At 44.6% G+C, this 144,179-nt stretch overlaps 2 protein-coding genes, 1 long non-coding RNA gene and 1 pseudogene across 6 annotated transcripts; 2 read left to right on the top strand and 2 right to left on the bottom strand.

The window, feature by feature from the left end:
• Window positions 1-35,051: 35,051 nt before the first annotated feature.
• Window positions 35,052-36,920, top strand: LOC147977370 (zinc transporter 9 pseudogene; annotated as a pseudogene).
• An 18,264-nt stretch (window positions 36,921-55,184) lies between these two features.
• On the bottom strand, window positions 55,185-58,176 carry LOC147977371 (PGR5-like protein 1A, chloroplastic). Of its 2 annotated transcripts, none has more exons than XM_087519309.1 (10): window positions 57,757-58,175; window positions 57,580-57,676; window positions 57,395-57,495; window positions 57,015-57,071; window positions 56,610-56,686; window positions 56,395-56,443; window positions 56,124-56,234; window positions 55,943-56,040; window positions 55,723-55,798; window positions 55,185-55,476 (listed from the first exon to the last, which is right to left on the bottom strand). In XM_087519309.1, the coding sequence occupies exons 1-9, from the start codon at window positions 58,081-58,083 to the stop codon at window positions 55,738-55,740; spliced, it is 978 nt and encodes a 325-aa protein (XP_087375435.1). In that variant the 5' UTR covers window positions 58,084-58,175; the 3' UTR covers window positions 55,185-55,476; window positions 55,723-55,737. The 2 variants fall into 2 exon arrangements, with proteins under 2 accessions (XP_087375435.1, XP_087375436.1); XM_087519310.1 differs by having other exon boundaries at window positions 55,239-55,493; window positions 57,757-58,176.
• A 1,747-nt stretch (window positions 58,177-59,923) lies between these two features.
• Window positions 59,924-93,429, top strand: LOC125526526 (uncharacterized). 3 transcript variants are annotated; one of them, XR_015601885.1, is made up of 7 exons: window positions 59,924-60,440; window positions 90,255-90,498; window positions 91,336-91,386; window positions 91,471-91,638; window positions 91,731-91,818; window positions 91,922-92,119; window positions 93,015-93,429. It is a non-coding gene; the product is annotated as an uncharacterized LOC125526526 (long non-coding RNA). The 3 variants fall into 3 exon arrangements; XR_015601886.1 differs by lacking the exon at window positions 91,336-91,386; XR_015601887.1 differs by having other exon boundaries at window positions 90,255-90,449; window positions 91,336-91,638.
• On the bottom strand, window positions 87,879-88,979 carry LOC147977372 (uncharacterized). The gene has a single exon (XM_087519311.1). The coding sequence runs from the start codon at window positions 88,977-88,979 to the stop codon at window positions 87,879-87,881; it is 1,101 nt and encodes a 366-aa protein (XP_087375437.1).
• Window positions 93,430-144,179: the final 50,750 nt, after the last annotated feature.

The following is a 144,179-nucleotide window of genomic DNA, read 5'->3' on the forward strand; positions in this document are numbered from 1 at the left end:
TTCCAACGCACACGCAAGATCATGGTGATGCATAGCAACGAGAGGGGAGAGTATGATCTACGTACCCTTGTAGATCGACAACGGAAGCATTTGGTTGATGTAGTCGTACGTCTCCACGGCCCGACCGATCAAGCACCGAAACTACGGCACCTCCGAGTTCTAGCACACGTCCAGCTCGATGACGATCCCCGAACTCCGATCCAGCAAAATGTCGGGGAAGAGTTCCGTCAGCACGACGGCGTGGTGACGATCTTGATGTACTACCGTCGCAGGGCTTCGCCTAAGCACCGCTACAATATTATCGAGGACTATGGTGGAAGGGGGCACCGCACACGGCTAAGAATATGATCACGTGGATCAACTTGTGTGTCTATGGGGTGCCCCTGCCTCCGTATATAAAGGTTCAAGAGGGGGAGGCCGGCCGGCCATCATAGGGCACGCCAGGAAGAGTCCTACTCCCTCCGGGAGTAGGACTCCCCCCCCCCTTTTCCTAGTTGGAATAGGATTCGTGAGGTAGGAAAAGAGAGAGAGATAAGGAGGGGGGCGCCGGCCCCCTCTCTCCTTGTCCTATTCGGACTAGGGGCGGAGGAGCGCGCGGCCCAGCCCTGGCCGCCTCTACTCTTCTTCCACTAAGGCCCACTAAGGCCCATATACCTCCCGGGGGGTTCCGGTAACCTCCCGGTACTCCGGTAAAATCCCGATTTCACCCGGAACACTTCCGATATCCAAATATAGGCTTCCAATATATCAATCTTTATGTATCGACCATTTCGAGACTCCTCGCCATGTCCGTGATCACATCCGGGACTCCGAACAAACTTCGGTACATCAAAATGCATAAACTCATAATATAACTGTCATCGTAACCTTAAGTGTGCGGACCCTACGGGTTCGAGAACAATGTAGACATGACCGAGACACGTCTCCGGTCAATAACCAATAGTGGAACCTGGATGTTCATATTGGCTCCTACATATTCTACGAAGATCTTTTATCGGTCAGACCGCATAACAACATACGTTGTTCCCTTTGTCATCGGTATGTTACTTGCCCGAGATTCGATCGTCGGTATCCTATACCTAGTTCAATCTCGTTACCGGCAAGTCTCTTTACTCGTTCCGTAATCCATCATCCCGCAACTAACTCATTAGTCGCAATGCTTGCAAGGCTTATGTGATGTGCATTACCAAGAGGGCCCAGAGATACCTCTCCGACAATCGGAGTGACAAATCCTAATCTCGAAATACGCCAACCCAACATGTACCTTTGGAGACACCTGTAGAGCTCCTTTATAATCACCCAGTTATGTTGTGACGTTTGGTAGCACACAAAGTGTTCCTCCGGTAAACGGGAGTTGCATAATCTCATAGTCATAGGAACATGTATAAGTCATGAAGAAAGCAATAGCAACATACTAAACGGTCGGGTGCTAAGCTAATGGAATGGGTCATGTCAATCAGATCATTCAACTAATGATGTGATCCTGTTAATCAAATGACAACTCTTTGTCCATGGTTGGGAAACATAACCATCTTTGATTAACAAGCTAGTCTAGTAGAGGCATACTAGTGACACTCTGTTTGTCTATGTATTCACACATGTATTATGTTTCCGGTTAATACAATTCTAGCATGAATAATAAACTTTTATCATGATATATAAGGAAATAAATAATAACTTTATTATTGCCTCTAGGGCATATTTCCTTGAAGATCAACATGAATAGCAAAGGATTCACAGAAAGAAGCTACTATCTCAAAGTCAAGTCCATTTTTAGTGCTAAATTCACGGAAATCATCGGTATCCATAAAAGATTTAACACAATCTTACTTAGGTGTTATACCTGACTCCTTACCTTCATCGAGATCCCAATCTTCAGAGTTGTGTTTAATTCTTTCCAATAAATCCCATTTGGATTCAATAGTCTTCATCATAAAAATCCAGTACAAGAACTATGGAGCATGGAGCGATTACTGAGAGAAAGGCGAGCATAAATTTTTTGAATAATCATTTCTTTTGAGAGATCATGATTGGGGCATGAATATAACATTGACTTAAGCCTCCCCCAAGCTTGAGCGATGCTTTCTCCTTCGCGAGGCCAAAAATTATATATATAATTATGATCACGATGACCAAGATGCATAGGATAAAACTTCTAATGAAATTCCAATTTCAATTGGTTGTAGTTCCATGATCCCACATTATGTCAATGCCTCTCCCTTCAAAGATAAAGGGAATATTTTTTCTTGATAACATCCTCGGGCATACCTGCAAGCTTAAATAATCGACAAACTTCATCCACATAGATTAGGTGCAAATCGGGATGCAATGTTCCATCACCTGTGAAAGGATTAGCTAGCAGTTTCTCTATCATACCCTAAGGAATTTCAAAGTAAACATTTTCAGTAGGTTGAGGAGCAACTCTTTGCTCTATTGGTCGGGGTGAAGATACCCCGAACAAGCCCCTCAAAGGATTTTGTTCCATAGTAACAAGTGACAGTAAATTTCAGCACACTATATAAATTCTTCCTTACCAAATTCCACCTACCAAAGGCGCTTCACTCCTCGGCAATGGCGCAAGAAAAGAGTCTTGATGACCCACAAGTGTAGGGGATCTATCATAGCCTTTTCGATAAGTAAGAGTGTCGAACCCAATGAGGAGCAGAAGGAAATGATAAGCGGTTTTCAGCAAGGTATTTTCTGCAAGCACTGAAATTATCGGTAACAGATAGTTTTGTGATAAGATAATTGGTAACGGGTAACAAGTAATAAAATTAAATAAGGTGCAGCAAGATGGCCCAATCCTTTTTGTAGCGAAGGACAAGCCTGGACAGAATATTATATAAAGGAAAGCGCTCCCAAGGACAAATGGGAATTATAGTCAAGCTAGTTTTCATCACGTTCATATGATTCGCGTTCGGTACTTTGATAATTTGATATGTGGGTGGACCAGTGCTTGGGTACTGCCCTTCCTTGGACAATCATCCCACTTATGATTAACCCCTATTGCAAGCATCCGCAACTACAACAGAAGTATTAAGGTAAAGCTAACCATAGCATGAAACATATGGATCCAAATCAGCCCCTTACGAAGCAACGCATAAACTAGGGTTTAAGCTTCTGTCACTCTAGCAACCCATCATCTACTTATTACTTCCCAATGCCTTCCTCTAGTCCCAAACAATGGTGAAGTGTATGTAGTCGACGTTCACATGACACCACTAGAGGAAAGACAACATACTCTCATCAAAATATCGAACGAATACCAAATTCACATGACTACTTATAGCAAGACTTCTCCCATGTCCCCAGGAACAAACATAACTACTCACAAATCATATTCATGTTCATACTCAAAGGGGTATTAATATGCATAATGGATCTGAACATATGATCTTCCACCAAATAAACCAACTAGCATCAACTACAAGGAGTAATCAACACTACTAGCAACCCACAGGTACCAATCTGAAGCTTTGGGATACAAGAGATGAACTAGGGTTTGAGATGAGATGGTGCTAGTGAAGATGTTGATGGAGATGGACCCCCTCCCAATGAGAGGATCATTGGTGATGACGATGGTGATAATTTCCCCCTCCCGGAGGGAAGTTTCCCTGGCAGAACAGCTCCACCGGAGCCCTAGATTGGTTCCGCCTCGTGGCGGTGGAGTTTCATCCCGAAAGATTGCTTATGATTTTTTCCTCGATGAAAGACTCCATATAGCCAAAGATGGTCATCAGAGGGCTGCCAGGGGGCCCACGAGGAAGGGGGCACGCCCAGGGGGTAGGGCGCGCCCCCACCCTCGTGGACGGTGGGTGGCCTCCCTTTAGTACTCCTTTCCCCCAGTATTTTTTATATATTCTGAAATGTGCTCCCGTGAAGTTTCAGGACTTTTGGAGTTGTGCAGAATAGGTCTCTAATATTTGCTCCTTTTCCAGCCCAGAATTCCAGCTGCCGGCATTCCCCCTCTTCATGTAAACCTTGTCAAATAAGAGAGAATAGGCATAAGTATTGTGACGTAATGTGTAATAACATCCCATAATGCAATAAATATCGATATAAAAGCATGATGCAAAATGGACGTGTCATGAAGCATGAGAGATCAATAATTTCTATAAAATAAAACCACCACCATGCTCTAAAACATATAAGTGAAGCACTAGAGCAAAATTATCTAGCTCAAAAGATATAAGTGAAGCACATAGAGTATTCTAATAAATTCCAATTCATGTATGTCTCTCCCAAAAGGTGTGTACAGCAAGGATGATTGTGGTAAACTAAAAAGCGAAGACTCAAATCATACAAGACGCTCCAAGCAAAATACATATCATGTGGTGCATAAAAATATAGCCTCAAGTAAAGTGACCGATGGATGAAGACGAAAGAGGGGATGACTTCCTGGGCATCCCCAAGCTTAGGCTTTTGGTTGTCCTTGGATTTTACCTTGGGGTGCCTTGGGCATCCCCAAGCTTAGGCTCTTGCCACTCCTTATTCCAAAATCCATCAAATCTTTACCCAAAAGTTGAAAACTTCACAACACAAAACTCAACAGAAAATCTCATGAGCTCCGTTAGTAAAAGAAAACAAACCACCACTTAAGGTACTTTAATGAACTCATTATTTATTTATATTGGTGTTAAACCTACTGTATTCTAACTTCTCTATGGTTCATACTCTCCGATACTAGCCATAGATTCATCAAAATAAGCGAACAACACATGGAAAACAGAATCTGTCAAAAACAGAACAATCTGTAGTGATCTGTAGGTTTCTAATACTTCTGTAACCCCAAAAATTCTGAAATAAAATGGTGGACGTGAGGCATTTTCCTATTAATCATCTGCAAAAAGAATCAACCTAATCGCTCTCTCCAGTAAAAAAAATGGCAGCAAATCTTGTGAGCGCTAAATTTTCTGTTTTTTACAGGAAGATCGCAAAAAATTCCCCCAAGTCTTCCCAAAGGTTCTACTTGGCACCAACACTAATTAAAAAGCATAAAACCACATCTAAACATAGGCTAGATGAATTATTTATTACTAAACAGAACCAAAAAGAAAGAAACAAAAATAAAATTGGGTTGCCTCCCAACAAGCGCTATCGTTTATCATCTTTGGTTTTAATTTTTTTAGCGGAGTCAAGCTTGAATCCGGGAGGTTCTTTACGTTTCCCTTCATATTAGGAAATTTTTAGATTTAAAGAATCCAACCGCTTATTGCAAAGGATAATTAAGATATTCATGCGGTGAAGGTTTCCGCCAACACTCTTAAGAGGTTCAAGAGACTTTTGTAAAATTTTCGTTACTTCGCAAATATTCTCAAAAACTTGTGTCTCTTCCTGGATATGATGTGTCCCCTTTTGTTGAGGTAGTGTTCCCACTATCCCCTCTATGATTTCATGAGCAAAAATCGGATCTGTTTCAATAAAATTTCCTTTAGCAACGCAATCCCAGAGTTGTCTATGTGACATATTTAGTCCAACATAAAAATTGTGAAGTAAAATTCTAAAATTCACCTCTAACGTGCAATTACGATAAGATTCCATCATCCTAAACCAAGCATCTTTTAAATTTTCTCCTTGTCTTTGTTTGTAGTATAGAACTTCCAACTCGGGACACAAAGGGGCAGATAAGGGACTAGCCATGACAATGAAGCAAACGATCTAACACAGAGACACAAGAAGCTAGCCAGAAAGAGGCGAACGGAAAAAGAGGGTGAATAAAACAGCAAGGGTGAAGTGGGGGAGAGGAAAACGAGAGGAAAATGGAAAATAATGTAATGCGAGGGATAAGAGTTTGTGATAGGTACTTGGTATGTCTTGACTTGTGCGTAGACCTCCCTAGCAACGGCGCCAGAAATCCTTCTTGCTATCTCTTGAGCACTGCGTTGGCTTTCCCTTGAAGAGGAAAGGGTGATGCAGCAAAGTAGCGTAAGTATTTCCCTCAGTTTTTGAGAACCAAGGTATCAATCCGGTAGGAAACTATATGCAAGTCCCTTGTACCTACACAAACAAATAAGAACCTCGCAACCAACGCGATAAAGGGGTTGTCAATCCCTTCACGGTCACTTACGAGAGTGAGATCTGATAGAGATAATAATAATAATAATAATATAAATATTTTTGGTATTTTTATGATATAGATTGAAAGTAAAGATTGCAAAATAAAATAGATTGGAAACTTATATGATAAAAAATAGACCAGGGGAGCATAGGTTTCACTAGTGGCTTCTCTCAAGATTGCATAAGTATTACGGTGGGTGAACAAATTACTGTTGAGCAATTGATAGAAAAATGCATAGTTATGAGAATATCTAGGCATGATCATGTATATAGGCATCATGTCCGTGACAAGTAGACCGAAATGATTCTGCATCTACTCCTATTACTCCACACATCGACCGCTATCTAGCATGCATCTAGAGTATTAAGTTCATAAGAACAGAGTAACACATTAGGCAAGATGACATGATGTAGAGGGATAAACTCCAGCAATATGATATAAACCCCATCTTTTTATCCTCGATGGCGACAATACAACACGTGTCTTGCTGCCCCTGCTGTCACTGGGAAAGGACACCGCAAGATTGAACCCAAAGCTAAGCACTTGTAACACCCCGGATGTGATTTACCCAATATGTACTCCAACTCTCGCCGTTTCCGGCATTAAGTTATTTTATTTTCTTGGGTTCGGGTTTTTGTCTCCGTGTGTTGTTATCGTTGTCATGCATCTCATATCATGTCATCATGTGCATTGCATTTGCATACGTGTTCATCTCATGCATTCGAGCATTTTCCCCGTTGTCCGTTTTGCATTCCGGCGCTTCGTTCTCCTCCGGTGGTCAATTCTACCTTTCTTTCATGTGTGGGGATTAAACATTTCCGGATTGGACCGAGACTTGCCAAGCGGCCTTGGTTTACTACCAGTAGACCGCCTGTCAAGTTTCGTACCATTTGGACTTCGTTTGATGCTCCAACGGTTAACCGAGGGACCGAAAAGGCCTCATGTGTGTTGCAGCCCAACACCCCTCCATTTTGGCCCAAAACCCACCAAAACCCTCTCCATCATCTAGAGCGTTCGATCACGATCGCGTGGCCGAAAACCGCACCTCATTTGGACTCTCCTAGCTCCCTCTATGCCTATAAATAGACCCACTCCCGAAATTTCGGATCTCTTCCCCGAAACCCTAGCTCTCTTCTTCCTCCGTGCGCCGGACAACGTCCGCCGGCGCCGGACGTGTCCGACTTCCACCACCGCCGCCACGTGGCACGCCCCCATTCGCCGCCGCCTCGCACCCACATCGCCGCCACCTCGGCCCGGGAGGCCCGGATCGGGCCCCCGAGGCCCATCGCCGCCCGCGCCGCCCCGGGTTCTTCTTCCCCGCGCCCGGGTCGCCGCACCTCCGCCGCGGCCGCCGCCTTTCCTTCCGCCGGCGCTCGCCTGGCCGCTCGCCGGCGCCCGCGCCCGCCGTGCCTGCCGAGGCTGGTGCCGACAACCGCCGCCGTTCGCCGCCTCGTCTCCCTCCTCCGCCTCCGCCGCACCCCTCCGGCCGGCGTGCCCCCATCTCCAAGTCCGGCGAGCTCCAAGTTCCACTCCGGCAGCCCACCTCCGAATCCGGCGAACCTCGTGAACCATGCCCCGGATCTGGATCTGAGATCCCGTCTCGGTTGACTCTTCTGCCGGAAACCCTAATTATTTGCTCATGTTCATCATGTCGTAACTCCGCATCCGTAGCTCCGTTTTGGGCACATAGCATATCAAAATGTTCGTCTCAGAGAGTACATCATTTCATATCATTGCATCATTTTCATTTGAGTTAATCTTGATGCCCGAAATGCTGTTAGAAGACTGCTATTTGAGATAATTGTCAGATCTGCTGCCCCAATTAGATATTTGTCATTTTTGCCATGATTATTGTGTGCATGATATGCCCATGAGCTCTACATGTGTTTTGTTATATGTTTTGCCATCTATCCAGAGGTGCAACCCATGTATTTTTGTGATGTGTGTGGTGACTAGCACAAGCTTGCAAAGTGAGGCATTTGTTAATGCTGATTTCAGGGACTTAGCATTTCCACTAAGTCCTTGGACTGTCTAATCTCATTATGCCATATGTTCATGTTGTTTCCGAGTGATCCGTGCCTCTTTTGAGGATGATCAGTAAGGATGTTTTGCTAATCTTGTAGTTCTCTATCCATCCATGTCTTTGTTTGCAATTTTGGAGCACCCTAGCTTGAGTCAATCGAGCTCTACTTTTGTCATTTCGTGAATCTGGGCTGATTGTCTACTTGTTAGCAATTTTGCCGAGGATATTGTAGTTGATCCGTGCATACTATGCTATTGTTCTTGCCATGTCTAGCTTGCATTTTGTGTATTCTTGATTGGTGTATGCTTAGCTTGTCATGACCTGCTCTGTAGTGAGTGCATCGAGCTCATAAACATGCCTACTTGATATCTGTTTTCAGCATGCTCCAGTTTTCACTAAGTCTGAGAACTGATTATATTTTTGCCATGTTCACATGCTTGCAAATGTATTTTCTGATCCCTTTTGGCTCAAGGTCACTAAGGTACTTTTGTTAAGCTCTTTGAGTAGCTCCATGCCATGCTTTACTTTGCCATGTTCAGGTCCTGTAGCATATAGTTTTCATGCTCCAAAGAGTGCTATCTGATCTGAAATTCCAGACAAGTGTTAATTTCACTAAGTCTGAAATCTGTTTGTCAAATGCATTTTTGCCATGCTTGTTTGAACCTGTTAATGGATGAATTGGCCGTAGCTAGTGCTAGACTTTTGTTAAACATCATGAGTGGATCCCTGCCATGTATTTTGATGCCATGTTTGGGTGCTGTAGCATGTTCGTCTTGTTGCATTTAGATGGCTACTTGTTGTAAATCGCAGAACGTGGTCATATTTGAATTGCTTGCCATTTCCAAACCATAACTCCGATTCCGGTGATCTTTATATCATTTTCAAGCAATTTCATCTCATCTTTCCAGTGGAACACTTGGATTTCCAAGTTGAGGACAGGTTCATGCATTCCTTGTCAAATCTTGCATATGCATCGCATATTGCATCCCGCATAGCATACCATCTTCGCACCATGTTGTTTGAGCTTTGCACGTGGTTGATTGTGTCCTTGTTGCTTGTTTGTCTTGTTTGGGTAGAGCCGGGAGACGAGTTCGCTAACGAGGAGCCCGTTGAGTTTGCTTTCGAGGATCCAGTCAACTCTGACAACTTTGCAGGCAAGATGATCATACCCTCGAAATCACTACTATCTTTGCTTTGCTAGATGCTCGCTCTTTTGCTATGCCTATGCTATGATGCCTACCACTTGCTTTCATGCCTCCCAAATTGCCATGTCAAACTTCTAACCCACCATGTCCTAGCAAGCCGTTGATTGGCTATGTTACCGCTTTGCTCAGCCCCTCTTATAGCGTTGCTAGTTGCAGGTGAAGATTGGAGACCGTTCCTTGTTGGAACATTATTTACTTGTTGGGATATCATTATATTGCCTTGTTATCTTAATGCATCTATGTACTTGGTAAAGGGTGGAAGGCTCGGCCTCTCGCCTAGTGTTTTGTTCCACTCTTGCCGCCTTAGTTTCCGTCATATCGGTGTTATGTTCCCGGATTTTTGCGTTCCTTACACGGTTGGGTTATAATGGGAACCCCTTGATAGTTCGCCTTGCTTAAAGCTTTTCCAGCAATGCCCAACCTTGGTTTTACCATTTGCCACCTAGCCTCTTTTTCCCTTGGGTTTCCGGAGCCCGAGGGTCATCTTATTTAAACCCCCCCCCCCCCGGGCCAGTGCTCCTCTGAGTGTTGGTCCGACCGAGTAGACTGTGGGGCCACCTCGGGGCAACTTGAGGGTTGGTTTTACTCATAGGATGTCTCATCTGAGTGTGCCCTGAGAACGAGATATGTGCAGCTCCTATCGGGATTTGTCGGCACATTCGGGCGGTGTTGCTGGTTTTGTTTTAACCTGTCGAAGTGTCTTGAAGAACCGGGATACCGAGTCTGATCGGAACATCTTGGGAGAAGGTCTATTCCTTCGTTGACCGTGAGAGCTTGTCATGGGCTAAGTTGGGACTCCCCTGCAGGGATTTGAACTTTCGAAAGCCGTGCCCGCGGCTATGGGCAGATGGGAATTTTTTAATGTCCGGTTGTAGATAACTTGAACCTTAATTTAATTAAAATGAATCAACTGTGTGAGTTGCCGTGATGCTCTCTTCTCGGCGGAGTCCGGGAAGTGAACACGGTGTTGGAGTAATGCTTGCGCAGGTTATTCTCTAGTTTCTCATTCGCGCTTTGCCCTCTCTTCTCGCTCTCTTTTGCGAACAGGATAGTCACCATATATGCTAGTCGCTTGCTGCAGCTCCACATAATTACCTTGCCTTACCTTTAAGCTTAAATAGTCTTGATCGCGAGGGTGCGAGATTGCTGAGTCCCTGTGGCTCACAGATTACTTCCAAACCAGATGCAGGGCCTGATGATTCCGCTCCAGGTGACGCGCTTGATCTCAAGTGGGAGTTCGACGAGGACTCTCAACGATACTACATGTCTTTCCCTCATGATCAGTAGTGGTGCCCAGTTGGGGTGATCGGGACCGTGTCGCATGTTGGGTTATCTTTTATTTTGGCGCCGTAGTCGGGCCATGAGTGTTTGATTGTTGTAATGCTATTTATGTTCTTGATTGACGTGGCGAGTGTAAGCCAACTATGTATCTCCCCTTTATTATTTATATTAGATAGGATGTTGTGAAGATTGCCTAACTTGCGACATTGCTTTCAATGCGGTTATGTCTCTAAGTCGTGCCTCGACACGTGGGAGCTATAGCCGCATCGAGGGCGTTACAGCACTTCCCCCATTGCAAGAAAGATCAATCTAGTAGGCCAAACCAAACTAATAATTCGAAGAGACTTGCAAAGATAACAAATCGTACATAAAAGATTTCAGAGAAGAATCAAATATTGTTCATAGATAAACTTGATCATAAACCCACAATTCATCGGATCTCGACAAACACACCGCAAAAAGAATTACATCTAATAGATCTCCAAGAAGATCGAGGAGAACTTTGTATTGAGATCCAAAGAGAGTGAAGAGGCCATCTAGCTAATAACTATGGACCCGAAGGTCTGTGGTAAACTACTCACACATCATCGGAGAGGCTATGGTGTTGATGTAGAAGCCCTCCGTGATCGATTCCCCCTCTGGCGAAGCTCCGGAAAAGGCCCCAAGATGGCATCTCTTGGGTACAAAAGGTTGCGGCGGTGGAAATAGGGTTTCATGGTGCTCCTAGATGTTTTCAGGGTATATGGATATATATAGGAGGAAGAAGTAAGTCGGTGGAGCTGCGAGGGGCCCACAAGGGTGGGGGGCGCGCCCAGGGGATGCAGGCGCGCCTCCCTGCCTCATGGCTGCCTCGCTTCTTTCTTGACGTCTACTCCAAGTCTCATGGATCACGTTTGTTCCAAAAATAACTCTCTCGAAGGTTTCATTCTGTTTGATATTCCTTTTCTGTGAAACACTGAAATAGGCAAAAAACAGCAATTTGCACTGGGCCTTGGGTTAGTAGGTTAGTCCCAAAAATAATATAAAAGTGTGTAATAAAGCCCATTAAACATCCAAAACAGATAATATAATAGCATGGAACAATCAAAAATTATAGATATGTTGGAGACGTATCAATACTTGGCGCATAAAAAGGATGGCAAAGTGAACAAAGGTATATTTCATATACATGTTATTGATGTGTATTTTACTAGTGTTCGTATTAACCCCTGGGTATGTGATACCGGTTCAGTTGCTAAGATTAGTAACTCGAAACAGGAGTTACAGAGACTAGTTAAAAGCAAGGTGACGATGTGTGTTGGAAATGATTCCAAGGATGATATGATCACCATCGCTCACTCCGGGATTAGTGTTGAACCTAAATAAATGTTATTTAGTGTTTGCATTGAGCATGAATATGATTAGATAATGTTTATTGCAATATGTTTATTCATTTAAGTTAGAGAATAATTGTTGTTCTGTTTACATGAATAAAACCTTCTATGGTCATACACCCAATGTGAATGGTTTACTGAATCTCGATCGTAGTGATACACATATCATAATATTGACGCCAAAAGATGCAATGTTGATAATGATAGTGCAACAAACATGTGGCACTGCCGTTTAGGTCATATTAGTGTAAAGCGGATGAAGAAACTCCATGCAGATGGACTTTTGGAATCACTTGATTTATAAATCATTTGATACTTGCGAACCATGCCTGATGGGTAAGATGACTAAATCTCCATTCTCCGGAACAATGGAGCGAGCTAATGACTTATTGGAAATAATACATACTGATGTATGTGGTCCAATGAGTGCTGAAGCACGCAGAGGGTATCGTTATTTTCTAACCTTCATAGATGATTTGAGTAGGTATGGGTATATCTATTTGATGAAACACAAGTCTGAAACATTTGAAAAGTTCAAAGAATTTCATAGTGAAGTGGAAAGTCATCGTAACTAGAAAATAAAATTTCTGCGATCTGATCGCGGAGGCGAATATTTGAGTTACGAGTTTCGCCTTCATTTAAAACAATGTAGAATTGTTTCACAACTCACGCCACTTGGAACACCACAGCGTAATGGTGTGTCCGAACATCGTAACCATACTTTATTAGATATAGTGCGATCTATGATGTCTCTTACCGATTTACCACTATCATTTTGGGGTTATGCATTAGAGACCACCGCATTCACGTTAAATAGGCCACCATCTAAATCTGTTGAGACGACACCGTATGAACTGTGGTTTGACAAGAAACCTAAGCTGTCCTTTCTTAAAAGTTTTGGGATGTGACGCTTATGTCAAAAAGTCTTCAGCCTGATAAGCTCGAACCCAAAGCGAAGAAGTGTTCTTCATAGGATACCCGAGAAAAACTATTGGGTATACCTTCTACCACAGATCTGAAGGCAAAAATCTTTGTTGCTAAGAATGGGTCGTTTCTAGAGGAGTTTCTCTCGAAAGAAGTGAGTGGGAGGAAAGTAGAACTTGATGAGGTAATTGTACCTTCTCTTGAGTTGGAAAGTAGTACATCATAGAAAGTTGTTCCCGTGATGCCAACACCAACTAGAGAGGAAGAAAATAATGATGATCATGAAACTTCAGATCAAGTTACTACTGAACCTTATAGGTCAACCAGAACACGTTCCGCACTAGAGTGGTACAGTAATCCTGTCCTGGAAGTCATGTTACTAGACCAAGGTGATCCTACAAACTATGAAGAAGCTATAATGAGCCCACATTCTGACAGATGGCTTGAGGCCATGAAATCTAAGATAGGATCCATCTATTAGAACAAAGTATGGACTTCGGTGGACTTGTCCGCTGATCGGCAAGCCGTTGAGAATAAATGGATCTTCAAGAAGAACACAGACGCTGATGGTAATGTCACCATCTATAAAGCTCGACTTGTCGCGAAAGGTTTCAACAAGTTCAAGGGGTTGACTATGATGAGACCTTCTCACCCATAGCGATGCGTATGTCACTCCGAATCATGTTAGCAATTGCCACATTTTATGATTATGAAATCTGGCAAATGGACGCCAAAACTTCATTCTTTAATGGATTTCTTAAAGAAGAGTTGTATATAATGCAACCAGAAGGTTTTGTCGATCCTATAGGTGCTAGCAAAGTGTGCAAGCTCCAGCGATCCATCTATGGACTGCTGCAAGCATCTCGGAGTTGGAATATACGCTTTGATGAGGTGATCAAACCATATAGTTTTATATAGACTTACGGTGAAGCCTGTATTTACAAGAAAGTGAGTGGGAGCTCTGTAGCGTTTCTGATCTTATATGTGGATGACATATTGTTGATTGGAAATGGTATATTATTTCTGGATAGCATAAAAGGATACTTGAATAAGAATGTTTCAATGAAAGACCTTGGTGAAGCTACTTATATATTGGGCATCAAGATCTATAGGGATCGATCAAGACACTTAATAGGACTTTCACAAAGCACATACCATGACAAATTTTTGAAGTAGTTCAAAGTGGATCAGTTAAAGAAACGGTTCTTGCATGTGTAACAAGGCGTGAAGTTGAGTAAGACTCAAAACCCGACCACGACAGAATATAGATACAGAATGAAAGTCATTCCCTATGCCTCAGTCATAGATTCTATAAAGTATGTCATGCTGTGTACCAGACCTGTTGTGTGCCTTGCCATGAGTTTGATAAGGGGGTACAATAGTGATCTAGGAGTAGATCACTGGACATGGTCAAAATTATCCTTAGGTACCTAAAGAGTACTAAGGAAATCTTTCTCGGTTATGGAGGTGATAAAGAGTTCGTCGTAAAGAGTCACGTCGATGCAAACTTTGCCACCGATTCGGAAGACTTTGAGTCTCAATCTGGATACGTATTGAAAGTGGGAACAATTAGCTAAAGTACCTCCATGTAGAGCATTGTAGACATAGAAATTTGCAAAATACATAAGGATCTGAATATGGCAGACCCGTTGACTAAACCTCTCTCATAAGCAAAACATGATCATACCTTAATACTCTTTAGGTATTAATCACATGGAGATGTGAACGAGATTATTTGACTCTAGTAAACTCTTTGGGTGTTGGTTGCATGGCGATGTGAACTATGGGTGTTAATCACATGGCGATGTGAACCAGATTATTGATTCTAGTGCAAGTGGGAGACTGATGGAAATATGCCCTAGAGGCAATAATAAAATGGTTATTATTATATTTTCTTATTCATGATAAAGGTTTATTATTCATGCTAGAATTGTATTGATCGGAAACTTAAATACGTGAATACATAAACAAATAACGTGTCCCTAGTTAGCCTCTACTAGACTACTCGTTGATCAAAGATAGTTAAGGTTTCCAAACCATAGACATGTGTTGTCATTTTATAACGGGATCACATCATTAGGAGAATGATGTGATGGACAAGACTCGTTCATTAGCTTAGCATATTGATCGTTCAGTCTATTGTTATTGCTTTATTATTGACAAATACATATTCCTTCGACTATGAGATTATGCAACTCCCGGATACCGAAGGAATACCTTGTGTGCTATCAAACGTCACAACGTAACTGGGTGATCATAAAGATGTTCTACAGGTATCTCCGAAGGTGTTTGTTGAGCTGGCATAGATCGAGATTATGATTTGTCACTCCGAGTATCGGAGAGGTATCTCTGGGCCCTCTCGGTAATACACATCATAAGAAGCCTTGCAAGTAAAGTGACTAAGTAGTTAGTTGCAAGATGATGTATTATGGAATGAGTAAAGAGACTTGCCAGTAACGAGATTGAACTAGGTATGAAGATACCGACGATCGAATCTCGGGAAAGTAACATACCGATGGACAAAGGGAATTATGTATGATGTCATAAGGTTCGACCGATAAAGATCTTCGTAGAATATGTAGGAGCCAATATGGGCATCTAGGTTCCGCTATTGGTTATTGACTGGAGAGGTGTCTCGGTCATGTCTACATAGTTCTCGAACCCATAGGGTCCGCACGCTTAACGTTCGTTGACGATGTGGTGTTATATGACTTATATGATTTGGTGACCGAATGTTGTTCGGAGTCCCGGATGAGATCACGGATATGACGAGGAGCTCCAGAATGGTCTAGAGGTAAAGAATGATATATAGGACGATGGTATTCGGACACCGAAAGTGTTTCGGAGTGTACCGGGTAGTCATCGGAATACCGACGGGGGTACCGAACACCCCGGGAGGGTAATGGGCCTATTGGACCATTAGAGGGGAGCACACCAGCCCACAAGGGGCTGGTGCACCCCCCTATGGCAGCCGACCAAGTGGGAGAAAGGAAAGGGGGGTTGGGCCTCCCCCTTCCTTCCCTCTCCCCCCTTTCCTTTCCCCCTCCGGCAAATATGGTAGGGGGGGGGACTTGGGAAAGGACCCCAAGTAGGATTCGACCTACTTGGGGGGCCCTCCTGGCTGCTCCCTCCCCCCCCCCCACCTATATATATGTGGTGGGGGCGCCTAGCACAACCACAACAATTGCTTAGCCGTGTGCGGCGCCCCCCCTCCACTGTTTACACCCTCGGTCATATTCTCGTAGTGCTTAGGTGAAGCCCTGCCGAGATAACTTCATCATCACCGTCACCACGCCGTCGTGCTGCCGGAACTCATCCACTACCTCGCCATCTTGCCGGATCAAGAAGGCGGAGGGCGTCACCGAGCTGAACTGTGCGGAACGCGGAGGTGCCATATGTTCGGTACTCGATCGGTTGGAGCGCGAAGAAGTTCGACTACATCAACCGCGTTACTAAACTCTTCCGCTTACGGTCTACGAGGATGCGTAGACACACTCTCCCCTCTCGTTGCTATGTATCTCCATGGATAGATCTTGCGTGTGCGTAGAAATTTTTTTGTTTTCCAATGAACGTTTCCCAACATCTCGGACAAAGCAAGGTCTGTTTTAGAGGACCTTGTTTGAGATGCCCTAAAATCATCATCACACTATAACCCTCGGAATATGAGGCAGCTTATGCATAATCTTGTTGTGTTTGACAGGCATCCTCTAGTCACTTGAAGCTCTTTAAATGTTTATCTTTACTAGTACAACACTTGGTCTAGTGAGTGAAGCGGGGTTGGTGCTTTGAAGCTGGAACTAGTTATCGGAGTAGTATGTTCATTTTTTTTTTTGGTTAGCTGTTTCAGCATATTGGATTTGTTTTAGAAAAGAAGAATAGGGTATTTAACAAGTTACCGTTGTATGTGGTATGTCTACCTTATTTTGGATGGAGTTCGTACGATCTTGAATTTGAGCAAGGAGAGAGCAAGCAAGTGTCAATTGGCATGTAGCTTGGTGATAGCAGTGGAGGAAGAGGACAGGGCGCTTGAGGCAGGCAGGCATTGATGGTGGCCACGTGAGCAACGGCGACACCCCAATGGATGGCCAGATAGTATATATAGAGAGATAAAGATATGGTAGGAGATTCGATCGGCAGTCAGCGATCGTCGACGTGCATACTAAGCAATATTAAGCAGGCAGGCAGGTCGCCATGGGAGCGCTGGATGGCAAAGCTAGGATGCGAACAAAGAGCTCTCGCTAGAGACGAAGCAGGGTGCACATCAGCTACCCCAGCCAGCCGATCCATTGCTTTTCCGACGATGGCAACCTCTCCGTTAATGCATGCATGTGCACAACACAAGAGAGCTGGCCGGCATCCTCAAAAAAAAGAAAAAGGAAAATGATGTGCTCGCATCCTCATGGACGGGACGGGAGGAAAGACAGCCGGCACTGTTATCGCCGATGATTTCAACTGGCCGGCCCGGATGGGCGTACTTCCATGCAGCTGCCATGACGTCTATCTCGTCTACGGCGTAACTTAGGGGAACATGGGCTAGCTCCTTGTTAATTAATTATAAGCATAGGGATGATCAGTCTCTAGTACTGCAGACACGGACTTGATTAATTTCCAGCTAAACGAAAACGATGTCCACAATATTGTGTAGCTCGATGGTACATAGGTCACCATCTATAAACAGCAACATATATCCATCGCATGTATGGGCAGCTACTGTTGGATCAATCGTTCCCTTAGCTGCTACCAATTAATCTGACCCACACCGCAGGTACGCACGCTCGTGTCTCTCTGGCCGTCTCCGCCATATCATGGCTGTTAGCTACATGTACTTGCATCCTTCAATCCTCATAACACGGACCAAGGAGAGGATTTGCAGCACCAAGGTGTGGGGTATGCAGATTTACGGCCGTCCGATTACTCCGTCATTCAAAAACTGATTTGGTCTTTCCATGTGCTTTATCCCAAAAATGCCTTATATGAAGACCATGCGTGCAGCTTTCGACAGCTCCATCCATCCCATATCCCATGCCTTTTCTTTTGATTTTTCAATTTGAACATATTATATCTTTAAAACCAGAAGTACAATTATATTTCGTTTGTATATTTGTGTTTCTTGTTACGAGGGCTTTCAAGTACAATCCACTATTAATATGTTTTGATGAGTTTTTAAAACTTCATTAAGCTTCATCTGCTGAAACTTGGTAAAATTGAACGATAAATTCGCAAGTTTCAGAAAATAAAACTTAAAACTTGGTGTGCCTTCGTGCGGAATCCAACGACTTTACGGATCGCCAAGCAAATCAAGCGTCTGGGCAAGTTTCAACTATTAAAACTTGATAGAACGATGATAAATTTATAAACTTGATTGAAACTCTAAACCATAAACCCTAAGGTCTAATGCCTTGAGCCTTAGGCGCAGAACCCTAAAACCTTAAGCCCATATGAAACTTGGTAACTTTTCATGTTACTATTATGAGGTTTCTATATTTGAAACTTCGATTTTGTCTTTTTGGGATGTAAATCTGTTTTTTTTAGGAAAAATGTGTTTCCCACAGATTTCCATTAACAAAAACCAGATATTAGCCTTATAAATCAATCATCAATCAAACTAATATTCTAATAAAGCAAGGCTAATTTTGGACGGAGCCCAAAACCATCTAGGAAACTAGAGATATACAACTACATAATAGTCTCAAAACATAACTAGAGAACGACCCAATAAGGTTGAAACGTATTAATGGTAACCATATAAGAGAATTGTTTATCAACAGGAAGATGGTAAAGCCATTCAGCGCATCAGAAAGCAGCATCCACCAAAACTTCAATTTTTTTTCCTGCATATCGGTCACTGGCGATCCAAAGCACTTCAGGGCGCCATCCTGCCGATGAATCAAAAACTTCAGTTGTTACTCGCTCTACTACTTTACCCCCACATCAGTGCCCTTTGACTTTGTTGGGCTTTCTACAAAACCAACCACGAGTTGATAAGAGTATAGGTTTTATGAAGAATCACAAAAGGGCCAATCACCCTCCTGCGTTCAAAACAAATGAACTGTACTACCAAAAGTCTCCATGTAGACCATAGCAAAAGTGATATACCTACCCTAAGCTTCATCTTTGTGATGCTCGGGTTATCCTCCTCTTTAGTTCAAGCAAATGAACTGTACTATCAAAAGTCGTATGACTTCGGAAAATTTAGTTCATTTAGTTGAATAAAAAGCTTCAGAGAATATGTATCCTAATGAGTACCCAGTTGAACCCCTAGTACGTAGTCTATGTTTCATAATGGCAGCTTTTACTGACCAGGTGAAATAAAGCATACATATACAGATTTTTGAGAAAAAAGTTAGATAAATATACTTGTGCGTTAGTACGTACGTCCCATCTCGCGACAAACAGGAGATTTCCCGGGCCAGGCCGGGCAGGAAGGAATATATGGGCAGGCAGGCACATGAAGTGTGGCCCGGCAAATTAAAAGGGTTCGCTCTCCGTGTGTAGAAACTCGACAGGTGGTGCCTCGTAGCTAGTCCTAGCTTGGAAAAGATGTGAAGCTAGCCAGTACTACCATGGGACAGAAAATGTACCATAGTTGTGATGAAAACGAGACCATGCAATGCATGCACGGCATGGCGCACACCATACGTACAACCTGTGTATAAGAGCTGACTGGCTAGCTTGTGTCTGCTCCACGGCGTGCTTCCTCAAGACAAAAATAAGTAGTACATGTTGAGTGCCTGTGCGTCTACCTACATATAGCTCGCTAGCTTCTTTCTCAGGCTACATGCCAGCAGATGGACGTACAGACAGGGGCTAGCTAAGCTCAGTGGTGGTAGTTCAGTGGCAGGTAGTGGTTATGTTGGAGAAATGTTGAAGGACGGGCGCCTTTTCTAGTAGCTCCCTGATGAATCCATCCCTTTGTCAATAGTTAGCACGAGGCATCGACACGTCCATAATCCAATCATTTTGTCTCTCCTACTATCTTTCTTATCGGACGCACACACGTCCTATCATCCTGGTACGTCTTATTTTGTGTTTTAGTTTGTCCTTCATTAATTTGTCGGCTTGTAGTCCTTTCCTTCCGTCACATGGCACCATGCACAGAGCTAGCGAGGTGACCAACATGCATGCATGTCCTGTTGCCCCATTTGCATGAATCCACTAAGCTAGATATATTCGTGTGTGGCTTGCTATCGAGAACTTATCCATCTTGATTTGCTTCCCCGCAGTTTCCTTTTTTTGCCGGTGCACATGTTGGTAGTAGTTAGCACGAGGCATCGACACGTCCATAATCCAATCATTTTGTTTGTGCGACAAATTTGGGTCTGTACGTACGTCTCTCCTACTTTCTTTCTTATCGGACGCACACACGCGTCCAATCATCTTAGTGCGTCCTATTTTGTCGGCTTGTCGTCCTTGCCTTCCGTCAGCAGGCACCAAGCACAGAGCTAGCGAGGCGATCAACATACATGCATGTCCTGTTGCCCGATTTGCATGAACCCACTAGGCGCGTGGCTGGCTATGGACAAGTTATCCATCTTGATTTGCCTCCCCACAATTTCTTTTTTTGCCGGTGCAAGATCAGGAGACAAACAATAGCGTCCTCGGGAGAAAGTAAGATATGAAGTGCTCGCTTTATATGACAAAACAGACGTACCAAGCTAGCTAGTTCTGCTAGTGCTTTCCACGTAGGTGGATCGACCAACATGAAAGTTAATTACATCCAAGTCACCCGTCATGCATGCATATAATTATAGTTGCTTTATTTTCTTGTTCCATCCACACGTACCACACTACAATAGCCATGCATGGATGCCGAATAATGCACTACTTACTGTCAACTAAGTACAGGAGATCGGACAAATCGACCGGATAATTAGCTTGCTACGATAAATTGTTTTAGTCGCTCACACATGCATGCATATGATTGTTAATTGGCGTAGTTGACTACTGATGGATGAACGACAGAAGAGACACATGTCATGTGGATTGGAGTCAGGCTCCTATATATTTCCTCTCAGTAGTGCTCTATCGATTCTCAACGGCATGCATATATGCTAGTGACAGATAGAGTACGTGCGGCGGAACAAGCAAAACTTTTGTACGTGTTGTATGGCCAATAGACACGGGGCGAAGAGAGTAGTAGTCATCACACACACACACACACACACACACACACACACACACACACACACACAATGTCCATGGTTTTCTCTTGTGTTGCACGGTAGATATGGCTCACCATGAGATGATGCGTGCCTCTGTCGATTCATCCCCAACAAAATATATACACATGTGTCAACTATCAAGTTAAGCTAAGAGCCATCCGTATTTACTGTGAAGATGATCGGGCCACACAAGATAAAGATAGTATTCCCTCTGTAAAAAGAAATATAGGAGTGAGTGATCTAAACACTTTTATATTTCTTTACTGAGAGAGTACTAAATTGGTACGCATGCATGCTCCCCTTCATCCTTTTCATTCATGTTCTAATTAAAGGGCAAACACATGTGTGGCTGCCGGCCGCTGGTATCTCGACACGTGAAATCGGATCCTATTGTACATGCGAGATGCGACCGAGATGGTCACATATCATGGCTATATATTCAGCCCGCACTAACGTACCTAAGGATCTGACCATTGCAAATAGCTAGGACTATAAATAGTTGGACCGGACGACCAATGCGCGTGCGTGCACAGCATATCCGACCTGCTCCCTCTGTAAACTAAAATGATCTTATACTAGTTTACAGAGGGAGTACTATTTACCTAGATATGCTAGCTAGTCAGCAACATAGCATGTCTGCATTTTTAGGTGCGATTATTCTTTCCAAATACCAGAAAGGTTAAATTTCGCGACATGATAATTCAGGAGATTAAGTGAACCAAAAAATAGTTCTAGCGAGAAAGTGAGCCAAGCTAATAAATACAGCTTAGGGGTAAAATTCCAGAATTATACAAGTTTAAAAGTTATGTAGAAAGAATGATATGAACGCACCAGGACCGTAAAATTGTAGGTGCTGTTAATTATTCTTTTTTACTAACGATTAATGATTCTTATGAAATATCGGCAGCGTAAAATCTCAGGATATGATAATTTAGGGGACCAAGTGAGCCCAATAGTAATTGCAGCGAGAAAGTGAGCCAAGCTAATATATATAGATACAACTTAAGAGCTAAAATTCAAGAATTATTCAAGCTTTAAAGTTTTGGCAAAAAAAACAATGATATGCATGTACCGGGACGTGTAATGATATATGGCACTGTTAAGTGAGGTTTACATCATTTAGCAAAAAAAAAGTGAGGTTTACATCAACAAATCTCTAGATCCACAATCAAGTCACGTAGCTGCTAGCTAGCAGCAGCTGCTGCATGTTACTTTCTAGTCTGCCAATATATAACAGGCTTATCCTTAGCTCATTAATTAGGCAAGTAGCTAACTATATAAATATATGGGTAACTATAGGTAGGCCCAACAACACAATCCATTACCGAAGATTTTGACAAGCACACACGATTTACCTGAATCGGCCCATGCCTACTCTAACCTGATCAGATCAGGCTGTGTCACTTGTGTGGTCTGTGTACAAGCTAGCATGCATGCAACTAAAGTCAAAAGGTATATGTAGAGATACATCCAAATCAAAATCGACCAACGTATATTCTAGATCTTACATGCAATTTTAGCATGCTCTCTTTTACCCTTTTTTTCACATAGGAAGTAATAAGGTAAGAGTTAATCAAACCCATGCAATCAATGGCTCACATCTATTTGTACTCTTATCTCTCATGTGAAAAAGGGACGTAAGATGGAGCAAGTTAAAAACAGTTTTAGAGTTCGGGGTCGAGCTATAAATGTGTGTGTACGTTCAACCATCACCATTTCGCACGCAGTACATGCAAGGGCCAGCGAGAACATGTGAATCACCAGAGGAACTTTCAGACTTTTCTTACGGTGCTTGCACCAATCATGCATGCATGGATGCGTCAACCTATAATTAAACATTATCACGTGTACAAAGAGAGGTCTGATAATGATAGGTAGATGGCTCATATACAACTAGTGTATGTGCTCATCCATCTATGGTAATTTCTTTGCATCGTTGTTGGCCGGTTTTATTCTTATTTTTTTGGGATAATAGTAGCTTGATTCATCATTTTTGTAATTTCTTTGCATCTTGAGAGTACACAATCTTGTGGGTGGGCCATGAAGTGAGGACAAGGGCAATCTGGATCCCAGGCCATACCCCAACAGCGCGCCACAAGTGGCCCAGTAAAGATACAGCCCAATCTCCATAGAGAGGTTTGTTTTCCCCCATATAAGACGTTTGACTTTAGATTGCTAAGCAATACAATCAAAAGTATTTACTACAGCTTCAGTAAGAACTAATAAAAAATTGGTACTGATTTTGATGAATTATTATCCTCAGAAGTTATTTAGTCAAAGGGATTACAACTAAGGTGCATTATGTATGGTCAAGTGAGCTGATTTTAAAAACATATGAAAATATTTCCACAAGCATATATATATATATATATATATATATATATATATATATATATATATATATATATATATGTATGTATGTATGTATGTATTCTGCGTATGTGTAAAATTTCATTAAGAGGTAGTTTACCATGTAACCTACAGAAACATCAATAAATATGTTGATCTGTAATATGGGGTAGTTGATGTACACTTTCCTATTTTCAAATCCATGTATTCATCTTTTTTTAAGCATGTATAAGATGAATTACATAAATCATGAAAACATATAATGTTTTAAAATCTCAATGAAAGATTTACTACAAACTACAACTAGAAACATTGTAAATTTTGAAACAAAATAAAACGCAGGGGCGGTAAATCTGAAAATTTTAGAGCAAAGAAATAATTTATTTCTTTATTTAAAAATATCATTAAATATAAAATATGAATTTGTGTTTCTTACTAAAAATTTTATTATATTAGCACTTCAAATTAGTTTTTAAAAATAATCCTAGTTTAAAAAATCAAAAGAACTATTTGTAGTTTTTCAAGAATGGATTTCAGATATTTTACGTTCATTCTGCATTTTTTGTCTTTTACTCATTTTTCTTGAATTCTTAGATAAATTAATGTGTTAACTATGAATGTTTGGACTTATTTTCATTATTATAAAAACACATTATTATCGCTCAATTACTTTTTTACTAAACATTTTATGATGTTGAACCAATGAGGCAACAATGTACATTTGTACATGTAGATGAATTGTACAAATATATGTATAAATATTGCATCTATGAACATGTTCCGTACACAAGTATGAGCCCCCACCATATCATATTGAGAAAGGAGTCATAGTGTATATGGAAGATGCCTAGTAGAATACATCGTTTAGACGGGCCAGATGATTTTTGTTTTCCATAGGTTGGTACCGTCTACGACCCAACTGGGAGGTGGTATCTAGCATTTACGGTAAAGAAACAATAGCACTTATAAGAACTCGGTGGCCACGGCAAGGAAGGGAGGAGATACAAGTCATACACAAGACACACCCATCTCGAGAGAGGCGAGACTAGTTTGGATCTGATCTAGATTAGTTCTGCTCTCCATTGTTTATCCTTGAGATAATAAAAGATAAGAGAGTAGGATGTGCAACTCTTACTCACCATGGAGGTTCTAACCTAGGTATTCCATAGCTCTGATCACGCCGAAGTGAATTAACAGGGTCCTCATGTTGCCTACTGATCACAATTTAAATATGTATACGAGGTATAACCGTCTTTGCATAGTCGACAGTGTGCAATGTAAAGAGTAGGTGGGTGTGGTCAACCCTAACCAACTTCGATTTGATTAATTTGTTGTACACTACTTTGGGAAGAAATAGGGTCTCCCTACTCCTCCCCAAAGGACCAACTACCAAATTATCCCCCTGCCACCATCCGTCGCCTCATTATTATCGCTCAATTACTTTTTTACTAAACATTTTATGATGTTGAACCAATGAGGCAACGATGTACATTTGTACATGTAGATGAATTGTACAAATATATGGGGACAAAAATAAGGGGACATAGTTGGTGCTGCTCTGGTGAGATGGTTGGACATGTACGTTGTGAACTGTTAATTAGAGATGGTTTTCATGGAATGGTTGGATGACAATCCAAGGGCTCAAAACATGAAGCAAATGTCAAAACGAAAAAGGACATGCATGTTGTAGCTAGGATATTGATGCCATTATGGCATTTTGCTTGTTTCTACTTTTGGAAGATATGGATCGCTTTTGCAAGCAGAGATGGATGATGCCCAACAGCTCATGAGCAGTGACACTGCTGTGAGCCTCCAAAGGTGATCAAAATGGGGAGGTCCAGGTGTTGACCCAAAGTGTGCGTTCGAAGTGGGAACAAAATTATTCAGCGAACAAGACAGGGCCACATGATATCGTGGGGGAACCATATGCGGATTGCACGCAGATGAGGGCGATCTCGCCGTCATATTCGACGAAGCTGCTGTTGCGGGTGCGTGCGTGCGCCCGGCACCTTGTCTTGTAGCGACCCCTGTAACTGTGTCTTCACACACTGTTGATCGGTCGAGCCCATCTTCATCTCTGTTGTTGCATCTCCGATCTCTGCAGTGCCTAGCTGGCCACTTGGAGGAACATGACGTACGTCTCAACTAAGCATGCGTGCATTGCATATATGCCTCTCTAGCCTTAGTTGGTGACCCATGGTCTTAACTTTCAGAGTTTTCACGGCATCTCCAACAGCTACCAGTAAAATTCCTCCCGCATCGGTCCGCAGCAGACAGGAGGAATCAGTCCACGTACATGGATGTGGAAGGACGCCATTCAACCGCAGCCGCATACATTGCAAACTCCTTTTCAACAAACCGGATTAAATTCATGCAAACAAGGCTAGATTTCATATAAACACGTCTGGATTTCATATAAACATGACGGATTTGTTACATTTACATCAAAGCGGTGCTAGTCCGGCTCTAAAGGTATAATTAAATACCTAATCCAAATGGTCGCTGGCGCCCATTCCCCGTATCCGGCCATCAGCCCGGAGAACTGAAGCTTCCACTACCAGGAAAAGGCCTACTAATGGTGCATCAGTTTTGCCTACTAATGGTGCATCACCGGTGCGCCATTAGAATCACGCCACTAGTATTTATTACTGATGGCGCACCACTGGTGCGCCATTAGTATCTGGTATACTAATGGCGCACCACCTAGTGCACCATTAGTATATAACACCATGCGCCACTAGTATGCCTCCCAGGGCCATATTTAACCATGTGCTTTGGCACACTAATGGTGCATTGCGGATGGATGCGCCATTAGTATACTTGGCATACTAATGGCGCACTCTGTAGTGATGCGCCATTAGTATGAATATTAGGTTTTTTTTACTTTTCTGATTTTTGCACAGGTTACAAAATATATTATTTGACAGAATATAGACAGTAGCATACAGCAACAGCAGATTCATCGAATACAATAGAAGATTAGTTTCCGAATACAATTCATCATATTAGTCTCCGAATTCAAAAGACCGAACAAAGATAAAACATTACAAGTCTCGAGACCGCGAGTATCGAGTTTGTCGGAAGTAATACTAATCCTAACAAGTCCTACTAATCATCATCATACAACTTCTACTCGTTATTCATAACAAGTCATACGATCATCATCTTGATAGTCATCGAACCAACCCTACTTAATTGTTCTTAGCACATGATCATCAGTATTAGGCAGGACCTAAATACCCTATTTAAGCTAAAATAGCATAAAACAATATAGACCCTGACTCTCCATTATGGAGAATGGAGAACATCCTGTCTCCAATTCTTGCGCTTCACTTCCTTTTGCTTCCAAGAAGCTCCTTATGACTGTCCATACATTTTTTCCATCCTTTGATTTTTCATGTCTCCACTTCTTTTAAAAATCTTGTATGGACAGTTGAGATTCGTAGGATGACCTGGCTGTATGTTCAAAACATTAAGACTACCTTTCTGATACATCATATGAGGCACACAATTCTCTGGGATTATCTGTTGAAAAACATAGTAATAACTTCATAGTTAGCAATGATGTACTAGTTTTAAAAGTATGCAAAAGATGCACGGATGTCGTAATAGTAAAAATCTTACCAGGGTACCTCCATGGTAGTTACCGTAGTTGAACACATGCACTAGTGGCATGTATTTACCACAATGTTGAGGAGTTTGATTGTGGATATTGTAATTCTCAATGTCAGTACAAAATCCGATCAGATGATTTTTCTCTTTGTAAGTTGTTAATTCGGAGCCATCGGTGTAGTGGGTTTTGTCTACCATCTCCCGCACATTCTTTGAACAATAAAAATAAGCTGTCAACGGAAATAAGCTGTCAACTATTTTAAAATAAACAATATAAATTAGCTAATAACTATGTTTGAGAAACTCACATAGCGGTAGAACTGGAGGCGTATCAACAAGGACCCAAATGTCCATATTGTCTTGGTTGATGTCAGGATTACCAAGATCCATGGTGATAAGCATACCCTCATCAAAACCATACATCTTGCAAAATGCTTCCCAATTTTTGCAACCAAAATGGGTTACGCTCTCAGAATTATATAGATTTACTTCAAAGTCCACATCGTGATGAGTCCTTAGGTGAATTTTCTTTGTTTCAGAAATTTCATGGTCCTCAAAATCCATCCTCTCCAAGACATAGCATCTTGCATGGCATGGGATAAGCTAAACTCGAATTGTAAAAGATGAAAATTACACGTTGAAATAGTTGAAGTCATGCTTAATTATGAAAATAACACTTGTCGTCGTTGTGTACCGTTTCAACTTCGAAGGTCTCCTCGAGCTTAATGCTGAAGCGCCGATCATCGTCCAGGTGAGGCATGTCGCACAGACCTCGATCGTCGTGGCACCAGTCGCACTCCCTCGGGAGACTTTCGTCGTCCGATGATGATGACGACATATCCTACATTCATAATTCAAAATTACATCATTTAGGGTTTGTTGACACCGAGGCATCCTAAAAGCTAAGCTTTTATCATTTAGGGTTTGTCGACGCTGAGGCACCCTAAAAGCCTAAGCTTTCATCATTTAGGTTCTTATCGACACCGAGGCACCCTAAAAGCCAAGGTTTTATCATTTAGGGTTTGTTGACGTCGAGGCACCCTAAAAGCCTAAGCTTTCATCATTTAGGTTTTGTCGAGGCCGAGGGACCCTAAAAGCCTAAGCGTACATCATTTAGGTTCTCATCGACACCGAGGCACCCTATAGAAGCCAAGTTAAGTTTTCATCATTTAGGGTTTATCGATGCCGAGGCACCCTAGGTTGGGCCTAATCACTTGGCACTAATCACTTGGCTCTATTGCCACCTATGTTGGGTTTATCACCTAGGATTTATCGATGCTAACGAGAACTCTAAGTTGGGCCTAATCACTTGGCTCTATTGCCACCTATGGTTTAATGCAGCAAGAATGGTGGGGCAGTTGATCCTACTTAACTAAGTACTAAGATACCCCGGCCCATGCATTAGTCGCAAGTACCCCATATGTCCTATTTTTAGCAAAGTCATGCTAAAATTCACGAAAAATTTCAGCATGACCTTTGCTGAAAATAGGACATATGGAGTACCCGAATTTGCCGGAACGAAAGTTAATCGATATTCCGGCAAACTCAAGGGCCTCTCGGGGTACAGCAACAGCATCACAAGTTGACAAAATTCCCAAGTAGTACAGCAGCAGCATCACAAGTAGTACCAATGAACATATAGTCCGGCAAGTTGAAAAAGCTGAAGTTCTCAGCATGAAGAATCACACAACACAGCACCTACATTATGATGATACATTTGGAGATTGCACATACAGTTTTCACATAAGCATAATTGTTCTGGAGATTGCACATACAGTTTTTGACAGCACAGCACCTATGACAGCACATACAGTTTTCGTTACTGCTCCCAAATGAAATGACACTTTAACATGGCTGCAATTTTTAGTGTCTACTTATCTGCAATTTTTCAATGTCTACTTCGGAGAAATAGGTTTCAAACTCCAGCTTGCTTTGTATAAGGATACTAAAAAACTATCTAAGGAGTTCTTCAAGTTCAAGTTACAGCCTGCATGACATTTTCCTACACAATGCTTGTTGTAAATAATTACTTAAAGTAAACACTTTTTTTATCTTAGCTTACTTACAACAGAATGCCTATCTTTCTGGTTTTCCAATTCCTTTTGTTTCATTTTCAACATTGCTCTATTTGTAATTAATAGCACTGTTCAAGAAATCTGTATATGCAATCTACATAGATCCCCCTCCTGACTTTTAGACTGATTTTCCATCAAAATTGAAAATAGTTACACTAAGTTTCAAAATAAAAAATACACTTCTCAGTTTTACAAACTGAAAATTACTCTAAAACTGAAACTTTAACTGACTTTTAGACTGAATTTTTACTCCAACAGTTTTTATATTCAGATCACTTTAACTGAATTTTACATTGAGTTTTAGATTGAATTTTAAACTTTCTTGCAATATAAGCTTGCCGTACACTTTATATTTAGATCAGGAGCCAAGCTCTAAAATTGAATTTTTAACTGAATTTTTACACTTGTACCAGGACGGTTGGGTTGGGAGGTGGTGGGTTGCGGTCGGCCGCCGCTTGCTGCGTTGTTGAACTTTCCGGGCCGACTGCTGCAGCCCCTGGGCCGGGTTGTGAAGTCCTGGGCCGGGTGCGAATGTTGCAGTCCCCGAGCCGCTTGCCAAAGTCCCCGGGCCGGCTGATGAATCTCTTTAGTTGGATCTGACTGCTTCAGGAGCAGCCGGCACGAAGATGGACTCTGATTCTGGAGAAGGCTTGATTGATGGCTTGCGGAGGCACTAAAGGGAGACACAGGCTGGTATTGCTTGACGGGTGGAGCTGATCCATGCAGGGTATTAGCTGGATCGTTTTCGTTCTGAGGCACGTGAAGGAACTCGCACCCCTCAAAATATCCGCTGAGTTGCTGAACAAGGAAGCGGTAACTTGACATGTTTGCATCCTTGGCGTCCCAGTCACCAGACGACTGTTGGACCACCAAGTCAGAGTCGCCGTAGCACAGCATCCGGCGGATGCCGATCTCTTTGGTAAGCCGGAGGCCGTGTACTAGAGCCTCATACTCGGCCACGTTGTTGAAGGAGGCGAAGTGAATTTGCAATGTGTATCTGAGCTTGTCACCTTTGGGAGAGGTGAGGACAACGCCGGCTCCCAAGCCGGTGCGCACCTTCGAGCCATCAAAGTGCATTCGCCAATGGGTGGAGTTCGAAGCTGGCGGGAGGTACTGGGTCTCGGCCCAGTCGACGCGGAAGTCGGCCAATGCTTGCAACTTGATGGCGGTGTGTGGCTGGTAGAAGATGGCGTAGGGGGCCAACTCGATGGCCCATTTGGCCCCCCAGCCAGATGCATCTCTGTTGCCTATGATCTCGGCAAGTGGGGCAGTGCAGACAACCATGATGGGGTGCTCTTGAAAGTAAGGTTTCAACTTCTTGGCGGCGAAGTGCATGCTGTAACACATCTTCTGGTAGTGGGGGTAGTTCTGCTTTGAGGTTGACAGCACCTCGCTCAAATAATGCACATCTTCACAGGGTTGCACTCAATGCCGCGCTCTGAGACCAGGAAGCCAAGGAGTTGGCCAGCTGGTACCCCAAAGACGCACTTCTCTGGGTTAAGCTTGATTTGAAATAGGCGCAGGTTATCAAAAGTTTTCTTGAGATCTACCAGGAGGGTACCGCGCTTCTCCGTCTTCACCACAATATCGTCTACGTAGACGTGGGCATTTCTGCCGAGTTGCTTGAGGAGGCACTTCTGCATGCAACGCTGAAAAGTGGCATCGGCATTTCTCAAGCCGAATGTCATGGTCAGGTAGCAGAAGGCTCCGAATGGTGTGATGAAGGCGGTCTTCAGGCAATTTGTCAGGTTCAACTTGATCTGGTGGTAGCCTGAATAAGCATCCAAAAAACTCAACAGCTCGCATCCGGCTGTGGAGTCTATCACTTTGTCAATACGAGGCAAAGCAAACGGATCTTTTGGGCAGGCTTAGTTGAGGCTGGTATAGTCAATACACATGCGCTATTTGTTGTTCTTCTTCAGTACAAGGACCGGGTTGGCAAGCCACTCTAGAAAAACACTTCCATGATGAAGCCGGTTGCCAGAAGCTGGGCTATCTCCTCAACAACAATTCTTCTCTTCTCTTCCGACAGTCGGCGAAGGGGTTGTTTTACTGGTTTGGCATCTGCTCTGACATGTAGCTTGTGCTCGGCGAAATCCATTGGAACACCCAACATGTATTTGGGAGACCATGCGAAGATGTCCCAATTCTCACGGAGGAAATCGACGGCTCGCCTTCCTATTTGCTATCGAGGTTGGTACCTACGATAGCGTGCCTCTCCGGGTGCTCAGGGTCCAAGGGGATCTTCTTTGTTTCTTTGGCCAGCTGGAAGGAGCCTGGGGTCTCTGACTCTTTTGGTTCTGGTGATAGGTCCGGCTGCTTGCTGGCCATGGTCACCACCCGGTCTAGGAGCTTCTTCTCAGCAGCAATTACAAGGGACTCGGCCAGCCGGCTGCTGGCTGCAGCACATACAGGCGGCCGACTTCTCATAGTCTCCGGCAATTGTGATAATGCCCTTGGTTCCCAGCATCTTCATCTTAAGGTAGGCATAGTGTGGCACCGCCATGAACTTGGCTAGAGCCGGTTGGCCTAGAAGTACGTGATAAGGGCTCTCAAGGTCCACCACCTCAAACCAAATCGCCTCACGGCAGAAGTGATCTTTGTCTCCAAAGAGGACATCTATCTTGACCTTGCCAATTGGTGAGCAGGACAGGCCAAGCACAACGCCATGAAAAACAGTCCGACTGGGCTAAAGCTGCCTCTCTTTGATGCATAACTTCTCCATGGTATCGCGGTAAAGGATGTTGATGCTGCTGCCGCCATCTATCAGAATCCGGGAGAAGCAAGAAGCTCGTCTCTCCGTTGCAAGTGTGGCATCCAACACCAAAGCATAGGAACCCGGAGAGGGCATCACCTCCGGGTGGTCAGCACGGCTCCAGCTGATGGGCTTCTCGGACCAGTGCATGAATTCTGGGGCACTTGAAGCAACGGCATTCACCTCTCGGCGCTGCTGACGCCGGTTGTGCCGCTCGCCAGCCACATTGGTGAAGACGACATAGGCTTTGTGTTCTTCGGGGTAGTCATCTTGAACTGCGCCAACTGCTGGACGGGCCGCTGCCTGCTGGGGAGGAGGCAGCGGCGGGCCAGCAGGCGGAGGGGGCAGCAGTCCTTCGCCCTTGGAGATTCAGGTGAGCCAGTGGCACTTCCGGGTGGTGTGATTGGACGGCTTCGCGCTGCTGTGGAATTTGCAGGAAGTATCGAGGGTCTGCTCGTAGGAGAAGGCGGGCTGCCGAGCAGGCTTGCCGCCCTTCTGGCGCTTGGGGCCGGGTTGTCCTTCAGGCTGCTGGTCTTCGACTGTTGCCACCTGCCGGCTAGTGGGAACCGGCTGCGGGGCCTTGCACTTATTGTCGTTCAGCTGCTGCCGCCGACTGTTGTCAGCAACAGGCATCCTAGGAGCCGGGGGGAGCACCTTTCCGGAAGCGTCCACCCGGAGCTCCGACTTCATGGAGGAGTCGGAAGTGGCGTATTTGTCTGCTATGATCAGCAGTTCGTCGAGTGTAGCAGGCTCGTCGCAGAGGAGTTGGTGCTTGAGCAAGGTACCCTCTCGGCACCCGGCAGTGAAGTACTCTATGGCTTGCACCTCGTGCACCCCTTCGCAGGAGTTGCGCAGTTCAGCCCACCGCGTCAGGTTGTCGTGGGTGGACTCATCCGGGCCTTGAATGCACAGCGAGAGCTGGCGGGGCTTGGGCGGCCGCTTGTAGGTGCTGGTGAAGTTGCGGATGAACACTTCGGTGAAATCCACCCAGCTGTTGATGTTGTAGGGCTTGAGGTTATTCAGCCATGTCCGAGCCGTGCCCTGGAGCATGAGCGGAACGTACTTCACGGCAACGCGCTTGTTGCCGTTTCCTATGCTGACGGCCGTGGAGTAATCCACCAGCCAATCCTCCGGCTTCACGGAGCCGTTGTATTTGGGCGTATCTCTCGGGAGTGAGAACCCTTTGGGGAAGGGCTCGTCGCGAATGCGGGGGCCGAAACAAGGCGGGCCCATCGTGTCTTATTCTTCTAGCGCCAGGGACCGAGCGAGATGGTCGATTCGATGGTGGGCGTCATTCTCTCTAACTCCTTCTCGGCAGCCTAGCCGGTCACCGAGAGTCGGGTGTTCAACAGGCGGCGGGGAAGCGCGCCTCTTCCTTCGAGGAGGCGAAGGAGGCGGATAGTCGTCCCGTTGTTCCACTGCTCGTGGGCGGCCATCTTGGTCGCGCTCGATGGTGACGTGTGTCCGGCTGCGGCTGGCAGCTGGCTCCTTGTCTCGTCTGTCGCGAACGCCGCCTGTCGACGTCCGGGAGGTCGCGCCATACTCTTGGCGAAGGGGCGGGTTCTCAACCCGTTGGACGGGCTCTTCTGCACGGCAGCCGGCTTCTTGCTGCGCGGCAGTCGTGTCGATAAGCTGCTGAACGCGCTCCATCATGTAGCGGTGCTCATCGCCCTGCAGGTGGTCCAGCTCATCTGCTGCCGCCTGGGCAGCACGTATGTTCTCCATGGGCATGGCGTAGAAAGGGCGGTCTACCCCAAACATGCTGGCGACGGCACCACCTTGCTGTTGGACCTTGCCCACGCGGTTGGGCGCGCCAACAGTCAGCGTGCCGCCAACAGCGCGGTCGATCTCGCGCTGGAAGGCCTCGGAGAGGCGTCTCATGGTAGCCAACTTCTTGGCATTCTCAACGAGCGAGACGCGGCAGGCCTCCAGCGTCTCGGCGTTAGCGTCTGCCGCAATGGGCGTAGACAGGTCCCGCATTGCTGCCTGCAATGGGTCCTGGGCGGCTCCACCAGAGGTGCCGTCGTGGCTGATGACAAGCACCTCCGTGACGGTGCTGCCGCTGCTCTCCGCGCGTGGGAGCGGATCGTCGATGACCATCACATTGGCGGGGAAGGAGTCGAAGGAAGCCGTGTCAGTGTCGACAAGCATCGGGTCGGTGAAGCCAACCGACTCTAGGTCATTGGCGGGCTCGTTGGTGATGTGGAGCTTGCCAAGGAGGTCGATGAAGCAGCTCTCGGAGCTGGCTGCTCCCGTGTCGGGTGCGGGCTCGTTGGAGAGGCGGATCTCGCCAACAAGATCGGCGAGGCTGGCCGCCGCGCAAGCGACTTCTGCGCCATGCAGCGCATCGGCGCAAACACCATCAGGCGTGTCGGGATGGCTGTGCTCGCTAGGGAGGAACAAGGTTCCTTTCCAGAACAGATCTCCGGATAACGGTGCACCAGGCACCATGATGGGCGCCAAATGTCGAGGGTGTCGTGGGACATATGCCAACGGGTGGCTTTTCATGGAGGGGGCTAATAATACGTCGCCGGTGCCTGAAAACAGGATAAGACGCAAACATGCCCGCGAGCGCATCTTACCCAGGTTCGGGGCTCTCCTAGGAGATAATACCCCTACTCATACTCTGCGGGGTCTCCGCATGATCACTCAAGCAACAATGATGGCTACAAGCTTGCTCCTTAAGCTATTTCTCTAGAGGGGGAAGAAGAACAAGGCTAGGCCTAGATTCCTCTCTCTATGTGTGTGTGGGTGGACTAAGGTCTGAACCCTTTGCATGGGTGCCCTGGGGGTTTAATTAGGCCTACCCCCCAGGGGTACAATGGTAATCTGACCGGGTGTATGACCCGGCTGCCAGTGTCTATGGTCGCCGGCTTCTCCACCGTCCACTGGGGCCCGCCACCTGGTGGGTCCCGCCGGCTGTCTCGTACTTCACCGACAGGCCGCGCCCGCCGCTTGCGGGTCCTGGCGGCTGCTTAGCACTGTGGCAATGCCATTGATGATGTGTGCTTTGTCGGGGAATGCGTGGCTACAGTTCCGCCACCTAGTGGGTGTTCACCGTAGCCACTTCTCGTCTCTTCTGATTAATGGCGCACAGACTTTGAGGGAGGGGGGGCGCCTGCTAGGAGTCGGCCTCCCCCCGTGCCTATTGGTCGGAGCTCGCCGCCCTCTGGCTTCTCACGAACAGGTAGGGCTCGCCGCCTGCGGGCCGTACCGACAGCCTGTAGTGGGAGCATGGCCTTCTCTGCCATGAGTGATGTCATGGGCTGCGTGGCAACAGTGTCGGGCCGGGCGAGGGATGTCCGCCCGGTGCGCTGCACTGTGGCCACGCTCTGCCCGGGATTCAGGGGTGGTAGGCCGCACTGTAGCCACGCCCCGTCTCGTCGTAATTATGTGGGTGCTAACTTTGAGGGAGTGATGGGCCGCCTGCTAGGAGTCGGCCACTCTGGAGGCCGCCTGCTAGGAGTCAGCCCGTCTTATGGCTTTCTTCTGAGGACCGCCGCCCTCTGGCAGCCAGCCGCTTGGACCAGCCGGCCCAGAGAAGGCGGCTATTCATCTTCGAGGCTTGAGGGGCGCAGCCGGCCCCGCTGTTTTGAGTCGCCATGGAGAGCAAATGAAGCTACCCGTGGTCATTTACTCCGACAAGATTCCAATGACGTGAGCAGTACAGTAGTTTCCTCTTTGGTGCTAAAGAGGCAAGCGCGGGCGTGGAGTCCCGAGGAATCAGCCAAAGGTTCCCATTTCTATGCAACAAGATCAAGACCGCCAGGACGGTAGGACGGAGGTCATCACTGAGCCCACCACGGCGTCACGACCAGAGGCTTTGCAGGCGAAGACTATTTTTGTCAGGATAAGATGTACTAGTTGTCTCCCTTCGAATTTGGCCGTTGTGGGATCCCTTCCCGCCTCCATTTTGGGGGAAGAGGACCAAAGCCACTATAAATAGGACCTAGCCACCAACATAGACGGGGGATCATTCAGGCCATCCTCATCCTCACCAGCTCAAGAACACACCTCCTGAGGATGTTCTTCTACTGTACTAGTTCATCCTCAGCTCACCTCGAGGCCAATCCACCACAAAGCGGGAGTAGTGTTTTACACCGCAAGCTGGCCCGAACCTGGGTAAATTACTGTGTCCCCTTTCCTTCGAGTTCGTCGAGCTAGGCCATGGGATCGACGGGTTGGCAGACTGGAGAGGTTGAGTCCTTCACACGCACCCCAGAGTTCAAACTTATCCAGGGTCTGGGGAGCCTGAAATCCGTCAGCCATGGCTGGGTAGAGAGTAGAGATGAAGCGCGGTTAGGGCATTTCTAACCGATTCCATATCTGGTGTCAGCGGAGTAAAAAATGGTTTTACTCCATTAATGCGCATCTAACCGATCCCTAATCTGTTGTAGTCGAGTAAAATTTATCCTCCGGCCCCAATAATTTCGCTAAACATACTCGGTCAGCTGGCGCTGGAGTAAAATTTCTAGCGCTCCCTCGCACACGCCCACCTCCTCCTGGGCACCCCCGTCTGCTACCGGCCCTCACCCCAGACACCTGCTCGCTGCTGCCCCCTCTCCCCGGCCCTCGTACCCGCCGCCGCCCCCTTCCCGGCCCCTTGCCCACGCCCACCTCTGCCAACCTCTCCCTGGCAACCCCGCCCACCGCCGGCCCCCCTGCCCGCTGCCTCTCATTGCCGCGTCCCATCCAGGGCGAGGTGCTCGCGCCTGAGCTCACCAGGGCCGCGACCGGCAGTTCGTCGACGTCTTCTGCATCCTAGTGGCTAGCGCGGCAGGCCGCGCCGTCCCGTCACTGGGGTGGAGATTCCCTGTGCTGAGCCCGGATGAGGACCTATTCTTCGTCGTCAAGGCCTTCGTTGCGGGGGTCGATGGGCCGTGGCAGAAGTTCACGTTCCTCGGCCTTGTCGTCATGCTCGCGGTCGTCGCCACGCTCGTCGTTGACACCATCGCCACGGGGTACTTCCAGCGCCCCACACACACCAAGAAGGCCACAGCAGTTGTCGGAGCCGACGACGTGGAGGCCACCCCGGCTTATCACGCACACATCGATCACTCCCATGGCGTGTCAGCCGTCGTCATGGCATCCGAGAACTGGTGAGCTTTAGATTGTTTGGTCAATTTTTAGAGAGGGTTCGATTTCTATTGCTTTATGGAGAATGTTTGTGATGGCAATTGTGCTTGATAAGTGCTCAGCGAAATGCATAAGCTAAAAATAAGTTTTATTTCGTTATATACAGAGGATTGGCTAGGACCGTGTAAAATTTAATGAAGTAAATATACTTCACTAAGATTTACTCCAACGATTACTTCTATAGTTTTTAAAGAATCAGTTAGAAATGCCCTTACACATCAGCCACCCCGGCTTGTCGGCCCAGCCAGCCATACGATTGATTTTCCGACGATGGCAACGTCCAATACAGTTGAGAGCGAGCTCGCTATGGCATGTCGATGCAGCTGATATGGTCGATGTGCTCATGGAGGTGTCGGTTAATGGCGCCCCGCGACACGCACATAAAGTATGTACCTCCATCCGATGGACATATTGATTGATTTCTCCCCTGGCTGAACGTGCGGAGACGATGTCCCTAGTTATAAATCTATGCAGCTCGTGGACAACATCACGGTCTATAAACAGCAACATGTATCCATCGGATGTATGGGCAGGTACTGTTTGTTGATCAGTGTGTATCCATTCGACCATGCAAAAAAAGAAGTGTGTATCCATTCGACATCTCGTTTGTACGTGATCTAGCTGACCCACACACACCGGTCGCACGCTCGTGTACTACACGTATGTCCACCTCCCTCTGTCTCGGTCTCTGTCACCGTCACGTAATGGGGCCGGTCGGATTGTTTCGCCGTCGATAGGATTATCGATCTATGACTGAACCAATTAACTGCATGCACGTACATGCATCCATCCATCATCCTACCTACTAACTGATATCCATTATCCAGAATACTGCTACTACTACCTTTTTCTGGGTTTATTAGTCCCTCTTGTATTTTGAGTCAAACTTTAACCTTTAATTTAACTATCAAAAAATAAGTTATATACCATGAAAATACATCATTGAAAACCTCTTTCGAATATGAATCCAACTTCAGGGTCAAAAAAATATGAATTCAATAATATAAGTTTTGTGCCATTAAACTTAAATTTTAATGATCAAATCTATGGTCAAAGTTAGGCACACAATACCAAGGGGACCAATAAACCCGGTCGGAGGTATTACTTGTTACTATCAGACTAGTCACAATAGGAGTAACTTAACTAGTAACATCATATATTTCAATATAAGATTGCTTATGTGGCAGTTAATTAATGAGAAGAGAGGGGTTTATGGTAACTTAGATAGTTACTGTAACATCATACATTTCAAGACATAATGAGTCTATAGCCTAATAAATGAACTCTTCCATGATACCACTCATATGTTACTACCCACTATGGAGGTAATAACATAGACTGATAACATCGGCAAGTTACTACTCTATGTTACTCCCCACTGTGAGCAGTCTCAGACTAGTCATAGTGAGAGTAACTTAAGTAGTAACATAGCGCATTCCAAGAATTTTTGCTTATGTGACATGTAGTTAATGAGGAAAGAGGTGTTTAGAATAACATAATATGTTACTGTAACATAGCGCTTCCCGAGAAATGATGAGTCTATAAGCTAATAAATAAACCCATCTAAGACATTACTATTATGATATTTTGCACTATGAATATAGTAACTTAGACTAGTGTCATGTATATAATAGTAGTCTAACTTACTCCTCGCTATGATCAGCCTCAGTCGCTAGCTAGCTCTCACCCATTCTTAGCCATGGCAGTGGCAGCCATATAGCCCTGCACCAGCTTCTTCAATCTTTCGAAATGTACATAGATAAATGCCATCCACGGAGGTGACGAGCATATATGCATGCGTGTCCTATCCATCTGGCCGATTTGCATATCATCCACTAAGGTAATTAAAGCAATTTTAAAGAAGCGACCTATTTCGTCCGCGGCCGTCTATTTGGGTTACTGCGGACAAAAAAACCGGTCCAACGCGCTGAACCAAACAGACGCGTGTCCGCTTTCGTCAGCCTGCCGACCCACTCCCGGCCCATTTTTTAGCCTGATTTGCGTCGGTACAGACACAAGACGGACGTGCGCGCTCGTCCTCTTTTCTCACCGGGCCCGCTAGTCGGTGGCACATTGGATTCACACCCTCGCCCGCCTGTTACGTCGCCGACACCGTCGACCATTTTTTCAGATAAAAATGGATACATAGATAATTCTAGCGTACACAGATAAAAAGAAAAAATCACTACTCGTCGATTTCTGACTCCGACTCGGTAATGACATCCTTCGATGTCTGAATGTAGGCGTCAGCATACGCCTCGTCTTCAAAGTCCCAACCCGTCGTTTCTCGTAGCTTCAGTTTCAATTGAGTTGTCTGCTTCCGCGAACCCTTGTCCTCCCGATAGGCGGCTCGCTCCCTCCTCCTCGTGTCCCTCTCCGATCTCAATTGCTTGTAGAACTGGCGCTCGTCGACGATGTCCTGCGGGAAGCCTACGCGCCACACCACCAAGGCTTCCACGTCCTTCTCTACGATGGCGAGGCGACGCTGCCGTCTCCGGTGGACACGACGATCCTCGTCGGTGAAAAGCCGCGGGAGAGGTGCCAGATCCTGCGCCCGCTGGCTCGACACGTTGGGAAATTCATATCCCGACGAGGCCTCAGGAGGCGCCACGCCGCCGCGTCGTGCGCGCGGGCCACCTCCTCTGCGGTGTCGAAGGTGCCGAGGACGAGACATTTCTCGCGAAACCAGATCTCGAAGGAGAATGCGCCGGAGCGGCGCTCGCGGCCTCCGCGAAAATCCGAAGCGCCCAGGCGGCGGATCGATATGGTGGCGCAGAGGCGGCGGACAGAGTGTGGGGGGGGGGGGGGGGCGCCTTCCTTATAACGAGCGCCAGCCGCGGCGCGCGCGAAGCTTTCCCGCGTGCTGGAGCGGCAAAACCAACGCGCGCTAGACCGCTTCAACCCCCCCCCCCCCCCCCCCCCCGCGAGTGCGCGAACCTTTCCCGCACGCTGGTGCGCCAAAATCAGGGCGACGACATGATCTAAAACACGCACGATCATGAAATGGGTCGGCCCGTTGGACGCATTACCGACCCAAAACTAAAAGAGGGCGGACGGCGAGCGGACGGCCGACCCAAACGAACATTGTCCGTTTGGGTTGACCCATTGAAGTTGCTCTTAAGCTAGACAAATAACTAGATATGGGTCGGCTGAAGGGTTGCTAGATTACCAACTCCGCAAGGAAGGGAAAATAAGACCTTTAAATCAATGCAAGTAAGGGATGATTAACTTAAAGAAAACCTGGCTTGTCATACAAAAGTTATCCGTCTTTACAGGTGCAAGATTAGGATGCACACAATAGCGTACCTGGGATAAAGACTGCGGTGAGGTGCATGACATATCAAGCTAGCTAAGAGCATTTATTGTCTGACGCTCTAAACCCGTCTCAAATATCCGGATGAATAACCCAGTCATTGACAGGTCACAAAAATGTAACCTAGACGGGCTCCTGAAACGGGTATCAAACGCCCAGACTGATCGGAAGCCCTCATATATAGCCAAAAAACGGTGCGGATGTGGGGCGCCCGGGCACGTCCGCCACGTTGGTCCCGGCCCACCCCATTATATTCCTCCCAATTTTCTCGCCGGACCAAACCCTAGCCACTTCACTCCACTCCCCTCCACTCTCCACCGCCACACAAGCTCCCGTCCGACAATCTCCGGCCTTCTCCGGCATGGCAAACAGTGATCTGACTTCGACCAGTCCGGATCCGTCGACTGGGGTGTCATCTCGTGTCGGTTGGAGGAGGCAATGGCCGTCTGCATTGCACTCCCTCGCTTCGGGGAGGACAGGACAATGCCCGGCCGACGGCAGGGTCTGTCCGGCGCGACTCCATAGCGTCGACACATTGGGCGCTCGGATCCTATGAGGCTAGATCATCGCGATCCCAGGAGCCTTCAAATCTTCCCTTCTCATCACTGGTCCGGCGGAGTACGAGTCCCACAGGGACCAATGTGACCGTTGTGGGAAGGAGAGGATAAGGGCCACTGAGGCCCAACTCGATGTCGACATGGAGGCAGCGAAGGTGGCAGCGTGGGCGGCCGCAGAAGAGGAAGCCATCCGCGCCGCATTGTAAAGAAGCGGCAGTGGAGGAACATGCGCACCCTCGCCAGAGGGTAGAATCGGGCGATCTGTGCCATGGCCGGACTACCACCCAAGAAGGAGAAGGAGGACATCGGTGGGTCGGACAGCGCCGGCGACGAGCATATCCGGCTCGTTCCCTATTACATCTTTGGCCGGTACTTCCACGAGAAGGGCGGCAATGGTGCCGGGAAGGGCAAGGGCACTACTAGGAAAAGGGCTATAGATGGAATTGACACTAATGGCGCACCAGACATGTGGTGCGCCATTACTATATACTAATGGCGCACCATGTGTTGGTGCGCCATTAGTGTCCAAATACTAATGGCGCACCACACCCACGGTGCGCCATTAGTAAAAAGACTTTTTAAATTTTTTTACAAAACTACTAATGGCGCACCGTGGGAGTGGTGCGCCATTACTAGTCCCACGATGCGCCATTAGTGAAATTTTTTTTAATTTTTTTCAAAACTACTAATGGCGCACCGTTGGAGTGGTGCGCCATTACTAGTGCACCACTCCCACGGTGCGCCATTAGTAACTTGGCCATCACTTCCACCGAATGCACCACCCCCCCCTGGACCGCCTTTTCAGTTTTAAAAAAATAAACAAAAATGATGGAAATGTCAAAAAAAATAAAAGAAAATAAATTTCCCATGTGATATGTGGTCTAGTTGTTGTGAAAATTTACAAATATGAATTTCGACTTTATTTGCGAAATCTCTCGAGAATTTGTAAAATGGACATAACTTTTGCGTACGAACTCGGATGAAAAAGTTTTTTATATGAAAAATCATCTACTCGAAAAGTTACATCCGAATTCAAGCAGAAGCTTCTGTCGTACCCTTTACGTGAGGATTCTTCCGCGGAAGAACAACTCATATTCGCCTTGTCACAGGGCGCCGAGCACAACCTGATGACCTATGAGGCGTACGATATCAACGGCTACACATTCTACACCGAGGACAAGAACATGAAGAGCGATGGTTATCAGAACTCCAGGGTAACGATGGAATCCTACACCGGTAACGACAAGGACAGATACTACGAAAGAATCGAGGAGATCTGGGAGCTGAGCTACGCTGGAGAGAAGGTCCCGATGTTCCGTGTCAGATGGACCAAGAGCGTCATAGAAGAAGACCGGTATTTCACCACCATGGTTATACCCGAAGCCAAATCCAAGACCGCGGGCGCAAACGTCACCGCGAAAAATGAGCCATGGGTACTGGCTTCCCAAGTGGACCAATGCTTCTTCATTACCGACCGGTCAAAGCCCAGTCGTGTTGTCGTGAGGAGAGGCAAAAGGAAGATCATCGGAATGGATGGAGTAGCCAATGAGCAAGACTTCGACAAGTACGGCGACCCGAAGATCGAACATGACGACGACGATGAAGTAGCAACATACACCACAAGAAGAAGCAGGACCACCCTACCTAAAGGACGTCCGTTCCATAGAAGAACTCCATTTGCGAAAAAGAAGGGCAAGAAGATTATGAACAGATAGCTAGCTAAGATCGACTGTATTTAAATCGTAGTCTTCATTTCTCGGTTGTATTTCATGGGCATTTTTTGATATCATGAATATTTTTAAATTTCATGGGCACTTTTTGAATTCATGAATATTTTTTCAAATTTGATGATATTTTTTCATATTCAATATGATAAAATATTGAATATTCATGAGGACACTCGATCTCGATCCCCCTCCATCTCGATCTCGATTCCCCCTCCATCTCGATCTCGATCCCACCCGCACCCTCCCCCGCTCCACCACCGCCGCCGACGACCCCCCGCACCCTCCCCCGCTCCACCACCGCCGACGAGCACCCCCCGCACCCTCCCCCGCTCCACCACCGCCGACGAGCACCCCCCGCACCCTCCCCCGCTCCCCGGTGAGCTCCGCCTCCTCTCCCCTCTTCATTTTAAAAATAATAATAATAAAAAAGTGTAGACTACAATTGTTGTTAAACAACAATTATTATTGTTTTTATAAAAAAATATTACTGTTTCATATTCATATTCATTTTCTAAAAAATTATTACATGCAATAAAAAAAATTACTTATGGCGCATCTCTGGCTGGTGCGCCATTGCTATATATAAAAAAAAGATTACTAATGGCGCACCCCTGCCTGGTGCGCCATTGCTATGTAAAAAAAAGATTACTGATGGCGCACCTCTGCCTGGTGCGCCATTGCTATGTAAAAAAAGATTTCCCCCTAGCTAATTCCCTCCCTCTCACCAGATCCCCTTCCTCCCTCTCCCTCGCCCCCTAACTAATTCCCCCCCGTTGCCCCGACCCATGCCGCCGCCGCCCCCACGCCTCCGTCTCCGTCGCTGCCCCCACGTAGCCGCCGCCCCCGCGCCTCTGTCTCCGTCGCCGCCCCCACGCCGCCGCCGCCCCCACGCCGCCGTCGCCCCCACGCCGCCGCCGCCCCCGTGCCTCCGTCTCCGTCGCCGCCCCCACACCGCCGCCGCCCCCGCGCCTCCGTCTCTGTCGCCGCCCTCACGCCGCCGCCGCCACCGCCCCCGCGCCTCCGTCTCCGTCGCCGCCCCCACGCCCGCTGATTTCCTCCGCCTCGGCCACCTTCGCCACCGCTCGACGCTGAATTTTCGCCGCCTCGACTAGCTTCGGCTACCTCGAGTCGCCCTCGACCTCCCCAGTGAGCACCCGAGCCGCTTCCCCCTCTTGATTTCCTTCTGATGTGTTCTAGGGTTAGGGGTTGGAGAATTTTGAACAAGAAAAGGGGTTGGAGAATTAAGTAGCTAGGGTTGGGGAATTAAGTAGCTAAGGAGATTATGTTTAGAGCATCAATGATGGGTGTTGATATACCTCTGGATAATTTTGATTTTATTCATGTTCTCAAGGAATTGGAATTATCCAGGGAACAAATTAGTAAGAAAACTGAACACTGTTTAGATATTCATGACTCGAATGAAAATGTCGCCTCCCTATGTCTAAGTTGGCATGATACTGTAGTGGAAGAGGAGGAGAAATTTATTGTTGTTTCTAGAAGAGAGAAAAAGTCTCCTGCTAAGAGAAATGTCACTATTTCTTCTCTTACCTCCTCTTCTATACCTTGTACTAGAGGTCAGCAAAAGAATATCAGTTCTACTTTGCCCCCTAGTAGATCTGGATACTATTTCTGTTAGGAGATGGTGTTATATTAAGATTCATATATTGTTATGTTACGCAAATTGTATCATCTTGCCACTTAAGTCAGCCTTCCCTTTAAACAGAAAATTCAGTTAGGAGCTACTGTCAAAAACTTGAGCTACTGTCAAAAACTTGAACTACTGTCAAAAAATTCAGTTAGGTACAGTTAGGAGCTACTGTCAAAAACTTGAGCTACTGTCAAAAAAATCAGTTAGGTACAGTTAGCATCATGTAAGAAAATGGCCATAATGTGCCCTGATAATGATGTATTTTGTCATAAAAATATATAGTGGACTGCCATGATAATGACATGCTGCTAGTAGTTACTTCCACCATGAGTTTCATTAACAGCAAGTCAGTTTTGTTTATAGTTGAAAGTAAGTGTGTGGTTTGAAAATCAAACAGAAATGTTTTCTTAACTCAGGAGCCTGTTACTGCACCTGTACTGCACATTACAAAGTCTCCTAGTACTTAACCCACCCAGCTATGAGGCAAAAATTTCAGTTAACTGTTATGGACAATTGTCAATTTTCTGTAATGATGATGGAACATTATAAAGCATTGTACTCCAGTGTATATGAAGGATACAAAAAATTTAGCAACTTCTCTGATTTTATAAAGTTGTTCTTATATGGGTGAAACTTCACTTGTTTTTAGGCTAGTGCAGGGTGTTGCTTTATTCTGTCATCATTTGTAACTATGTCACAAATAAATTGTTCCTTCTTCTGTATTTGAAGTAATGACTGTTCATAAGCTGAGGCATGGATTAAGTTGTTTCTTTGCTGTACCATTATATCTGGATGATTTTTTGTTTGGTGACCTATTATATCTGGAATGAAAGCTCACATAAGTTGAGCTGGTTTTTTTCCATATGAAAGCAGAGGACCATATGGTCTGTGGCTGGGTTTTGTCTCCGACCATTGTGTCGTGATGAATTTGCAGGTACCCCGAGAGGCCCTTGAGTCTGTCGGAATGTCGATTAACTTTCGTTCCGGCAAATTCGGGTACTCCATATGTCCTATTTTCAGCAAAGGTCATGCTGAAATTTTCCGTGAATTTTAGCATGACTTTGCTAAAAATAGGACATATGGGGTACTTGCGACTAATGCATGGGCCGGGGTATCGTAGTACTTAGTTAAGTAGGATCAACTGCCCCGCTATTCTTGCTGCATTAAACCATAGGTGGCAATAGAGCCAAGTGATTAGTGCCAAGTGATTAGGCCCAACCTAGGGTGCCTCGGCATCGATAAACCCTAAATGATGAAAACTTAACTTGGCTTCTATAGGGTGCCTCGGTGTCGATGAGAACCTAAATGATGTACGCTTAGGCTTTTAGGGTGCCTCGGCGTCGACAAAACCTAAATGATGAAAGCTTAGGCTTTTAGGGTGCCTCAACATCGACAAACCCTAAATGATAAAACCTTGGCTTTTAGGGTGCCTCGGTGTCGATAAGAACCTAAATGATGAAAGCTTAGGCTTTTAGGGTGCCTCAGCTTCGACAAACCCTAAATGATAAAAGTTTAGCTTTTAGGATGCCTCGGTGTCGACAAACCCTAAATGATGTAGTTTTGAATTATGAACGTAGGATATGTCGTCATCATCATCGGACGACGAAAGTCTCCCGGCGGAGTGCGACTGGTGCCACGACGATCGAGGTCTGTGCGACATGCCTCACCTGGACGATGATCGGCGCTTCAGCATTAAGCTCGAGGAGATCTTCGAAGTTGAAGCGGTACACAACGACGACAAGTGTTATTTTCATAATTAAGCATGACTTCAACTATTTCAACGTGTAATTTTCATTTTTTACAATTCGAGTATAGCTTATCCCATGACATGCAAGACACTATGTCTTGGAGAGGATGGATTTTGAAGACCATGAAATTTCTGAAACAAAGAAAATTCACCTAAGGACTCATCACGATGTGGACTTTGAATCTGCTGTTGTTGTGTGCTACTGTCTATATTCTGTCAAATAATATATTTTATAACCTGTGCAAAAATCAGAAAAGTAAAAAAAACCTAATATTCATACTAATGGCGCATCACTACAGAGTGCGCCATTAGTATGCCAAGTATACTAATGGCGCATCCATCCGCAGTGCGCCATTAGTGTGCCAAAGCACATTGTTAAATATGGCCCTGGGAGGCATACTAATGGCGCATGGTGTTATATACTAATGGCGCACTGGGTGGTGCGCCATTAGTAATAAATACTAATGGCGCACCAGTGATGCGCCATTAGTAGGCAAAACTGATGCGCCATTAGTAGGCCTTTTCCTAGTAGTGGGGCAACCGTGAATGATCTTCTCCACCATAGCTAAACATGTCAAATGTTGGTAGTTCGATGGCATATTGTGATGTAGTAGCCGGACAATGTGTGTAATGCATCGTTAAGTTGCATGAATTTGGAAGGACTTGGGTCTTCAGGTATGCTAGCTGAGATGTCTGGTTGTGAGAAGAGAAATTTGAGGCTCGACCGGTTAGTGTTCGCGGACGCGTCGAAACGTGTCCGCGGGTGTGTAAGGGGTCAGATTTGCCAAATTCGGTAAGAGTTAGTGCCAAACATACTGAGTGTCTGATCACCACGATGCTTTCCACGTAGCCAGGGACGAAGATCGACCAACATGAAAGTTAATTTACATCCAAACTCATGCATGAGTATGATCTTTGCTTTGCTTCTTGTTCCATCCACACATACCACACTAGCCATGCATGCATATCGAATAATGCACACTGTCAATTAAGTACAGAAAATCGTTCAAATCAACCAGCCAATTAGCAAGGATAATGTGGACGCGAAACCAGTCAATAATATATATGGAAACTAAGGGCCTCTACAACACGGCGCCTCGTACCCACCTCAAAATGGCCGGGCGGACGGCCCGGTCAATGATCGGTAAAAAAACGATCCAATCAGGCTCCTTATATATTAGACCTAAACGTTTGTACTAACCGGCACTCCTTATATTTAGTCCAAATTTAGTATGGATTCCACGGGCCTTTTTTGCTATACTTGTCTTTGTTTCGGGCTTTTATTTATTATTTGTCGAGACAGGTATAATGTTTTAGGCCCTGAATGCCTGGCCGATACATGATCGTCCGCGATTGGCCTTGCTGGAGCCTGTCATATGCCTATCGATTCCGCTGAGCTTTGCACCGAGACCGCCTGTATGACGCCCACAATCGTCAAACTGTTGAGCCTTCGCAGAACAGAACCGCGAACGGGCCAGCCCATTTGGAGCTAACATAATCCAGGTGCGAAAAAAACTAGCCAGAAAGATGTTGCGTGAGGAGCGCCCGACTTAAAGAACCAATTTGTGTCGTCTGATCAGTTAAAGTACTATGTACAATGGCATGTGTGTTTCTTTCTTCAAAATTTTCAACATTTCTTGGAAATATAATTTTTTTGAATAATATTTGAAATCATGAACAAATTTAGAAATTCAATCAAAATTTTAAAAACATGAATAATTACTGAAAACCTGAACAAAAAAAGTAAATTTCAAATGATGAAAAAATATACATTGAACATTTTTCGATATATGCTGAACAATTTCTAAATACACACTGAATATTTGTGATATATGATAAACAAATATTTAAATACACATTGAGCATTTTTGTGATATAAGATGAACAATATTTAAATCAAATTAAACAATTTTTTGAATATATGTTGAACAATTTTAAAATACACAATGAACATTTAAGAAATATAAGTATAAAATTTTCTTAATATAGGATGAACATTTACTTAAATATACGATGAACATTTTTGTGTATAAAAATGCGATGAACTTTGTATAAAACAAGAAAAACAAACACAAAGAAAAAAGAAGAGAAAAGAAAGATCAATGAGAACAAAATAAGGAAACGAGAAGAAAGAAACAGAAAAGAGAAGAGAAAGGAAAGCGACCATGGGCCGGCCCAAACTGGCCCGTCCGGTGGCCAGGCTTCAGCCGAGCGACGTCCTTTCGACGCCTGCGGGCGTCAAATAGGATCTGCCCTTTGGACCAATCGGTTGATCGGTAAATCTCGACCTCCGTAAGCAGCCTCAGCAATGGAGACCAGGTGTCATTTCTGTTTCCAGATTGTGATTCATCTCTCGCTCGGCAGCTTCACGACTGGATCCGATCGAGCGCTCAGAGTAGCCAGCCATCAGTTGAGCGCTAGTGCATCACACCGGTTAGGCGCTTAGCCTATCACTCCATCAGGTGCGTATCAGCCAAACCCCCATCTAATTTAGACTAAATTTATATATGTTCATCTTCACGTCAAAAAAAGTACTCCATCCATAAAGAAATATAAGAGCATTTAGATCACTATTATATTCCCTAAAGAAAGAAAACATTGTATTGCATAATTATGTAGTCATGCATGCATGTTCTATGTTTATTTATCTGTAAATGGTCCCAAGATCTTGGCAATTCACAAGCATGGCAGCATGCATCCATGTGTGGATTCCAAATGTTTAATTCGACAACTACAAGTGTTTATGTGAGGCTAAAAGCAAGCTAGCTAAGAGCCCACGTACTGTGCAACACAGTAGTGTTATGTGAACATTTCCACATAGAGGTTTTGTGTGGCGCAGTACAGATATCGATGTCAAGAGATGTTGCAGATCACATTGATGTTTTCTTTTTCAGCAAACTCATATAGGATGAAAGTGATCTATATGGAAAGGCGACATTGCAGAATAGGCCACAAATGTGTTTGGGTGCAAGATTGTTTAAATTTTAATGTCGGTTAGGTAGAAAAAAAATCTAGGCCCCATGACCTGCAGATGAACATGATGGGCCTTATGAGCACACTGAACTGAATGTACTTTCATGCCAGGTCTATGTTGGTGCTCCTGTAGAACACTATCTGCGTCTAATTGTGCCTCGGTCGCACACAGGCACTCCCAAGTGGACGGCCCAGAGGCGCAACAAGAAGGAATACAATAAGCCTGCTACTGAAAAGGCTCGGGGTTAGTGTCGCAACTGAGGTTTCCCATTCAGTTTCATAGAAATGGAAAAACATAGTTTTCAATTGTAAAAACTTTTAGAAAAATTTAGAACATTTTTAGAAATTGCGAACATGTTTCCTAAATTTTTATGATTTTGGAAACAGGAGCATTTTTAAAGAAATTATTATTTTTTAGTTCTTTTTTTAGAAATTCGATTTTTTCCACACTTTATTTCATAAATGTGAAAAATTATCAAAAATTATTTTTATTGAAATTTTCGAACATATTTTGAAAATTGCAAACATGTTTTTAAAAGGCAAACATTTTTCAACCTGCAAATATATTTTGAAAACGCAAACATTTCCGAAAAATGAACATTTATTTAAAATTCTGAACAAACTTTGAAATACTTTAACATTTTGTGAAAATTCTGATAATAAAAATAAAAGGAAAATGGATACTGAATATTTAAATGTGTCGTATGGGTTTCAAAGCTTCCGTGCATTTTCTTCTTCTTTCTTTGCTATGTGTGTTTTTGTATTGGCTTTCATCGGTCTTTTTTTAATGTTTTTATTCTTTTACTTTTTTTATATCTCCTTCAGTTTTCCGTTACATGCAGACTTCTTTTAAATACACGTTGAACATTTTTCTTATACAAGTTGAACTTTTGTCAGGTACACGCTCAACATTTTCCAAGTGCACATTGAACATTTTTCCGAAATACAAGTCGAGCATTTGTCAAATGCACATTGATCATATTTCAAATACAAAAATGGTACACGTACGGACTCCCGGCTCACGGACTTCACGGACCTGCTGAGCTGTCCTGTTTTAATAGACCTAATTAATTTCCTTCTCCTAATTAACCGCCTTCCTCACCCCCCCCCCCCCTTCCCCCAAAGCTCTTTCGAATACATCGTGAATATTTTTTTCACACACATTAAATATTATTCAGAAAAGTCATGTGTTTTTTATACACTTGCAAAAAAATTAAGTTAGAATATATTTTAATGTTACGAACATTTTTCTGAATAGTATGAAACATTTTTCTGAATTAATAGAATATTTTTTACATTGTATAAATATATTTTTTAAATGTCACGAATATATTTTTAAAATGCATTAGTTTTTTAAATCTCACAAATATGCTTTGGAATGGTATGAAATAGTTTTATAAAATTATGCAAAAATAATTTATATTGTATAAACAGTTTCAGAAAATTTGACAAAATTTTTTCAGAAATGCGTGAATTTTTTTAATATCATGAACATTTTTCCAATGGTGTGAACAGTTTTTGAAAATTATGCGAATAGACTTTTTTTATACCGCATGCACATTGTCTAAATGCACGATGAATGCTTTTAAAAATTGGTGTAATATTTTCCATTTTTAAATATAAATAAAAGTAAGGAGAAAAGCTAATGAACTAACAAAAATATAGTGTTACTAATGCACGGGCCCTCTAAACATTATGTTTGAGGCAAGGCGGTAGTCACACTCGCTGCAACCGAGATATAGCGCTGCCCATAGTTTCTATTTATTAGGTTGCAGTCAGATCACAGAAAACAAAGTATCATGAAAAAAACAAGCAATACAAACATAATCACTTGCTGACTATTCACAATAATAGCCTTCAAATAGTTTTGTTGTATTAGTTGCTTCTCTTTTTGGCTGTAGTTGGTCTTTGCACCAGTGGTTGCAATTGGTCTCTTCAAATAATTCACATAACCTCCATCATATGTTTCAAATAGTTCGCTTAACTTCTGGTCCGCATATGGTCTCTACGCCAATGGTGCAACGGGTCATCTACACCATGTTGTGTTGTGGTTCGCTGGAATTTAAGTGACTCGATAAATAGTTTACACACATAGAGGGAGAGAGAGAGAGAGAGGGAGGGAGGGAGGGAGAGAGAGAGAGGGAGGGAGGGAGAGAGAGAGAGAGAGAGAGAGAGAGAGAGAGAGAGAGAGTGCACACACGCGTGTGTGAGAGGCATAGAGCGACATGTCTGCTAGATGGAAAGATCGATAACATCCTTTGCATTGTTCGGGCTGGCCAGATGGCATGTTCTCGCATGTATGCCCATGGTTGCCTCGCCTAGGCGATGGCGTGTTTTGGAATCTTTGCCCATCCTTTGGACGTTGCGTCCTTGCCGTTGGCGTAAGCGGCTGCGCATTCTCGCTGAGCATGCACTACCCTAACATGTGAATCTTCTGGTCAGTTTGCGTGGCTTCTTTCTGCTCGTGAGGTTTCAGATGGGGATGCACAGTTCCGATGGTTCAGGTAATTTGCCATGGGGGTTCGGTTGGGCTTTGTATGATCCAGTCGTTGGGTTACCCTGGCCGGACAACAAAGTACCCGAGCAAGGATCCTCGTTGCTTGTCATTGGTGAGGCAACTACAAATGCACTAGGAATATAATCACTTGCACTGAATTCACCAGAGGCATTTGTCAAATGGCTAACCTAATTTCTAGGTTGTTGTTTCTCCGTCGGAGCTACGTGACGAGGAAAGGCCGGTGCATAAGAAAATCTCAGCCCAAGCAAACAACTTATGTGCCGCCAACGAAAGTTATGGGTAATGATCATCAACAAGGCAAATACACACTCAGTGTGAACATAATCATTTGCAAACAGTTGACGGAAAACAATCCTCTAGATGGCTCACTTAACTTCCAGATGGCAGTTGGTATCTGCGCCAATTGGCGCAGCGCGTCATCTAGTCAATATAATAAGCAGAAGGTTTCTCTTTCATATTATTAGGCCCCATCATAAGCTTGCCCACGAATTTGAGTTAGAGTTAAATGGTGATGACTAAGTAAACCTATGGATTGCATCCCAAAGTGACAGAGACGTGGTATTACCTATATGAACAACTCCAAGAAAATGCTCTTTTGGCCTACTCACTTTATAAACATAACACAAGCAAATAGCTAGTTGTTCCTTGTTGATACATCACTACGCCCATGAATTAAAATTGCATAGCTTTCATCACCGAGTTCATCAATAATCTGCTTTCTAGTGTATATGGCACAATACTGAATAATTTGCTTTTGTATCTCATGACAAGTTAAGCTACAATTACCTAGAGCATTTTTTAAACCATCTTATGCACTTCTTTGTTGTTCGTTGCAAGCCATTCCAGAAGCTCGAGAAAAATACCTTTATAGTGAGAATACTCCATTTCATCATGCCGGCAGAATGCCAATCCTTGTCCCAAAGGAGATCAAGCGTCGAAATGAATGAAGCAACCTGAGCTTGTAAAGACATAATTCCTCATAGTTTACCTTCACAATAAGATCATCAACTGTTGCCTTGGGATTAAAAAATAAGTTGTATATCTCCATAGCTTTATTATACACGGTTGTTATATCACCCACATGTTTCTGAAGAGCATCATTGGCCCTATTCCAATTTTTCCAGCTGCCATCAAGAAATACACCGGTTCCCTTGCCCCTACTTTGTTTTCTTTGAATAGGTAGCATACAAAGCAAAAGACAGCCTCTTCCTTGATACTATATTCAAGCCATTTATACCTCTCAAACCAAAGAATGCTCAAATGTCAATATTTACCTCCAATCTTAACTCATGTGCATATGGTCGACACGCACCTTTAAGAATATATGCTTTTCGAACTGCATATAGATCTTTCACATTATAGCTTTCTATAGGTAGCCTTTCTCCTGGATCATGTGGAAATTGGTTGATGTCATAAACTAGTGATGGTGCTGGTGGGGGCAGTGGGGACGGTGGTGGAGAAGAAATTTCAAGTGAAGCTAAATTTTGCTCTTCCGTAGCATCCGTACATGAAGGTGGAATCCTCTACAATTCTACAATGCAAAATTTAAAAAACCAATTCACCAATTATTCAGTTATATTGAATCAATTTATATATTGGTTGATCACTATCAAATTGATTTGTTTATGTTGCAATTTACAATGCAAAAAAAGCTAATCAAAATTACGAGGATTGAAAAATAGAAAGTAGCAATGAACTAGCACCATCCCTAAAGGATGAAGTGGAAGTGCTCCTGACAATGATTAGTAATAATAATTGAAAAGGAGAAACGACATAAAGTTAGCACCTGTCTAGAAAGAGAAATATCCTTAATTAGTAGATTTAACTTTAATTGGTGTATAGTCCCTACTCTGCTACACACGTACACAATTTTGTTTCCTATCTACATGTTGGCCGTGGCCGTCGGCCTGCCGCTACTAGACGTCGGTCCTGTCCTGTTGCCGTGATGCAACGTCGTCCTGCCACTATCGCGCTGCCAGCGCTAGGGCTACAACCAATGCGATTGAGATTCCTGCGTCGGGTTACGTTACGCTAGTAGTCGTGGGATCGATCGGTTAGGTATTAATTGGGTGCATATAGCCTTAGGTCATGCAACCCTAACCTTCTTGGCCTAAATGTATTTCTATTCCAGATACTAATATACAATGGGCTAGTTTTTTAGGATGTGGCGGATACCTTACTACATCCACCTCTGCCCTAACAGCCAACCCAGTACCCAGTGGGTATAGGACCAATATAAACAATTGTTGTGCCATGGTACGAGCTTAAATAAATATCATTATTTATACTAACTTTGTATTTACCTTTTATAAGTTCTTTTGTTTCAAATTGCAATCTTAGTTCATATATTGTTTCAAAGCCTAAACATGTCAAGTGTACATTAGGTTTTTGTTCAATGTATTTTTACCTCAAAAAATTAAGTAGATCCTCTTAAATGCTAGAAAAGAAGAAAGATAAGATCACATGTTTTCTAGATTACTTTGTGATATTTGCATGAATATAGTGTTTGTGTGTGTACCCTTAAATATCTATGTAGTAGTATCCACAATGTATGGTATTAGAAATGTCTTCATAATTTTGTTTAGTTAATGATTAAATTAACAAAAAATAGAAGAAGAAAAATCTAGAGCATATAAGGTGTTTCTGAGGAGATTTTCATCAAAGCATTAGCGTAGAAATTCATCCTTTTCGAGTCAAAACAGGTCTTAAATATTACAAGAGGCTCAATAATCTATTTTGACCGTATGTCTACTTTATACTTCATAATTAGCAAACCAAGTAAACAAAAATTCGATAAAGGGCATTTCTTACTGACTCATAATAAAACATCAACTGGTTACAAACACAATAAGTACACACCTGACATCTACATAAGTAAGACACACAACCAACTCTCTCTCTCTCTCTCTCTCTCTCTCTCTCTCACACACACACACACACACACACACAAAAGGGTCACGCCGGCAAAGAGCAAAGTCATACAAGACCAAAGCTATGCCTAGACATAAAATCGAAAAGAGAAAAAACGGAAGCGATCAAAACAACAAACAATGAACTATAGCAATGTCCATTGACACCAATCATATATCTTTAGAACACAATGACTACTAGTAAGGTTCTCCGACAACAACACTGTCAGAAAGGGCACGATGTGCAAGCGTCGTTGTTGCCCTGATCCAACCACCGAAGCCAGTTCATGAGTTTTCGCCCTGAAAATCAAGTCGCAAACCAAGTAATTAGCCACTTCAGTTAGCTTTCTTGTTCGATTCTCATATTGGGACACCTTCCAGTTCTTGCAAATGTGATTTCAAAAAGTGGAAGGTAGTTTTTTTAGAAGAAGGTAGATATTAAACCCATTAAGGGGGAGTTGCTGGGAGAGCAACCAGCTATGACAAGTGACGGCCGCTGGTTGGCTGAGGTGAGAAAATGTCTTTTTAGATGGAGGTGGGGTTTTTTAGAAAGGTTTTGTTTTTCTTGTGAAGATGGAGGTGAGATTTATGTGAGGAAATGCTTGTTTTAGAAAAAACTATGGTTTACTTTTTTAGATGCGCATGAGGTGTTTCGTTCTTTTGTATACAAGGGTGAGGACCCACGCGACCAGTGAAAACAAGTGCAGAGTTTCATCGCGGGAGGCACGAATGGCGAGCCTAAAGCTATCACTTGCACAATGGGCCTAAAAATAGAGGAAACATCGTCACTTGCGCAGTGGGTCACAACCCATGGTCCCATGGTCCAGTGGCCAATGTACTGGGCCTTGCAATCACTTATTTCTCTTTTTCCTTTTTATCATGGCGCATGACGATTGGCAAGGAGTACATATATGCATCGATCGGTTTAATGTCATAGGCTCACAACCATCTTGGTCTTCTATACATTGTGCAGCTTCATTCGTGCCAATCTGGTACAATTGCAAGTAGATATCTACAGAAAATCATACTACAACACAGAAGCAGCTAGCAGTTTGTTGCAGACTTGACAATTCCATTTGCTCACTTAATTACCAAGCATGAATGGCAAACTCTGCATCTCGTTGCTCCTCCCTGTTAATGAAGTGCCACTGTTACATCAAAGTTGCATAAAGTAACAATATAAGTTCCTATATATCTGCACCACGTATAACTAATATGGCTTGAATATAAACAAAAAAAAATCATATTCTAGTTTTCTTCTCCCATAATGAACCTTGTAGAAATGCAGAACAAATTGCATGGGAGTAAAAGTGACACCCTGTCAATCACAGGAAGCGACAAGATATGCTACCACAGGACTGATACAGTGACACATACCTATAATTATCCTCTTCATGAATCTGGAAGTGTGATCAGCCGAGTTTTTGAGTCGTATACCATCACTGTTTTGCAACTGGGAAGAAAGAAAACATCGCAGTAATGTTAATAGTTGCTAGAAACAAGTATGTCAGTACTTCAGAACTCTGATATGGGTAACATGGAGCGAGATAGTTTTTTTTTTTGCGAAATATGGAGCGAGATAGTTAAAGGAACATACTTTGCGCACTTCACATTGTTTGTTGCTCCACCACTCTCGATCGACAGTATCGTCCCGTAGAAGGAAAGATTTTCAGTGCCGCAATTCGGACACGGCCCCTAGACGGCAAGAAAAACCGTGAGTTTCTCTCAACCTCAATATATACATCAAAGTGTGCATTGGGAAAGGGAGAATAACAAACCTTCAGGATTAAGACATCATTTATTATGGCCTTGGTTACCACTTGGGCCGTTACCAATATCAGAGGCAAAGCGGCAAAATACGTGAATATGAAGCCAAAGGGCTCCTGAAACTTCATTGTTCATAAAAATGTAAAGTCAATTAGAAAAGAAAAAAGCTATGAACAGATTAACTAAGAAGATGTGACAAAATATGGGCCACATATCTGGCCACGGATGTTTATGTGATTGCAATATTGAGTAGGGTATGCAAATTAGTAAACACTAACTAACCTGGAATACATTGACCTCAAAGCCAGTCAGCTCATCGATGAAAAAGAACCTAAATGTAAATTTAAAACGTCAATATTAGCTATGATTAGCATAACTCAGTCAGTATCCCTGCTTAAAGTGACAGAAGAAGCCTGTGTTGCAATCAGTTTCATCCAACTTGAATGAATATTGTACAAGTAGTAAACTCTTTCAGGAAAGAATGTCAATGAACTCACAGTCCTAGAGCAACAATAGTTGCTGGAACATTGAGCAGGAACATCTTCAAGTAGTCAACGGTCAGATCGCTGTAAACCTGTGCCACGTTTTGTAGATGGTCAGAGTAGAGCAAAAAAGGGGCCGGCAATTACATTTTACCAAATACGAATCACGAAATGGATGAAAAGTTGCAGCAGCATTTTTGGCAGTTTGATTTCGGAGCTTTTAGCACGATATAAGGTGTGTCTGTCGACTAATTTCAGGCATACTGCACATGGCAATGGGGGGTTGCAGTATCCATCCATACAAACCGAAGTGACTTACTTGAATTTGAATCAATGTGAACAGATAACACTATAAAAGAATGGAAATGTTACAGCAGAGTATCACTGCTGTATGATTATTATTTTTTTATCATCAGTTACCTTCCGACTCCGTAGACTGCACCTGGGGCCTTCCGTCACGATGTCGCTTCCATCTTGCTAGCAAAGGTAGCAGGCAGAAAAGAAAGGCCAGTTACGAAAATGATCATAGAAATATTAATTTGTGTTACTTAGAGCATACTAATATCCTAGTGAGCAGAGTGTCTATGTTTAAGCATCTACTATCTTTAACTGCATTATCTCTAGCATGTCCTATGATAATATTAATTTTGTCCAGCGAGAGGAATACCCTGACGAGCAGAGTATGTGTGACAGTAGGTGTGTGGTTTTGAACGTTTAACTGAATATTTGTTAGCATTTCCATATCTCATTCAGAAACCAGAATGATATGGAATCATAGCCCATGCTGATGCTGGGGGTACCTTGAGTCTAAGCTTGAGCTCGTCGAACTCCGCATCTGACATGATGGGGTTGCCGGCGATGTAGGCCATGGAGGCTTCCAGCAGCCTCTGCTCATCGGCGCCTGAAAACAGCAGGAAAATGGACGGGGGTTTGAATCAGACACCAGCAGCTGCAGCTGGAAATTCAGTTTGTCAGGGCGGCGTACTTAGCATGACGACGCTGCTGCCTTCCCACATGAGCTCCTCCTTGAGGTTGTCGAACTCCTCGTTGGACATGATGGCCTTCTGGTCGTAGTAGAAGGACTGCACAAGAAGAGAGTACATGTGGATAAGAAGCAGAGCAATCGATCGAAACATGAAGAAGTTGAATCAGTTGTACGTACCTGCAGGGCTCGTAGGAACTCCTGCTCCATCTCCCCGATGGTCTTCTTCTTCTTGCCGTCGATGCTACAGTAGGGGAGCACGTTGCCGTCCACCACCTCCTCGTCCTGCTGCTGCACCTGCCCTTGCTGCTCGGTGGCGCGGGGCCGGAGGAGGAGGAGCGCTTTGCGCCGGTGCCCCGTGGAGGTGGTGAGCGCCAGCGGTGAACTGGGGGCACGGGCGCCGCGAGGTGCTCGGGACCGGGAGGAGGAGGCGGCTAGAGCGTTAGGCCTGGAGGAGAGGGACGGCAGGCGGGAGGCCGGCGAGAGCGCCACCACCTCGGCGGCCATGGTCGGTCCCTTGCTCCGGTCCGGTGGGCGGCAAGTGGTGGTGAGTCAGCGGAGAGAAGTTGTGGCGGGAGGGTGGGATATGGTGGGCTGGGGGTTGGAGCCATCGTGTGGCGCAGGTTGGAGCGAGATCCCGCGCTCCCCTGCCTTCCTCTCCTCTGCTTTCTCCAATCCACTCTCACTCTGCCCTGTGTGTGTCTGTGGTTTATCTTGTACACCCTCCATGTATGATGGTCCAGGCGTCAGACTCCACTCTGTCCTTGCTTCCTAGTATACCATTTAGGATTTTTGTTGGTTGAAACTTGATGTATTTATTTAGGATGTTGATTGACAGACGCTGTCCACAATTTTAAGAGTCTAGTTTTTCTAGGGGGGTGTTGGTTGGAATGCCACGACGGATGACGACATGGCAGGTCAAGGAGGTCAACAATATAAAGTCGACAGAACATGTAAGGATAGGGAATCTAGGGAATCGGTGAGCCGTATGTGAACCACCCTCGGTGGCAGGGTATACGGGGAGTAATGGTACACATATAGGAGGCTTACCCCCCCCCCCCCCCCCCCCCCCCAACCCACCCACAAATGAGAGGTTTAGTGCGTGGGAAGTTCTAGAATTCCATGGTTGACTGTAGGTCTTGCATTTTTCGTATGCGGGTATCGTGAATTAAGTTTATAACCTACACCGAGCAAGTCAATATGCGGTCCAAATATTATTTACTCGTTTAGTATATATGGGTCAACCACTCTCTACTCTTCAGGGACCCATGCAACAAGACATCCTCCTCTCTGACATGGTTGATGATGACTTGGAGGAGAAGAACCTTCTTCCTCTAAGCTAAAGGTACCTACCACCACCTGAGAGACGCGTTGAAAAGTTGTGCAGGCATGCATCGTATTGCTGAATTGATATTTTTAGAAATTGTTGTATCCCGCATCGTCGTGTCTCCGGCCATGCATCGGTGCTTAGCTGAGTTGGCACTCTGCTTTCTTGGATTGGTTGTAAATTGAAGACTAGCCTATTGGTTTAGATAAATGATAGGTTTTCAGCGTGTCGGAAAGGAGTATGGAGTTGAATTCTATTTTTTATCACCGAAGATCGCAACTGCAAGAGGTATGGTAGTACTTGTCTACACATTTATATTATGATCAACTTGAACAGCGTGTTTCAAAATTAGATGGACAATCATGCTTGATGCCAAGAGGTATAGTGTTACTTGTCTACACAGTTATCTTCTGATTATCTTGAACAACATGTTCCAACATTTACATACATTATAACTGAGCACCTTTCCAGCCCTCTCGGGCTATTAACATTTTCAGCCTTTGGATCATCAGTTTAGGACGTTTTTGGCCATCAGAATTACTCTTAATCCCGCCTGGAATCGCTGCGTTTGCTAAAACCAAGCGTTTCCTTGCTGGGCCGCTGCTCCGAGAACTATTTTGGATGTCTGGTGTGAAATTGGGCCTAATTGGCTTGTACATGTATCCTTCCGTGCACGGCGTTCCTTCGCCAACCCTAGGTGTGCCGCCACACTCCTCCTCCTCCCTCACCAGTCGTCGCCGCTGCCGCCATTCCACCTCCCTCCTCTCTATCTGATGCTCACGAAGACGAGAAAATCGGCTATTTGCCACTTTCGATATTGGGCTTCGCAAAACTGGCACTCTCAATATTGGCTTCGCAAAAATGCCATCCAGCCCGTGTACACTTTGATTACCATGCCATTTTCTCTTTTCCATTGCTTTTCTTTTTATTTTCTCATTTTATGCCACCTGAAGAGACCAAAATACCCCTGGATATTTTCAACCTTATCTCATCTGATACTTGTGTGGACTGGTTGGGTCAGATTGCTCTGAGGCGCTTGTCCTTGTCTCGATATCCTGCCGCCGTAGCTTACTGATGCAACTGCGAGCCACCGGAGCTCACCGCCCTGGCTCCCCCACGGCCGCGCCAGCAACCGCAGCTTGCCACCGCCTGCCGTTGCTAGGCCACGCCTGCGCGCGCCGGCGGAGCTCGCCGTCGCCTCGCTTATGCCTGCTCGAGCTCTCGTAGCTCGCCGTCGTTGCTCGTCCAAGTCTGCACGAGCGGGAACAGCTCGGCCTCGGCTCACTGATGCCTGCGCGAGCCGCCGCAGCTCGCCGCCCAGGCCCTGCGCAAGCAACCGCGGCTCTCCCTCGCCTGCGTGCTGGCGGAGCTCGCCGCGCGGAATGCTAGAGAGGTGCGCCGGCGACTTAGTGTCCTTGAACACCAGTGAACATGCAGTGGAACAACATCAGCAGTGGAGTCATGGCGGCATTGACTTGTGGCCATGAGGAGGAGATGGACGTGCGCAGGTGCTGAAAATGGAGAATGCAAGTAACCTGTAAGTCATGTTTGATGCAATCATTTACTTGTTCTTGGATTGAAATTTGAAAATTACTTTAAGAATAGGATGCCACGTTTAGTTTCATGGCCTGGGTCAACCGAGCAACAATACAAGAAAGGAATGCCACAAATTTCAGTCTACCCGTTCTGCTGCACTTGTTGTAGCTTGTTTCAAGGACAGGAAACTGACTTGTAGCTAGAAGTGGCAAAAACATGTAGACCTCGAATTTTAGTATATTGGCAAAGGAGATACATATGGATGCAACAACCATGATTCATATATTGATGCAGGGGAGAATCTAGTAGATCATAAAATCAATAGGTCACATCATAGATTAATCCGAGCAGAGTTCACTGTCATGGGAACAGCAAGCCCTGTCAGGAGAAGCCCAGCCCAGCTGGAACGACCCAGGAGGAAGGCCAAGCCCAACTCAAGGGTGCAGGGCTCGGAGTGGACCAAGTAGTATAAAAGAGCAGTGTAGTGTTAGGGTTTGTTATCATTGGATTACCAGACCGACCACCGCCGCTGGGCGTGTATCCCCCTTTCCCATCCCCTGGATCTTTTCCCCAATCCCTCCTTCTTGCTTGGAACCCTAGCTACTAATCGTGTAATATTTCGATGATTGAGAGCCAATTCGACCGAATCCACCTCAAGTACCGTATCATCTGGTAATCAGAGCCTTCAATCCCACCAAAAATTTTCTTCCGCGACTCGATCTGGCGCTGAAACACTGCAGCCTCAAGGAGATCATGGTAGGGACGGACGTCCAGAAGCAGCTGGAGGAAGCGGCGGCGGAGAGGAGTGGCATCTCCAAGGCCCTCCTCTCGATCCAGCAGACCTTGGATCGGATGGCTCCCGCGGTCGCAAAGATGGAGCCAGCGGTCGCCAACATGGAGCCCGCGCTCGTTGCCTTGGAGCCGGTGGTGCACGACCTCGCGGCGTGGCGTCCTGGCGTGGATACGGCGATGGGGCAGTTCCGTGTCGATCTCGGCGAGATCCGCGCGAAATTGGAGAAGATGGCGCGACACACACCGTCCCTCGACAAGATGGCTGAACCCTCGAGTTCGGCAGTGGCGGACACGCCAGAGCTCGGGGTGCACCGCAGTGGCGACGGCTACGGGCCCGATGGCCACCGCAGGGCTTCGATTCCACGGGAACTGATCGAGGGGCTCTCCTCCGCGCGCCGGTCTCGGTCAACGGTACGGTCCGCACTCCCTTTCCCACTGTGCCCATTCCCCCACCGTCCCCATTTGATTTAGGCAGTAGCAGTGGGCACCGAGGGTAGCATAAGCATGTTGAGTGTCCCGGGTTCGATGGCGACAACCCAACGGGATGGCGAATTCGCTGTGGGGCGTATTTTCACGTGTGCGGAGTGGATCCAGCCGTTTGGGTGGATACAGTGGTGGTGCATTTCACAGGGGCTGCCGCGCTGTGGCTTGAATGGTCTAAAATGCATCTTAAGGTCGATAATTGGGAGGCCTTTTGCACTGCTATTTTAGAAAAAATTGGTAGATCCGAGTTTCAGCACTTGTTGCGTCGTTTTCCCAAACTTAAGCAAGAGGGTTCAGTTTTAGAGTACGCGGAGCAGTTCAATGTGTCTATGCGTTGTTTGCTTGCGCATCACAGCTCATGGGATCCTTTGTTCTTTACTACTCAATTCATAGAGGGCTTGTCGCATGAGATTAAGGTAGCTGTCATGTTGCATCGCCCGCAAGACCTCGATACTGTTGTTTCCTTGGCTGCATTATAGGAAGAAGTGGTGGAAATGGTGCGACATGAGCAAGAAGCCGCGGGATCGCATCGTCCCGGACCACCCAGTAGCAGGGCGGGGCGTCTCACATCGCGCCTAGCGCTGGCGGTGGTTGTACCCACCGCATCTCAGATGGGGCGTCCGGGGGGGGGGGGTCAATGCTGGTCTCCACCCCTTTGGAGACGCGACGCGGCCTCGACATCACCAAGTCACCATCAGGCATGGGTAGCACATCGACAGACGACAAGCTCAAGGCACTCAGGGCTTTTCGCAAAGCTCGGGGCCTGTTGTAGGATCGAAAGTATGTCTAGAGGGGGGTGATTAGACTACTTGACCAAATAAAAACTTAACCTTTTCCCAATTTTAGTTCTTGGCAGATTTTAGCTATTTTAGGACAAGTCGAGCAATCATCACACAATTCAAGCAAGCATGCAAAGAGTATATTGGCAGCGGAAAGTAAAGCATGCAACTTGCAAGAATGTAAAGGGAAGGGTTTGGAGAATTCAAACGCAATTGGAGACACGGTTGTTTTTCCCGTGGTTCGGATAGGTGGTGCTATCCTACATCCACGTTGATGGAGACTTCAACCCACAAAGGGTAACGGTTGCGAGAGTCCACGGAGGGCTCCACCCACAAAGGGTAACGGTTGCGCGAGTCCACACAGGGCTCCACCCACGAAGGGTCCACGAAGAAGCAACCACCCACAAAGGGTCCACGAAGAAGCAACCTTGTCTATCCCACCATGGCCATCGCCCACACAGGACTTGCCTCACTAGCGGTAGATCTTCACGAAGTAGGCGATCTCCTTGCCCTTACAAACTCCTTGGTTCAACTCCACAATCTTGTCGGAGGCTCCCAAGTGACACCTAGCCAATCTAGGAGACACCACTCTCCAAGAAGTAACAAATGGTGTGTAGGTAATGAACTCCTTGCTCTTGTGCTTCAAATGATAGTCTCCCCAACACTCAACTCTCTCTCATAGGATTTGGATTTTGTGGAAAGAAGATTTGAGTGGAAAGCAACTTGGAGAGGCTAGAGATCAAGATTCATATGGTAGGAATGGAATATCTTGGTCTCAACACATGAGTAGGTGGTTCTCTCTCAGAACATATGAGTTGGAATGGTGTATGTGTTCTGATGGCTCTCTCACTTCGAATGAAGAGGAGGTGGAGGGGTATATATAGCCTCCACACAAAATCCAACCGTTACACACAGTTTTCCAATCTTGGTGGGACCGAATCAACAAACTCGGTCGGACCGAAAATGTAAACCTAGTGACCGTTAGAGATTTTCGGTGGGACTGACATGCAACTCGGTAGGACCGATATGGTTAGGGTTTGGGCATAACGTAATCTCGGTGAGACCGATTACACAAACTCGGTGAGACCGAATTTGGTAATTAGCTAACAGAGAGTTGGTCAGGCAGACTCGGTGGGACCGATTTGCTCTTTCGGTGAGACCGAAAAGTTACAAAGGGGAAACACTGAATTTACATTGCAATCTCGGTGGGACCGATTGGCTCTTTCGGTGAGACTGAAAAGTTACGAAAGGGAAACAGAGAGTTTGCAATCCCATCTCGGTGAGACCGAGATCCCTATCGGTAGAACCGAATTGCTAGGGTTTGGCAGTGGCTTATGACAAGTGAAACTCGGTGGCGCCGGATAGGAAGAATCGGTAGGACCGAGTTTGGCTTAGGGTTTAGGTCATGTGTGGATATGGGAAAGTAGTTGAGGGTTTTGGAGCATATCACTAAGCACATGAAGCAAGAGGCTCATTAAGCAACACCTCATCCCTCCTTGATAGTATTGGCTTTTCCTAAAGACTCAATGTGATCTTGGATCACTAAAATATAAAATGAAGAGTCTTGAGCTTTTGAGCTTGAGCCAATCCTTTTTCCTTAGCATTTTGAGGGTTCCACTTTCACATCCATGCCATGCCAATCATTGAGCTTTCCTAAAATAATCATCTTGGAATAGCATTAGCTCAATGAGCTATATGTTGTTATGAATTACCAAAACCACCTAGGGATAGTTGCACTTTCAATCTCCCCCTTTTTGGTAATTGATGACAACATATAGATCAAAGCTTCGACAAATGATAATAAGTATGAAATATATCGTCGCTTTGAGAAGTATGTGATAAGTAAGAGCTCCCCCTAAGTTTGTGCATATTTAAAATTTGCTTTGGACTGCAAATGCGCAAGGAGTTAGAGTCATGGGTTACTCTTCCATGTCACATACATCTTGGTGGTGCGCTTAAAATGATAAGAATGAAATACATGCACTCATCACCAAGAATAGTGAATGATCACATAAGATAGATAAGATAATAGCATTAAGCAAGCATTAAGTGTAGCTTATGATCAAACACATGATCATCAATGTCTCACAAGCAATGACATAGTATCTCAAGCACTCAAAATCAAACAAGTTCGAAAAACCACCAAATAAAGCAAGAGAGAAAAAAACAAAACTCTCTCTCTCTCGAAGCCTATGATCTATACATCTTCTCCCCCTTTGGCAACAAGTTACCAAAAAGTTCCTAGAAAATGCATAGTGCTAGATCGACGCTCAGGCTTGATCTTCTGGTGGTGGTGGAGTCTGGATCACTCCAAGGACGAAGGCTTCTGTAGACGCTGAAGTAGACGCTGGAGTTGGAGCTGAAGTAGATGCTGGAGCTGGTGGAACTGAGGCTGTAGCTGGTGCTGAGGTGGTGGCTCTGGTGGCAGCAACTGGCACGGCAGATGACCTCGGACCTCGTGGCACTCTGGCAAAGGCATCAGTGGTAGTCCTGCCTCTCCTCTCCTGCATGTCATCCTGGAGCTGCTCCACTGCAGTCTGAATCTCTGTCACCTTGACATCCAAGTCATAGAACTTTTGTTCCATGATCCTCTCTAAGCTTGCCTGGTTCTGAGTTAGGGTGGCTAGTCCTTTCTCAATCCACAGGGTGGATGCAATCAGGTAACCAAGCTGCTCTTGTTTAGTTTTCAAGAAATACTCAGATGCCTCCTCTTGAGTTGGCATCTTGGCAGCTTTCTCCTTCCTTGCCTTCTCCTTCTTTGCTTGTGCTTGGGCAGACGATGGCTCATTCTCAGTCATGAAAACTTGATTGTCCTCAAAATCTGGACGGATGGGCAGGTGTTCCTTGTTCAATAAATATATGCCCGTGCCCATCTTAGAGTTGATGAGCTCCTGAATTTGAGGTGCATATCCACAGCTCCTCTTCTGATCTGCTGCAGTCCTCTTGATAGTCTCTACTATGAGGCTCATGACCTTGAACTTCTGTGGCACATCAAAGACGTGAAGCAAGTTGATTGCATGGCCTCTGATCATCTTGTGATCTCCAGACTTGGGCAATAAGGTGTGCCTCAATATCCAATTGATGGTTGGCAGCCCTGACAGAAGATAATGCACTGAGCCAAATTTGAAAGTGTCAAGAGCTTCATTTGGAATTTCCTTGTACATGTTGGACATTGAGTTATGATCCATCTTTTTCTTGGCATAAATGTCCAAGTCATCTGCTTGCTCCTCTGGGGCATTGATCAGTTGAGCCCATTCAGCAACTGTAGATTGGTACCTCGTACCCTCAGACATCCAAGTTATCCTCCCATCTGGATAAAAGTGTGTCGTGGAGTAGAATTGCATGATAAGCTCCTCGTTCCACTTTGTGAGCTTCTGCCCAACAAAGTCAGCAACTCCACAAGCACTAAAGCTGTCATACACTCCAGGGTAGTGTTCCTCATTTTCCTTCATGTAGGTCCAGTCGACCCATCTCATGTCACAAACAATGGGCTTCTTATCTAGCAGCACTGTCTCATAGAAGTCCTGCTGTTCCTTGGTGTGAAATCTGTAATCCACAGCAGTCCTTCTCCTTGAAGCATACGGGTCTGCTTCTCTCCACTTCCTCAGCCCTGAATCTCTCCTGAGCTTCATGTCCTCACCAAACAGGATGAGCATCGTTGTGGTCTGGGATCTTGGGCTTGAGCTTTCTAAGAACTTGCTCTTCATCCTCTTCTTCAGCAGCAGTCTCAGGCACTGGGGCCTTGTTCTTCTCAGCTGCAGGAATGCTCCTTGTATTCCTCTTTGGTTTTGGCTTGGAGGCAGCTTTGGGCTTAGATGCAGTAGCCCCTGATCTTATGGCATCACCCATCAGCTTGGGTGCCTTAGATGCTGGTGCAGCTACCTCTTCTTCCTCTTCCTCTTCCATGATGGAAGCCTTTCCAAGCACTCTGGCTACGGTCTTCTTGACCCTTTCCTTCCTCTTCTTGCCTTCAGCAACAACTGGCTCTTTGGGTGCAGGCTTTTCAGTTGAAGCCCTAGCCTTTGACATAGGCTGCCTGCCTGCTGGCCTTTTGATCTTCAGTCCTGGCTTTGTGCCTTGAGCTGGCTCAACTCTCTTTGATGTGGCCTCTTCCTCTGCCACATAATCTTCATCTTCAGAATCAGAAGTTCTCTTCTTCCTTTGTCTAGTGGCAGCTTTTGGCAGATTGCTTGGGGTACTTCTGCTACCATCATCTGAAGAGCTGGAGGGACTAGTGCCCTCACTCATTACCACTTGCTGTTCTGACACATTCTGGCTGTCACTCTGATCTGACATGCTGCAAGCCCTGACTGCTGACCCTGTGAATAGTTTATAGATGAGGTAGAATAGATGAGCATCACAAAATTCAGAGATTTTTGCAAAATAATGATCCAAAAATTTAGTTTTAGTTTCCCACTGAAATCATCTCGGATCTACCGATTTTTAAACTCGGTGATACCGAAGCAGTTTTGGAACCTAAACTAGTGAACTCGGTTGGACCGAGTCACAGTTCGGTGGCACCGAGACTGCTAGGGTTTCATAGAGTTCCAAAATCGGTCACACCGATAAGTAATTCTCGGTCAGACCGAGTCTCACTTGTGCAATGGCATAAGCCAAATCGGTGGGACCGAGTTTTTCAACTCGGTGGGTCCGAGATGGTTTCGGCGGAAACCTAACGCTAAAATTTTCGAATCAAAGCTAATCTACGGGCGTATTGACTGGATAGGAGTGTTTCAATCGTGGCAAGAATCATGATGATCACAATGTGCTGAGAATTGGATTGGAGAATAGCACAAAGATCGAGTCCATACCCTAGCTCGGCGGAGACTCGCTACGGCGGGGCAGAATTCCCGTTGACGGCGACGGAGACCAGCGACTGGAGGCGGCTGGCGGCGAGAAGACGATCCGGATACCACGTTGGCAGAGCAGGCTATCGCGCGGGCGAAGGGGTTCGGAGAAATTTCCAAATTTTGCCCGTGACTATATATAGCCCGACTCTGTCGGTGTGACCGAGTGGAACAACTCGGTGGCACCGAGATTCATAACTGCATGTAGTTACTGAAACTCGGTGTGACCGAAATGTTCAAATCGGTTGCACCGAGATCGAAAACCTAGATCAACTTAATGATCTCGGTAGGACCGAAAGTGGGGTATCGGTCAGACCGAGAATCATAAAGAGGTTTTGGAAGTTTAAGTCTATGACGAATCGGGGACTCCGAGCGCTCCTCACACAGAGTGGTTCGAATCTGACTTGATCAAATTTTGTGATGCAGCATGAATAGAGTTTGAGACGAGAAAAGCATAGATAGCTAGAGGAGGTTCTTAGGCATTCTTGTCCATCCACTTGGCAAAGGAAATAAACCCAAACGATCAAAACAACAAGTGGATGTCCTCGAATGAGTAAAATATGCAACCAGCATGCTCACACAATAAGATGGCAAATGAAATATGTGGCAAGGCATGCACAACCAATTCTAGCATCTATCAAGCAATTTGCGATGACAAGGTCATCTATATATGAGTATATTGACTTAGGAGTCAAGTGAGAACACTTGATCATAGGTCATACTCATCGTTTAAGCTCAAGTGGGGTTACCACTTTTACATAAAGCATTGTTGTGTTCACATCTTTAGAGTTGCTTTAGCTCAAGTCTTAGAGTAAAGCTCCCCCTAGATGTGATATCCCCCCTTGGAGGGATGAACTAACCTTGGGTTTCGTCGATGATGACTTCATGTAGATGTTGAAGATGTGGATGCTCAATGTTGATGTAGATCACTTGGAGCTATCCATTTGAGTGAATTGCACTTTCAATACCTACATGGGTTAGTCCCACAAGGAAAAAACAAGGATATCCATAGACATAGAGTGATGCACACACAAGATGATGTCCATGAAAACTTTTAGGTTACCTTGTCCCTTGTCTTACCAACAAGAGGGTTTGTGACTCCTTGAACTAGTGCAGGATGTGGAAGTTGATTGCACTTGTTCTTGCCAAAATGATAAGAGTGAAGTATGTTGGCGGAGTCACCCTCAAGGACTCTCTAGTTCTTCTTCTTTTGGATCCACATCATCTTGATGGGAATCCTTGGAGTTGTAGTCGTACTTGATGAAGTGGAACTTGAAGTAGTCTTGGGAATCCACTTGACTAAGGTCTTAGGAGCTTCTTCAAATGCGTCAATTTCCTCTTGAAGCTTGTCCTTGCCTTTTTGCTTGTAGTCTTGTGGTGGAAGATCATCTTGAGCTTGTGTCCCCTTGAAAGAAGTATCATACTTCTCTTGTTGAGGAACAAACTTTGTCTTGGGGTATTGATCTTCTTCCCACTCAACTCCATTGGCATTGAACTTTCGTTCAAAACCAACGCCTTGATTCTTCCGGTGCATTCCTTGCTTGCGCACAATTTCCTCGAATTGCTTGCTCCCAGCAAGGCTTTTGTACACCCCTTTCTCTATAATTCCCTTCAATAAGATATTTTCTTGCTCAAGTGTAACTTGGCTAAGAGAGTCATTAGTGGAATCAAGAGAACTACTAGAAGCAACAATATTGGATTTAGCATGATCATTGTTACTGCTAGAGGAAGAATCTTTCTTGTTCTTGTTACTAGACTTGACTTGAGGCATGTAAGTGGATAAGAGTAAACGCTTGGCAATGTAAGAAGAACTTTTCTTACGGAGATCATCATTGATTGCTTTTAAGAACTCATGCTCTTGCTCAAGATTGAGCTTTTCAAAGCGTAATTTCTCATGAGCTCTTAAAAGTTCTCGATGATCTTCGAAGATAGTTTCATGAGCTAACTTAAGAGTGTTTAGTTGTTTAGTTAGAGCCTCAATCTTTTCCTTATCATTGTCATTCGTTTTATCTTGATTAGCATGATTAATTGACATTTCATCATAGTATTCATCACTAGAGTTGTCAATAAGCAAATCATCACCTAACAAGTCATCTTCATCACTATTGAAATCAACATACTCGGGGTGTGTTACCTTAGGACCTTTGGCCATGAAGCATCTTCCAATTCCTTCATTTGGTGAGTCAAATATGTCGTAGGAGTTGGTTGACACAAGTGCTAGACCGGAAACACCTTCATCTTGAGTATCTTCGGAGTCGGAGTGATAACTTCTCTCGGAGTGGCTGTCGGAGTCGGAGCCGGATACCCATTCACCAACATGAGCTTGATGTCTTCGTCTTGTGTAGCTCCTTGATGATTTTTCCTTCCTTTCCGAATCCTTGCTTCTCCATGAATATCTTCGTTCACAACGATCATCTCTACTCCTTCTCTCTCTTGGTGGTGATTCTTTGCTTCTTATTTTTGGAGAATCTTCTCTTCTCTTGTAGGGAGCCGTACACTCATTGATATAGTGTCCGGGTCTTCCACAACTGTAGCAGTTTCGCTCTCGACTAGAAGATCTTTTGTCATTGTAGGACCTTGACTTGAAGCTTCTATCTTTGCTTCTACTCTTGTAGAACTTGTTGAAGTTCTTCACCATTAAGCTCAATTCTTCATTGAAGTCTTGTTTCTCACTTGATAATGTAGGGGCTTCACATGAGGCTTTATAGGCACCACTTGATTTGTTGTGAAGTTCCTCTTTATCCTTAAGTGACATCTCATGAGCAACAATTCTTCCAATCACCTCCGTTGGCTTGAGATCTTTGTAATTGGGCATCATTTGGATCAATGTGCACATGGTATCATATTTTCCATCCAAGGCTCTTAGAATCTTCTTGATGATGAATCTATTGGTCATCTCTTCACTTCCTAAGCCAGCAATCTCATTTGTGATGAGAGCAAGCCTAGAGTACATTTCAGCGACACCTTCACCATCCTTCATCTTGAACTTGTCAAGTTGGCTTTGAAGCACATCCAACTTGGATTCCTTGACGGAGTCGGTACCTTCGTGCATATCAATCAAAGTGTCCCAAATTTCCTTCGCATTCTCAAGACGGCTGATTTTGTTGAATTCTTCGGGGCACAATCCGTTGAAGAGAATATCACAAGCTTGAGCATTGTATTGCAACATCTTCAACTCATCCGCGGTAGCTTCACGGTTTGGTTCTCTCCCATCAAAGAAGTCACCTTGCAAACCAACACACACAATAGCCCAAACGGCGGGGTTATGTCCAAGAATATGCATTTTCATTTTATGCTTCCAACTAGCAAAATTAGTACCATCAAAGTAGGGACCTCTACGGTGATAATTTCCCTCGCTATACGCCATACTCTCCTAGGTTGTGAAACCAAGGCTATGACCACCAAAAGCTATGGAGATCAAAGCAAATGGAGACCAAAGCTCTGATACCACTTGTAGGATCGAAAGTATGTCTAGAGGGGGGTGATTAGACTACTTGACCAAATAAAAACTTAACCTTTTCCCAATTTTAGTTCTTGGCAGATTTTAGCTATTTTAGGACAAGTCAAGCAATCATCACACAATTCAAGCAAGCATGCAAAGAGTATATTGGCAGCGGAAAGTAAAGCATGCAACTTGCAAGAATGTAAAGGGAAGGGTTTGGAGAATTCAAACGCAATTGGAGACACGGATGTTTTTCCCGTGGTTCGGATAGGTGGTGCTATCCTACATCCACGTTGATGGAGACTTCAACCCACAAAGGGTAACGGTTGTGAGAGTCCATGGAGGGCTCCACCCACAAAGGGTAACGGTTGCGCGAGTCCACACAGGGCTCCACCCACGAAGGGTCCACGAAGAAGCAACCACCCACAAAGGGTCCACAAAGAAGCAACCTTGTCTATCCCACCATGGCCATCGCCCACACAGGACTTGCCTCACTAGCGGTAGATCTTCACGAAGTAGGCGATCTCCTTGCCCTTACAAACTCCTTGGTTCAACTCCACAATCTTGTCGGAGGCTCCCAAGTGACACCTAGCCAATCTAGGAGACACCACTCTCCAAGAAGTAACAAATGGTGTGTAGGTAATGAACTCCTTGCTCTTGTGCTTCAAATGATAGTCTCCCCAACACTCAACTCTCTCTCATAGGATTTGGATTTTGTGGAAAGAAGATTTGAGTGGAAAGCAACTTGGAGAGGCTAGAGATCAAGATTCATATGGTAGGAATGGAATATCTTGGTCTCAACACATGAGTAGGTGGTTCTCTCTCAGAACATATGAGTTGGAATGGTGTATGTGTTCTGATGGCTCTCTCACTTCGAATGAAGAGGAGGTGGAGGGGTATATATAGCCTCCACACAAAATCCAACCGTTACACACAGTTTTCCAATCTTGGTGGGACCGAATCAACAAACTCGGTCGGACCGAAAATGTAAACCTAGTGATCGTTAGAGATTTTCGGTGGGACTGACATGCAACTCGGTAGGACCGATATGGTTAGGGTTTGGGCATAATGTAATCTCGGTGAGACCGATTACACAAACTCGGTGAGACCGAATTTGGTAATTAGCTAACAGAGAGTTGGTCAGGCAGACTCGATGGGACCGATTTGCTCTTTCGGTGAGACCGAAAAGTTACAAAGGGGAAACAGTGAATTTACATTGCAATCTCGATGGGACCGATTCGCTCTTTCGATGAGACCGAAAAGTTACGAAAGGGAAACATAGAGTTTGCAATCCCATCTCGGTGAGACCGAGATCCCTATCGGTAGAACCGAATTGCTAGGGTTTGGCAGTGGCTTATGACAAGTGAAACTCGGTGGCGCCGGATAGGAAGAATCGGTAGGACCGAGTTTGGCTTAGGGTTTAGGTCATGTGTGGATATGGGAAAGTAGTTGAGGGTTTTGGAGCATATCACTAAGCACATGAAGCAAGAGGCTCATTAAGCAACACCTCATCCCTCCTTGATAGTATTGGCTTTTCCTAAAGACTCAATGTGATCTTGGATCACTAAAATATAAAATGAAGAGTCTTGAGCTTTTGAGCTTGAGCCAATCCTTTGTCCTTAGCATTTTGAGGGTTTCACTTTCACATCCATGCCATGCCAATCATTGAGCTTTCCTAAAATAATCATCTTGGAATAGCATTAGCTCAATGAGCTATATGTTGTTATGAATTACCAAAACCACCTAGGGATAGTTGCACTTTCACCTGTGCTTCACCTGCGGCGAACGCTGGGGTCCAGGGCACGTGTGTGCTTCCACCATGCAGTTACATGCGGTGGAAGAATTGGTCGGGATGATATCCCCTCCGGTGTCCCCAAGTGCTGCAGTGGCTCCGAGGGGAAGCTCCGAGGATGACCTGTGCCTGCTATCCATGACAGCAGTTTCAGGCACCGAGGCGCCCAAGGCTTTCCGTTTGTGTGGGAAGGTTGGCAACAAGGTGCTGCTCATGCTGGTGGACTCGGGGAGCTCTCACAGCTTTGTAAACACAGAGATTGCCAAGGAGTGGACTCGGGTGGAGGCTATGCGGACACCCTTGAACGTCAAGGTGGCTGATGGAGCTGTTACCATCTGTGATCAGGAGATACCCGTCTGTGAATATGTCATCCAGGGCCATCGTTTCCGATCAACGCTGAAGCTTTTCCCACTGGGCAGTTATGATGTGGTTTTGGGCATGGATTGGCTCAAGTCGCGAGGCCTTATGACTATTAATTGGGGGGAGAAACAAATGACATTCAAACACAAGGGAGAGTATATTCAGTTGACAGGGAACATGCCAGAGATATCCCACTGCCATGCTATTTTTGTAGCTCAACTACAACTGATGCAGGCGCGTACCGAGCTAGCACATGTGTTGCTCTTGGCAGCAAGTAAGCCGGATGTGAAACAAAACCCAATCCCAGTGGAAGTGGATGGGTTACTGAAGGAGTTTGCCACCCCGTTTGAGGAACCCAAGGGTCTGCCACCCCAACGTGAGTTTGATCATGCAATCGAACTGATCCCAGGGGCTCAACCAGTGAAACGTCGTCCTTACCGGTACAATCCAGCCCAAAAGGATGAAATCGAAGCTCAGGTGGCGGAAATGTTACGACAAGGCATCATCCAAGTCAGCCGCAGTCCATTTTCTTCATCGGTGCTCCTGGTCTTGAAGAAAGATGGCGAGTGGCAATTTTGCATTGATTATCGCTTCCTGAATGCAATCACTGTGAAGAATCGGCACCCTATTCCAGTCATCGACGAGCTGTTGGATGAGTTGCACGGAGCTACAGTGTTCACCATCCTGGATTTGAGGGCAGGGTATCATCAAATACGGATGCGGCCGGAGGATGAGCACAAAACTGCCTTTCAAACTCACCACGGGCATTTCGAATTCAAAGTCATGCCATACGGAGTCACTGGGGGGCCGCCAACGTTTCAAACTGGCATGAATCTGGTTCTAGCTCCACTGATACGCAAGGGGGTTTTGGTCTTCATAGATGACATTTTGGTATTTAGCAAGACAATGGCAGAGCATGTGCTGCTGCTCCGGAAGGTATTTCAAAGATTGCAACAATATTCCTTGAAAGTGAAAATGTCAAAATGCACTTTTGCCCAGCCTCAACTACGCTATCTTGGTCACGTAATCAGCTCGAAAGGTGTGAGCACTGACCCCACGAACAAGGACAAGGTCAAAGCATGGAAGCAGCCGGTGTCAGTCAAGGAACTGCGTCAGTTTTTGGGACTGGCTGGCTACTATCGCAAATTCGTCAAGCACTTTGGTATTATCCGCCGACCACTGATGGATCTTCTCAAGAAGGGCGTCCCATTCCTATGGACTCCCACCCAGGATCAAGCCTCCCACTTGCTCAAAACTGCTCTTACCACTGCGCCCGTGCTGGCTCTGCCGGATTTCTCCAAGCCGTTCATCATTGAAACTGATGCGCCTGACGTGGGCATAGGCGCTGTTCTCATGCAACAGTAGCACCCGATTGCTTTCCTTAGCCAATCTTTGGGCCCTAAACATCGGGGGCTCTCGACATATGAAAAGGAGTGTTTAGCCATTCTGATGGCCGTTGATCGCTGGCGTTCCTACCTGCTGCTGTCAGAGTTCATCATTAGGACTGACCACAGAAGCTTGTCTTGCCTTGATGAGCAGAAACTCACTACTCCCTGGCAACATAAGGCTCTCACCAAACTCTTGGGGCTTCAGTATAGGATTGAGTATCGTCGTGGAGCTACGAATTTAGCGGCTGATGCACTTTCCCGTATGCCAACAAGCAATGTTTGCGCGGTGTCAGTTTGTTTGCCCACCTGGCTGGAAGTAGTAAAGAAAGGATATCAGCAAGATCCTTCCTGCTCAGATAAGTTGGCGGTTGCAGCCTTGGGGTCAGCATTGGAAGGCCCGTTTTCAGTCGTCGACGGCCTGATCCGTTACAAAGGTCGAGTCTGGCTCGGCTCTAACTCAGAGGCCCAGAGGTTGGTACTGCAAGAGCTTCACACAGGAGCATTGGGGGGTCACTCTGGAGTGCATGCTACCTACAACCGAATCATACGACACGTCGCATGGCCCAGACTTAAACAGACGGTCAGAAACTTTGTGGCGAACTGTGATGTGTGCAAACAGGGCAAGCCCGGGCATGTGAAGTATCCTGGCCTTCTCCAGCCTTTGTCGGTGCCAGAACAAGCCTGGGAGATGGTCACTCTGGATTTTGTGGAGGGTCTGCCCGTTTCTCGTGAGTTCAACTCTATCCTGGTGGTGGTGGATAAGCTAACACGGTATGCGCACTTCATTCCTTTGCGCCACCCTTACTCTTCTCTGCAAGTTGCGAAGGCCTATCTGGAAAATGTGTTCAAGCTGCATGGACCCCCGGACAAAATGGTTTCAGACCGTGACCACATCTTCACTAGTCGTGTGTGGCAGGAACTGTGCAAACTGACTCACACCAAGCTGAACATTTCATCGGCGCGGCATCCGCAGACGGATGGTACCACGGAAAGAGTCAACCAGTGCATGGAACTCTACCTCCGTTGCTTTGTGCACAATTGTCCAAGTAAGTGGGCAGACTGGTTGGTGTTAGCAGAGTTCTGGTATAACACTGTTGGAAATATGCCCTAGAGGCAATAATAAAATGGTTATTATTATATTTCCTTGTTCATGATAATTGTCTATTGTTCATGCTATAATTGTGTTATCCGGAAATCGTAATACATGTGTGAATACATAGACCACGACATGTCCCTAGTGAGCCTCTAGTTGACTAGCTCGTTGATCAATAGATGGTTACGGTTTCCTGACCATGGACATTGGATGTCATTGATAACAGGATCACATCATTAGGAGAATGATGTGATGGACAAGACCCAATCCTAAGCATAGCGCAAGATCGTGTAGTTCGTCTGCTAAAGCTTTTCCAATGTCAAGTATCTTTTCCTTAGACCATGAGATTGTGCAACTCCCGGATACTGTAGGAATACTTTGGGTGTACCAAACGTCACAACGTAACTGGGTGACTATAAAGGTGCACTACGGGTATCTCCGAAAGTGTCTGTTGGGTTGGCACGAATCGAGACTGGGATTTGTCACTCCGTATGACGAAGAGGTATCTCTGGGCCCACTCGGTAAGACATCATCGTAATGAGCTCAGTGTGACTAAGGGTTGGTCACGGGATGATGTGTTACGGAACGAGTAAAGTGACTTGCTGGTAACGAGATTGAATGAGGTATTGGGATACCGACGATTGAATCTCGGGCAAGTAACGTACCGATTGACAAAGGGAATTGTGTACGGGATTGCTTGAATCCTCGACATCTTGGTTCATCCGATGAGATCATCGTGGAACATGTGGGAGCCAACATGGGTATCCAGATCCCGCTGTTGGTTATTGGCCGGAGAGTTGTCTCGGTCATGTCTGCATGGTTCCCAAACCCGTAGGGTCTACACACTTCAGGTTCGATGACGCTAGGGTTATTAGGAAGACTTGTATGTGATTACCGAATGTTGTTTGGAGTCCCGGATGAGATCCCGGACGTCACAAGGAGTTCCGGAATGGTCCGGAGGTGAAGATCTATATATGGGAAGTTGTCATACGGTCACCGGAAAAGTTCGGGGGCATATCGGTATTATACCGGGGCCACTGGAGGGGTTCCGGGGGTCCACCGGGAGGGCCACCTCTCTCGGAGGGCCTCATGGGCTGTAGAGGAAAGGGAACCAGCCCTTGGAGGGCTGGGCACATCCCCCCTTGGGCCCATGCGCCTAGGGTTGGGGGGGGGGGGAAACCCTAGAGGGGGCGCCCCCCTTGCTTGGGGGGCTAGTCCCTCCCCTTGGCCGCCGCCCCCCTCTAGATCTCATCTAGAGGGGTCCGGCCCCCTCCCCCCTTCCCCTATAAATAGAGGGGCAAGGGGAGGGCTGCAGACCACATCAAAGGCGCAGCCCCTCCCTCCCCAACACCTCTCCTCCTCCGTTAAGTGCTTGGCGAAGCCCTGCCGGAGTACTGCCGCTCCACCACCACCACGCCGTCGTGCTGCTGTTGGAGCTCTCTTCCTCAACCTCTCCCTCTACCTTGCTGGATCAAGGCGCGGGAGACGTCTCCGCTCCGTACGTGTGTTGAACGCGGAGGTGCCATCCGTTCGGCGCTAGGATCATCGGTGATTTGGATCACGACGAGTACGACTCCATCAACCCTGTTCTCTTGAACGCTTCCGCTCGCGATCTAGAAGGGTATGTAGATGTACTCCTCTCCCTATCGTTGCTAGATGACTCCATAGATTGATCTTGGTGATGTGTAGGAAATTTTAAATTTCTGCTACGATCCCCAACAAACACTTCATATCACTCAGCACTCCGGTCATCGCCATTCGAGGTTCTGTATGGACATAAGCCTCGGTTCTTTGGGATCACCAACATCGCGGATGAAGCAATTACTGATTTGGCTGCCTGGACCAAAGAGCGTGCAACAGTGATGGCTTCAATCAAACAACATTTGCACCGAGCCCAGCAAGTGTTGGGTCGGGTCGGCGAGGTGGCGTATAGGCTGGCGCTCCCAGAGATAGCGAGAATCCACCCCGTCATCCACGTCTCGCAACTTCGGCTAGGCATCCCTCCATTGACTCAAGTCATGACGGAGCTGCCGACACTGGACGAGGATCTCCTTCCCCTTCAAGTACCGGAGGCGATCCTGCAGCGCCGCTCGGTGGCGCGTGGAGCCCGTCAGGTGGACCAAGTCTTCGTTCGCTGGTCCGGCTTCCCCGACTCGCTGGCCACCTGGGAGGACGAGATACCTCTGAAGTCCAGATTTCCCCGGGCTTTGGCTTGGGGTCAAGCCAAGCCTCAAGGAGAGGGGAATGTCACGGGAACAGCAAGCCCCGTTAGGAGAAGCCCAGCTCAGCTGGAACGGCCCAGGAGGAAGGCCAAGCCCAACTCAAGGGTGCAGGGCTCAGAGTGGACCAAGTAGTATAAAAGAGCAGTGTAGTGTTGGGGTTTGTTATCGTTGGATCACCAGACCGACCGCCGCCGCTGGGCGTGTATCCCCCTTTCCCATCCCCTGGCTCTTTTTCTCAATCCCTCCTTCTTGCTTGGAACCCTAGCTACTAATCGTGTAATATTTCGATGACTGAGAGCCAATTTGACCGAATCCACCTCAAGTACCGTATCATCCACATCTCACAAAATAAAACGATGAGTTCATAGATAAAAGTGAAATGAGTTCACATCTGAAAAAATATATCTCACAGCTCACGGAAATTGGAGAAACTAAGTTCACATAGAAGAAAACTACTTCTGAGTTCACATCTCAAATAACTATAACATCAATTGCATAGAGATCGTTCATCCAATTTGTAGCTTCCTCTTTGGAGTCAACTTCTTTGCTGGAGCTGCAGTGGGCATCCTGTCGGTGTCAAAACTGGCGGATCTCGGGTAGGGGGTCCCGAACTGTGCGTCTAGGCCGGATGGTAACATGAGGCAAGGGACACGAAGTTTTACCCAGGTGCGGGCCCTCTCGATGGAGGTAAAACCCTACGTCCTGCTTGATTAATATTGATGATATGGGTAGTACAAGAGTAGATTTACCACGAGATCAGAGAGGCCAAACCCTAGAAGCTAGCCTATGGTATGATTGTTGATGTGTATGTTGTCCTACGGACTAAAACCCTCCGGTTTATATAGACACCGGATAGGGTTAGGGTTGCATAGAGTCAGTTACAATGGTAGGAGATCTTCATATCCGTATCGCCAAGCTTGCCTTCCACGCCAAGGAAAGTCCCTTCCGGACGCGGGACGGAGTCTTCAATCTTGTATCTTCATAGTCCGGGAGTCTGGCTGAAGGTATAGTTCGGCTATCTGAACACCCCCTAATCCAGGACTCCCTCAGTAGCCCCTGAACCAGGCTTCAATGACGACGAGTCCGGTGCGGAGATTGTCTTCGGCATTGCAAGGCGGGTTCCTCCTCCAAGTACTTTATAGAAGATTTTAAACACAAAGATAGTGTCCGGCTCTGCAAAATAAGTTTTCCACATATTGCCATAGAGAGAATAATATTTACACAAATCTAATCTGCTGACGTATTTCGTAGTGCGACACACCACGACCAAGCTTTTATCCGAGTCGTTTCATTATCTCACCTCAGCGCGTCATGCGAGGCGGTTTCCTTGGCACGTCTTGTCAAAGCAAAGATCGTGTCCCCTTATTCCGGGATTCTCATCAATACGGGCGTGGGTAACCCAACCACGCCTTTGATTACGGCGCTTGGAGATAAGCGAGTTTTACCAGGCTGGTGGGGACACGTAGTTGCGTCCACCCATATAAGGGGATAAGGATCCACCTTTTCACCCACGCCTTCTTCCTCCTTTGCCTATCCATTCTTGCGCACTCGAGCTCCAGCGCCCAAGTCCGCACTACCACCTCAACCTTCTCCAGTCATGTCCAGAGCGGGAGGGATGGTCTCCTCCGTCGCGGAGGGACACATCAAAAAGCTGAGGAAGGCCGGATATCTGGCTAGCGACATCGCGCACCGGCTTCCCGAAAAGGCGCAGCTCATCCCCACTCCTAGGCCCCATGAGAGGGTGGTATTCCTCCCCCATTCCCTTCGCGGACTGGGATTCCCTCTGCATCCATTTGTCCGGGGGCTCATGTTCTACTACGGCCTGGATTTCCACGATCTGGCCCCGAACTTCGTCCTCAACATCTCGGCGTTTATCGTCGTGTGTGAGGCGTTCCTCCACATCCGCCCCCATTTCGGCCTATGGCTTAAGACTTTCAACGTCAAGCCAAAGGTGGTGCGCGGCAGCCAGGCGGAGTGCGGCGATGCCATGGTTGGCAAGATGGCCAACGTCCTGTGGCTCGAGGGCTCCTTTGTGGAGACCCTGAAGGGGTGGCAATCATGGTGGTTTTACGTCACCGAGCTGCGCGACGCTGAATGGGTCGCACCCCCTGAGTTTCGATCTGGCCCCCTACGCGGCTCACCTCCTGGAAGGAGACAGGCCTGTCTTGGGGTAAAAAAGGAGAGCTGACCGGACTGCAAACATGCATCCAAACCCCGGTGGACAAGAAGCTCAAGCTTGTCAATGTAGTCCAGGTTATGCTCATCCGCCTGATCCTCCCGTGTCAACGACGGGCCTTCAACCTGTGGGAGTTCGACCCGGCGCAGCATCGAACTCTAAACAGGCTCTTCGACACGAGTACGAAGATGCCTGGAGGATGCTTTTCAAAGGCGCCGAGGCTCCCGCATCCGCTACCGAGGATCGCGGATTCAGTACTCAGCATCACGCTCATGCGGTAAGCTGTTTTTGTCCTTTTACAGGGTATCAGTTTTTCATAGTTTGACTCTATGCGGGATCTAAGCTCCCTTGTCTTTGACAGGATTGGGAGGTGACGTCCGGACAGATCAACTGTCCGGCTCCTTTGTCCGAAGGCCCAGCGGACGCTCGCTTGGCGAAGCTGCTGGTTCCGGCGCCCTATGTGGTGCCAGAGAAGAAGACCACGAAAAGGGCCACGGGGACTCGAAAGAGTGCCCGGCGCTAGGAGGTGTCGGATTCATCATCCGACGGTCCCGAAGCGCCTTCCTCTCGTGAATACGAGGAGGAAGAAGAAGAGACCTCTCCCCCTCCAGCGGGAGGAGAGAAGAAAAGGAAGGCCGCCCTCTCTGAGGAGGCCGGAGGGTCCAAGAAGGGGAAAACCCTTCCTCCGGACAACTCCAACGACGCCGACGACGGCAGAGAGGAGTGGCAGCCCAGGGCCAAGCCCCTGGCAAAATCGTAAGTATCTGGATACCGGAGTAATTCATAGTATTCGTTTATTGCACAGCTTTCCCTTATGTCGATCATGCTTATGCAGCCCACCCAAAGACCGGCTCGACGCATCGTCGAGCGGCTCACTGGACTCGTCGGATGTGAACTCGCTTCCGACGGCTTCCTCCCCCCGCCCTATGGATGACACCGAGGTGTTGTCCCAACAGGTTCCAAGCATGGAGGAGGTGGTCCCGGAGGCGCCGTAAGGCGATCTCCCGGACTCCAGGAGTAAAGGGGATGAAACCCCCCAGGGCTCCAAGTCCGGCTCTAGGCCAGACACCGCTCCGGAACCTTCAAGGGTTCCGGAGTCCGGCGGGGGACCTCCTTCCAAGAGGAGCAAGTCCACCGTGCCGGCGACCCCCGTCCATCCGGAGGCGCAGGACAATATGTTGGAGGCGCTCCAAGGCGCCTCTATCGACGAGGAGCACCGCGCTATTATGAGTGCGGTGGCCCAGAAGGTTCAGTCCGCCAAGAGCGGACTGACTGAAGCTTGTACTAGCCTTTTGACAGGCTTTGAGGTAAGTAAATAATGTGTAAATAATATTACCGCATAGACAGTAGCCCCTGATGCTCTGTTGGGCGTTCGGGAAGAAAAGCCGAATAGAGGATCAAAAAAAAATTCGCAGGAGTCTAACAAAAGGAGTCAATATGCGTGTGCAGGCTTCTCTGCTGGCGTCCGCCGTACTCACTGCGGAAGTGGACACGCTGAAGCAGAGCCTCGAGAAGTCCGAGCAAGAGCTCGGGCGTGCCAAGAAGCAGCTCGAGGAGAAGGAAGATAAGAAATACCTTGGTTGAATATGTATATAAAAAGGTGCAATTGCAAGAAATGACAGGATTAACATGGCTATTGTAGGGGCCAGATCTGAGGTGGCGACCCTTAAGCAAGCGCTGCTCGAGGCCGAGAAGAGTGCGGCCGCGGAGCGCACCGAGCGGGAGAGGTATGAGGCCGAGGTTGGCAAGGTGCGGCAAGAGCTCCAGGTTCTCATGAAGAAACATGAGACTTTGGAGCTTGACTCGAAGACGCGAGCGTCCGAGCTCGCGGCGGCTATTGAAAATGCCAAGTCTGCCAAGGCCGAATCCCAGAAGACCCTCCAGGAGTTGGATGAGGTGAAGAAAATAGCGGCGGGTAAGGCATTCTTTGTGCAAAGTAAACACATAAACGTGAGTTACTTGATACTTACCCGAATCCGGAGCTCTCCAGGGGCATTTGCAGATCTTCCCCGGAGTGTATCCGATGCCGCCGCATTCTATCGAGCCAGGGAGGGCAGCTCGACGGAGAAGGTGTTCTTGTCTCAGTATGCTGAGGCCGGACACCCCGTGCCCCTGAGCGACCAGCTGAAACAACTGGTCGAGCTCCACAAGGCGGCCGAACAGGCCATGAAGGGCCTCCTAGTTCGGCTGTGGCCTGGAGAGGCTCTGCCTGGGAGCTATTTCGGGCTGGTGCGGCGGCTGGTGGAGGCCTGTACAAGGCTCGAAGTCATCAAGCGCTCCGTCTGTATTGAAGGTGCTCGTAGGGACTTTGCCCGCGCTAAGGTGCACTGGGGCAGGCTGGATGCGGAGAAGCTTGTGAAGAACGGGCCACCAGTGGGGAAAGAGCATCGCAAGCCCGAAAATTACTATAAGGATGTTCTGAAGGGTGCCCGCCTTGTGGCGGATGAATGTAATGTAATTTTTGAGTAAAACTCGCTCGTTTTTGTCCTGTGCGCTGAAAACTTGTTCATATGCGCTGAGCAATGCTGCTTGAATTTAAAATATTACCTTCTGTGCGGCTGTTTATCAATACTGAGAGATGGCGAGTCGTCGGCTTCTGCCCCCTTGCCACTAGTGCTGGGGTGTTCGGGTATAAATCTGGGCGCTCCCATGTTTGGGTCCTTCGAGGGAGGCGCTCAGCCCGACGAATGAGGCAATCGGACTATAATGCGTGAACACTCTCACTTAGCCATTGAATTCTATAATTTTAAATTTCAGCGAAGCCCCTAGTATTCGGACGACCGAGTTCGGGACGCTATCCATGCCTTGGCCGGACAGAGCCGACTCGTCGCCCTAAGCGGCATAAGTCTTTAGGGACTCAAAAAAAACCTCTCGAACAGCGACCAGCTCTCGCTTCATCATGACAGTCAGTTTTAGCTTTCTCCACTGAGGTGCTCGGCCCAGCTCAACTGGGGCACAATCGTAGTGGTTCTCCTAGTGCTACCTTAGCCGATATAGCGGAACGTAAGGCACCAAAAGATAGGAGCCGGGCAAACCCAACTATTGACCCAAGACATGATTCGGAGCCGATGCATATAATGCTATAAGTTCGGGGTGCCGCACTTGTGAAAGTGTTCGGACTTCTCACACCATATTGAGGGGTGCTAAAAGCCCCTCGCGTATTTTGGCCATACCAAGTTGTCCGCGTGCAACATGTCATTAAGGAACATTTATTTATAAAAAGATAGTGCAAAAATAGACAAAAGCTATGCATTGTTTATTAAAAATAGCTGCGATCAAAGCAGAACGATACAAGTAATGCGATAAACGAAAAGTTGGACTATTTAACATGTCTGCTCCAGGGGCAAGCTGCGGAATAGTATGCGAAATAGGTATACTGCTCATGATAGAGACTACCTAGGATTTGCGTAATGCGGCATGGCTTGTCTGCTTCCCTGGTTCTTGCATCGTTTGTGCAGCAATTGAACTGCCGAACAGGCCTTCCGAAGAGTAGAGTCCTGGAATTAAGAGAAAAGTAAAAAATCGGCAGCCCCTGGTGCGGTTTAAGCCGTGTTTTGGGCGTGCCGTGATGGTGCCCCTCCCCCTATGCCCATGGTATTTCCAGAGCGTAATTATGTACGCGAAGTACTGGCGTCGCCTTTTTGCTAGGGTTGGGGTTGGGGCCGTATTGCTACGCCTGCTCGGAACGTGCCAGGCGGTCTTGTTGTAGGTTACTCCGGGCGCACTTGACGGTGTTAGGACGTTTAATGGCCGGACTGGAGATCTGCCTGGAGAGGCTGCTTTGTACTTCCGCTGCAAGGGCCGCCATGTGCTCCTCCGTTCGGAGGGAGCGTTCGGTGTTTCCATTGACCGTAATTACTCCACGAGGGCCTGGCATCTTGAGCTTAAGGTATGCATAGTGTGGTACCGCATTGAATTTGGCAAATGCGTTTCGTCCGAGCAGTGCATGATAGCCACTGCGGAATGGGACTATGTCGAAGACCAATTCCTCGCTTCAGAAATTATCGGGGATCCGAAGACCACTTCAAGTGTGACTGAGCCTGTACAGTTGGCCTCTACACCTGGTATTATGCCTTTAAAGGTCGTTTTGGTGGGCTTAATCCTCGAGGGATCGATGCCCATTTTTCGCACTGTATCCTGGTAAAGCAGGTTCAGGCTGCTGCCGTCGTCCATGAGGACTCTAGTGAGATGAAATCCGTTAATAATTGGGTCTAGAACCAATGCGGCAAATCCACCATGACGGATGCTAGTGGGATGGTCTCTTCGATCAAAGGTGATCGGGCAGGAGGACCATGGGTTGAACTTTGGGGCGACTGGCTCTACCGCGTATACGTCCCTTAACGCGCGCTTCCGCTCCCTTTTTGGGACGTGGGTGGCATATATCATGTTCACCGTCCGCACTTGTGGGGGAAAACACTTCTGTCCATTGTTGTTCGGCGGCCGGGGCTCCTCGTCGTCATCGCTATGCAGCCCCTTGTCTTCATTGTCGGCGCTTAACTTGCCTGCCTGCTTGAACACCCAACAATCCCTGTTGGTGTGATTGGCCGGCTTTTCGGGGGTGCCATGTATTTGGCACAAGCGGTTGAGTATTCGGTCCAAGCTGGACGGGCCCCTAGGATTCCTTTTGAATGGCTTTTTCCGCTGACCGGATTTAGAGCCTCTGAATCCGGCATTAACTGCCGTATCCTCAGCATTGTCGCCGTTAATGCGGCGCTTCTGCTTGTTGCGACGCGACCTGCCACTAATGTCCCTGGTGTCCGAACTACCAGGGTTCTTGGTCATATTGTTGCTACGAGCAAGCCAGTTGTCTTCTCCCGCGCAAAAGCGGGTCATGAGTGTCGTGAGTGCTGCCATAGATTTCGGCTTTTCCTGTCCAAGGTGCCGGGCCAGCCACTCGTCACGGATATTGTGCTTGAAGGCTGTTAGGGCCTCAGCGTCTGGACAGTCGACTATTTGATTTTTCTTTGTTAGGAACCGTGTCCAGAATTGCCTGGCCGATTCCTCTGGTTACTGAATTACGTGACTTAGGTCCTCGGCGTCTGGGGGTCACACATAAGTGCCCTGGAAATTGTCAAGGAATGCGGCTTCCAGGTCCTCCCAACAACTGATTGATCCTGTTGGCAAGCTGTTGAGCCACTGCCGAGCTGGTCCTTTAAGCTTGAGTGGGAGGTATTTGATGGCGTGAAAATCGTCGCCGCGGGCCATGTGGATATGAAGGAGATAATCCTCGATCCATACCGCAGGGTCTGTTGTGCCATCATATGATTCGATGTTTACGGGTTTGAAACCCTCGAGGATTTGATGATCCATTATTTCGTCTGTAAAGCATAGTGGGTGTGCGACGCCTCTGTACTGGGCGATATCATGACGTAGCTCCAATGAGTTTTGTCTACTGTGTTCGGCCCTGCCGAATTTGTGGCTGGCATGACGGTTACCGTCTTGAGCCGTGGGGTGCCCACGCGATCCGTAGATCGATCGTGTTTGCCCTGCTTTGTCCTCCAACATGTCTCGTAAGTCCGGCGCATATTCCCGTGCCTTGGTATGGGGTGCAGCTTGAGTGGAGGGCCGGGAGGCCTCTCTGTCGCGGCCACGAGGTGGCCGTTCAGCCGCATCAAGTGCTTCCTCCTCTAATTGGGGTAGCAACATGCGCTTTGGGTAACTCTTGGAGGGGCGTTCGAGTTTATGCTCTTCGGCCGCAAGGACTTCGCTCCATCTGTCAACCAGCAAATCTTGATCAGCTCGGAGTTGTTGCTGTTTTTTCTTGAGGCTTCTTGCCGTGGCCATAAGCCTGCGTTGGAAACGCTTTTGCTCAACGGGATCCTCTGGCACGACGAATTCGTCGTCGTCGAGGCTTGCCTCATCTTCGGAGGGAGGCATATAATTATCGTCCTCGACCTCTCTGTCTGCCGCTCTCTGATGAGGGCTGGTTTCTCCATCCTCCTGTGCTAAACCTTGCTGGAGGGGGTTTTCTTCGGCACTCTCCGGAGTATTATTATCTCCTGTGCTGGAATCACCGTTTTTGTGTTGGCAGGATTTTGAGCGGCGCCGCTTACGCCGGCGCTTGGGCTGTTTCTTGAAGGGGTCATCCTCCGCTGTTCCATCGCCCTCTCCCTCTTTTGGGGTGTCCACCATGTATATGTCATATGACGAGGTGGCTTTCCAGGGCCTAGTAGGCGCTGGTTCTTCATCATCTCCTTCATCGGCGTCCATACCGTCGATGTCTTCGGAGTCGAAGTCGAGCATGTTGGTTAAGTCGTCGACAGTGGCTACAAAGTGGGTGGTGGGTGGGTTTTGAATTTCTTCATCGTCCGTACCCCAACCTTGCTGACCGTAGTCCGGCCAGGGCTCTCCTGATAAAGAGAGAGACTTCAGTGACTTCAGGATATCGCTGAAAGGCGAGTGCTGAAAGACGTCCGCGGCCGTGAACTCCATGATCGGCGCCCAATCGGATTCGATCGGCAGGGGCGCGGAGGGTTCGGAGTCCGGAGAAGAATCCGGCTCCGTGGAGTCACGAGTCTCGCAGAGTACGAGGATGGTGTTCGGCTCAACGGCCGTTGGGATCACAACCCCCGAGGTGGCGTCCAACCGCCCATCCTCGATCGACGCGGTTGGCTCCGAACTAAGGGTCAGAGCCGATGCGGGTGCGGCCCCCAGGGCACTGTTCGGCGGCAGAGCTAGATCATGCTCGTCGTGACAGTGCGGCGCGCTTGGCGGTGGTTCGAATCCGCCGAAGATCAAGTCCCCGCGGATGTCAGCCATGTAGTTTAAATTTCCGAATCTGACCTGACGGTCAGGGGCGTAGCTTTCGATCTGCTGTAGATGGCCAAGTGAATTGGCCCGCAGTGCAAAGCCGCCAAAGACGAAGATCTGTCTGGGGAGGAAGGCCTCACCCTGGACTTCATCGCCATTGATGATCGTAGGAGCCATCGGGCCTGACGGCGACGGCACAGAGGAACTCTCAAGGAAAGCACCAATGTCGGTGTCAAAACCGGCGGATCTCGGGTAGGGGGTCCCGAACTGTGCGTCTAGGCCGGATGGTAACAGGAGGCAAGGGACACGAAGTTTTACCCAGGTTCAGGCCCTCTCGATGGAGGTAAAACCCTACGTCCTGCTTGATTAATATTGATGATATGGGTAGTACAAGAGTAGATCTACCACGAGATCAGAGAGGCTAAACCCTAGAAGCTAGCCTATGGTATGATTGTTGATGTGTATGTTGTCCTACGGACTAAAACCCTCCGGTTTATATAGACACCGGATAGGGTTAGGGTTACATAGAGTCAGTTACAATGGTAGGAGATCTTCATATCCGTATCGCCAAGCTTGCCTTCCACGCCAAGGAAAGTCCCTTCCGGACGCGGGACGGAGTCTTCAATCTTGTATCTTCATAGTCCGGGAGTCCGGCTGAAGGTATAGTTCGGCTATCCGAACACCCCTTAATCCAGGACTCCCTCACATCCTCTCTGGAGTACTTGTTGTGGCTTGTGAAGTACTTTCTCCCAGCAAGAAAGCAAGGCGGCTGCACGTATGTGTTATCACAATGAGATGAATATTTTGCTTATTATTTTTATATTGTTGAATACAGAGCTATTTGTTGTTGCTGATTACCTTCTAGTGACCATGCCTTGGCTGTCTTGTAGTATTTGTTCTCTAGTTGGCCTTTGCGGAGTGCTAGGTTCAGCTGGCCTAGCTTTTGTAACGTTCTTTCTAGGCTTCCTCTTCCTGCAAATTAGACAAAAAATATATTTTGTCATGAGGTGATAATTTAAGCTTTGATATAAAGAAAAAACACGTACCTTTTTTTGGTTCCGTTCAGTGGGCACTTGTAACTAGCTTGCCTATAACCCTTTTCACCGCATTTCTTGCAAGTCACTGGGCCTCTAATCATTTTCTTCCCCTTAGTGTTCGTTGGAGCAGCGCTACCATCTTTGGAGGCGTCATTGACACCATCATTGGTGCCTTTCTTCTTGTGGCCACCTTCAAGGCATCCTTTGATCCTCAATTTTCTGTTCCTTCCTTTATTTCTTTTTGCAAGTGGTGCCCCCACGGCAAATGGTAGCTCCACTCATGGCCACTGTGATTTATCTGTCATTGGCTGAATCTCTCTTCCATAAGCCGCCTTGAATCTGTCCACTGAGTAGTACTCATGCACAAACTGTTCAAGGTCTACTCTCTTTTGTGAGGTCACAAATGCCAAGACATGTTGACATGGCCTACCAGTGTGTTGCCATTCAAGACAAGTACATGTTTGTTGATTTAGCTTCACAATATGCCTTTCACAATTCTTGCTATTGTCCCACACCTCTGCACTCCAATTGGTAAATTCCACAACTTCCAGATGTCCCAAACCTCTTGTATTTGCCCTCAACTGAATCATAATTACCAGCAGTATCCGTCCAGATAGTAGTCTTTCTCCAATCCTTCTCCTCTTCCTCCACAAAAGCATGATCATCTCTCTAATCTTGTCGGCTAGTTCAGCAACAGGTAAGTCCTTAATGTCCCGGATCCAATTGTTAAAAACTTCTACTACGTTATTAGTAATATAGTCACACTTGATATCTGGATTGAAGACACACCTCATCCACTTGAGAGTGTGGTATTGACTTAACCAGTTCCATACCTCATTTGATTCTTTAATAATTTTTGTCATATGTTCTGTGAACACCTCTTCCCTATAAGCCCTTGCTGCCGGATACATCCTTCCAAACCCATGGAACCTTTTCACAAAATTCTTCATAAGATGGTAAAAACATTCCCTTTGTTCAGCAGTGGGAAAGACATTCTTCACCGCATTCTCCAAGCCTTTGCACGCATCTGTGCATACTGCAAGAAGTGGAGGATCTCCTATTGCCTTCTTCAGCTGATTCACAAACCAAGTCCAATTTCCTTCATTCTCAGATGCTATGAACCCAAAAGCAAGTGGATACATCCAATTGTGACCATCAACTACTGTAGCTGAGGCTAAATGGCCATTCCATCTTCCATTCAGTGCAGTAGAATCTATACTTAGATGTAACCTACACCCTTCTAGAAAACCATCAATGCATGGTTTAAGTGCACAAACAATCCGATGAAAATACACATTACCATCTGTTTCTAGTACTTCAATCTCCACAACACTTCCAGGTAACCTCTTCAGTACCTCAACCTTCCATCTGTATAACATCTCAAAACTCTCTTCCCATTTACCATAAACCTCCGCAAGAGCTTTTTCTCTACCCTCCAAACTGTGTCATATGAAATTGTGGTAGAGTATTGTTCATGCAACTTTTTCTGCAATTCTTTAGCACCCATATTGGGTGAATCCCTAAGGATACTGACGGACTTGCTAGCTACCCAATTCTGAGATGGTGTTATGGTCTTCACCCTGCTGCTTGAAATACAATCATGTTGATCAACTAAAACTGTGACCTAGGGATATAGAATTTTAAAATGAATGGAAGTTATGTAGTACAATAGGACATAGAAATAGACACATACATAATTTAAATAATAAATGGAGGTCAGATAGTTATCCATATTTCACCTTTATAGTGCACTTATCATCTTGTAGGCTGCCAACAATTCTCCAAGGGCAATCTTCACTTGACTTGCAGGACCCTCTAAATCTCTTCTTATCTGTCTTTTCCGTGCCTAGATCAAACTCCTCATTAATGGCAAATTGCCTCATTGCTAGCCTGAATTCCTTCATTGATGGGTACATAGTGCCAAGTTCCATTTTTGGGTGGTCCTTATCATATGTAATCACTATTTCATTTGGTATGGCATCACTAACAGGAATGGCAGCACCTTCAGTATCACCCGCCTGCTCAACCATTCTACGACCCTTTGGTCCAGTCGTCTTTGATCTCTATTCCTCATCCTTCAAGCCCAAAATCTCACATAGTTGATGTTCACTCACCAGCTCAATTCTACCTTCATCATCATGTGTCTCTACTATTTGTATGTTATCCCAATCGACTTCCGGGGTAGGTGTTGTTGTTTGTACAGTTGAAGAAGCATCAGTGAATAACAATGGAATATCAGTACCACTTGCCAACACGACCTCGAAATCACGCCTAGTTGACACAGTCAGAAAAACATGAACACGAGATTGAGTTAGCGGTCGTAAACAAGTCAAAAATCATGGTCATGAATCATGATTTAATAACGCATATATGTAGTGTACAGAAAGGGAGAACGTCAAATCTTCCATTTTAGGAAAAAGGAGCCATCATCATGATAGTTATTTGTTAACCACCATACTAAACTAGTACTGTAGCATCTAGAAATTAAGAGATTCAGAAAATTCGCTAGTACACTTTGCCTGAATCTAATGTGGTTCCAATGGCATGTTGGATAACATGACATCATGCTAACTGAACTATGCAGAATAGAATTTACATATTCTCAATTTTCCCTAGTATACCTCGACTAACTGTAAGTTGTCTCTGATGTGCAGGTTAACACAAGTAATGACATAACCAAAGGTACAGGTAGAAGAATACTGTGTAGAAGGATTGGATTCCATTCTGCCGCTGCAGAACCCAGCGATCGACGGCGCGCAACGTCTAGGCGATCGGCGGCATGCGACGCCCAGACAAATGCGGCGCACTTACAAGTAATCCGCAAGCAAAATCAGCACCACAATGCACAGGTAGAAGTGGAGCCGATGGATCTTGGGGAGGAGGGGGCTTGGAGAACTCGTGAGCGATGATCTCGGCGGGCGGCGCGCTCTGAATGGCCTTGTTTCAAGTCGGATGGTAAAAACGAAGCAGATCGTGAAACTAGTACGTGCGCACAGGCTAGGGGTATTTTGGTCTCTTCAGGTGGCAGAAAATGAGAAAAGAAAAGGAAAAGGAATGAAAAAGAGGAAATGGCATGGTAATCAAAGTGCACACGGGCTGAATGGCATTTTTGCGAAGCCAATATTGAGAGCCCAATATCGAAAGTGGCAAATAGCCAATTTTCTCAACGAAGACCACGCCGCTGGGTGGAAGCCACCGTCCGCGGTGTCATGCTCCTGCGTGGTCAGGGGCTGCCGCCATAGCGAACCAGAGGAGCACAGGAGCAGAGGCCGCGGCTGGACGCCTCCCCCATCCTTCGTGGTCGCACCTCTTTTCATCCTCCGCAATCCGGATCTGGACCTCGATGGGAAAACGCCCAGTGAGAGATACGGATAGGCGTACTTTTGCCCTGCCCGTCTTCCCTGTATGCGTCGTCTTACCATCCCTGCCCGTCTTAGCTTCTGAGACCTGATGGGCTATATATTTTAAAATTGTAGAGTGGTCAACGTTGTGGATGAATTAGGATCACTCATTCAAGTCAATCTGCCGGTGAGCACCAAATTCAACTTCTGCTCGTTTATTCAGTTTTCCATTCACACTGCATGCAGCCATTAGTTTACACACGAAATCTGTAGCCCATTCACATGCTTCTGTGTTTGCACATTGTAACTCGCAGGAACACAATTTTTCTTTTTTGCAAGCTGGACTATTGATTTCTTATAATGTTTTGCTGATTTTTCTTCTTCCTTATTACAGCACACTTATTTCTGCAATGACATGTTACAGTTTGGATGTGGCACCTGCAAGGTTTCGCTTTTGGGCAATTTTATCAAGTAGGGATTTGCTAGCTGGAATATTATGGCAATTCATTCTGCAATCTTTTTTTTTCAGAACTTTCAGCAGAGTCGAATAGTTGGAGCATTTGACAGCAGGTTAAATATTTCTGTTGGTAGCATGATTACATTCTACAAACTGTGCCTCATCTGAAGAGAAACAACGCTTTTGTTGGTAGTTCATCTAACAATTCCAATGCTGCAGCAGTATCAAACAGAATAGGAGGTAAGAGACAATCTTCGTACAGAGCATTCCAATGTTGCGAACTATATTTCTATAAAATAATAATGTTCTGATTATGATGTTCCTTCTCGCAGGAACATCTTGAATGTGTAGGTAATACACACCACGTGGTGTTTGTTTTTCATCAATCCTTCGTTTGTAATACCAAGTAAAAAAAAGGAGGTATGTCAGACTATTTTTGTCGTGTTACATACTATTAGGCGATTGTAATGTTTAACTAAAGTTTGGAATATAATCCTAACTTCCAGAGTGTGGAATACTGCAGGTTCTGTACTACTTGACTTCCATGGTCCATTTGCGATTCATTTATGCATTCATTGGTTGGAACAAGTATCCAAACATGTATTCTGAAGCTTAAGACATGGTATCCTATTCAGTGTTAAGGACTCGGGGACAAATGCCGGTGCATATCTGTTTTGACATATTGGTTACATGTGCTTCATGTAACATGCATTTCCTGAAGGTGATATTGATTGCCATCTATGTGCTTTCAGTTGTTCGTTTGCTGTTTTTCGCCAATTTCAGGGGGTTTATGAGCTAAAAGACTTTTTTAAAAAGGGATGAGCTACAATACTATAAACTCAATCTGTCTTTATATATTACCTCACAACAGAAAATTACTTTAACTATCAGCTGTGAAAATGAGGTTTAGACCAATATCTCCGGTAGATCCTTGCTCTCAAGTTGCCTATGATGCAGTGTAACTACCATTAGGAATCACTCCAGGAGGGATAAGATGGGTTATTTCGTGGAAACTGCTAATTTAATTAGAAAAAATAGTCGCAATATCATTGTATAGTTAGGCTTCCCTTGAAAGCATATACACTTGCACGTGTAACATTTCCATTTTAAATACTGTTGTTAGTTTTTATGTGTGTTTCCTATTGCTTTTTTCCAGTTAGGAAACTATCACATGGTAAATCTTGCATTGTCCGTCTCTTTTTGCAGTTCAATTATATTTAACTTTATATGCACTTAACAATCTTATCTCCATATATTGAAAAATATCTGAGAACATGGTTTGATTTTATGTGATTGTACTACTATTTTAGTTGTTCCTACTATTGTGTGTGCCATCACTCCTTAGACTTCGATCAAAATATTATTTATGTGTTATCTTCTACTCCCTCCGTTTCTTTTTAGTTCGCATATAAGGTTTGATCAAAGTCAAGCTTTGTAGAGTTTGACTAACTTTATATTAAAAATATATAAACATTCACAATATGAAATCAATATTATCAGATGCACCATGATACATATTTTCATACTATATAGTTTTAGTATTGTAGATGTTCATTTTTTTATATAAATTTGCTCAAACTTTGTGTAGTTTGACTTTGACCAAATCTTATATGCAGAGTAAAAAGAAATGGAGGGAGTATTTTGTAAGTGAATGATGTTTACGACCGAGACTTCATCCTGAAGATCACTAATCCCAATGTTTTTGAATGAATAAAAAAGAGAGGAAAGACTTGATTTTCTTTACTCTTGAACGAAAAATTTGGTATCAACTTGTCGCCGAGCAATCTTGGGACATACAACTTAGATGGAGAAACAATGATCGATTCTATGTGATCGTGTTGATGCAAGGATAGATGATGATGATGCAGGTGGTGGTACGTGCAGCGCACTAAACTTTGACAAAAGGCTGCACGATTTTTTTTGGGGCATGTAACACTAATTTCAGTTTGTTTCATATTATGTGCTTTGCTAAAGCTTTTGTCAAAATGATGATATCGTGTGTTGCAAATAATTTTCTTCGGATTTATTTCACCCCCACCATCTGAACACATCAAGTTTGTGTTGTTCATATTCTATTACAGAGATTACCATATAGCTTTCCCAAATAATTATATCATTCTTTCAAAATAAAATGAGTGGGTGCACTATTATCCAATTTTTTACATAAGTTCATCGATGCTCATTATTTTATTGACAAAATAGACGGGCGCGGCAACTCGCGCCATCAATGATCTAGTAGATTGTTATAGTAATGCACTATCTCGTCCCTTCTCACACATTCTATGGGCATAGGTTATAACTATTTTGCCAGTCAGCATGTTGCAGTTATTTCAAGGTATGGTGTTCTATACTTCAGTGTTGTTAATTTTTTGCAATACATCAAGATGGCAATTCATGATGTCTAGATTAAACATCTTCTATTTACTAAGTTTGTGCCTACCAGGGCAACAGGTTCTATGTGCCACATAAATATTTTTTTTTTTTGGTTTAACCATGGGTGAAGTCATTTCTAGATCTTTTTACCCAGGTGGTGGACTCACTACAAGAAACAAACTAAGGTTCTTATTCGTAGAAATGGTATTATTGGATTGAGGGTCTATAGTAGCAAAACTCAAATTAGTTCTTTAATACTTGGGCATTGAATACAAATTGTTCATGTAAAACATCTTGAATCCAAATCTTTTTAGAGGAAGTGGTTGGCTAATTTAACCATCACGCAACCATTATTCAGGTATGTCTATATGCATTTTTTCCATTAGGCTTGGGACTTTAGACCTGAAAATTGAGCTTGGTCAAAGTTACTTTAATAGAATGGAGCAAATATGTTATCTAAATAGTATACTCGAAGAACAATTCACTTTTTTTCCAGGGGTTAACAACCTTTTTTTTGCTGGTTGGTGTCAACATGGCTGAATATGTTCTTTGGTTGTTGCACTAGCATTTTATTTCAATTGAGATCTATAATTTTGGGTTGCTAGCTAACGGAAGTAATTTGTAAAGTATGGTACCATGTTGTATTATATATGAATGTATTCTTGCCGGTTTTTTGTCATTACAGGCAGTAAATACTAAAAGTGTATGGTAATATGAGTCATGCTTGCGAAGCGTCTTCTATTTTTGTGAAAAACTATGAATGTATCGGCCTCCAATGTTGCATGCGGATCTATGAGCAGCTTAATACCTTTTTAGTAATGAATAAGGATAAATAGGAAGCACAAAACCAAATCTTAGTGAGGACATTTGAACAGAGATGTGATAGTGTTATACAAGTGGATTGATTGTTTGGTTTCTATATGCCCTTTTCGGGTTTTTATTTTGCAGGAATTCTAATTTATTATTATGCATTAGCGCCTTGTAATAGAAGATATCTAACAATCAGACTTGAAGTGAATCTACATAAGTCACGTGATGGTTGGCCATTGTTGTCCAAAACGTTATGTTCGATTTTCTCCACCACAATTTCCCCTTTTTGGTCATATGTCTTTTTTATCAATTGTGTATTTGTATTATATACATATATTTCATTCTCATAGCCATTTTCACGGGCAATATATGGACCCGGTGCCCACTATTGATCTAATCTTGGGTACTTTTAAATGCATGTTTGTCATGGTTTACCGAGACATATGCAAATCGAGACGTTCGTTGCACATGCAACCTTACTAGTGTTAGTAAAAGTAAGATATACGAGGAGATTTGCTAACATGGTTAAGAAAAAACTCGACCATACAGACCGCACGAAACAAATGAATGAGGATTGACTCTAACTTGTCGGCCATCGTGGGTTCGATGACATCTCCATGGGGCATGGACGTCATGTGGGACTTCCTAATGGTATTGTTCTCTAGTATAAACAATTAAAAACATTTGGATTTTTTATGCATCCAAGATGCTCATCTGTGCAATTTTTTCCTTGTTTGCACATCTGAGGTGCCCGTACAAAAAAATTGGCTCTGAATAGTGTTCTTATTCAAAGTTTTTCACACACCTCAATTTTTTTGGCACGAGCTCATAAGATGTGCAAACACCACAAAAATTTGTACAAACCTTGTGCACAAGAGCATCTTCGCTCCCTGTATTTTTCAGAACTTTTTGAATTTACTGTTCACATTCGGGTGTTGGTGAGCCCGGGTGTAGAATAGTCACTCTTATTAATTATAACTAACATAGACAATTGTATTATATAGAACTTTGTTACCATATCTATTACCCTCGTACATTGTAGAACCATCTTAATGGTACTTAAAGATGCTTTTGTATGGAGGTATTGAAAAATACTAACTGAAAAAAAAACATATGTGGATGCATTATGGTACACATAACTGGCAGAAATTATTCCATTGACAAATGTGATTTTGACATATTTTAAACGTAATATGGTTCTAAAATATAGTATAATTTTCCCCTCGATCAAAATAATTAAACATGTACATGGTTCTTGTTGTTGGAAACAATAATGTTTAGGTAATATTGTTCGTTAAATAAAGTATAAATTGTCATATATTAATGATTTAGCAACATAATGGACCATAAAAAATTATAAATGTTTAGTATAAATTGGTGTAAAGTGTGGGACATGTTTTGCTCGATATGATGTTGGAAATCTGTATTCATTGACATATGTAAACTCTCATTCACACCCATGTTGACTCTGGTTACACTCGGTTCTTAGACAAAAAAGAAGTAAAATTTATTAAAAATAAAACAAGTATGAAACAAAGTGCAAGAAAAAGGAATTAAATATTATTGCAAACAAAAGCAATAACATTATATATTCTTCTCTCGACAAGATATTTCTGAATAAACACAAAAAAATATCATTATCAAGTGGAGAAATTATTTTTTATTTAAAAAAACAAATATAGACAAAACACTAGAGGGAATAGAAGAATGTCAATTCGACAAATTTATATTTTTACCAAAGTCTAGACAAAAAATAATTTAAAAAATCTTTGTAATAAACAAAAGAGGGAGCAAAATAAATATAAGCTGTTTCTATATTTAAGAAATAAAAGACATAAAGGCGGCAAGAATCAACTCTACGCATTCACTCATGAAAAAAGTCTTGTTGTGGATGCAACTTAAGTACGCTTTTTGGATGATGTCATTGTCAGCTCAACGATGGATAGGAAAGAAACTATAATATTATTCATAAATGAGCCTCCAAATTTCACTGAAGTCATAAGCCCTCTGAAAATTCAGCCGGAAAAACAAGTTTGTAACAAAGAATTGAACTGGAAGATGGTAACTACAATATATTGGGGTTGAACACGGTGTTGGGCTACTGTAAGGGGTGGTGACTCATCAGACGAGAAGGCAGCATAGTGCGCACATAATACTCAAAAGTGTACATAAGAGAATGTACCAACGAAGTCATGAATGCAGAACCTACGGAGAGGCCGAACGAGGAGGTTGCGGAGCGGCCATGAGTTCTTGGTCGAATTGTCGAGCAAGAAATGGGTGAAAAAGTGCTTTGTTTTGTTATTTTGGTCCCTAAAACATAACTACTATTTTACTTTGCTATATCTCACATCCATCTCATACATAAACCCCTATTTCAACCACATTTGCACAACATATTAATACAAACCTTGATGTTTCTAATGGAGGCGTTTCAATAACATTTAATTCATTGTTTTAAAATTTAAATATTAAAATTCAAACTCAGCATTTAGTCTAAATAAAGTAAATCTGAATATGATATAAGCATGATGATACATGATGAACTATTGCCCTTGAAGTTCCCACAGGTGCTCCACAAAATAATATCGGAGTTTTCATGAGCTTTGTCGATTCTGCATATTGCGATGCATTTCGAGAAATGTTTGGATCGTACTATTTTCTTGATGTTGAGGCATGACATGTGCTCCATTGTAGTCGAAGTCACACTTCTCTACTTGACCTCCGCGGATTCTCTATGATCATGTTGTGCAAGATCACATGTGTTGTCGTTATATTTCATAGTACCTTTTGGTCTCTATACACCTCAGGTCCACATACAATTGGAGGGAGATCTCACACTCCCTTTGCCTTACTCTGATTTCTCGACTCCACTTTACCCTTTGTGTTTTCCATGGGTTATCTTGTACCTCCATGAAATGTATTGTCCGAGTGTCTGGTCCCTCCTTCCTAGAAAGGTGGCAGTTTGAACCATGGCTCATAGATAGACCAAATAATCATGGGATTAGTTTAGGTGCAAATTTAGGTTCATGGGTTGCCTATAGATATATTATGGTCGGCAGGCGATGTTGATGCGGATAAAAGTAAAGAAAAGGGACCTAGGCCAGGTGATGCTATATACATTCGAAGTAGACCACATCAGCAATATATGTACCACACGGTGGTATTTAGGTGCCCAAAATCTGGGTTTCTAAATGGGAAACACTTGTAGAGCATAATTGTTTGTTACCAACATTTGGCAATCTTTTGTGAGATTGGCAGCGGAAATTGGCAAGCAATCAATCTCTAGCCAACATTTGGCAATTGCCAAAATTTGGCATGCCAACTTTTGGCATCAAACCAATTATGCTCGTAGTCTGCCGGCCAATCGAGCATGGGGTTCTGCCTTGCATCACACCGTCCAAGTTACAAGGCAACCAACGGCCAGATTTCCTTTTTTCTAGAGGCTTCATGTTAGCTCGTGGCTCCCGTCCACAATTACCACGGTTCTTATCCATTCCCCCTTTTCTTCCATTTCCTTCTCACAAATTGCACATGGTGGCTGCGGAGAGCAGCGCTAGCTGCACGAGGAAGGTTAGGCCGGAGAGCTCCAAATTCATGGTGGTCTGCCATCCAATATGAGGGTGCTCCTCCGATGAGCTAGCAGGGCTGGGCACCTGCTACTGTTGCAATGACGCCCCGATCACCCTGGATGCTGCCATGGCAGCCGTCACCGTTCTTGCACTTGTTGGGCTCGTGGGCTCTCTGGGTCCGACGCTGCACTCCATCTTCTTGGCGGGCTGCTGTAGTAGTAGTGGTAGGTTGGGCCGTAACATTTCCCCCTTCTTGAGAACCAGCTTGTCCCCAAGCTGGAGCGGCTGGGTAATGGTGCTGGAGCTCCTATCGGTCTTCCCAAGTCGCCACCGAAGCCGGTTGCTCCGTCCAGCGAATGAGTACTTGAGGAACCTGAGCCGTACCGCGACGGCGAAGACAAGTGTCGAGGATCTCCACTGGCTCGGGGTTGGCCGCCGCCTCCGCTGGCAGTTCGTCCAAAGCTTGTTCTGCCGACGGCAAGGCCCGGCGTAGCTGGGACACGTGAAATACCGGGTGGATGTTGCATGAGGCGGGAAGCTGAAGCTTGTAGGCGACCTGGCCGACCCGTTGCACCACCTGAAATGGACCAAAATACCCGAAGGACAGTTTTTGGTTAGCTCTTGTAGCCAGCGACCGTTGAATGTATGGTTGAATCTTCAAGAACACCCAATCTTTCACAGCGAACACGTGGGCTGATCTTTTCTTGTCAGCGGACTCTTTCATCTGCTGACGAGAGCGAAGAAGATGCTGACAAAGCAAAGCCTCCATCTGCGCCCGGTCTTGCAGCCAATCCTCCAGGTTCGGAGCCGCACACGACAGGGGGTCGATGATGCCAAAATGCCGTGGCGCATGCCCATACAAGGCTTCAAACGGGGATGTTCCAAGGGCAGAGTGAGGAGAAGTGTTGTACCAAAACTCGGTGAGGGCCAGCCAATGAGACCACTTGGTTGGGCAAGCGTGGACGAAGCATCTCAAATAGGTCTCCAGGCATTGATTGACTCGTTTGGACTGCCCATCTGTCTGCGGGTGCCTGCTCGTCCTCGAGTAGGTAAATGATAAAAACATAATTTTTGATGTGGAATGCTTCCTAATGTAATTTTCAATGTAATTTTCTTTATTGTGGCATGAATATTCAGATCCAAAAGATTCAAGACAAAAGTTTAATATTGACATAAAAATAATAATACTTCAAGCATACTAACCAAGCAATTATGTCTTCTCAAAATAACATGGCCAAAGAAAGCTATCCCTACAAAATCATATAGTCTGGCTATGCTCAATCTTCATCACAAAAGATATTTAAATCATGCACAACCCCGATGATAAGCCAAGCAATTGTTTCATACTTTTGATGTTCTCAAACTTTTGCAATCTTCACGCAATACATGAGCGTGAGCCATGGATATAGCACTATAGGTGGAATATAATGGTGGTTGTGGAGAAGACAAAATGGAGAAGATAGTCTCACATCAACTATGCGTATCAATGGGCTATGGAGATGCCCATCAATAGATATCAATGTGAGTGAGTAGGGATTGCCATGCAACGGATGCACTAGAGCTATAAGTGTATGAAAGCTCAACAAGAAACTAAGTGGGTGTGCATCCAACTTGCTTGCTCACGAAGACCTAGGGCAATTTTGAGGAAGCCCATCACTGGAATATAGAAGCCAAGTTCTATAATGAAAAATTCCCACTAGTATATGAAAGTGACAAAATAGGAGACCCTATATCATGAAGATCACGGTGCTAATTTGAAGCACAAGTGTGGAAAAAGGATAGTAGCATTGCCCCTTCTCTCTTTTTCTCTCATTTGTTTTATTTGGGCCTTTTTTTCTCTTTTTTATGGCCTCTTTTTTTCTCTTTTTTCGTCTGGAGTCTCATCCCGACTTGTGGGGGAATCATAGTCTCCATCATCCTTTCCTCACATGGGACAATGCTCTAATAATGATGATCATCACACTTTTATTTACTTACAACTCAAGAATTACAACTTGATACTTAGAACAAAATATGACTCTATGTGAATGCCTCCGGCAGTGTACCGGAATGTGCAATGAATCAAGAGTGACATGTGTGAAATTATGAAAGGTGGCTTTGCCACAAATACGATGTCTACTACATGATCATGCAAAGCAATATGACAATGATGAAGCGTGTCATAATAAATGGAACAGCGAAAGTTGCATGGCAATATATCTCGGAATGGCTATGGAAATGCCATAATAGGTAGGTATGGTGGCTGTTTTGAGGAAGGCAAATGGTGGGTTTATGGTACCGGTGAAAGCTGCGCGGTACTAGAGAGGCTAGCAATGGTGGAAGGGTGAGAGTGCGTATAATCCATGGACTCAACATTAGTCATAAAGAACTCACATACTTATTGCAAAAATGTATTAGTTATCGAAACAAAGTATTACACGCATGCTTCTAGGGGGATAGATTGGTAGGAAAAGACCATCGCTCGTCCCCGACCGCCACTCATAAGGAAGACAATCAAAAAATAAAGCATGCTCTCACTTCATCACATAACGGTTCACCATATGTGCATGCTATGGGAATCACAAACTTTAACACAAGTATCTCTCAAATTCACAACTACTCAACTAGCATGACTCTAATATCACCATCTTCATATCTCAAAATAATCATAAGGAATCAAACTTCTCATAGTATTCAATGCACCTTATATGAAAGTTTTTATTATACCCATCTTGGATGCCTATCATATTAGGACTAATTTCATAACCAAAGAAAATTACCATGCTGTTCTAAAAGGCTCTCAAAATAATATAAGTGAAGCATGAGAGATCAATAATTTCTATAAAATAAAACTACCACCATGCTCTAAAAAGGTATAAGTGAAGCACATAGAGTATTCTAATAAATTCCAATTCATGTGTGTCTCTCCCAAAAGGTGTGTACAGCAGGGATGATTGTGGTAAACTAAAAAGCAAAGACTCAAATCATACAAGACGCACCAAGCAAAACACATATCATGTGGTGAATAAAAATATAGCCTCAAGTAAAGTTACCGATAGATGAAGACGAAAGGGGGGATGCCTTCCGAGGCATCCCCAAGCTTAGGCTTTTGGTTGTCCTTGAATTTTACCTTGGGGTGCCTTGGGCATCCCCAAGCTTAGGCTCTTGCCACTCCTTGTTCCAAAATCCATCAAATCTTTACCCAAAAACTTGAAAACTTCACAACACAAAACTGAACAGAAAATCTCATGAGCTCCATTAGTATAAGAAAACAAACCGCCACTTTAAGGTACTGTAATGAACTCATTATTTATTTATATTGGTGTGAAACCTACTGTATTCCAACTTCTCTATGGTTCATACCCCCCGATACTAGCCATAGATTCATCAAAATAAGCAAACAACACACGAAAAACAGAATCTGTCAAAAACAGAACAGTCTGTAGTAATCTGTAGGTTTTTAATACTTCTATAACTCCAAAATTCCTTAAAAATTAGGAAGTCCTAAATAATTTGTATATTGATCTACTGCAGATGGAATTTATATTTTATCGCTCTCTGGTAAAAAATGAAAATTATTCTCGTGAGCGCATACTTTCTGTTTTTTTCAGCAAGATCAAATAACAATCACCCAAGAAGATCCTAAAGGCTTTACTTGGCACAAACACTAATTAAAACATAAAAACACAATCATAACAGAGGATAGATGATTTATTTATTACTAAACAGGAACAAAAAGCAAGGAGCAAAAATAAAATTGGGTTGCCTCCCAACAAGCGCTATCGTTTAGCGCCCCTAGCTAGGCATAAAAACAAGAATAGATCTAGGTATTGTTATCTTTGGTATGCAATCCATAAGTGGCTCTCATAATAGATTCATAAGGCAATTTAATTTTCTTTCTAGGAAAGTGTTCCGAGCCTTTCCTTAATGGAAATTGGAATCTAATATTTCCTTCTTTCATGTCAATAATTACACCAATCGTTTTAAGGAAAGATCTACCAAGAATAATAGGACATGTAGGATTGCAATCTATATCAAGAACAATGAAATCTACGGGCACATAATTCCTATTTGCAACAATAAGAACATCATTAATCCTTCCCATAGGTTTCTTAATGGTGGAATCCGCAAGATGCAAATTTAAAGAACAATCATCAAATTCACGGAAACCTAACATATCACACAAAGTTTTTGGAATCGTGGAAACACTAGTACCCAAATCACATAAAGCATAGCATTCATGATCTTTAATATTAATTTTAATAGTAGATTCCCACTCATCATAAAGTTTTCTAGGAATAGAAACTTCTAATTCAAGCTTTTCTTCATAAGATTGCATTAAAGCATAAACAATATGTTTAGTAAAGGCCTTATTTTGATCATAAGCATGAGGAGAATTTAACACGGATTGCAACAAGGAAATACAATCTATCAAAGAGAAATTATCATAATTAAATTCCTTGAAATCCAAAATAGTGGGTTCATTGCTATGTAAAGTTTTGACCTCTTCAATTCCACTTTTACCAATTTTTGCATCAAGATCTAAAAACTCCGAATCATTGGGACGTTTTCTAACTAAAGTTGACTCATCTCTAGTCCCATCTTTATCAAGATTCATATTGGAAAACAAAGATTTAATAGTAAACACATCAATAACTTTTAGATCTTCATCATTATTATCATGAAAACTAGAAGAACACGCTTTCACAAAGCAATCTTTTTTAGCATGCATCCTAGCGGTTCTTTCTTTGCACTCATCAATGGAAATCTCATGGCTTTGAGAGACTCATTGATATCATACTTAGGTGGAATAGATCTAAGTTTCAAAGAATCAACATCAAGAGAAATTCTATCCATGTTCCTAGCCAACTCATCAATCTTAAGCAATTTTTCTTCAATCAAAGCATCGAAATTCTTTTGCGAATCCATAAATTATTTAACACTGGTCTCAAAATCATAGGGCATCTTGTTAAAATTTCCATAAGGTTTGTTGTAGGAATTGCCATAATTATTAGAGGAATTACTATGGAACGACTTAGAATTAAAATTTCCTCTATACGCGTTGTTACCAAAATTGTTCCTATCAACAAAATTCACAACCATAGATTCATTATTATTCTCAATCAAGGTGGACAAAGGCATATCATTAGGATCAGAAGAAATACTTTTACTAGCAAACAATTTCATAAGTTCATCCATCTTTCCACTTAAAACATTAATCTCTTCAATAGCATGAACTTTTTTACTAGTGGATCTTTCGGTGTGCCATTGAGAATAATTAACCATAATATTATCTAGGAGTTTAGTAGCTTCTCCTAAAGTGATTTCTATAAAAGTGCCTCCCGCGGCCGAATCTAAAAGATTTCTAGAAGCAAAATTCAATCTAGCATAATTTTTTTGTATAATCATCCATAAATTCAAACCATGTGTAGGCCAATTACGTATCATTAATTTCATCCTCTCCCAAGATTGTGCAACATGCTCATGCTCATGTTGCTTAAAATTCATAATATCGTTTCTAAGAGAGATGATCTTAGCGGGAGGAAAATACTTAGAGATAAAAGCATCTTTGCAATTATTCCATGAATCAATACTATTTTTAGGCAAAGAAGAGAACCAAGTTTTAGCACGATCTCTAAGCGAAAATGGAAATAGCTTCAATTTAGAAATATCATTATCCACATCTTTCTTCTTTTGCATATCGCACAAATCAACGAAGTTGTTTAGATGGGTAGAGGCATCTTCACTAGGAAGGCCAGAAAATTGATCTTTCATAACAAGATTCAACAAAGCGGTATTGATTTCACAAGATTCAACATCGGTAGTAGGAGCAATCGGAGTGCTAATAAAATCATTATTGTTGGTATTGGAAAAGTCACACAATTTAGTATTATCTTGAGCCATCGTGACAAACAATCAATCCAACACACAAGCAAACAAGAGGCAAGTGAAAAGAGACGAACGGGAAAAAGGGCGGATAAAATGGCAAAGGTGAAGTGGGGGAGAGGAAAATGAGAGGCAAATGGAAAATAATGTAATGCGAAGGATAAGAGTTTGTGATGGGTACTTGGTATGTATTGACTTGGGTAGATCTCCCCGGCAACGGCGCCAGAAATCCTTCTTGCTACCTCTTGAGCATGCATTGGTTTTCCCTTGAAGAGGAAAGGGTGATGCAGCAAAGTAGCGTGAGTATTTCCCTTAGTTTTTGTGAACCAAGGTATCAATCCAGTAGGAGACTACACGCAAATCGCATAGTACCTGCACAAACAAATAAGAACCTTGCAACCAATGCGATAAAGGGGTTGTTAATCCCTTCACGGCCACTTGCAAAAGTGAGATCTGATAAAGATAATAAGATAAATATTTTTGGTATTTTTGTTGTATAGACTGAAAAGTAAAGATTGCAAAATAAATAGTAAACTAGAATTATAGATCGTAAACTTATATGATGTAAAGTAGACCGGGGGCCATAGGTTTCACTAGTGGCTTCTCTCAAGATATCATATATTACGGTGGGTGAACAAATTACTGCCGAGCAATTGATAGAAAAGCGCATAGTTATGAGAATATCTAGGCATGATCATGAACATAGGCATCAACGTCCGTGTCAAGTAGACCGAAACGATTCTGCATCTACTACTACTACTCCACACATAGACCGCTATCCAGCATGCATCTAGAGTATTAAGTTCACAAGAACAGAGTAACGCATTAAGCAAGATGACATGATGTAGAGGGATAAACTCAAGCAATATGATATAAACCCCATCTTTTTATCCTCGATGGCAATAATACAATACGTGTCGGTTCCCTTTCTATCACTGGGATCAAGCACCGCAAGATTGAACCCAAAGCTAAGGACTTCTCCCATTGCAAGAAAGATCAATTAGTAGGCCAAACTAAACCGATAATTCGAAGAGACTTGCAAAGATATCAAATCATGCATATAAGAATTCAGAGAAGAACCAAATATTGTTCATAGATAATCTTGATCATAAACCCACAATTCATCGGACCTCGACAAACACACCACAAAAAGTATTACATCGAATAGATCTCCAAGAACATTGAGGAGAACTTTGTATTGAGAACCAAAGAGAGAGAATAAGCCATCTAGCTAATAACTATGGACCCGAAGGTCTGTGGTAAACTACTCACACATCATCGGAGAGGCTATGGTGTTGATGTACAAGCCCTTGTGATCGAATCCCCCTCCGGCAGATCGCCGGAAAAGGTCCCCAGATGGGATCTCATGGGTACAGAAGGTTGCGGCTGTGGAAAATTGGTTTCGTGGCTCCCCTGGATGTTTTCAGGGTATAAGAGTATATATAGGTGAAAGAAGTAGGTTGGTGGAGCTACGAGGAGCCCACGAGGGTAGGACGCGCCTACCCCTAGGAGCGCCTCCCTACCTCGTGGCCGCCTCGTTGCTTCCTTGACCTCCACTCCAAGTTTCCTGGATTGCGTTTGTTCCGAAAAAGATCCTCACGAAGGTTTCGTTCCGTTTGATATTCCTTTTCTGTGAAACACTGAAATAGGCAAAAAAACAACAATTTACACTGGGCCTTCGGTTAATAGGTTAGTCCCAAAAATAATATAAAAGTGCATAATAAAGCCCATTAAACATCCAAAACATATACTATAATAGCGTGGAACGACCAAAAATTATAGATACAGTTGAGACGTATCAGTGCCGCGCTGTGCTCATGCGAAGTTCGATATGAGTCAATCTGAACATCTCTTTCCACATAGTGTAGGTGAAGATGGGGTCGCGGTCTGAAACAATCGCCGTTGGCAGTCCATGGAGTTTGTAGATGTTGTTGACAAATACCTGAGCCACTTGGAATGCCGTGAAGGGATGCGACAATGGAATGAAATGGGCGTACCGGGAAAACTTGTCCACCACCACCAATATACTGTTGTATCTTGCTGATTGCAGTAACCCTTCCACGAAATCCATGGTGATAACCTCCCAAGCTTGTTTGGGCACCGGTAGTGGTTCCAGGAGGCTGGGATATCGGACCCGTTCTGGCTTGGCTTGTTTGCAAGTCTAGCATTCCTCGACAAACAGCCGGACGAGTTTCTTTATCCCAGGCCAAGTAAACAGCTGTTGCACTCTGTGATAGGTGACATTGAAACCTGAATGCCGACCAATGGCACTTGCATGCAGTGCAGATAACACTTGTTTTTGGAGCTGTACATTGTTGCCCAGCCAAACTCGTCCACGCTGCTTAATGATTCCAGAGTCTAAGGTGAATCCGTCCCTGTTGGCTGTTCCTATGGCCAATCGTGTTAGCCATTTTTGCGCTATGGGATCGTCATTATACCCTTGCCGAACTGACTCCAACCATGCTGGAACTACCACTATGATCGATGTGAGGTCTCCTTGTGCTGGTCCGGGACGCCTGGATAGTGCATCAGCCACACGGTTGTCCACACCGCATTTGTAGATGATTCTGTAATGCAGACCAAGCAGCTTTGACATGATCTTCTGCAGCCACGGGGTCGCCAATCGCTGGTCCTCAAGGTGGACCAAGCTGCGCTGGTCCGTATGAATGAAGAACTCATCATTCTGCAAGTACTGGCGCCAATGCTCCACTTCTAACAGGATTGCCAGCCCCTCTTTCTCATAGGTGGACAGGGCGCTGTTGCGTGGGCCTAAAGACTTGCTCAGGAATGCCACTGGATGCTTGCCTTGTTTGAGGAATTCCCCAATACCTTTGTCCGAAGCGTCAGTTTCCAATTCAAACTGAGCCCTGAAATCTGGCAACGCCAAAACTGGTGCAGTGATCAGCGCCTTTTTAAGCTCTTGGAATGCTGCTTCCTCCACTGATGTCCAGCGGAACACGGTGTTCTTTTTAAGTAGGTTTGTCAAGGGGCGATTGATGATGCCAAAGGTCCTCACAAACTTGCGGTAGTAACCCGCACACTTCCTTCACGGTGGAGGGTGTTGGCCACTTCTCGACTACAACAATGTTCTTGTTGTCGGTGCGCACACCATCCCCACTGATCTCATGCCCCAAGTACAGCAAGCTTGGGCCGGCAAAAGTACATTTTCTCTTCTTGACCTTTAGCTGATGCTCGTCCAACAGTTGGAATACCTGCCGCAGCTTATCGCGGTGCTGCTCTATCGTGGCACTGTGCACAAATATGTCATCGATAAAAACCAGCACGCCCTTGCGATTAACTGGAGCTAGCACAATATTCATTCCTCCTTGGAAGGTTACAGGTCCACCTGTTAGGCCATAGGCTAGCACCTTGAACTCAAAATGACCATGGTGGGTCTTGAAAGCGGTCTTGTGCTCATCCTCGGGCTTCATACGTATTTGATGGTATCCGGCCCGGAGATCCAAGCTAGTGAACCACCTGGACCCCGCAAGTTCATCCAGAAGCTCGTCGATAACCTGCAAGGGAAAATGTTTCTTGACTGTTATGGCACTGAGCTGGCGGTAGTCCACACAGAAACGCCAAGACAAGTCCTTCTTCTGAACTAGTAGCACCGGCAAAGCAAACGGGCTGGAGCTAGGCGCAATAATCCCATGTGCAAGCATGTCCGCTAATTGCTTCTCAATCATGTCCTTTTAAACTAGACTGTAACGGTATGGACGGACATTGACAGGCTTTGCTCCCGGAAGCAGGGGTATGGTGTGATCGAATGAACTCTGAGGTGGTAGTCCCTTTGGCTCTGCGAACAGGTGCTCAAACTCACTGATTAGTGCATCAATTTCCGCAGGCACAGGCACTTCAGTCAGGCTTGGCTCCCCTTGCATGGTAGCACAAAGCTGAACCATGCGCGCGACACTAGGCGTTGTAGTAACTCAGTCAGTTCTTCATCGGAGAGTGATTGGCATTGGCTAACATCTGCCTTCGCCCCTTGGAGATGGATGGTGGCGCCATGGTACTCAAAATCCATCGTCTTCTCCAGCCAGTGCACTTTCATGGGGCTGTGTTGCGCTAGCCAGTCGATGCCAAGGATGATGCCATAGCAACCCAATGGAAGTACCTTAAGGGTGGTGTCGAAGGTGACTCCATGGGTTTGCCATTAACACTTCGGCAGTTCTTGATCACAGCGCATGACGCCACCGTTCGACACCTACACTGCCAACGGGTGCTTGGCCTTGACCACACCTTGCAGCTGAGCGGCAAGGGATTCACAGATGAAACTGTGGGATGAGCCCGAGTCGACGAGCATCAACACCTCCCGACCTTGAACCCAGCCGTGGAGACGCATAGTGGTGGAGGATTCCCCTCCGTTGAGAGACTCCTTGGAGAGGACACATCAATCTGCCCCTTGTTCACTGGCCGCCTCATCTTGGTTCAGGTCGTTGGAGTCACTTGGCTCACTATGCATCATGGCGAGCAACTCTTCCACCACGCGCAGTTGCACAGTCGGTCCGCAGCGGTGGTCGCGCCCCTAGTGCTCGTTGAGGGAGTCATGGACTAAGGGGTCCTCGGGCGTCCGACCTGTTGGACGTGGGCCAGACTGATGGGCCGTAAGGATACAAAGACCGAAGACTCTACCCGTGTCCAGATAGGACTCTCCTTGGCGTGGAAGGCAAGCTTGGCGACCAACTATGAAGATTCTTTTCTCTGTAACCGACATTGTGTAACCATAGATCCCTCCCGTGTCTATATAAACCGGAGGGCTAGGTCCGTAGATAGGCGGAATCCTCATAATCATAGACATACTGGACTTTTAGGGTTTAGTCATTACGATCTCGTGGTAGATCAACTCTTGTAATACTCATATTCATCAAGATCAATCAAGCAGGACGTAGGGTATTACCTCCATAGAGAGGGTCCGAACCTGGGTAAAACATTGTGTCCCCTGTCTCCTGTTACCATCGATCCTAGACGCACAGTTCAAGACCCCCTACCTGAGATCCGCCGGTTTTGACACCGACATTGGTGCTTTCATTGAGAGTTCCATTGTGTCGTCCTTAAAAGGTTTGATCGCTCTTTCAATAATCTACAACGATGTTGTCCAAGGGGAGGTCTTCCTCCCCGGACAGATCTTCGTGTTCGGCAACTTCGCACTGCGGGCCAACTCGCTTGGCCATCTGGAGCACATCGACAGCTACGCCCCTGACCGTCAGGTCAGATTCGGGAGCTTGAACTATGTCATGGATATCCACAGAGACTTGATCTTCGACGGATTTGATACCACGGCAATCGCTCCCGGCCGCCTCGATGAACATGACTTAGATCTGTCATCGGGCCATACCCAGGAAATTGCACCTGTAGCCCCTCTAGCCTTAGATCTAGAGCAGGTCACGCCACCCGAGGACAGGAAGCTCAACCTCGCCACGGAGGCTGCAGACTCCACGGCGTTGGAGCCGCAGACAGACCTAACCACTGGTAATGCCTGTGTCACCGGAACCTCGGCTCGTTTCCTCTTAAAGGTTCCGAACTATGTGCATCCGCGCATGCCAAACATGATCAGTTATCGATCGCCGAATTCAGCACCGGGGACATCTTCCAGCATTCACCCTTGGGCAATGTGCTAAATTCATTAAAAAATCTATCCTTAGTGAGGGATCCACTACCGAACTATATCCGGTTCGAATTAGAAGCTAACGACAGGGAATTTCGCTCCCAATCCGCCACCCACTTTAGATTCACTGCCGAAGACCTAACTGACAGGCTCGATCGCGGCTCCGATGACATCGACGGTATGGACGACGACGCCGGAGAAGAAGAGGCCCAGGACCCGCCGTTCACCGGATGCTGGATGGCCACTTCCTTGTACGATGTATACATGGTGAATGCACCAAAGGAGAACAGCGGCGATGACAAAGAAGATCCAGTTGAGGATAAACCTCCTGAGACACAATCGAAACACCTACGTTAGCGGCGCCACTCTAGGTCACGCCGCAGTAAAGATAGCAACACCGGCACAGGAGAAGATAACACTCCGGAAGGTGCCGGAGACAACGAAGACCCCATTGAAGCAGCCTCCGAACAAGAAAAACGGGAAGATGGGCAAGTTAGCCCCGACGAACAGACCATAAACAAAGACTCGAAGGACAGTAATTATCTTCCGCTCTCCGAGGATGAGGTGAGCCTCGGCGATGAAGATTTCATCGTTCCTAAAGAACCTCTCGAGCAGGAGTGCTTAAGCGCCAGCTAATAGCCACCGCAAGAAGCCTGAAAAAGAAGAAGCAGCAACTTCAAGCTGATCAAGACCTGTTAAATGATAGATGGACTGATGTCCTGACAGCCAAAGAATATGGCCTTAAGCGCCCGGCCAAAAGTTACCCGAAGTGTTGGGAAACGTAGTAATTTCAAAAAAAATGCCTACGCACACGCAAGATCATGGTGATGCACAGCAACGAGAAGGGAGAGTGTTGTCTACGTACCCTCGTAGACCGGAAGCGGAAGCGTTATAACAACGCGGTTGATGTAGTCGTACGTCTTCACGGCCCGACTGATCAAGCACCAAAACTACGGCACCTCCGAGTTTTTGCACACGTTCAACTCGATGACGATCCCTGGACTCCGATCTAGCAAAGTGTCGGGGATGAGTTCCGTCAGCACGACGGTGTGGTGACGATCTTGATGTTCTACCATCGCAGGGCTTCGCCTAAGCACCGCTACAATATTATCGAGGATTATGGTGGAGGGGGGCACCGCACACGGCTAAGAGATCAATGATCAATTGTTGTGTCTCTGGGGTGCCCCCCTTCCCCCGTATATAAAGGAGTGGAGGAGGGGGCCGGCCAAGGAGGGTGGTGCACCCAAGGGGAGGAGTCCAACTCCCACCGGGAGTAGGACTCCCCTTTTTCCTATTAGGAGTAGGAGAGGGAAGGAAGAGGAAGGAGGGAGGAAGGAAAGGGGGGCCGGCCCCCCTCCCAATTCGGATTGGGCTTGGGGGGCGCCCCCTCCCTTGCTCCTTTCCCCTCCTTTCCACTAAGGCCCAATAAGGCCCATATACCTCCCGGGGGGTTCCGATAACCTCCCGGTGATCTGGTATTGTCCCAATCTCACCCGGAACCTTTCCGGTGTCCAAATATAGTCATCCAATATATCGATCTTTATGTCTCGACCATTTCGAGACTCCTCGTCAAGTCCGTGATCACATCCAGGACTCCGAACAACCTTCGGTACATCAAAATATATAAACTCATAATGAAACTATCATCGTAACGTTAAGCGTGCGGACCCTACGGGTTCGAGAACAATGTAGACATGACCAAGACACGTCTCCGGTCAATAACCAATAGCGGAACCTGGATGCTCATATTGGCTCCTACATATTCTACGAAGATCTTTATCGGTCAGACCGCGTAACAACATACGTTGTTCCCTTTGTCATCGGTATGTTACTTGCCCGAGATTCGATCGTCGGTATCTCAATACCTAGTTCAATCTCGTTACCGGCAAGTCTCTTTACTCGTTCTGTAATACATCATCTTGCAACTAACTTATTAGTTGCATTGCTTGCAAGGCTTAAGTGATGTGCATTACCGAGTGGGCCCAGAGATACCTCTCCGACAATCGGAGCGACAAATCCTAATCTCGAAATATGCCAACCCAACATGTACCTTTGGAGACACCTGTAGAGCACCTTTATAATCACCCAGTTACGTTGTGACGTTTGGTAGCACACAAAGTGTTCCTCCGGTAAACGGGAGTTGCATAATCTCATAGTCATAGGAACATGTATAAGTCATGAAGAAAGCAATAGCAACATACTAAACGATCGGGTGCTAAGCTAATGGAATGGGTCATGTCAATCACATCATTCTCCTAATGATGTGATCTCGTTAATCAAATGACAACTCATGTCTATGGTTAGGAAACATAACCATCTTCGATTAACGAGCTAGTCAAGTAGAGGCATACTAGTGACACTTTGTTTGTCTATGTATTCACACAAGTATTACGTTTCCGGTTAATACAATTCTAGCATGAATAATAAACATTTATCATGATATAAGGAAATAAATAATAACTTTATTATTGCCTCTAGGGCATATTTTCTTCAGTCTCCCACTTGCACTAGAGTCAATAATCTAGATTACAAAGTAATGATTCTAACACCCATGGAGCCATGGTGCTGATCATGTTTTGCTCGTGGAAGAGGCTTGGTCAATGGGTCTGCTATATTAAGATCCGTATGTATCTTGCAAATCTCTATGTCTCCCACCTGGACTAGCTCCTGGATGGAATTGAAGCATCTCTTGATGTGCTTGGTTCTCTTGTGAAATCTGGATTCCTTTGCCAAGGCAATTGCACCAGTATTGTCACAAAAGATTTTCATTGGACCCGATGCACTAGGTATGACCCCTAGATCGGATATGAACTCCTTCATCCAGACTCCTTCGTTTGCTGCTTCCGAAGCAGCTATGTACTCCGCTTCATATGTAGATCCCGCCACGACGCTTTGTTTAGAACTGCACCAACTGACAGCTCCACCGTTTAATGTAAATACGTATCCGGTTTGCGATTTAGAATCGTCCAGATCAGTGTCAAATCTTGCATCAACGTAACCATTTACAATGAGCTCTTTGTCACCTCCATATACGAGAAACATATCCTTAGTCCTTTTCAGGTATTTCAGGATATTCTTGACCGCTGTCCAGTGATCCACTCCCGGATTACTTCGGTACCTCCCTGCTAGACTTATAGCAAGGCACACATCAGGTCTGGTACACAACATTGCATACATGATAGAGCCTATGGCTGAAGCATAGGGAACATCTTTCATTTTCTCTCTATCTTCTGCAGTGGTCGGGTATTGAGTCTTACTCAACTTCACACCTTGTAACACAGGCAAGAATCCTTTCTTTGCTTGATCCATTTTGAACTTCTTCAAAACTTTCAAGGTATGTGCTTTGTGAAAGTCCAATTAAGCGTCTTGATCTATCTCTATAGATCTTAATGCCCAATATGTAAGTAGCTTCACCGAGGTCTTTCATTGAAAAACTCTTATTCAAGTATCCCTTTATGCTATCCAGAAATTCTATATCATTTCCGATTAGCAATATGTCATCCACATATAATATCAGAAATGCTCCAGAGCTCCCACTCAATTTCCTGTAAATACAGGCTTCTCCAAAAGTCTGTACAAAACCAAATGCTTTGATCACACTATCAAAGCGTTTATTCCAACTCCGAGATGCTTGCACCAGTCCATAAATGGATCGCTGGAGCTTGCACACTTTGTTAGCTCCCTTTGGATCGACAAAACCTTCCGGCTGCATCATATACAACTCTTCTTCCAGAAATCCATTCAGGAATGCAGTTTTGACATCCATCTGCCAAATTTCATAATCATAAAATGCAGGAATTGCTAACATGATTCGGGCAGACTTAAGCATCGCTATGGGTGAGAAGGTCTCATCGTAGTCAATCCCTTGAACTTGTCGAAAACCTTTTGCGACAAGTCGATATTTGTAGACAGTAACATTACCGTCAGCGTCAGTCTTCTTCTTGAAGATCCATTTATTTTTCAATTGCTTGCCGATCATTGGGCAAGTCAACCAAAGTCCACACTTTGTTCTCATACATGGATCCCATCTCAGATTTCATGGCTTCAAGCCATTTTGCGGAATCTGGGCTCACCACTGCTTCTTCATAGTTCGTAGGTTCATCATGATCTAGTAGCATGACTTCCAGAATAGGATTACCGTACCACTCTGGTGCGGATCTTACTCTGGTTGATCTACGAGGTTCAGTAGTAACTTGTTCTGAAGTTTCATGATCATCATCATTAGCTTCCTAACTAATTGGTGTAGGTGTCACAGAAACCGGTTTCTGTGATGTACTACTTTCCAATAAGGGAGCAGGTACAGTTACCTCATCAAGTTCTACTTTCCTCCCACTCACTTCTTTCGAGAGAAACTCCTTCTCTAGAAAGGATCCATTCTTAGCAACAAATGTCTTGCCTTCGGATCTGTGATAGAAGGTGTACCCAACAGTCTCCTTCGGGTATCCTATGAAGACACATTTCTCCGATTTGGGTTCGAGCTTATCAGGTTGAAGCTTTTTCACATAAGCATCGCAGCCCCAAACTTTCAGAAACGACAACTTTGGTTTCTTGCCAAACCATAGTTCATAAGTCGTCGTCTCAACGTATTTTGATGGTGCCCTATTTAACGTGAATGTGGCCGTCTCTAAAGCATAACCCCAAAACGATAGCGGTAAATCAGTAAGAGACATCATAGATCGCACCATATCAAGTAAAGTACGATTACGACATTCGGACACACCATTACGATGTGGTGTTCCGGGTGGCGTGAGTTGCGAAACTATTCCGCATTGTTTCATATGTAAACCAAACTCGTAACTCAAATATTCTCCTCCACGATCAGATCGTAGAAACTTTATTTTCTTGTTACGATGATTTTCAACTTCACTCTGAAATCCTTTGAACTTTTCAAATGTTTCAGACTTATGTTTCATTAAGTAGATATACCCATATCTGCTGAAATCATCTGTGAAGGTGAGAAAATAACGATATCCGCCACGAGCTTGAACATTCATTGGACCACATACATCTGTATGTATGATTTCCAACAAATCTGTTGCTCTCTCCATAGTACCAGAGAACGGCGTTTTAGTCATCTTGCCCATGAGGCACGGTTCGCAAGTACCAAGTGATTCATAATCAAGTGGTTCCAAAAGTCCATCAGTATGGAGTTTCTTCATGCGCTTTACACCGATATGACCTAAACGGCAGTGCCACAAATAAGTTGCACTATCATTATCAACTCTGCATCTTTTGGCTTCAACATTATGAATATGTGTATCACTACTATCGAGATTCATCAAAAATAGATCACTCTTCAAGGGTGCATGACCATAAAAGATATTACTCATATAAATAGAACAACCATTATTCTCTGATTTAAATGAATAACCACCTCGCATCAAAAAAGATCCAGATATAATGTTTATGCTTTAACGCTGGCACCAAATAACAATTATTTCGGTCTAATACTAATCCCGATGGTAGATGTAGAGGTAGCGTGCCGACCGCGATCACATCGACTTTGGAACCATTTCCCACGCGCATCGTCACCTCGTCCTTCGCCAGTATTCGCTTAATCCGTAGTCCCTGTTTCGAGTTGCAAATATTAGCAACAGAACCAGTATCAAATACCCAGGTGCTACTGCGAGCTCTAGTAAGGTACACATCAATAACATGTATATCACATATACCTTTGTTCACCTTGCCATCCTTCTTATCCGCCAAATATTTGGGGCAGTTCCGCTTCCAGTGACCAGTCTGCTTGGAGTAGAAGCACTCAGTTTCAGGCTTAGGTCCAGACTTGGGTTTCTTCTCCTGAGCAGCAACTTGCTTGCTGTTCTTCTTGAAGTTCCCCTTCTTCTTCCCCTTGCCCTTTTTCTTGAAACTAGTGGTCTTGTTGACCATCAACACTTGATGCTCCTTCTTGATTTCTACCTCCGTAGCTTTTAGCATTGCGAAGAGCTCGGGAATTGTCTTATCCATCCCTTGCATATTATAGTTCATCATGAAGCTCTTGTAGCTAGGTGGAAGTGATTGGAGAATTCTGTGAATGACGCAGTCATCCGGAAGATTAACTCCCAGTTGAATCAAGTGATTATTATACCCAGACATTTTGAGTATATGCTCACTGACAGAACTGTTCTCCTCCATCTTGCAGCTATAGAACTTATTGGAGACTTCATATCTTTCAATCCGGGCATTTGCTTGAAATATTAGCTTCAACTCCTGGAACATCTCATATGCTCCATGATGTTCAAAACGTTGTTGAAGACCCGGTTCTAAGCCGTAAAGCATGGCACATTGAACTATCGAGTAGTCATCAGCTTTGCTCTACCAGACGTTCTTAACGTCATCATTTGCATCAGCAGCAGGCCTGGCACCCAGCGGTGCTTCCAGGACGTAATTCTTCTGTGCAGCAATGAGGATAATCCTCAAGTTACAGACCCAGTCCGTATAATTGCTACCATCATCTTTCAACTTTGCTTTCTCAAGGAACGCATTAAAATTCAACGGAACAACAACACGGGCCATCTATCTACAATCAAACATAAACAAGCAAGATACTATCAGGTACTAAGTTCATGATAAATTTAAGTTCAATTAATCATATTAATTAAGAACTCCCACTTAGAAAGACATCCCTCTAATCTTCTAAGTGATCACGTGATCCAAATCAACTAAACCATAACCGATCATCACGTGAAATGGAGTAGTTTTCAATGGTGAACATCACTATATTGATCATATCTACTATATGATTCACGCTCGACCTTTCGGTCTCAGTGTTCCGAGGCCATATCTGCATATGCTAGGCTCGTCAAGTTTAACCTGAGTATTATGCGTGTGCAAAACTGGCTTGCACCCGTTGTAGATGGACGTAGAGCTTATCACACCCGATCATCACGTGGTGTCTGTGCACGACGAACTTTGGCAACAGTGCATACTCAGGGAGAACACTTTTATCTTGAAATTTAGTGAGAGATCATCTTATAATGCTACTGTCAATCAAAGCAAGATAAGATGCATAAAAGATAAACATCACATGCAATCAATATAAGTGATATGATATGGCCATCATCATCTTGTGCTTGTGATCTCCATCTCCGAAGCATCGTCATGATCACCATCGTCACCGGCGCGACACCTTGATCTCCATTGTAGCATCGTTGTCGTCTCGCCAATCTTATGCTTCTACGACTATCGCTACCGCTTAGTGATAAAGTAAAGCATTACAGGGCGATTGCATTGCATACAATAAAGCGACAACCATATGGCTCCTGCCAGTTGCCGATAACTTGGTTACAAAACATGATCATCTCATACAATAAAATTTAGCATCATGCCTTGACCATATCACATCACAACATGCCCTGCAAAAACAAGTTAGACGTCCTCTACTTTGTTTGTTGCAAGTTTTACGTGGCTGCTACGGGCTTAGCAAGAACCAATCTTACCTACGCATCAAAAACCACAACGATAGTTTGTCAAGTTGGTGCTGTTTTAACCTTCGCAAGGACCGGGCGTAGCCACACTCGGTTCAACTAAAGTTGGAGAAACTGACACCCACCAGCCACCTGTGTGCAAAGCACGTCGGTAGAACCAGTCTCGCGTAAGCGTACGCGTAATGTCGGTCCGGGCCGCTTCATCCAACAATACCGCCGAACCAAAGTATGACATGCTGGTAAGCAGTATGACTTATATCGCCCACAACTCACTTGTGTTCTACTCGTGCATATAACATCAACACATAAAACCTAGGCTCGGATGCCACTGTTGGGAAACGTAGTAATTTCAAAAAAATTCCTACGCACACGCAAGATCATGGTGATGCACAACAACGAGAGGGGAGAGTGTTGTCTACGTACCCTCGTAGACCGGAAGCGGAAGCGTTATAACAACGCGGTTGATGTAGTCGTACGTCTTCACGGCCCGACCGATCAAGCACCGAAACTACGCCACCTCCGAGTTTTTGCACACGTTCAGCAAGATGACGATCCCCGGACCTCGATCCGGCGAAGTGTCGGGGATGAGTTCCGTCAGCACGACGGCGTGGTGACGATCTTGATGTTCTACCATCGCAAGGCTTCACCTAAGCACCGCTACAAGATTATCGAGGATTATGGTGGAGGGGGGCACCGCACACGGCTAAGAGATCAACGATCAATTGTTGTGTCTCTGGGGTGCCCCCTGCCCCCGTATATAAAGGAGTGGAGGAGGAGGGCGGCCAAGGAGGGTGGCGCGCCCAGGGGGAGTCCAACTCCCACCGGGAGTAGGACTCCCCCTTTTCCTATTAGGAGTAGGAGAGGGAAGGAAGAGGAAGGAGGGAGGAAGGAAAGGGGGGCCGCCCCCCTCCCAATTCGGATTGGGCTTGGGGGGCGCGCCCCCTCCCTTTCTCCTTTTCCCTCCTTTCCACTAAGGCCCAATAAGGCCCATATACCTCCCGGGGGGTTCCGATAACCTCCCGGTGATCCGGTATTGTCCCAATCTCACCCGGAACCTTTCCGGTGTCCAAATATAGTCGTCCAATATATCGATCTTTATGTCTCGACCATTTCGAGACTCCTCGTCAAGTCCGTGATCACATCCGGGACTACGAACAACCTTCGGTACATCAAAATATATAAACTCATAATGAAACTATCATCGTAACGTTAAGCGTGCGGACCCTACGGGTTCGAGAACAATGTAGACATGACCGAGACACGTCTCCAGTCAATAACCAATAGCGGAACCTGGATGCTCATATTGGCTCCTACATATTCTACGAAGATCTTTATCGGTCAGACCGCATAACAACATACATTGTTCCCTTTGTCATCGGTATGTTACTTGCCCGAGATTCGATCGTCGGTATCTCAATACCTAGTTCAATCTCGTTACCGGCAAGTCTTTTTACTCGTTCCGTAATACATCATCTTGCAACTAACTTATTAGTTGCATTGCTTGCAAGGCTTAAGTGATGTGCATTACCGAGAGGGCCCAGAGATACCTCTCTAACAATCGGAGCGACAAATCCTAATCTCGAAATACGCCAACCCCACATGTACCTTTGGAGACACCTGTAGAGCACCTTTATAATCACCCAGTTACGTTGTGACGTTTGGTAGCACACAAAGTGTTCCTCCGGTAAACGGGAGTTGCATAATCTCATAGTCATAGGAACATGTATAAGTCATGAAGAAACCAATAGCAACATACTAAACGATCGGGTGCTAAGCTAATGGAATGGGTCATGTCAATCACATCATTCTCCTAATGATGTGATCCCATTAATCAAATGACAACTCATGTCTATGGTTAGGAAACATAACCATCTTCGATTAACGAGCTAGTCAAGTAGAGGCATACTAGTGACACTTTGTTTGTCTATGTACTCACACAAGTATTACGTTTTCGGTTAATACAATTCTAGCATGAATAATAAACATTTATCATGATATAAGGAAATAAATAATAACTTTATTATTGCCTCTAGCGGATATTTCCTTCACGAAGCGCAAATAGCTACCACAGTTCAATGATGAGGCGCTGGAGCGCATACCATTATCACGCAATGGGGCTGACCAACTACTACGTGGTCGGGATAAAACGGCGGGTCAAGCCGACCACCAGCCCCCCCACCTCATTATAAAGGCAAAGATAAAACAGCTCGTGGTCACACATATGACCTCCGGCTGGACCTGAACAATATAGCAGGGCATACCAGATCGATCTACGGATCGTGGAACGGCACCTCGACACCTATCGATGGCTATCTATTCGGACATGATACGTCCATTTTGCATCATGCTTTTATATCAATATTTATTGCATTATGGGCTGTTATTTCACATTATGTCACAATACTTATGGCTATTCTCTCTTATTTTACAAGGTTTACATAAGGAGGGAGAATGCCGGCAGCTGGAATTCTGGGCTGGAAAAGGAGCAAATATTAGAGACCTATTCTGCACAACTCCAAAATTCCTGAAACTCCACGGAACACCTTATAATAAATAATGAAAAATCCTCGCCAAAGATGAAGACCAGGGGGCCCACACCCTTCTCACGAGGGTGGGGGGCGCGCCCCCCTAGGGCGCGCCCCCTACCTCGTGGGCCCCTTGGTGGCTCTTCGATGACCATCTTCTCCTATATGAAGTCTTTCCTCGACAAAAAAATAGGAAGCAACCTTTCAGGATGAAACTCCGCCGCCATGAGGCAGAACCTTGGCGGCTCCAATCTAGAGCTCCGGCAGAGCTGTTCTGCCAGGGAAACTTCCCTCCCGGAGGGGAAAATCATCGCCATCGTCATCACCAACGCTCCTCTCATCGGGAGAGGGCAATCTCCTTCAACATCTTCATCAGCACCATCTCATCTCAAAACCCTAGTTCATCTCTTGTATCCAATTCTTGTCTCCAAGTCCGGGATTGGTTCTAGTAGGTTGCTAGTAGTGTTAATTACTCCTTGTAGTTGATGCTAGTTGGTTTAATTGGTGGAAGATCATATGTTCAGATCCTATATGCATATTAATACCCCTCTGATTATGAACATGTTTATGCTTTGTGAGTAGTTACGTTTGTTCCCGAGGACAAGGGAGAAGTCTTGCTATTAGTAGTCATGTGAATTTGGTATTTGTTTGATATTTTGATGAGATGTATGTTGTCTAGCCTCTAGTGGTGTTATGTGAACGTCGACTACATAACACTTCACCATTATTTGGGCCTAGAGGAAGGCATCGGGAAGTAATAAGTAGATGATGGGTTGCCAGAGTGACAGAAGCTTAAACCCTAGTTTATGCGTTGCTTCGTAAGGAGATGATTTGGATCCATATGTTTCATGCTATGGTTAGGTTTACCTTAATACTTTTGTTGTAGGTGCGAATGCTTGCAATAGAGGTTAATCATAAGTGGGATGCTTGTTCAAGTAAGAACAACACCCAAGCACCGGTCCACCCACTTATCAAATTATCAAAGTACCGAACGCGAATCATATGACGTGATGAAAACTAGCTTGACGATATTCCCACGTGTCCTAGGGAGCGCTTTTCCTTATATAAGAGTTTGTCCAGGCTTGTCCTTTGATACAAAAAGGATTGGGACACCTTGCTGCACTTTATTTACTTTTGTTACTTGTTGCTCGTTACGAATTATCTCATTACAAAACTATACGTTACCACTTATTTCAGTACTTGCAGACAATACCTTGCTGAAAACCGTTTATCATTTCCATCTGCTCCTCGTTGGGTTCGACACTCTTACTTATCGAAAGGACTACGATAGACCCCCTATACGTGTGGGTCATCAAGACTCTTTTCTGGCGCCATTGCTGGGGAGTGAAGCACCTTTGGTAGGTGGAATTTGGTAAGGAAAAATTTATATAGTGTGCTGAAATTTACTGTCACTTGTTACTATGGAAAGTAATCTTCTGAGGGGCTTGTTCGGGGTATCTTCACCCCGACCAATAGATCAAAGAGTTGCTCCTCAACCTACTGAACCTATTGAAAATGAAATTCCATATAAGTACCCTTTGAGTATAATAGAAAAACTGCTAGCTAATCCTTTTACAGGAGATGGAACAAAGCATCCTGATGAACACCTAATATATGTGGATGAAGTTTGTGGATTATTTAAGCTTGCAGGTATTCCCGATGATGTTGCTAAGAAGAAGGTCCTCCCTTTATCTTTGAAGGGAGACGCATTGACATGGTATAGGCTATGTGATGATATGGGATCATGTAACTATAGAAGATTGAAATTGGAATTTCATCAAAAGTATTACCCTATATATGCAGCTTGTTCATCGTGATCGCAATTATAAATATAATTTTTGGCCATGCGAAGGAGAAAGCATCGCTCAAGCTTGGGGGAGGGTTAAAATGTTATATTCATGCCCCAATCATGAGCTTCCAAGAGAAACAATTCTTTAAAAATTTTATGCTCGGCTTTCTGATAACAATCGCACCATGCTTGATACTTCTTGTGCTGGCTATTTTATGATGAAGACTATTGGATTTAGATGGGATTTATTGGATAGAATTAAACACAACTATGAAGATTGGGACCTCGACAATGGTAAGGAGTCAGGTATGACACCTAAGTTTGATTGTGTTAAATCTTTTATGGATACCGATATTTTCCGTATGTTTAGCACTAAATATGGACTTGATTCTGAGATAGTAGCTTCTTTCTATGAATCTTTTGCTACTTATGTTGATCTCCCTAAGGAGAAGTGGTTTAAATATCATCCTCCCATAGAAGTAAGTAGCTGCACTTGTTAAAGTTGAAGAAAAGACTGTCACTTATAATGATCCTATTGTTCCTACTTGTTATGTTGAGAAACCACATTTCCCTGTTAGGATAAAGGATCATGCTAAAGCTTCAACTGTTGTTCGTAAAAGCAATATTAAAACATATACACCCCCTGAGCAAGTTAAAGTTGAACCTAATATTGGTATTGTTAAAGAGCTCTTGTCTGATAATATTGATGGGCATGTTATTCAGTTCTGCGGTGAAACTGCTAGAATTGCTAAACCTTGTGCTAAAGATAAACATAGACCTGTGGTAGGCGTGCCTGTTATTTCTGTTAAAATAGGAGATCATTGTTATCATGGCTTATGTGATATGGGTGCTAGTGCTAGTGTTATACCTTATGACTTGTATAAAGAAATCAAGCATGAAATTGCACCTGCTGAGTTAGAAGATATTGATGTCACAATTAAACTTGCTAATAGAGGTACTATTTCAGCAATGGGAATTGTTAGAGATGTTGAAGTCTTGTGCGGGAAAACTAAATATCCTGCTGATTTTCTTATTCTTAGTTCTCCACAAGATAGCTTTTGTCCCATTATATTTGGTAGACCCTTCTTGAATACAGTTAATGCTAGGATAGACTACGAAAAGAATGTTGTTACTATTGGCTTAGATGATATGACTCATGAGTTTAATTTCTCTAAATTTAGTAAACAACACCGTGAAGAAGAATTGCCTAGTAAGGATGAAATTATTGGTCTTGCATCTATTGCCGTACCTCCTAATGATCCTTTAGAACAATATTTGCTAGACCATGAGAATGATATGTTTATGAATGAAAGAAGGGAAATAGATGAAGTATTCTTTAAACAAGAACCTATGCTAAAACACAATTTGCCTGTTGAAATCCTAGGGGATCCTCCTCCACCTAAGGGTGATCCCATGTTTGAGCTTAAACCGTTGCCTGATAATCTTAAATATGCTTATCTTGATGAAAAGAAGATATATCCTGTTATTATTAGTGCTAACCTTTTAGAGCATGAAGAAGAAAGATTATTGAAAACTCTGAAGAAGCACCGTGCTGCTATTGGATATACTCTTGATGATCTTAAGGGCATTAGTCCCACTCTATGTCAACATAAAATAAATTTGGAAGCAAATGCCAAGCCAGTTCGTGATCCTCAACAATGTCTAAATCCTAAAATGTAAGAAGTGGTAAGAAAAGAAATACTAAAGCTTCTGGAGGCAGGTATAATTTATCCCGTTGCTGATAGTCAGTGGGTAAGTCATGTTCATTATGTCCCTAAGAAGGGAGGTATTACTGTTGTTCCTAATGATAAAGATGAATTGATTCCACAAAGAATTATTACCAGTTATAGGATGGTAATTGATTTCCGCAAATTAAATAAGGCTACTAAGAAAGATCATTACCCCTTACCTTTTATCGATCAAATGCTAGAAAGATTATGCAAACATACACATTACTGCTTTCTAGATGGTTATTCGGGTTTCTCTCAAATACCTGTGTCGGCTAAAGATCAATCAAAGACTACTTTTACATGCCCTTTTGGTACTTTTGCTTATAGACGTATGACTTTTGGTTTATGTAATGCACCTGCTACCTTTCAAAGATGCATGATGGCTATATTCTCTGACTTTTGTGAAAAGATTTGTGAGGTTTTCATGGACTACTTTTCCGTCTATGGATCTTCTTTTGATGATTGCTTGAGCAATCTTGATCGAGTTTTGCAGATATGTGACGAAACTAATCTTGTCTTGAATTGGGAAAAGTGCCACTTTATGGTTAATGAAGGTATTGTCTTGGGGCATAAAGTTTCTGAAAGAGGTATTGAAGTTGATAAAGCCAAGGTTGATGCTATTAAAAAGATGCCATGTCCCAAGGAAATCAAAGGTATAAGAAGTTTTCTTGGTCACGCCAGATTTTACAGCAGGTTCATTAAGGACTTCTAAAAAATTTCTCGGCCTCTGACTAATTTATTACAAAAACATATACCATTTGTATTTGATGATGATTGTGTAGAAGCATTTGAAATACTTAAGAAAGCATTAGTCTCTGCACCTATTGTTCAGCCACCTAATTGGAATTTACCCTTTGAAATTATGTGTGATGCTAGCGATTATGCTGTAGGTGCTGTTCTAGGGCAAAGAGTTGATAAGAAATTAAATGTTATCCATTATGCTAGGAAGACTCTAGACAATGCTCAAAGAAATTATGCTACTACTGGAAAAGAACTTTTAGCAGTTGTATTTGCTTGTGATAAGTTCAGACCTTATATTGTTGATTCTAAAGTAACTATCCACACTGATCATGCTGTTATTAAATATCTTATGGAGAAGAAAGATGCTAAACCTAGACTTATTAGATGGGTTCTCTTGCTACAAGAATTTGATTTGCATATTGTTGATAGAAAAGGAGCTGAGAACCCCATTGCAGACAACTTATCTAGGTTAGAGAATGTTCTTGATGACCCACTACCTATTGATGATAGCTTTCCTGATGAACAATTAAATGTCATAAGTACTTCTCGTAATACCCCTTGGTATGCTGATTATGCTAATTACATAGTTGCTAAATTTATACCACCTAGCTTCACATACCAACAAAAGAAAAAATTCTTCTATGATTTGAGACATTACTTTCGGGATGACCCACATCTTTATAAGGAAGGAGTAGATGGTGTTATTAGACGTTGTGTACCTGAGCATGAACAGGAACATATCCTACGCAAGTGCCACTCCGAAAATTATGGAGGATGATACGTCTCCGTCGTATCTATAATTTTTGATTGTTCCATGCCAATATTATTCAACTTTCATATAGTTTTTGGCAACTTTTTATATTATTTTTGGGACTAACATATTGATCCAGTGCCCAGTGCCAGTTCCTGTCTGTTGCATGTTTTTGGTTTCGCAGAATATCCATATCAAACGGAGTCCAAACGGGATAAAAACGGACGTAGCTCATTTTTGGAAAATATGGAAAATTCGGAAGGAAAATCAACGCGAACCAGTGCCCGAGGTGGTCACGAGGCAGGGGGCGTGCCCCCCCTAGGGCGCCCCCTACCCTCGTGAGCCCACCGTAAGGCGGTTGACGCTCTTCTTTTGCCGCAAGAAAGCTAATATTCAGAAAAAATCACGGTGAAGGTTTCAGACCAATCGGTGTTACGGATCTCCATATATATACGAAACGGTGAAACAGAGCCAGAGGAGAACGCAGAAACAGAGAAAGACAGAGAGACATATCCAATCTCGGAGGGGCTCTCGCCCCTCCCTTGCCATGGAGGCCATGGACCAGAGGGGAAACCCTTCTTCCATCTAGGGAGAAGGTCAAGGAAGAAGAAGAAGGAGGGGGGCTCTCTCCCCCTCGCTTCCGGTGGCACCGGAGTGCCACCGGGGGCCATCATCATCACCGCGATCTACACCAACACCTCCGCCGTCTTCACCAACATCTCCATCACCTTTCCCCCTCTATCTACAGTGGTCCACTCTCCCGCAACCCACTGTACCCTCTACTTGAACATGGTGCTTTGTGCTTCATATTATTATCCAATGATGTGTTGCCATCCTATGATGTCTGAGTAGATTTTCGTTGTCCTATCGGTGGTTGATGAATTGCTATGATTGATTTAATTTGCTTGTGGTTATGTTGCTGTCCTTTGGTGCCCATCATATGATTGCGCGCGTGGATCACACCCTAGGGTTAGTTGTATGTTGATAGGACTATGTATTGGAGGGCAAGAGTGACAGGAGCTTCAACCTAGCATAGAAATTGATGCATACGGGATTGAAGGGGGACCAATATATCTTAATGCTATGGTTGGTTTTTACCTTAATGAACATTAGTAGTTGCGGATGCTTGCTAATAGTTCCAATCATAAGTGCATAGAATTCCAATTCAGGGATGGCATGCTAGCAGTGGCCTCTCCCACATAATACTTGCTATCGGTCTAGTAAAGTAGTCAGTTGCTTAGGGACAACTTCGCAACACCTACCACCACTTTTCCACACTCACTATATTTACTTTATTGCTTCCGTACTTACAACAGCCCCTAGCTTTTATTTTTCGCGCTCTTTACTTTCGTGCAAGCTTACCCAAAAACACCTACAAAGTACTTCTAGTTTTATTCTTGTTCTAGGTAAAGCGAACGTCAAGCGTTCATAGAGTTGTATCGGTGGTCGATAGAACTTTAGGGAATATTTGTTCTACCTTTATCTCCTCATTGGGTTCGACACTCTTACTTATCGAAAACTGTTGCGATCCCCTATACTTGTGGGTTATCAAGACCTTTTTCTGGCGCCGTTGCCGGGGAGCAATAGCGTGTGGTGAATATTCTCGTGTGTGCTTGTTTGCTTTATCACTAAGTAATTTTTATTTGCCGTTCTTAGTTGTTTTCTATCTTTAGTTATGGGTAGGAAACGCAAAATACCAAAAAAATTAGTTGTACCTGCTGAACCAATGGTTGAAGAACCACTCAAAATCTATCACACTGCTGAAGCCTATTACTTGGATCATCTTCGATCCCTATGTGCTCGTGCTGAAACCCCAACTAGCTTAGTTGAGGGAAAATCTTTAGATGAGCATGCTTGTTTTGTGCGACACCGAATATCTGAAAAAGGGAAAACTTTACCGGATCCAATTCATCATTTGCCATGCTATGCTTGGAATTTATGTGAAATATATGATTATACTTGTTGTTCTGAAGACCCTATGAAACACCTTCCCTAGCAATGTTTGTTTAGTGATAATGGAATCGTATCCTATTATGTTAAGGGTGTTTATAATTACTATGATGTTCAACAAATTGAAGAATTTGTTACTTTTAAGGGTGCTTACGAAATTGCTTCTTTGATTGAAAAGTATGATGCTACTCTTTACAAATCTGAAAATTTTGCCATATTTAAATATTTCTATGATAATTATGCTTCTAATGCCTATGTTGAACCATATATTGAGTACTTCTCCGCTATCCAAGAAGAGACTAATATTTTGCAGGAGTCTATGGAAGAAGAAATTGATGAAACTGTGAGCTCATTGGATGAAAAAGATGAGGAGGAGAGCGAAGAACAAAAGGAGGAAGAGCGGATTGATCACCCGTGCCCACCTTCTAATGAGAGTAACTCTTCAACTCATACATTGTTTAATTCCCCTTCGTGCTTACCGAAGGATGATTGCTATGATGACTGTTATGATCCCTATGATTCTTTTGAAATATCCCATTTTGATGATGCTTGCTATGCTTATGGCCAAGATGCCAATATGAATTATGCTTATGGAGATGAACTTGCTATAGTTCCTTATGTTAAACATGAAATTGTTGCTATTGCACCCACGCATGATAGTCCTATTATATTTTTGAATTCTCCCGACTACACTATATTGGAGAAGTTTGCACTTATTAAGGATTATATTGATGGGTTGCCTTTTACTGTTGCACATGATGATTTTGATGAATATAATATGCATGTTCTTGCTGCTCCTACATGCAATTATTATGAGAGAGGAACTATATCTGCACCTCTCTGTGTTTCCAATATGATAAAATTGCAAGAAATTGTTTATACTATGCATTAGCCTTTACTTTGTGTGCATGAATTGTTCTTTTATGACATGCCGATGCATAGGAAGAGAGTTAGACTTCGTCATTACATGATATATGTTACTTTGTGCTCACTACTAAATTACAAATCATTGTTAATTAAAATTGGCTTTGATATACCTTGGGATCCGGGTGGATTCATTACTTGAGCACTATATGCCTAGCTTAATGGCTTTAAAGAAAGCGCTGCCAGGGAGACAACCCGAAAGTTTTAGAGAGTCATTTATTTCTGTTGAGTGCTTTCATATAGTTTAAAAACAACAAAAATAAAGAGGGGGACCCAAAACTTTTTCAAAAAGGAAAGCGAAAGTGAGAAAGACAAGCATTGTTGAAGTGGGAGAGCTCCTTGAACTTTGTTCATGCTCACGACAACTTTGTGAATCTTGATTACAGAAACTTTCCAATAAAAATAATTATCCCCTTGTACAATTCCATTGTATTATAAAAATTATGTGCCAAGGTTTGCCTTTAGGATGTTTACATTTGCTTGATGGTTGTACGGTGCAGGACAGAAACTTTGTCTGCAGTGCGCGATTTTACATTTTTAGCTGGAACGTCAAATGGTTCTGATTCTTTTTGCAGTGTTTCCCTATACAAATTTTTTATTTTTCCTAATTTTGGTAGAATTTTTCAAGTATCATAAGTACGGTGAATATTCAAATTATTACAGACTGTTCTGTTTTAGACAGATTCTGTTTTTGATGCATAGTTTGCTTGTTTTGATGAACCTATCAATTTATATCAGTGGATTAAGCCATGAAAAAGTTATATTAAAGTAGAAACAATGCAAAAAAATATGAATTGGTTTGCAACAGTACTTAGAGTAGTGATTTGCTTTATTATACTAACGGATCTTACCGAGTTTTCTGTTGAAGTTTTGTGTGGATGAAGTGTTCGATGATTGAGAAGGTCTCGATGTGAGAAGAAGGAAGAGAGGCAAGAGCTCAAGATTGCGGATGCTAGAGGCACCCCAAGTAAATATTCAAGGAGACTCAAGTGTCTAAGCTTGGGGATGCTGGGGAGGCATCCCCTCTTTCTTGAACAAATATCGGTACGTTTTCGGATTCGTTTCGTTCATGCGATATGTGCAAGTCTTGGAGCGTCTTTTGCATTTAGGTTTTTATTTTTCTTTTTATGCACCATGCTGGTATGAGATAGTCCTTGATTGATTTATAGAATGCTCTTTGCACTTCACTTATATTTTTTGAGTATGGCTTTATAGAATGCTTCATGTGCTTCACTTATATCATTTGAAGTTTGGATTGCATGTTTCTCTTTACTTGGACAACCGCCATTTGTAGAATGCTCTTTTGCTTCACTTATATTTGTTAGAGCACGGGCATATCTTTTGTATAAAGAATTAAACTCTCTTGCTTCACTTATATCTATTTAGAGAGAGGACAGGAACTGGTCATTCACATGGTTAGTCATAAAATCCTACATAAAACTTGTAGATCGCTTAATATGATATGTTTGATTCCTTGCAATAGTTTTGCGATATAAAGATGGTGATATTAGAGTCATGCTAGTTGAGTAATTGTGAAATTGAGAAATACTTGTGTTGAGGTTTGCAAGTCCCGTAGCATGCACGTATGGTGAACCGTTATGTAACAAAGTCGGAGCATGAGGTGTTTATTGATTGTCTTCCTTATGAGTGGCGGTCGGGGACGAGCGATGGTCTTTTCCTACCAGTCTATCCCCCTAGGAGCATGCACGTGGTACTTTGTTTTGATGACTAATAGATTTTTGCAATAAGTATGTGAGTTCTTTATGACTAATGTTGAGTCCATGGATTATACGCACTCTCACCCTTCCACCATTGCTAGCCCCTCTAGTACTGCGCAACTTTCGCCGGTACCATAAACCCACCATATACCTTCCTCAAAACAGCCACCATACCTACCTATCATGGCATTTCCATAGCTATTCCGAGATATATTGCCATGCAACTTTCATCATCATCATATACATGACTTGAGCATTTATTGTCATATTGCTTTGCATGATCGTAAGATAGCTAGCATGATGTTTTCATGGCTTGTCCGTTTTTTGATGTCGTTGCTACGCTAGATCATTGCACATCCCGGTACACCACCGGAGGCATTCATATAGAGTCATATCTTTGTTCTAGATATCGAGTTGTAAGTAAATAAAAGTGTGATGATCGTCATTATTAGAGCATTGCCCCAGTGAGGAAAGGATGATGGAGACTATGATTCCCCCACAAGTCGGGATGAGACTCCGGACGAAAAAAATAATAAAATAACGAAAAAAGAGAAAGGCCAAAAAAAGAGAAGGCCCAAAAAAAGAAAACAAAAAAAGAGAGAGAAAAAGAGAGAAGGGGCAATGTTACTATCCTTTTACCACACTTGTGCTTCAAAGTAGCACCATGTTCTTCATATAGAGAGTCTCTTGAGTTATCACTTTCGTATACTAGTGGGAATTTTCATTATAGAACTTGGCTTGTATGTTCCAACGATGGGCTTCCTCAAATGCCCTAGGTCTTCATGAGCAAGCAAGTTGGATGCACACCCACTTAGTTTCAGTTTGAGCTTTCATATACTTATAGCTCTAGTGCATCCGTTCCATGGCAATCCCTACTCCTCACATTGATATCTATTAATGGGCATCTCCATAGCCTGTTGATACGCCTAGTTGATGTGAGACTATCTTCTCCTTTTTGTCTTCTCCACCATCATATTCTATTCCACCTATAGTGCTATGTCCATGGCTCACGCTCATGTATTGCGTGAAAGTTGAAAAGGTTTGAGAACATCAAAAGTATGAAACAATTGCTTGGCTTGTCATCGGGGTTGTGCATGATTTAAATATTTTGTGTGGTGAAGATGGAGCATAGCCAGACTATATGATTTTGTAGGGATGAGCTTTCTTTGGCTATGTTATTTCAATAAGTCATAATTGCTTGGTTGGTATGCTTGAAATATTATTGTCTTTATGTCAAAAGATAGATTATTGCTTTGAATCACTCGTGTCTTAATATTCATGCCATGATTAGACATATGATCAAGATTATGCTAGGTAGCATTCCACATCAAAAATTATCTTTTTTATCATTTACCTACTCGAGGACGAGCAGGAATTAAGCTTGGGGATGCTGATACGTCTCCGTCGTATCTATAATTTTTGATTGTTCCATGCCAATATTATTCAACTTTCATATACTTTTTGGCAACTTTTCATATTATTTTTGGGACTAACATATTGATCCAGTGCCCAGTGCCAGTTCCTGTCTGTTGCATGTTTTTGGTTTCACAGAATATCCATATCAAACGGAGTCCAAACGGGATAAAAACAGATGGAGCTTATTTTTGGGAAATATGGAAAATTCGGAAGGAAAATCAACGCGAACCAGTGCCCGAGGTGGTCACGAGGCAGACCCTCCCCCTAGGGAGCGCCCCCTACCCTCGTGAGCCCACCGTAAGGCGGTTGACGCTCTTCTTTTGCCGCAAGAAAGCTAATATTCGGAAAAAATCACGGCGAAGGTTTCAGGCCAATCGGAGTTACGGATCTCCATATATATACGAAACGGTGAAACAGAGCCAGAGGAGAACGCAGAAACAGAGAGAGACAGAGAGACAGATCCAATCTCGGAGGGGCTCTGGCCCCTATCTTGCCATGGAGGCCATGGACCAGAGGGGAAACCCTTCTCCCATCTAGGGAGATGGTCAAGGAAGAAGAACAAGGAGGGGGCTCTCTCCCCCTCGCTTCCGGTGGCACCGGAGTGCCACCGGGGGCCATCATCATCACCGCGATCTACACCAACACCTCTGCCGTCTTCACCAACATCTCCATCACCTTTCCCCCTCTATCTACAGTGGTCCACTCTCCCGCAACCCGCTGTACCCTCTACTTGAACATGGTGCTTTATGCTTCATATTATTATCCAATGATGTGTTGCCATCCTATGATGTCTGAGTAGATTTTCGTTGTCCTATCGGTGGTTGATGAATTGCTATGATTGATTTAATTTTCTTGTGGTTATGTTGCTGTCCTTTGGTGCCCATCATATGATTGCGCGCGTGGATCACACCCTAGGGTTAGTTGTATGTTGATAGGACTATGTATTGGAGGGCAAGAGTGACAGAAGCTTCAACCTAGCATAGAAATTGATGCATACGGGATTGAAGGGGGACCAATATATCTTAATGCTATGGTTGGGTTTTACCTTAATGAACATTAGTAGTTGCGTATGCTTGCTAATAGTTCCAATCATAAGTGCATAGAATTCCAAGTCAGGGATGACATGCTAGGAGTGGCCTCTCCCACATAATACTTGCTATCGGTCTAGTAAAGTAGTCAATTGCTTAGGGACAACTTCGCAACACCTACCACCACTTTTCCACACTCGCTATATTTACTTTATTACTTCCTTACTTACAACAGCCCCTAGCTTTTATTTTCACACTCTTTACTTTCGTGCAAGCTTACCCAAAAACACCTACAAAGTACTTCTAGTTTTATTCTTGTTCTAGGTAAAGCGAACGTCAAGCGTGCGTAGAGTTGTATCGGTGGTCGATAGAACTTTAGGGAATATTTGTTCTACCTTTAGCTCCTCGTTGGGTTCGACACTCTTACATATCGAAAACTGTTGCGATCCCCTATACTTGTGGGTTATCAGAGGACACCACATGGGAGATAGAACTGCACATAAGGTATTGCAATCCGGTTTTATTGGCCTACTCTCTTCAAGGATGCCCGTAAGTTTGTCCTTTCTTGTGATGAATGTCAAAGAATTGGTAATATTAGTAGACGTCAAGAAATGCCTATGAATTATTCACTTGTTATTGAACCGTTTGATGTTTGGGGCTTTGATTATATGGGACCTTTTCCTGCCTCTAATGGATATACACATATTTTAGTTGCTTTTGATTATGTTACTAACTGGGTAGAAGCAATTCCAACTAGTAGTGTTGATCATAACACTTCTATTAAAATGCTTAAAGAAGTTATTTTTCCGAGGTTTGGAGTCCCTAGATATTTATTGACTGATGGTGGTTCACATTTTATTCATGGTGCTTTCCGTAAAATGCTTGCTAAATATGACGTCAATCATAGAATTGCATCTCCGTATCACCCACAGTCTAGTGGTCAAGTAGAGTTGAGTAATAGAGAACTCAAATTAATTTTGCAAAAGACTGTCAATAGGTCTAGAAAGAATTGGTCCAAGAAACTTGATGATGCATTATGGGCCTATAGAACTGCATATAAAAATCCTATGGGTATGTCTCCGTATAAAATGGTATATGGAAAAGCATGTCACTTACCTCTCGAACTAGAACATAAGGCATATTGGGCTATTAAAGAGCTCAACTATGATTTCAAACTTGCCGGTGAAAAGAGGTTATTTGATATTAGCTCACTTGATGAATGGAGAACCCAAGCTTATGAAAATGCCAAGTTGTTTAAAGAAAAGGTTAAAACATGGCATGACAAAAGGATACAAAAGCGTGAGTTTAATGTAGGTGATTATGTATTGCTATACAACTCTCGTTTAAGATTTTTTGCAGGGAAACTTCTCTCTAAATGGGAAGGCCCCTATGTTATCGAGGAGGTCTATCGTTCCGGTGCCATAAAAATCAACAACTTCGAAGACACAAATCCGAAGGTGGTAAACGGTCAAAGAATCAAACACTATATCTCAAGTAATCCCATAAATGTTGAAACCAATATTATTGAAACCATAACCCCGGAGGAATACATAAGGGACACTTTCCAGAATGTTTCAGACTCTGAAAAGGAATAGGTATGTGGTATGGTAAGTAAACCGGCTCCAAAACAATTTTTAAGGCAATATTTCTGCGTTTTGGAATATTTAGAAAAATAGAAAATTAAGTAGCAGTCCGGGAAGGACACGAGGGCCTCACGAGGGTGGAGGGCGCCCCCCCCCCTACCTCATGAGCTCCTCGTGTGCCTTCCGGACTCCGTTTTCTTGCACGATACGTATTTTGGTCGGTAAAAATTCATTATATAATCTCCCGGGGGTTTGGACTCCCGTATCACGCAAAAATCTCTTGTTTTTGTTTCGAGCTGTTTTTCTGACAGATCTAGATTATCATGACATCCCCAAGTGCTTCCAAGGACAAGTTCTTCGAGAAGGTCATCAACCCTTACCTCGCGGAGGTGCTGCGACAACCTCAAACCATTGAGATGCGTGATGGGTTGCTGCACATCCACGATGCTGAGGGACCAAAGGGAATCGGAAGCGTGGAGACGAGGTTCGAAGCAATGGAGCAACAAGTTTTCAAGTGCCAGGGGATGGTGGAGCGTGGAATCAACGCTAGCCACATGATGCTCGCGGAGCTCACTAACAACTACAAGCCGGATGCCAAGAACACCGAGGAGGCCATCTTCAAGCTATATGAGAAGATCGAGCACCTCCAAGCCCAAATCTATGACCCGCAAAACCAAAACTGTGAGTATGAATATAGATTCAAAAGAATGAGTTTGGCTGCAGATTCGAGGATTCCGGAGACTCGATCATCTTTCTATGATGGTGAACCTATGCCTTGGAAGATGGATGACAAGCCCGCATCATCAACAACACCTCCACCGTCTCCTCCAACAAAGAAGAATTGAGTATCTGGGTATGGGCACTCCACTTGGCAACTTCCAAGCTTGGGGGAGTGCCCCGGTATCGTATCACCATCACTTTTATCTTTACCGTTTTCCTTAGTTCGATCTTATTAGTAGTATTTTGATATAGTAGAATAAAGTTTATGGCATGATCTAGTTGTGAGTTTTGCTTTATCATCCTTCTATGTAATCGAGTCCGTGAGCTATATAATAAAGATTAGTGTTGAGTAGGGCTGGAATTCGAGCCGAGTCGGGTCAGCTTGGCTCGACTCGCTAGAGCTCATTTCGTTAACGAGCTAGCTCGACTCGACTCGTTATCATAACAAGCTCAAATCCAAGATTGGCTCGACTCGTATAACTCACGAGCTGGCTCGTTTAGCTTGTTAAGCTCGTTAAAGATATGAACATAAAACCCTCAAATATTATAAAAATGATTATGTGTATATTAAACATATATATCACTAACAATAGTAATTTCCTTGTAACGCATGAGTCTCCTAGGCAGTTGGGCCTTCAACGGCTAGGCCTTGTGTTGTGCGCTTAGGACATAGGGTGCCGAGTGGCTGATCTTTTTTTGTATTGGGAGTGGCTGATCTTTTGTACCGAGGCTAACGAGTTACACGAGTACTCGTGAGATTGGCTCGTTTAAATTGGTCTATAAACGATCTTAAACTAAAGCTTGGCTCGACTCGTTATTCTTCGAGTTCGAGTCAATTCGAGCCGAGTCACAAGCTACTCGTTTAGCTCACGAGCTTCGAGCTTTTTTTCCAACCCTAGTGTTCAGTCAAGGGCTTGATTATTTTGCCATGATCCTATGTGAATAAAAGAAAAGAGAAAGAAATAAAAAGAAACAAAGAGATCATATGGATCTCATGGAGAGTAATGAGCTCACATAGAAAAAGTATGATGAGTAAAAGTTGTTGAGAGTTGACAAGCATAGTTTTGGTCATCGTTGCAATTAATAGGAACTAATAAAGAAAGAGAGGTCCTCACATATATATACTATCTTGGACATCTTTTATGATTGTGAGCACTCATTAAAATATGACATGCTAAAGAGTTGACATTGGACAAGGAAGACAACATAATGGGTTATGTTTTCTTACATATGAGATAAATTATATTGTCTTGGATCCTCCAACATGTTGAGCTTACCTTTCCCCCTCATGCTAGCCAAATTCTCAGCACCAAGTAGAGATACTACTTGTGCTTCCAAATACCCTTAAACCAGTTTTGCCATGAGAGTCCACCATACCTACATATGGGTTGAGTAAGATCCTTCAAGTAAGTTGTCATCAGTGCAAAGCAATAAAAATTGCTCTCTAAATATGTCTGATTGATTGGTGTGGGAGAAATAAGCTTTATACGATCTTGTGATGTGGAAGTAATAAAAGCGACGGACTGCATAATAAAGGTTCCTATCACAAGGGGCAATATAAAGTGACGTTCTTTCGCATTAAGATTTTGTGCATCCAACCATAAAAGCGCATGACAACCTCTGCTTCCCTCTGCGAAGGGCCTATCTTTTATCATTATCTTCTACCTTATGCAAGAGTCATGGTGATCTTCACCCTTCCTTTTTACATTTTACCCTTTGGCAAGCACAATATGTTGGAAAGATCCCGGTATATATGGCTAATTGGATGTGGGTTTTCATGAACTATTACTGTTGACATTACCCTTGAGGTAAAACATTGGGAGGCAAGACTATAAGCCCCTATCTTTCTCTGTGTCTGATTAAAACTCCACACCCATAAGTATTGCGTGAGTGTCAGCAATTGTGAAAGATTATATGATAGTTGAGTATGTGGACTTGCTGAAAAGCTCTTATACATTGACTCTTTCCTATGTTATGATAAATAGCTATTGCTTCAATGACCGAGATTGTAGTTTGTTAGTTCTCAATGAAGCTTACAATTCATACTTGGTATTGTGATTGAATTATTACTCTAGCATTAGAGATCATATGACAAAAATTATATAAGTTGCTGTTATAAGAATGATCATGATGCCCTCATGTCCGTATTTTATTTTTATCGACACCTTCATCTCTAAACATGTGGACATATTTTTCGATTTCGGCTTTTCGCTTGAGGACAAGCGAGGTCTAAGCTTGGGGGAGTTGATACGTCCATTTTGCATCATGCTTTTATATCAATATTTATTGCATTATGGGATGTTATTTCACATTATGTCACAATACTTATGGCTATTCTCTCTTATTTTACAGGATTTACATAAGGAGAGAGAATGCCGGCAGCTGGAATTCTGGGCTGGAAAAGGAGCAGATATTAGAGACCTATTCTGCACAACTCCAAAAGTCCTGAAACTCCACGGAACACCTTATAATAAATAATGAAAAATCCTCGCCAAAGATGAAGACCAGGCGGCCACACCCTTCTCACGAGGGTGGGGGGCGCCCCCTGTCGTGGTTTTGTCACGGCAGATGTCCTAGAGAAAGGACTTAGTCGTGGAGCCATCGCGACGGGTTAGCTTGAAGGGGTTAAAGCGGACACTGGGACGCAAGAGAGTTTATACTAGTTCGGCCCCTTCGATGAAGGTAAAAGCCTACGTCTAGTTGTGATGGAATTGATGGGGTTTCGATGACCAGGGAGCGAACAAGCTTCGCCTATGTCTCGAGTTGTTGTCTGTTGTCCTTGAACTGCCGCCGGGTCGTCCCCTTATATACACGGGTGACGCCCGCCGGTTCACAGAGTCCCAATACCGGCTCATAGATGTGTCCGGTTTGGTCTCTACTTATTCCTAACTTACAATACAAGTTAAATACCAACACCGGTTTACGGCTACAGGCCTTGAACCGACTATGGGCCTTGAGCCCTCATCTGCCTTCTTGGGCTTTAACATACTTAACTACTGACGAAGTTAACCCGGCCCAGATAGGTCGGTTTACGCCCAGTAGTGATATCCCCAACATTAGGCCCCAGATTGATTTGAACATGTTCATGTCAATCCTTTAGCAAAAATCTTCATCTTCAATATCTTCTTGTGGTTTGTTGAACCGCCGTGATGTCATCTTCTCTGGTCGTTGTAAACCGGCGTGACATCACCTGTTATAAAGGACCTTAATAGGTCTGCGACAATTAAGGCGACATCTTCATTTCCAAACCCACGGTCCCTTGATTTTCGCGCCTGACTCCTGTCCCTTGCCTTATAAATAGGACTGAAGGGTCATTTCTTTTTCCCCTCCGTGCCCTTGTGCTTCGTCTTCCTCGCGTCGCCCAGTTTCGGAGCTCCGCCGCCACCGTCAACCTCTGCATCAACCTTGGCCACTGCATCAACCTGGGCGCACCAGAGCACTGCGGCAACCTTCCGCGTCTTTCTCATCTCCAGTAAGTCTTCTGTTCTTTTCGACATAGATCTGCTCTAGGGTTTCATGTTCTTCTAGTGTTCATCGCCTGTTTCATGTTCATACGATAACTCCTAGATGCATCTGTGAATCCTTACTCTGTGTAGCGGTAGTTTTTAGCATCCGCCTTCAGTTTCATGCCTCAAGACCATAGATCTATATGTATCTCTGTCCATTGATTCAGTACTGTTCTTTTTTGAACCTTGAATATTTTCCTTATTTTCTGAACTTGCTTCAGATCCGTCGCTGTAGAGAAGTCTTATGAAATCTGTTTCTGTAAACTTACTCATCTGCTTCAATGTTTAGACCAGGCGGTTTAACTTTGTAGAAAAAATTGCCAAACCGGTATATACCATTAGTCCCCTTGTTGAACCGCCAGATGTTGTTGCTTCATAAAACTCTGGTTTAGATAGATCTGTCTCCGGTTTAACATTGCACATACCAATGTACCTTAACCAATGCATTTTTGAACCGGGATCATCTACCTTGTAGATTTTATCATGGCCAAGAAAGTATATGAGTGCAACTGGGTTCCTTCTCGCGTCACGGAGGCTCAACTGGACGATTTAGTCCTGATCGGCGCCTTAGGCAGCAAAGATACCATCCATTGGAGGGCTCCTGGCAAAGAATGCCCTCCCACACCTCAAGAAGGAGAGGTCGTCGTTTTCGTAGATCACTTAGCCCGGGGCTTTAAGCTATCCGGTTCTAAATTTTACCGGGACGTTTTAGCCGATTTTCAACTCCACCCACAAGACACTGGTCCCAACTCTGTTACAAACATGTGTCACTTCCAAGTGCTCTGTGAGGCGTTCTTTCAAGAGGAGCCCACGGTGGAGTTGTTCAGAGACTGTTTCCATCTAAACCGTCGTACTGAGTTTTCTGATGGTTCCAATACGGAATTGGGCGGTGTGGCGATTCAGAAAAGGAAAGAGGTCACATACCCTCATGCCAAGCTGCATAGCCACCCCAAAGAGTGGAATCAAACATGGTTCTATTGCAAAGACACCTCCCCTGCTGGTGAAAATCCTTTGCCCGGCTTTCGTCCGGAGCGGCTTAGCAATACACACCCCTTTCCGCAAAGGTTGACTGCCAAAGAGAGAAGCAAATACGCTCCTCAACTGTCCAAGCTCAGAGCCTTTATGGCCAACGGTTTAACAGGGGTTGATCTCGCTCGCTGTTGGATATCATGGAGCATACTACCCCTTAGTCAGCGCTCCGGTTAGATGTGCGAGTATACTGGCAGTGTTGATGACCCACTGCGACATGCTAACATCCAGCTCACCGATGAAGAAATCACAGAGGCTGTGAACAAGATGCTGAATGAACCGGAACACATCTGTGCTAAAACCGGCCTGCTTCCCTTCTGTGCCACCAACAAACTGCCAGCTGTAAGAGTTTGATTTTTCTTTTTGCTAAACCTGTTATTGATATATCTGGTCATTGTTTAATATCAGTGTCTGTGTAACCAGGGCAATGATCCGTTTTGGAGCAAGAAACTGCCGCAGGAGAAACCAGAAAAACCAGACAAACCGAAAAGAGCAACCTGGCAAAAGACTAAAGTTGTGAAGAAGACTGCCCACAGGAAAAGAACCACTGCATCCTCTAATCCGGCCCCTGATGATGATGTGGATAATCCGGACCTTCAGGTAGGGCTTGACTCACTTGGCTTATTTTTCATGCGTCTTATTGATGATGATATTTGTCAGGATGATGCCGAAGCCAGCCATGCTGATGCTGCAGAGGTAATTATTCTCTCTTCCGATTCAGAACCTTTGCCTTCACTAAAAATCCGTCAGGTAAACCGGAAAGTTAAATTTTCTCATCCTCTTGCTTATTTGGATCCCAAATTTCTTATGAAGACCCAACAACACGAAGCTCGTCGCACAACCCGGCACAGCGGCCAGGTAGTTACCTCCGCCGGTTTACCGAACAGTCCGGTTCGGAAACGCCGTTCAGAAGTCTCTAATTTGCTTGTCGGTGCTTGTCCTAAAGCGGGCTGTTTTCGTCAACCTCTTAATCCATCTGACTCTGATTATCAGGTTACTTCCCACTCATCCTCTGGCGAGTCATCGGCTACTCAGCTGCCACCACTCAAAACGGTGCTTGCGTAAGCTATACTTATCATAATATTTGCAGTACATCACCTTGGAACATATGCTGTATTTGATTTTTTTTATTCCTTTCAGGGCCAAGCCTAGGCCAAGCAAGAAGGCTCGCCTGGACAAAGCGGCCGAAGAGGATGCCGTCCTTGAACCGGGCAAAACACCAGATCTTGAAGCGGCTATTCCTGAGGATATACCCAATGATCCACCGCAGCAAGACGACGATCTTATTGCTGAAGAGAGACCTATTGATACCTCAAGTCCTGTCAATCAGCCCACCAGCTCCATCCGGATTGAGAAATCCACCGGTCCAACAAATCCTACTGACAAGCTAACAGCCCCAGTGCAAACCGGCGATGCCAAGGATGATGAGGTTGTCATTACTGGCATTGGCCATACAGAGCCAAGCAATCCTGTCGCTTTGTCTAAACATACTACCAAGGAAGAATTTTCTGCCTTTGGCAAAGGCAAGTGGAATGCTGATCTGGTGACTTACGCTGCTCTGAACGCCCAAGATATCCATTCCGGCTACCTGAACCGGCTGTATACCAGTCGTGACTATGAAGCCGGTCTGGTTAACATGATGAAAGATAAATATGAGGTAACTTCCATATGCTCTTTCCTGCTTGTATATTTCCATTCTTGTTGACGCTCCTAGCCCCCGAGGGCCGGTTTGTAATCTTCTTTCAAACCAGGACTTACTATTATAAATCTTAATGCTTTGAAATTCGCTGATGTAGTCCCCAAGGGCCGGTTCAACTTAGTGTAGTTAAACCAAGACTTTAAGTAATTGAGATCGCTGCATCAGAATATATACGAGCAAATAGCCATTAGCCCCCAAGTGCCAAGTTGAATACTTGTATTGATCTTGGGACTTTGTAAGCAATTGAAAGATGAAGATCGAATATGCATTAGCCCCCAAGTGCCAAGTGCATAACTTGTTATGTGGTTGGTACTTCAATCCTTGTACCGTTTTGCTGAATCATATAACTGTCTGCATGCAGGCTGAGCTGAAGACGAAAGAAAGCCAAGTCGCTGATCTCCAAGAAAATCTGAAATCCCAACAAGCTGAAACCTCCAAAGCAAAAGAGGAATTAACCAGCTCTTTAAGCGCCATGGAACAGCTTAAGGAGAGCTTCAAGAAGAGGCGGGCGGATTGGGCCACTGAAAAATCCGCTTTAATCAAACGAGCAGAAGATGCCGAGGCTGCACTAAAACCGGTGGCGGATGAACTGACCAGCATAAAGCGGCACATGCATGCCATGACCACTGCTATCTTTGGTAGGCCGGTTTGACTTCTGAATTGATTCTGCCATCTTACAGAGCTACCGGTTTGTTAACCCTTGGTGATATTTCAGGGACACGCATTGGTCACTTGGGGTCAGATGTGCGGAAGAAATTTAAAGCCGCCTACACGTTGATCAAACAACTGTACACTGGTGCACAATGGATCATCTGTACTGCATCCCACAACAAGCCAGCGCCCACTTTGATTCAGGACACTCTGATGAAACTGTCGGTGCTTCCTGCCCGGGTTGAAGAGCTGAAGAAATCTGCTGCTCGAACTGGTGCAATCAATGCCTTAATCCGGGCAAAAGCTTGGGTGCCGGATTTTGACCCTATTGGAGCGGCTCAGGGCTATCCCAGCTTGAAGGAAGACGGGTCAGAGTTTAGCGAAGCGGATCTGCGAGCAATAAACCGGGAGGTGCGTCCGCTAGCTTGTCAATTGGCTGAAGAAGCAGACTTGTCTCATTATCAAGCCCAATATGACAATCAAAACAAGCGAGTAGCTGCACCAATTCATGAAGTGGAAAATCTTATCCCTCCAATCCGTAAGCATACTTATGCTCCCGATATTGACCCGTCATTGCTGATCCATGATGAAGTTGTCTTTCAAGCATTAATGGGAATCGACTGGACAACTGTTGATTTCCAGCCGCTGGGTAGAGAAACTGAAGCTGAAGCGGCGCAGGATGACCCACAACCATCAGGCCGGGCTGGTGACCAAGCTTGAACCGGAAGCCGGTTTAAAACTGCTTCTCCCTTGCGAAAAACAATGATCTTATTGTGGGCACCGTGTTGCCTTGTAATAGGCTAGCTGATACTTTTGATGTTGATATGCCTTCGTGCATAATTACTGCAACTTGCTCTTCCTTTGGGTGATGAACTTTCCAAAGTAGTTTCTGCAATAAAAATCTTAAAGTGCCACCGCGGTTGTACCGTCAGGCGGAATATGATGTCTGCATACATGAAATCAAAACATCCAAGAAATTTAAGTATATGACCAAATTTTGAGATACATAATACCTGCCATCGTTGGACGTGAAGTTGGCTTGGCCAATCTTGAAGCGGAGGTTTATAAACCCACACTGTTGGAGGAGATAGCAGCTCCTGTATATATATGATGCCGGTTTACCATGTAAACCGTGCCGGGTTATAATAAACACCGTGTTACTCCGTAATAGGATGTTAACAAAAAATCAAACCGAGCAAATAGTCTCCGGATTAAAATGGACCGTGTTTCGTCAATTGACAGTTTGAACCGGCTTAAAACTTTGTCGGTTTAAAAAATGCAATAAAAAGAAAGAAATATCTTTCAAAGAAAAGTGTGAAGCAAAGGCAATGACAAAATCGTTTGCAAAATGAGGCTTATTTGAGCTGATCAGATGGCGTTACCGTGGTCGAACACGACCAAGCTCCCGATAGGTGTAGCTATGGTTCAAGTCAGCCAGGTCCCCAAATGAAACCGTGGCATTTATGCCGATCAAGTGGCATGGCAATGGTTCGGGTTCGACCAAGCCCCCAAGTGATTCTGTGGCCTTAGGCCGATCAAGAGGCATGACTGGTTCAGACGTGACCAAGTCCCCAAGTGATCTGGTGGCTCTCGCCTATCAAGAGGTATTGCATTGGTTCGGACACGACCAAGCCCCCAAGTGATATAACATGATGCTTTTGAAAAGCTAACTCAAGGGGTAAACCGGAGGCCGCTTTAGAACAACTCTGTGTAACCACACATGATGTAAAAGAACAGATACCCCACTTTAGCTGAGGTTCTGGTTTATTATATTTAATCATAATATATACATCATCGTAATATGTACATAAGTAGAGCCAATGGCTCAGGTATAGTAAGGCTGAAGATGAGCTATGTTCCACGGCTTGTTGGTCTCCTCCTCTGATGTACGTGAGTCTTTATGCTCTCGAATATCGATCAGATAGTATGACCCGTTGTACAGATTCTTGCTGATCATGAAAGGCCCCTCCCAAGGTGGGGATAGCTTATGCATATCAGTCTGATCTTGGATGAGCCGAAGCACCAAATCTTCTTCCTGAAAGGTTCTGGTTCTGACTCGGCGACTGTGATAACAACGAAGATCCTGTTGGTAAATCACCGATCGGGCGGCTGCTCTGTCACGCTCTTCATCCAACCGGTCCAAAGCATCTTGTCGTGCTGTCTCGTTGTCCGCTTCAACATAAGCCGTCACACGAGGTGAATCATGACGGATATCACTGGGGAGAACCGCCTCCGCTCCGTAAACCATGAAGAACAGTGTGTATCCTGTTGATCTATTGGGTGTGGTATTGATGCTCCATAACACAGATGGTAATTCTTCTACCCAACAACCCGGCATTCTCTGCAAAGGAACCATGAGTCGGGGCTTGATGCCTCTCAAGATCTCTTGATTAGCCCTTTCTGCTTGGCCATTGGACTATGGGTGTGCCACTGATGAAACGTCAAGCCAGATATGCTCCCGTTCGCAGAACTCCTTCATGGCACCCTTGGACAAATTGGTAGCGTTATCTGTGATGATACTGTGTGGAAAGCCAAACGGGAAAATCACTTTTTTGATGAACTGAACCGCCGTGGTTGCGTCACACTTGCTAACAGGTTCTGCCTCCACCCACTTTGTAAAATTGTCAACCGCCACCAAGAGGTGAGTCTTCTTATCTTTGGACCTTTTGAAAGGCCCAACCATATCCAGCCCCCAAGTCGCAAACGGCCAAGTAATTGGAATCATTCTCAATTCTTGAGCCGGCACATGAGCACGTCTTGAAAACTTTTGGCAATCGTCACATCGTCTCACCAGATCCTCCGCATCAGCATGGGTAGTTAACCAATAGAAGCCATGGCGAAACGCTTTAGCTACCAAAGATTTTGAACCGGCGTGGTGACCACAATCTCCTTCGTGGATCTCACGCAAAATTTCACAGCCTTCTTCAGGAGACACACAACGTTGAAACGCCCCTGATACACTGCAATGATGCAACTCGCCATTGACAATAGTCATGGACTTGGACCGCCGGATTATCTGTTGGGCCAGAGTCTCATCCTCTGGTAACTCGCCCCGGTTCATGTACGCCAGGTAAGGAAGCATCCAATCTGGAATGACATGCAGAGCTGCCACCAATTGAGCCTCCGGATCAGGAATAGCCAAATCCGCTTCACCAGGGAGCTTGACCGACGGGTTGTGCAGCACATCTAGAAAAACGTTGGGCGGGACCGGTTTGCGCTGAGAGCCCAGCCGGCTTAAAGCGTCCGCCGCTTCATTCTTCCGTCGGTCCACGTGGTCCACCTGATAGCCCTTAAAGTGACCTGCAACAATATCCACCTCACGACGATATGCTGCCATGAGCGGGTCCTTGGAGTCCCAAGTGCCAGACACTTGTT

The sequence above is a fragment of the Triticum urartu genome, chromosome 4A (genome assembly GCF_056163025.1).
Source record: "Triticum urartu cultivar PI428250 chromosome 4A, HENAU_Tu73, whole genome shotgun sequence".
Classification (NCBI taxonomy): Eukaryota; Viridiplantae; Streptophyta; class Magnoliopsida; order Poales; family Poaceae; genus Triticum; species Triticum urartu.

Bases quoted from the DNA above. Each gene is read 5' to 3' on its own strand.
- LOC147977371 (XM_087519309.1), bottom strand. From the start codon at position 58,083: ATGGCCGCCGAGGTGGTGGCGCTCTCGCCGGCCTCCCGCCTGCCGTCC. The intron at 56,687-57,014 runs GTAACTGATGAT...AACGTGGCACAG, and splicing joins GCAGTCTACGGAGTCGGAAG to GTTTACAGCGATCTGACCGT. The intron at 56,444-56,609 runs GTGAGTTCATTG...ATTTACATTTAG, and splicing joins ACTATTGTTGCTCTAGGACT to GTTCTTTTTCATCGATGAGC.
- LOC147977372 (XM_087519311.1), bottom strand. From the start codon at position 88,979: ATGTTATACAGATGGAAGGTTGAGGTACTGAAGAGGTTACCTGGAAGT.